The following is a 144,179-nucleotide window of genomic DNA, read 5'->3' on the forward strand; positions in this document are numbered from 1 at the left end:
GGAGCAGGTCCCTTCTTAGAGGTAGAGGCCACGGATCCTCCGTGAGCATCTCTTGAAGTTCCGGTTACCAAGTCCTTCTTGGCCAATCCGGAGCCACGAATATAGTGCTTACTCCTCTCCATCTTATCAATCTCAGTACCTTGGGTATGAGAGGCAGAGGAGGGAACACATACACTGACTGGTACACCCACGGTGTTACCAGAGCGTCTACAGCTATTGCCTGAGGGTCCCTTGACTTGGCGCAATACCTGTCGAGTTTTTCCCAACGGTTTATAATCATGTGGAAGACTTCTGGGTGAAGTCCCCACTCTCCGGGGTGGAGGTCGTGCTGAGGAAGTCTGCTTCCCAGTTGTCCACTCCCGGAATGAATACTGCTGACAGTGCTATCACATGATTTTCCGCCCAGCGAAGAATCCTTGCAGCTTCTGCCATTGCCCTCCTGCTTCTTGTGCCACCCTGTCTGTTTACGTGGGTGACTGCCGTGATGTTGTCCGACTGGATCAACACCGGCTGACCTTGAAGCAGAGGTCTTGCTAAGCTTAGAGCATTGTAAATGGCCCTTAGCTTCAGGATATTTATGTGAAGTGATGTCTCCAGGCTTGACCATAAGCCCTGGATATTCCTTCCCTGTGTGACTGCTCCCCAGCCTCGCAGGCTGGCATCCGTGGTCACCAGGACCCAGTCCTGAATGCCGAATCTGCGGCCCTCTAGAAGATGAGCACTCTGCAACCACCACAGGAGGGACACCCTTGTCCTTGGTGACAGGGTTATCCGCTGATGCATCTGAAGATGCGACCTGGACCATTTGTCCAGCAGGTCCCACTGGAAAGTTCTTGCGTGGAATCTGCCGAATGGGATTGCTTCGTAGGAAGCCACCATTTTACCCAGAACCCTTGTGCATTGATGCACTGAGACTTGGCTCGGTTTTAGGAGGTTCCTGACTAGCTCGGATAACTCCCTGGCTTTCTCCTCCGGGAGAAACACCTTTTTCTGGACTGTGTCCAGGATCATCCCTAGGAACAGAAGACAAGTCGTCGGAACCAGCTGCGATTTTGGAATATTGAGAATCCAATCGTGCTGCCGCAACACTACCTGAGATAGTGCTACACCGACCTCCAACTGTTCCCTGGATCTTACCCTTATCAGGGAATCGTCCAAGTAAGGGATAACTAAAATTCCCTTCCTTCGAAGGAATATCATCATTTCGGCCATTACCTTGGTAAAGACCCGGGGTGCCGTGGACCATCCATACGGCAGCGTCTGAACTGATAGTGACAGTTCTGTACCATAAACCTGAGGTACCCTTGATGAGAAGGGTAAATTTTGACATGAAGGTAAGCATCCTTGATGTCCCGAGACATCATGTAGTCCCCTTCTTCCAGGTTCGCAATCACTGCTCTGAGTGACTCAATCTTGAATTTGAACCTCTGTATGTAAGTGTTCAAAGATTTTAGATTTAGAATCGGTCTCACCGAGCCGTCCGGCTTCGGTACCACAACAGTGTGGAATAATACCCCGTTCCCTGTTGCAGGAGGGGTACCTTGATTATCACCTGCTGGGAATACAGCTTGTGAATGGCTTTCAAAACTGTCTCCCTGTCAGAAGGAGACATTGGTAAAGCCGACTTTAGGAAACGGCGAGGGGGAGACGTCTCGAATTCTAATTTGTACCCCTGAGATATCACCTGAAGGATCCAGGGGTCTACTTGCGAGTGAGCCCACTGCGCACTGAAATTCATTGAGACGGGCCCCCCACCGTGCCTGATTCTGCTTGTAAAGCCCCAGCGTCATACTGAGGGCTTGGCAGAGGCGGGAGAGGGTTTCTGTTCCTGGGAACTGGCTGATTTCTGCAGCCTTTTTCCTCTCCCTCTGTCACGGGGCAGAAATGAGGAACCTTTTGCCCGCTTGTCCACGAACAGACTGCGCCTGATAATACGGCGTCTTCTCATGTTGAGAGGCGACCTGGGGTACAAACGTGGATTTCCCAGCTGTTGCCGTGGCCACCAGATCTGAAAGACCGACCCCAAATAACTCCTCCCTTTAATAAGGCAATACTTCCAAATGCCGTTTGGAATACGCATCACCTGACCACTGACGTGTCCATAACCTTCTACTGGTAGAAATGGACAACGCACTTAGACTTGATGCCAGTCGGCAAATATTCCGCTGTGCATCACGCATATATAGAAATGCATCTTTTAAATGCTCTATAGGCAAAAATATACTGTCCCTATCTAGGGTATCAATATTTTTAGTCAGGGAATCCGACCACGCACATCCAGGCTGAGGCGATTGCTGGTCGCAGTATAACACCAGTATGTGTGTAAATACATTTTAATATACCCTTCTGCTTTCTATCAGCAGGATCCTTAAGGGCGGCCATCTCAGGAGAGGGTAGAGCCCTTGTTCTTACAAGCGTGTGAGCGCTTTATCCACCCTAGGGGGTGTTTCCCAACGCACCCTAACCTCTGGCGGGAAAGGATATAATGCCAATAACATTTTAGAAATTATCAGTTGTTATCGGGGGAAAACCACGCATCATCACACACCCCATTTAATTTCTCAGATTCAGGAAAACTACTGGTAGTTTTTCCTCACCGAACATAATACCCCTTTTTGGTGGTACTCGTATTATCAGAAATGTGTAAAACATTTTTTCATTGCCTCAATCATGTAACGTGTGGCCCTACTGGAAGTCACATTTGTCTCTTCACCGTCGACACTGGAGTCAGTATCCGTGTCGGCGTCTATATCTGCCATCTGAGGTAACGGGCGCTTTAGAGCCCCTGACGGCCTATGAGACGTCTGGACAGGCCCAAGCTGAGTAGCCGGCTGTCTCATGTCAACCACTGTCTTTTATACAGAGCTGACACTGTCACGTAATTCCTTCCAACAGTTCATCCACTCAGGTGTCGACCCCCTAGGGGGTGACATCACTATTACAGGCAATCTGCTCCGTCTCCACATCATTTTTCTCCTCATACATGTCGACACAAACGTACCGACATACAGCACACACACAGGGAATGCTCTGATAGAGGACAGGACCCCACTAGCCCTTTGGGGAGACAGAGGGAGAGTTTGCCAGCACACACCAGAGCGCTATATATATACAGGGATAACCTTATATAAGTGTTTTTCCCCTTATAGCTGCTGTATCTTTAATACTGTGCGTAATTAGTGCCCCCCCACTCTTTTTTAACCCTTTCTGTAGTGTAGTGACTGCAGGGGAGAGACAGGGAGCTTCCCTCCAACGGAGCTGTGAGGGAAAATGGCGCCAGTGTGCTGAGGAGATAGGCTCCGCCCCCTTATCGGCGGCCTTATCTCCCGTTTTTCTATGTATTCTGGCAGGGGTTAAATGCATCCATATAGCCCAGGAGCTATATGTGATGCATTTTTTGCCATCCAAGGTGTTTTTTATTGCGTCTCAGGGCGCCCCCCCCCCAGCGCCCTGCACCCTCAGTGACCGGAGTGTGAAGTGTGCTGAGAGAGATACCTTGTTGAAGACAGGACGTCTTCTGCCGCCGATTTTCCGGACCTCTTCTGCCTTCTGGCTCTGTAAGGGGGCCGGCGGCGCGGCTCTGGGACCCATCCAGGCTGGGCCTGTGATCGTCCCTCTGGAGCTAATGTCCAGTAGCCTAAGAAGTCCAATCCACTTTGCAGTTTGCACGCAGGTGAGTTCGCTTCTTCTCCCCTTAGTCCCTCGATGCAGTGAGCCTGTTGCCAGCAGGTCTCACTGAAAATAAAAAACCTAAACTAAAACTTTCACTAAGAAGCTCAGGAGAACCCCTAGTGTGCACCCTTCTCGTTCGGGCACAAAGATCTAACTGAGGCTTGGAGGAGGGTCATAGGGGGAGGAGCCAGTGCACACCAGATAGTCCTAAAGCTTTCTTTAGATGTGCCCAGTCTCCTGCGGAGCCGCTATTCCCCATGGTCCTTACGGAGTCCCCAGCATGGTCCTTACGGAGTCCCCAGCATCCACTTAGGACGTTAGAGAAATAGAGGCGTCTGCAACTATATGCTAATGCTAGTATCAACCCTTTCCCTGGTGTACAAGCTTGTGCCTGAATGTGCAAGGACCAAAATGCCCACTTTTAGCGTCTTCAGATGCTGTATTAACGTTTGGTGCCATCTGATGCTCCAACAAAACTTGCACCAACCTCATACTGAAGACTCAAAGCTGTGAGAACTAGTTCAGGTGACTTGAAAGGCATCAGCTACACAAAAGAACCACTAGAACAACTATTGCATAGCACTTTATGTGAAAGAACTTGATCCAGCACAGGGCACTTTAAAACCAGCAAACATTTATACCATTACCTTTTGGGGTTGCTTTCTGGTAATTAGCTCTTAGGTCATTGCTAGGTCATTGCGTTTGTTTGCATTTGTTAAAATAAATACTTGTACGGCATCATACTTCATTTAGGCACTTTACCCTAATATGTATTTCTAATGAACCTGCACCACTAGAGTTATCCTTTCCATACTACACCTGATGATACAACTCTCCACCAAAGAAATGTTACTCACTGCCATTTCAAAGAGATACCTGCATAAGGACACTACCTAGAAGAAGGCTTAACACCTTGAAAATTATTTGAAAAGGATTTATGTTCCCATAAGGACTATTATTTACTGCCTTATCTGTATCACACTACTGTGTTTGTTTTCCATTTTCTTTATACATACGTACGTATGTATATATATATATATATATATATATATATATATATACACACGGTTGTGCTCATAAGTTTATATACCCTAGCAGAATTTGTGATTTTCTGGCCTTTTGTCAGAGAATATGAATGATAACTCACAAACTTTTCTTTCACTCATGGTTAGTGGTTGGGTGAAGCCATTTATTGTCAAACAACTGTGATTACTCTTTAAATCGTAATGACAACAGAAACTACCCAAATGACCCTGATCAAAAGTTTACATACCCCAGTTCTTAATACCGTGTATTGCTGCCTTTAACATAAATGACAACTTTACTTTAACATAAATGACAACTTGAAGTCTTTTGTGGTAGTTGTGGATGAGGCTCTTTATTTTCTCAGATGGTAAAGCTGCCCATTCTTCTTGTCAAAAAGCCTCCAGTTCCTGTAAATTCTTCGGCTGTCTTGCATGAACTGCACGTTTGAGATCTCCCCAGAGTGGCTCAATGATATTGAGGTCAGGAGACTGAGATGGCCACTCCAGAACCTTCACTTTATTCTGCTGTAGCCAATGACAGGTCGACTTGGTCTTGTGTTTTGGATCATTGTCATGTTGGAACGTCCAAGTACGTCCCATGCGCAGCTTCCGCGCTGATGAGTGCAAATTTTCCTCCAGTATTTTCTGATAACATGCTGCATTCATCTTGCCATCAATTTTGACCAAGTTTCCAGTGCCTTTGTAGCTCACACATCCTGAAAACATCAGCGATCCACCTCTGTGTTTCACAGTAGGAATGCTGTACATTTCATCATAGGCCTTGTTGACTCCTCTCCAAATGTAACGTTTATGGTTGTGGCCAAAAAGTTAAATTTTGGTCTGATCACTCCAAATGACTTTGTTCCAGAAGTTTTGAGGCTTGTCTCTGTGCTGTTCGGAGTATTGTAAGCGGGATGCTTTGTGGCATTTGCGTAGTAATGGCTTTCTTCTGGCGACTCGACCATGCAGCCCATTTTTCTTCAAATGCCTCCTTATTGTGCATCTTGAAACAACCACACCACTTTTTTTCAGAGAGTCCTGTATTTCAGCTATTTGTGGATTTTTCTTTGCATCCCGAACAATTTTCCTGGCAGTTGTGGCTGAAATTTTTGTTGTTGTTCTACCTGACCGTGATTTGGTTTCCACAGAATTCCTCATTTTCCACTTCTTAATTAGAGTTTGAACACTGCTTATTGGCATTCTCAATTGCTTGGATATCTTTTTATATCCCTTTCCTGTTTTATACAGTTCAATTACCTTTTTCCCGCAGATCCTTTGACAATTCTTTTGCTTTCCCCATGACTCAGAATCCAGACATGTCAGTGCAGCACTGGATGAAAGATGCAAGGGTCTTTCAGGAGTCCAGAAACTCACTGACCTTTTATACACACACACACACACTGATTACAAGCAAACAGATCACAGGTGAGGATGGTTACCTTTAGTAGCCATTCAAACCCGTTTTTGTGTCAACTTGTGTGCATGTTATCAGACCAAAATATCCAGGGTATGTAAACTTTTGATCAGGGTCATTTGGGTAGTTTCTGTTGTCATTATGATTTAAAAAGAGTAAACACAGTTGTTTGACAATAAATGGCTTCAGCCAACTACTAACCATGAGTGAAAGAAAAGTTTGTGAGTTATCATTCATATTCTCTGACAAATTGCCAGAAAATCACAAATTCTGCTAGGGTATGTAAACTTATGAGCACAACCGTGTATATATATGTGTGTGCGTGTGTGTGTGTGTGTGTGTGTGTGTGTGTGTGTATACAAAGAAACAAGGGAAAACCATTTTTCAAGTGTACAACATTATATAAGGGAAGTTTACATTTTAGTTGTCAATAGGGTACAACTATGTTAGTCACAGGATGCTCTACAGTACATCTATTATGGGACTCCAGCAGAAGTTCTTAACCTACCGCGATCATTTATATACATCCTCTACAAAAAGTTAGACTTCAGTAGGCTGCACCATACTTTCACATCTATAGAATAGAGAAAAATCAGTATTTAACTTCAAGATTTCCCCAAATGAAAACATTAATATACCACCCGCAACCTAATAAGTCTATAAAATTATGCAGAGGTTGCTTTTAAGAGGAGAAGCACAATTGAGAGAATTCTAAACACAGCAATATTATAAAACAAGAAGCAATGTAAATCAAGATAGGTACCTACCTACCTACCTACCTACAAGAAATTGCAAAAGGTCACCATTCCCACTATCCAAGACATGCAGTAGTTTGGAAGTCAACAGTTATCTCCTTCAATTCTTCAATTATCTCTTTTTTTTCTGTTGAGAGGAGGAAATAACACCACTAACATTGGTAACCACACATAGGCGGTCATTCCGAGTTGATCACTTGCTAGCTATTTTTTGCAGCGCTGCGATCAGATAGTCGCTGCCTATGGGGGAGTGTATTTTCGCTTTGCAAATGTGCAAACATTTGTGCAGCAGAGCGGTACAAAAACAGTTTGTGCAGTTTCTGAGTAGGTCTGAACTTACTCAGCCACTGCGATCACTTCAGCCTGTCCGGTCCCAGAATTGACATCAGACACCGGCCTGCAAATACTTAGACATGCCTGTGTTTTTCAAACCACTTCCTGAAAACGGTTAGTTGACACCCATAAACGCCTTCTTCTTGTCAATCTTCTTGCAATTGGCTGTGCAAATGGATTCTTCGTTAAATCCATCGCCTAGCACTGATCCGCTATGTACCCGTACAACGCGCCTGCGCATTGCAGTGCATACGCATGCACAGTTTTGCAGAGTTTTGACCTGATCGCAGCGCTGCAAAAAATAGCTAGCGTGCAATCAGGTCGGAATGACCCCCATAATACAAGGGGAAAAATGGTGGGGAAAAAAGAAAAAACAATGAAAAACCAAAAGACCACACACCAATTCCTAATAAAGACTCCAGAACTTTTTTAAATTAAATTTTAATAAAAATAGCTTACACTACAGGAACCCTTAACTAACAATTTTTAAGAAAAAACATCAACTTTATATCAGTCATATATTAAAGGGATTTGTATTGATGGTTTTGGTAAGATGGTTTTAGATGACATAGAAAAATTAGACAATAAAAATAGACACAACAAGGGAAATCTCACAAAAAGAGCAGCTATTAAATATCTGAAAAAAAGACAATAATAGTAAGAAAACCTTGCGACAAAGGAAATCCTCAGGCAACAACAAAGGAGGATCTTATGACCAAGATGACCTTATGTCCATGTCTATCTTTTCATTGTCAGCATTTTGACCATTTCAACATTTTGTTAGTCGACATTTTGATTGTCTAAGTTTTCACTGTTTAAATTTTGACTACATCCCATTTTCTGTTTTTGTGAACAGGTTATGGGAAATCATTGCTTCAATCTACACCAAGCCTGAAGAAAATGTATTTAAGTACTGAAGATGGTAACAGTAGCCATAGTTAATTCAATACTAATAAAAATTGTCATACACTAGTAAATGATGTACTACTCCCGAACATCAGGTTAAATTTGAGCAGTTTCATTGCACGTTATATACTGTATTTACATGAGTAGAAATGCTGCTTATGATATGATACATAAAAAACTCCAGAAATCTTGCACATGTTCTTGCACATTTAACAAATGTTAATGATATACATTAATAAACATAAATTAACTTCAAATAAATTAATAACATTTAATAGATTTTCCCCCCTAAATAATATGTATCACAGCTAAGTGGTAAACCTTACAAGTATGCTATAAAAAAAAATGACTGTGAGGATTTATGAAGGTTCGCCTGGTGATGTTAATGAGTTAGCGATGGTTCAGTACTTTGCCAAATACTCTTTAACTTCACTAATCTTTTAAAGAAGGGAAAAAATATAACACACATATTTGCTGATAATGCTACCCTACTTATGTCTGAATAAGCACTAAATTCAGCAGATGTAATTATATCCCATAAGGACTTAAGTAAGATAAATCTGTGAAATTACATATATTTTTAAGTGACTCCAATGAATCCCAGAATAATTTTCTAAAATGTATACATGATAACTGTGGATACACAATTTTACTGTGGAATCTATGTATGGTATAATTTATCAGTACTTTGCATCATTACTCAACTGAAATTATGTATTTCTGAATGAAGTATAGGGTACATTTCAACACGAAGGAGCTAAAAAAAAAAATGATACAGACAAAATTTTCACAAGCCTATCTTTTCTGATTTGCTCCTGCAAGACCCAAACAAGGGCCATTGTTAGCTTGAGAATTCCAACTCAATTGATCTTACTTGACATTACCCAATAATGCTTGACAATTCAGGTCTAGTTTGAAAATAGCAAACATTTTCAGTACATATTTTCAAAATGTTTATACTTAAAAGACATAATTTTGTTTGGTTGCGTCAATGATGCAACACAGCTAATCAATTAAAAAAATTGATACAATGTACATGGTAAAAAAAACCAGCTCATAAAGCACCTTGAGAAAACACAAATACACAACTTGGTATATGCAACACACAGCTGTCAATTCAATTATGTGCTAGTTTGAAAATGCTGGTCTGTTTCTTGAAACATTGCGCACATACGTGCAAATGAGAAATGTGAGATTCAATTAGAAATACCAATTCGCAGTACTTGCAGCGAGGTTGTGCTAATTTTCTGTAAAATACGAGCTGGGAGAATTGCATGAAAAAGTAGGGAAACCCATAAAGGGACAACTTAGATGGCAGAAACATATAAAAGGCATAAGAGTGCATAAGGAAAATGCTAGATGTTTTTAAAAGGTGTCAAATGGCTGATTTGTGTATTTTTTGAAAAGTAAAAAATGATAAAACGCTAACTTTTTACAATACACAGACAGAAAAGTGCTATAAAAAAAAAGAAGACAAAAAATTGGATTTTGGGGTAATTTTAGGCCACTGTACTTTTTAAAAATGTATTTTTCATTTAAATAAATACTTAAATTAGCCACGGTTTGTGCCCCCAACAATGTTTCTTCATTTTACTATTACACAAGCGTCATATTGGTCACTTGTTCCTTGAAGGCGATTTCAACTCTATTCTCAATCCTATTTTGGACAAGTCTTTCCCCCACCCCTTTCTTGTCCTATATCTAGATCTCTTAATAAACACTTGAAAGAAGCTTGGCTTTGTGACACTTGGAGCTCTCTTGATCCCTCTTTTAGGGATAAACATTTTACTCCAAATCACCAAAGAATCGATTTTATCTTCTGTAGTCTTCCTATCTCCAATAACCTAACTGATACGTATATTGTCCCTAACTCCTGGTCTGATCATTCCATAGTAATTTCTTCTTCTGACGTTGTAGACACTCTGATTCTCAGACTTTTTGGAGGCTTAATGAGTCCCTTTTGAAAATCCGACATTTTAAGGCAAAACTCAAAGAAGTTTTAAAAGAATACTTCTCCCTTAATGTATCTGATCCCAGTTGTTCCCAACTTGTTTGGGAGGCTCATAAGCTCCGTTATTAGAGGACATATCGTCAACTTTGCTTCCTATATAAACAACTAACCTCTGCAAAATCAGCACTCAACGCCATTCTCTCTGAAATACAGAAATCTCTCCGATGGCTAAATCAGCGATTCAATGAAAACAGCAACAAAGCAGACACTCTCCTTGCTAATCACTTGAAGGCTTGTAAGGCTACTCTGGCAATTCCATTGTTTAAGTACTCCTCTGGCTCTCTTCAATATAATCCCTCTAAGATTAACTCTATTTTAAAAGGCTACTACTCTTATCTTTACAACCTTCAGGAACTTCCCACTTATTTTCCTTATTATTTATCTTATTGCACTCTACCTCGGATTGATCATTCTGTTTCTGAGACACTTAATCTTCCTATAACTGAGGAGGTCACTTGGGACCTCAAATCACAGAAACCATCCAAAGCTCCTGGTCTGGTTGGTCTACATTTTTCCTACTATAAAACTTTTCAGAGCTCGCTAGTTCCTTATCTGACATACTCTTTTAATTAGATACTCCAAGGTAGCTTCTTCACCCTGAATACCACTAGAGCTAAAAGTATGGTTATCCACAAACCAGGAAAAGACCCCTAATTGGTTGCTAATTATAGGTCAATCTCCCTCTTAAACACAGACCTCAAACTCTTTGCAAAATTTTGGCAAATTGATTAAATCCCATTCTTATTCACCAGTACCAAGTGGGCTTTGTACCCTCCGGTCAAGCCCTCTATAATACTAGACACACAGTAGATCTCTTCCACCGCATTTATTTATTATTTGTTTACAGTTTCTTATATAGCGCAGCATATTCCGTTGTGCTTTACAATTGGAAATAACAGTGATGAGACAAACTGGGTAATAACAGACAGACATAGAGGTAGGAAGGCCTTGCTCGCAAGCTTACAATCTATAGGGAATTAGGAAGGATGCACAATGATAGGCACTATCTATGAACCACATGAACTCGATCAGGCTCCCTTCCCTTCTTCTTGCTCCCAATGCTGTGAAGGCCTTCGATAGAGTCTCTTGGTCTTTCATGATAGTCTCCTCGGTTTTGGCTTTGGCGAAAAAAGGCACTCTCTCATAACCCTTCTACTTCAGTTCTTGCTAAGGGTCTTCTCTCAGTCTCCTTTCCAATCTTAATGGCATCAGGCAAGTGTGTCCTCTATCCCCACTAATCTTTGCCCTAATCATTAAACTCTTGGCCTGCAGTATCTTTGTGAACACAGATATCTCTGGCATGTTTGTTGGTGGCTCCTCTTACAAGTTTTCTCTTTTCGACGATGATGTCCTCCTTACCTTCACCAATTCCTTGATTTCTCTTCCAAGTCTATTTCAAGAGCTTTTCCTCCTATGGGCAATTATCCAGTTATAAGATAAATCACAACAAGTCAGAAGTTATACCCTTCCATATTCTGAAGCCATTCCTAGTTCTCTTTCGTTTTAATTTCACATTCACCTGGCGATCAGATTCCATTAAATACCTTGGTGTCCATCTTACAAAATCTTATAGCACCTTATACAAAGCAAACTATTCTCCCTTGTTTAGGGTGATAGAACAAGATTTCACTCTTTGGCAGACTTTATTTATTTCCTGGGTTGGCCTTATTAACGTGCTTAAAATGAACATCCTCCACAAACTTTTTCAGACTCCTGCGGCATTCTCCCACCGTGTCCTCTTCTCTCTGCAATTATGATATGCTAAATTCATCTGGGACAACAGGAGACCCCAAATATGCAGAGACACAAATGGTGGTATTGGTCTTCCTTCATTAGCTAAATACTACTAGGCCTTCAGCTGGTTGCTTGGCACTCCCTTAAAGGTAACATATGCAGGGTTGACCTTGAATCTGCAATCAGCAAGGTCCCATCTGTCTCGAACCTACCATGGATTCTTCGGAAACATGCCCTTTTCAACTTAATCAGTCCCCTCAGTCACACTCACCCTGTCCATCTGGGATTCTCTAGATTCTAAATTCACATTTTCTATCCATCCCTCGCCTAAAACACCACTGTGGTTCAATTCCTCATTCTCCCCTGGTCTCACTCATCTCACATGGCCTCTACTACTACTGGCGTTACCTGTTTTCCTCAAGTTTTTGGCCAATTTGCACTATTTTTCTCAGAAATGCAGGTGAAACATTCTCTTCCACAATCTTCGTTCTACCAATATCTCCAAATTCAACATGTCATTGCTCATCTTCAGACTCCTTATGGAATCCTACTACGATGGAACACCTTTGCATTTATAGGTCTTCGGACAGGGGCATTATTTCTTAGATTTATCATTCTATCATAGTACATGCTTCTCCATCTTTGGAAGCTCACAAACAACAGTGGGAGTCAGACTTAGGTATCTCTTTAGGAGAGGACACCTTGGAGACAATTCACCTCAACATTTCCAAGTGTTCTAATATTGTACCCGTTAAGAAAAACTCCTATAAGGTATATAACCACTGCAGTGACGTGTAGTGAGGTGAGGCAGAGCCTTCCTGTCATACTAAAGTATAAACCAGAGTTTGACTACATAAAGTATATGAAAAATACAAAGAATATATTATAAATATCTTCTTTGTATTATTATAGTCAAAACTCTTGGGTAAAACGTCTATTGAAGCTGAGGCACTCCTACCTTTTCCGCACATCTCTGATCAAAACTCACCAAATTTCCAGCAGCATGAACCCTATGGCTCATATATTGTTTGTAAAACTGGCTCTGGTTATTAGCCAGTGCCTTCTGAGCTATTTACCTCACCGCTCGTCCCTGATGCACTGGTACCTTGTTCCGGAACATTTACACCAAATGTACCCTGACACTTCTAATCTTTGCTGGAGACACTGTGATCAAGTAGGATCCTTTTCCCACATCTGGTGGACATGCCCTAATATTACCTCCTTCTAGTCTATGGTTTAATCCCTGATCTTCTCTATATTCTCCCTTACTTTCCCCCTTACCCCAACCTCGTTGCTTCTGTGTGCTCCAGCCTGCCAACACTCTAAACACGAGAATAAACTGATTCTGCATATCTCATGTGCAGCTAAATAACAGACCACTAGATTGCCTGCCCCGTCATCCACAGTTGCTGCAACTGCAATTAAATTGCAGTCACAGCCACTGGGCAGTCCGTTCTGCATGCTGGGTGGCCTTGCCCTGGGCAGCCCCAGCATGCAATAGAAAGGATTACGGATTCTGCTTTTTAGCAGAATGTTAGGTTTAGGCTGTGGGGAGGATGGGGGGGGTGTGGGGAGTTAGATTTAGGCACCACCACCGAGGGTTAGGCTGCTGGAAGGGGGGGGGGGGCATAGGGCTACAGGGGAGTTAGGGTAAGTATACTTACAGTCCCCTTTTGGGATTATGATTTTTGGGATGCCGCGGTTGGTATTCTGACCACCAACATCCCAACCGCCGCATAGTCAACCCAGCCATCTGACCTTGTGCGCTAATGCGCGGTGTATTTGAGCATCTTCAGTTCTGTCCTCTGTGTTAGAAAAATGTGCCCCCGAGAGTCTCCATCAATACTCACGTAGAGAAGGCATTACAGAGGCCAATGAACCTAGATAGTTCCACTGCAACACCACCACTATACTGCTGCAAATATAGTGCCACTGTGCATACTCCACTACCCCTACTGTATGTACAGACACAGGTGTGCTCCCACGTATTGCACACCACCTGGGTTTCCCTATATGTTCCTCTCTGGATATTATTTCAGCATTTTGTGCATGTTATATATACATGCTGCATTAACCCTGTTATCCTGAAATCCTGTTCTGCCTGGTTATGGGATGATATCGGGATCCCGGCGCTTGGGATACCAGCAGCCAAAATACCAACAGCGGCATCCTGGTGCTGAGGATCCCGACACCTAGTAGGTAAGTATTCTATCCCTATTCCTGAAACCCCCTAACCCTCCTTTTCTGCTGCCTGAGTTTCCTATGGTAGCCATACACTATCACTGTGTTGTGTTCCAGACAGTCTGAAATAACAGTAAAGCTAAGATGCTCAGTTTTTGTTTTCCCCTTGTAATACACCGCAAATGGAAGAATTGTACAGTAGCTTGAGCACTGGTTCAATGATAGCCGGGTGACTGAGGCTTCTTGTTGTGAGTACAGCGTTGCTCCCAGTCTGCTGGGTATACGGTCATTAGGTCGACACAGCTAAGGTCAACAGTCATTTGGTCGACCACTAAAGGTCGACATGCATTAGGTCGACATGGTCAATAGGTTGACATGGTCATTAGGTCAACATGTACTAGGTCGAAAGGTCAACATGAGTTTTTCACATTTCCCCCCCCATTTTTTGGACTTTTTTAATTGGGGTTCCCCATCACTTTACTAAGAAAACGATACCAAAAAAAGAATAAAAACCCATGTTGACCTTTTGACCTAGTATATGTCAACCTAATGACCATGTCGACCTATTGTCCCTGTCGACCTAATGCATGTTGACCTTCCATGGTCGACCTAATGACTGTTGACCTAAGTTGAGTCGACCCAACAACACATACCCGTCTGCTGTGTCTCTCACTCCCACAACCCATTCCTCCCTGCTCCCAGCACACATTCTCTCAGTATGATACTCCTTTGTAATTAAAGACTCTGGGGCAGATGTATTAAGCCTGGAGAAGGGATAAAGTAGTGAAAAAGCAGTGATAAGTGCAAGGTAATAACGCACCAGCCAGTCAGCTACTGTCATTTTTTGAATCCATAATGATTGGCTGGTGCGTTATCACCTTGAACTCATCACTGTTTTATCACTGCTTTATCCCTTCTCTAGGTCAATACATCTGCCCCTCTGTGTTTTCAAATGTGACACAAATGGTCCAAGAAAAGGTTAGGTTTGGGTGGGCTTAACTTAAAGACCAATGGGCTTTTCTTCACTATTTAAAGCCCACCAAAACCTATCCTGTCCCTGGAACATTTGTAGTGGTCCAGGAAAATGTAAAAGGCGGGCCTATTTAACACAACTGAAGTGTCTTTCCACATGGATTATCTTTCCACTTAAGTTTGTGCGCCTGCACAGAAGTGAGAGCAGGCACTGTCTGTAAAATCTCATCCCCAAACACACCTGAAGAGGAAAATAAGATTTTACTCACCGGTAAATCTATTTCTCGTAGTCCGTAGTGGATGCTGGGAACTCCGTAAGGACCATGGGGAATAGCGGCTCCGCAGGAGACTGGGCACAACTAAAGAAAGCTTTAGGACTACCTGGTGTGCACTGGCTCCTCCCTCTATGACCCTCCTCCAGACCTCAGTTAGGATACTGTGCCCGGAAGAGCTGACACAATAAGGAAGGATTTTGAATCCCGGGTAAGACTCATACCAGCCACACCAATCACACCGTATAACTCGTGATACTATACCCAGTTAACAGTATGAAATATAACTGAGCCACTCAACAGATGGCTCAACAATAACCCTTTAGTTAAACAATAACTATATACAAGTATTGCAGACAATCCGCACTTGGGATGGGCGCCCAGCATCCACTACGGACTACGAGAAATAGATTTACCGGTGAGTAAAATCTTATTTTCTCTGACGTCCTAGTGGATGCTGGGAACTCCATAAGGACCATGGGGATTATACCAAAGCTCCCAAATGGGTGGGAGAGTGCGGATGACTCTGCAGCACCGAATGAGCGAACTCTAGGTCCTCCTCAGCCAGGGTATCAAACTTGTAGAATTTAGCAAACGTGTTTGACTCCGACCAAGTAGCTGCTCGGCAAAGTTGTAAAGCCGAAACCCCTCGGGCAGCCGCCCAAGAAGAGCCCACCTTCCTCGTGGAATGGGCCTTTACAGATTTAGGATGCGGCAGTCCAGCCGCAGAATGTGCAAGTTGAATCGTGCTACAGATCCAGCGAGCAATAGTCTGCTTTGAAGCAGGCGCACCCAACTTGTTGGGCGCATGCAGGATAATAGCGAGTCAGTCTTTCTGACACCAGCTGTCCTGGAAACATAGATTTTTAGGGCCCGGACTACGTCCAGCAACTTGGAGTCCTCCAAGTCACGAGTAGCCGCAGGCACCACAATAGGCTGGTTCAAATGAAACGCTGAAACCACCTTTGGGAGAAATTGGGGACGAGTCCTCAATTCCGCCCTATCCATATGGAAAATCAGATAAGGGCTTTTACAAGACAAAGCCGCCAATTCTGACACACGCCTGGCCGAAGCCAAGGCCAACAGCATGACCACTTTCCACGTGAGATATTTTAGTTCCACGGTTTTAAGTGGTTCAAACCAATGTGACTTTAGGAAATCCAACACCACGTTGAGATCCCAAGGTGCCACTGGGGGCACAAAAGGGGGCTGAATATACAGCACTCCCTTAACAAATGTCTGAACTTCAGGTAGTGAAGCCAGTTCTTTTTGGAAGAAAATCGATAGAGCTGAAATCTGGACCTTAATGGAACCCAATTTTAGGCCCATAGTCACCCCTGACTGTAGGAAGTGCAGAAATCGACCTAGCTGAAATTCCTCCGTTGGGGCCTTCCTGGCCTCACACCACGCAACATATTTCCGCCATATGCGGTGATAATGGTTTGCGGTCACTTCTTTCCTAGCTTTAATTAGCGTAGGGATAACTTCCTCCGGAATGCCCTTTTCCTTCAGGATCCGGCATTCAACCGCCATGCCGTCAAACGCAGCCGCGGTAAGTCTTGGAACAGACAGGGCCCCTGCTGCAGCAGGTCCTGTCTGAGCGGCAGAGGCCATGGGTCCTCTGAGATCATTTCTTGAAGTTCCGGGTACCAAGCTCTTCTTGGCCAATCCGGAACAATGAGTATAGTTCTTACTCCTCTCCTTCTTATTATTCTCAGTACCTTGGGTATGAGAGGCAGAGGAGGGAACACATACACTGACTGGTACACCCACGGTGTTACCAGAGCGTCCACAGCTATCGCCTGAGGGTCCCTTGACCTGGCGCAATATCTTTTTAGCTTTTTGTTGAGGCGGGACGCCATCATGTCCACCTGTGGTCTTTCCCAATGTTGTACAATCATTTGGAAGACTTCTGGATGAAGTCCCCACTCTCCCGGGTGGAGGTAGTGTCTGCTGAGAAAGTCTGCTTCCCAGTTGTCCACTCCGGGAATGAACACTGCGGACAGTGCTAACACATGATTTTCCGCCCATCGGAGAATCCTTGTGGCTTCTGCCATCGCTATCCTGCTTCTTGTGCCGCCCTGTCGGTTTACATGGGCGACCGCCGTGATGTTGTCTGACTGGATCAGCACCGGCTGGTGTTGAAGCAGGGGTCTTGCCTGACTTAGGGCATTGTAAATGGCCCTTAGTTCCAGAATATTTATGTGTAGGGAAGTCTCCTTGGAAATTTCTTCCCTGTGTGACTGCACCCCAGCCCCGAAGGCTGGCCTCCGTGGTCACCAGGACCCAGTCCTGTATTCCGAATCTGCGGCCCTCTAGTAGATGAGCCCTCTGCAGCCACCACAGCAGCGACACCCTGTTTCTTGCCGACAGGGTTATCCGCTGTTGTATCTGTAGATGGGACCCGGACCATTTGTCCCACAGGTCCCACTGGAACGTCCTTGCATGGAACCTTCCGAATGGAATTATGCTTCGTACGAAGCTACCATTTTTTCCAGGACTCGTGTGCTTCCACTGGAAGAAACACTCTTTTCTGGTCTGTGTCCAGAATCATTCCCAGGAACAGAAGACGTGTCGTCGGGACCAGCTGTAAATCGCTCTTAGCTCCAGTATATTTATGTGAAGAGACATCTCCAGGCTTGACCATACTCCCTGGAAGTTTCTTCCCTGTGTGACCGCTCCCCAGCCTCTCAGACTGGCATCCGTGGTCACCAGGACCCAGTCCTGTATGCCGAATCTGCGGCCCTCTAGAAGATGAGCACTTTGCAGCCACCACAGCAGCGACACCCTGGCCCTTGGAGACAGGGTTATCAGCCGATGCATCTGAAGATGCGATCCGGACCACTTTTCCAACAGATCCCACTGAAAGATCCTTGAATGGAACCTCCCGAATGGAATTGCTTCGTAAGAAGCCACCATCTTTCCCAGGACTCGCGTGCAGTGGTGCACCGACACCTGTTTTGGTTTTAGGAGGTCCCTGACTAGAGATGACAACTCCTTGGCCTTCTCCTCCGGGAGAAACACTTTTTTCTGTTCTGTGTCGAGAACCATCCCCAGGAACAGTAGACGCATTGTAGAAACCAGCTGCGATTTCGGAAAGTTCAGGATCCAGCCGTGCTGTTGTAGCACTGCCCGAGCTAGTGCTACTCCGATCAGCAACTGTTCCCTGGACCTCGCCTTTATAAGGAGATCGTCCAAGTACGGGATAATTATAACTCCCTTTTTTCGAAGGAGTATCATCATCTCTGCCATTACCTTGGTAAATACCCTCGGTGCCGTGGACAGACCAAACGGCAACGTCTGGAATTGGTAATGACAGTCCTGTACCACAAATCTGAGGTACTCCTGGTGAGGGGGGTAAATGGGGACATGCAGGTAAGCATCCTTGATATCCAGTGATACCATGAAATCCCCTTCGTCCAGGCTTGCAATAACCGCCCTGAGCGATTCCATTTTGAACTTGAACCTTCGTATATAAGTGTTCAAGGATTTCAAATTTAAGATGGGTCTCACCGAACCGTCCGGTTTCGGTACCACAAACATTGTGGAATAGTAACCTCATCCCTGTTGAAGGAGGGGTACCTTGACTATCACCTGCTGCGAATACAGCTTGTGAATTGCCTCCAGCACTGCCTCCCTGTCCGAGGGAGCCGTCGGCAAGGCAGATTTGAGGAAACGGCGAGGAGGAGACGTCTCGAATTCCAGCTTGTACCCCTGAGATACTACCTGTAGAATCCAGGGATCCACCCGTGAGCGAACCCACTGGTCGCTGAAGTTCTTGAGACGGGCCCCCACCGTACCTGGCTCCGCCTGTGGAGCCCCAGCGTCATGCGGTGGACTTAGAGGAAGCGGGGGAGGACTTTTGTTCCTGGGAACTGGCTGTATGCTGCAGCTTTTTCCCCCTACCTCTGCCTCTGGGCAGAAAGGACGCGCCTCTAACCCGCTTACCTTTCTGGGGCCGAAAGGACTGTACCTGATAATACGGTGCTTTCTTTGGCTGTGAGGGAACATGGGGTAAAAATGCTGATTTCCCAGCTGTAGCCGTGGAAACGAGGTCCGAGAGACCATCCCCAAACAACTCCTCACCCTTGTAAGGCAAAACTTTCATGTGCCTTTTAGAATCAGCATCACCTGTCCACTGCCGAGTCCACAATCCTCTCCTGGCAGAAATGGACATTGCGTTTATTTTAGATGCCAGCCGGCAAATATCCCTCTGTGCATCTCTCATGTATAAGACTGCGTCTTTAATGTGCTCAACGGTTAGCAATATAGTGTCCCTGTCTAAGGTATCAATGTTTTCTGACAGGGAATCTGACCACGCAGCTGCAGCACTGCACATCCATGCTGAAGCAATAGCTGGTCTCAGTATAATGCCTGAGTGTGTATATACAGACTTCAGGATAGCCTCCTGCTTTCTATCTGCAGGTTCCTTTAAGGCGGCCCAACGTGACCTGTCCTCTGGCGGGAAAGGGTACGCCATTAGTAACTTTTTAGAAATTACCAGTTTCTTATCGGGGGAAGCCCACGCTTCTTCACACACTTCATTTAATTCATCAGAAGGGGGAAAAACCACTGGTAGTTTTTTCTCCCCAAACATAATACCCTTTTTTGTGGTACCTGGGGTAATATCAGAAATATGCAACACATTTTTCATTGCCGTAATCATGTAACGGGTGGCTCTACTGGAATGTACACTAGTCTCATCATCGTCGACACTGGAGTCAGTATCCGTGTCGACATCTGTGTCTGCCATCTGAGGTAGCGGGCGTTTTAGAGCCCCTGATGGCTTTTGAGACGTCTGGGCAGGCACAGGCTGAGAAGCCGGCTGTCCCACATCTGCTATGTCGTCAAACCTTTTATGTAAGGAGTTGACACTGTCGCGTAATTCCTTCCACATAACCATCCACTCAGGTGTCGACCCCGCAGGGGGTGACATCACATTTATCGGCACCTGCTCCGCCTCCACATAAGCCTCCTCATCAAACATGTCGACACAGCCGTACCGATACACCGCACACACACAGGGAATGCTCTGACTGAGGACAGGACCACACAAAGTCCTTTGGGGAGACAGAGAGAGAGTATGCCAGCACACACCAGAGCGCTATATATAATGTAGGGATTCACACTATACATAGTGATTTTTCCCTTATAGCTGCTATTAATATACAGATACTGCGCCTAAATTTAGTGCCCCCCCTCTCTTTTTTACCCTATGAAGTCTGGAAACTGCAGGGGAGAGCCTGGGGAGCGTCCTTCCAGCGGAGCTGTGAGAGGAAATGGAGCCAGTGTGCTGAGGGAGATAGCCCCGCCCCTTTTTCGGCGGGCTTCTCCCGCTTTTTTATGGAATATATGGCAGGGGATTTTACACATATATAGTCTTAATGACTATATTATGTGTTATTTTGCCTGTAAGGTACTCTTATTGCAGCCCCAGGCCCCCCCCCCCCCCCCCAGCGCCCTGCACCCATCAGTGACCGGAGCGTGTGGTGTGCATGGGGAGCAATGGCGCACAGCTGCAGTGCTGTGCGCTACCTTAATGAAGACCGAAGTCTTCTGCCGCCGATTTTCAGGAACATCTTCTTGCTTCTGGCTTTGCAAGGGGGACGGCGGCGCGGCTCTGGGACCGGACGACCGAGGCTGGGCCTGTGTTCGATCCCTCTGGAGCTAATGGTGTTCAGTAGCCTAAGAAGCCCAAGCTAGCTGCAAGCAGGTAGGTCCGCTTCTCTCCCCTAAGTCCCTCGTAGCAGTGAGTCTGTTGCCAGCAGATCTCACTGAAAATAAAAAACCTAAATATAACTTTCTTTTCTAAGAGCTCAGGAGAGCCCTTAGTGTGCATCCAGCTCGGCCGGGCACAAAATTCTAACTGAGGTCTGGAGGAGGGTCATAGAGGGAGGAGCCAGTGCACACCAGGTAGTCCTAAAGCTTTCTTTAGTTGTGCCCAGTCTCCAGCGGAGCCGCTATTCCCTATGGTCCTTACGGAGTTCCCAGCATCCACTAGGACGTCAGAGAAATTTCATTCCTGTATTGTAGAAAAATTTAAAAAAAATATTGTTTTTTTTTAAATACAATTTTTATGAATCACTCAAAAATGAAAGCTCTTATAACAAATGATCACATTACGATCCCAAATGTTTGAGATTTCCCCCCCCCCCCAAAAAAAAAAAAAAAGGCTTTTTGAGAAAATCTAAATTTCTTTTTTACATTTTTTACATTTTTATGGAAACGTACTGCTGTGTTAAATATCAAATGAAAGCCCATAAAGAGGTTTAAAGTGAGACCTTGCCCAACTCTCTAGCAAAATAGGTGAGTTGCAAATGCAATTTAAAAATAAGAATTTACTCACCGGTAATTCTATTTCTCGTAGTCCGTAGTGGATGCTGGGGACTCCGTAAGGACCATGGGGAATAGACGGCTCCGCAGGAGACTGGGCACAATTAAAGAAAGATTCAGGACTATCTGGTGTGCACTGGCTCCTCCCCCTATGACCCTCCTCCAGACCTCAGTTAAGATACTGTGCCCGGAAGAGCTGACACAATAAGGAAGGATTTTGAATCCCGGGTAAGACTCATACCAGCCACACCAATCACACCGTACCCGGTTAACAGTATGATAACAACGGAGCCTCTGAACAGATGGCTCGCAATAACAACCCGATTTGTGGAACAATAACTATTTACAAGTATTGCAGACAATCCGCACTTGGGATGGGCGCCCAGCATCCACTACGGACTACGAGAAATAGAATTACCGGTGAGTAAATTCTTATTTTCTCTGACGTCCTAGTGGATGCTGGGGACTCCGTAAGGACCATGGGGATTATACCAAAGCTCCCAAACGGGCGGGAGAGTGCGGATGACTCTGCAGCACCGAATGAGCAAACTCAAGGTCCTCCTCAGCCAGGGTATCAAATTTGTAAAATTTAGCAAAAGTGTTAGACCCTGACCAAGTAGCCGCTCGGCAAAGTTGTAGTGCCGAGACCCCTCGGGCAGCCGCCCAAGATGAGCCCACCTTCCTTGTGGAGTGGGCTTTTACTGATTTTGGCTGCGGTAGTCCTACCGCAGAATGCGCAAGCTGAATAGTGTTACAAATCCAGCGAGCAATGGTCTGCTTAGAAGCAGGAGCACCCAGCTTATTGGGTGCATACAGGATAAACAGCAAATCAGTTTTCCTGACTCCAGCCGTCCTGGAAACATAAATTTCAGGGCTCTGACTACGTCCAGCAACTTGGAATCCTCCAAGTCCCTAGTAGCCGCAGGCACCACAATAGGTTGGTTCAAGTGAAACGCTGATACCACCTTCGGGAGAAACTGAGGACGAGTCCTCAACTCTGCCCTATCCATATGGAAAATCAGATAAGGGCTTTTACACGACAAAGCCGCCAATTCTGATACACGCCTGGCCGAAGCCAGGGCCAACAACATGACCACTTTCCACGTGAGATATTTCAAATCCACGGTTTTAAGTGGCTCGAACCAATGTGACCTCAGGAATCCCCAAACCACATTGAGATCCCAAGGTGCCACAGGAGGCACGTAAGGAGGCTGAATATGCAGAACTCCCTTGACAAAAGTCTGAACTTCAGGCAACGAAGCCAGTTCCTTTTGAAAGAAAATCGACAGAGCCGAAATCTGGACCTTAATGGACCCCAATTTGAGGCACATCGTCACCCCTGCTTGCAGGAAATGTAGGAAACGACCCAGTTGAAATTCCTCTGTTGGGGCCTTGTTAGGTTCCTGGTGCTCAGAACAAGGGAGATGTTATGAAGCGAGTCCAGAGCACCAGGACGTAATGCTGGGAAAGGGGAATGGAAAGGGAATAGCCCCTGGCGCCCTATCTCCGTTGTCTCGCCCGTGCTGTCAGTACGCTCTTGCGAGACTATGGTTGCTTGAGCCCATGGCAGCCGCGTTTGAAGGGCGGATTACGTCTGCCCAACTTCGATGCCCCCTCAGGTCTTAATGAGAGACAAAGAGTGAACCGAGACAGGGTGATAACAAGGGGCCCTCTGACTAAACAACAAGGCCAGGGGCTACTAACAAACCTAAATCCAAAGTATGTGCGGCTTGCCGCCAAAGGAAAAGAACAGCAAAGGAAATGCTGACCACACACCGACACAATACTTTTGTGTACCGGCGGTGACAGCATAAGCAGAACCCTCTGCAAAACACCAGTGACAGAAATAATAAGGGAATACAGCGGCCTAGGCCGACGGACGCGGCAGTGCCGCTACTCACGGAACCTGTACGAATACTAGCAAACGGACAGGAACTCCCAATGCTGCTGACACAGACTCTCAGAACTGGAGGACAGGCAGAATCCCAAACGACAGACCGGTGGACACCAAGAAGCCAGAAACTTGACCAGGCACAGGCAAAGGCACTGGACCTCAGGACAGGAACGCCTCACGGCAGGACACGGGATCAGACATAGGAATCGACACAGGGACTGACACAGGAAGCTCAGGAACTAGCAGGAACCAAGCTCAGAACTCAAGCAGACTGGAACCCAGAAATATCACCAGCGTCTGTGAATAGCACTGAGCCAGCATATAACAGAGAGGCCTAATTAATAATCTTCTGTAGCTGCCCTGTTGCATGACTCCAAACTGACAAGATGCAATTAGCAGCCAGGTGAGGCTGAACACATGGGAACAAGCTGCAATTACACAGACTCACCAGCGGCAGCAACCAAGAGTACTCTTAAACAGAGCAACGGGAAATCCTGGCCTGCGAAACAATTTATAAACATAAAATACCTAACTGACATGCAAAACAGGAATGAGCCACAGCCGTGGCTCATAACAGGCCTTCCTGGCATCACACCAAGCCACATATTTCCGCCAAATGCGGTGATAGTGGGTTGCAGTCACATCCTTCCTGGCCTTGATCAGGGTAGGAATGACTTCCTCCGGAATACCTTTTTCCTTCAGGATCCGGCGTTCAACCGCCATGCCGTCAAACGCAGCCGCGGTAAGTCTTGGAACAGGCAGGGCCCCTGCTGCAGCAGGTCCCGCCTTAGCGGTAGAGGCCATGGATCCTCTGAGAGCATCTCTTGAAGTTCCGGGTACCAAGTTCTTCTTGGCCAATCCGGAACCACGAGTATAGTTCTCACTCTTCCCCTTCGTATTATTCTCAGCACCTTGGGAATAAGAGGCAGAGGGGGAAACACGTAAACCGACTGGTACACCCACGGTGTCACTAGAGCGTCCACAGCTATCGCCTGAGGGTCCCTTGACCTGGCGCAATATCTTTTTAGCTTTTTGTTGAGGCGGGACGCCATCATATCCACCTGTGGTCTTTCCCAACGGTTTACAATCAATCGGAAGACTTCTGGATGAAGCCCCCACTCTCCCGGGTTAAGGTCGTGTCTGCTGAGGAAGTGTGCTTCCCAGTTGTCCACACCTGGAATGAACACTGCTGACGTGATTTTCCGCCCATCGGAGAATCCTTGTGGCTTCTGCCATTGCCCTCCTGCTTCTTGTGCCGCCCTGTCTGTTTACATGGGCGACCGCCGTGATGTTGTCTGATTGGATCAGAACCGTTTTGTTTTGAAGCAGGGGACTTGCTTGGCATAGGGCATAGTAAATGGCTCTTAGCTCCAGGATATTTATGTGTAGTGAAATCTCCTGATTTGACCACAGCCCTTGGAAATTTCTTCCCTGTGTGACTGCTCCCCAGCCCCGAAGGCTGGCATCCGTGGTCACCAGGACCCAGTCCTGTATTCCGAATCTGCGGCCCTCTAGTAGATGAGCCCTCTGCAGCCACCACAGTAGTGACACCCTGGTCCTTGCCGACAGGGTTATCCGCTGCTGCATCTGGAGATGCGACCCGGACCATTGGTCCAACAGGTCCCACTGGAACATCCTTGCGTGGAACCTTCTGAATGGAATTGCTTCGTACGAAGCTACCATTTTTCCCAGGACTCGCGTGCATTGATGTACCGACACCTGTCATGGTTTTAGGAGGTTTCTGACTAGAGATGACAACTCCTCGGCTTTTTCCACTGGAAGAAACACTTTTTTCTGGTCTGTGTGCAGAATCATTCCCAGGAACAGAAGACGTGTCGTCGGGACCAGCTGTGACTTTGGGATATTGAGAATCCAGCCGTGCTGCTGCAGCACTTCCCGAGAAAGTGCTACCCCCACTAACAACTGTTCCTTGGACCTCGCCTTTATCAGGAGATCGTCCAAGTACGGGATAATTAAAACCCCCTTCTTCCGAAGGAGTATCATCATTTCGGCCATTACCTTGGTAAAGACCCTTGGTGCTGTGGATAACCCAAACGGCAGCGTCTGGAACTGATAGTGACAGTCCTGTACCACAAACCTGAGGTACTCCTGGTGAGGAGGGTAAATGGGGACATGCAGGTAGGCATCCTTGATGTCCAGGGAGACCATGTAATCCCCCTCGTCCAGGCTCGCAATAACCGCCCTGAGCGATTCCATCTTGAACTTGAATCTTTTGATATATGTGTTCAAGGATTTTAAATTTAAGATGGGTCTCACCGAACCGTCCGGTTTCGGTACCACAAACATTGTGGAATAGTAACCCGTTCCTTGTTGAAGGAGGGGTACCTTGACAATCACTTGCTGTGAATACAGTTTTTGGATAGCCACCAACACTGCCTCCCTGGCAGAGGGAGTTGCTGGTAAGGCAGATTTTAGGAAACGGCGGGGGGGAGACGCCTCGAATTCCAGCCTGTACCCCTGAGATACTACTTGAAGGATCCAGGGATCCACCTGTGAGAGAGCCCACTGTGCGCTGAAATTTCTGAGACGGGCCCCCACCGTACCCGGGTCCGCCTGTGAAGCCCCAGCGTCATGCTGTGGACTTACCGGAGGCGGGGGAGGACTTCTGCTCTTGGGAACTGGCTGTATGCTGCAGTTTTTTCCCTCTAACTTTGCCTCTCGGCAGAAAGGATGCGCCTCTAGCCCTCTTGTTTTTATGGGGCCGAAAGGACTGTACTTGATAATACGGTGCTTTCTTTTGCTGTGGGGTAGCCTGTGGCAAAAATGTCGATTTCCCAGCCGTAGCTGTGGAAACGAGATCTGAAAGACCATCCCCAAACAGTTCCACCCCCTTATAAGGCAAAACTTCCATGTGCCTTTTTGAATCGGCATCACCTGACCACTGCCGAGTCCATAACCCCCTTCTGGCGGCAATGGACATTGCGCTTATTTTTGATGCCAGCCGGCAAATATCCCTCTGTGCATCACGCATGTATAAGACAGCGTCTTTTATATGCTCTATTGTCAGCAAAATATTGTCCCTATCCAGAGTATCAATATTATCCGACAGGGAATCTGACCACGCAGCAGCAGCACTGCACATCCATGCCGATGCAATCGCTGGTCGCAATATAATGCCCGTGTGTGTATATATAGCTTTTAGGGTAGCCTCCTGCTTCCTCTCAGCAGGTTCCTTTAGGGCGGCCGTATCCGGAGACGGTAGTGCCACCTTTTTTGATAAACGTGTAAGCGCTTTATCTACCCTAAGGGGGTGTTTCCCAACGTGACCTATCCTCTGGCGGGAAAGGGTACGCTACCAATAACCGTTTAGAAATTATCAATTTCTTATCGGGGGAAGTCCACGCTTCCTCACACACCTCATTTAATTCCTCAGATGCAGGAAAAACTACTGGTAGTTTTTTCTCACCAAACATAATACCCTTTTTTGTGGTACCTGGGGTACTATCAGAAATGTGTAATACATTTTTCATTGCCTCAATCATGTAACGGGTGGCCCTATTGGAAGGTACACTAGTCTCATCGTCGTCGACACTGGAGTCGGTATCCGTGTCAACATCTGTGTCTGCCATCTGAGGTAGCGGGCGTTTTAAAGCCCCTGATGACATTTGAGACGCTTGGACAGGCACAAGCTGAGTAGCCGGCTGTCCTATGTCGTCAAACCTTTTATTTAAGGAGCTGACACTGTCACGTAATTCCTTCCATAAGTCCATCCACACAAGTGTCGACCCCGCAGGGGGTGACATCACATTCACAGGCATTTGCTCTGCCTCCACATCATTATCCTCATCATACATGTCGACACAACAGTACCGACACACAGCACACACACAGGGAATGCTCTGACAGAGGACAGGACCCCACAAAGCCCTTTGGGGAGACAGAGGGAGAGTATGCCAGCACACACCAGAGCGCTATATAACACAGGGATATCCCTATACAGAGTGTTTTCCCCTATAGCTGCTTGTATTATATATACTGCGCCTAAATTTAGTGCCCCCCCTCTCTTTTTTACCCTTTCTGTAGTGCAGGACTGCAGGGGAGAGCCAGGGAGCGATCCTTCCAGCGGAGCTGTGAGGGAAAATGGCGCCAGTGTGCTGAGGAAGATGGCTCCGCCCCTTTTTCGGCGGGCTTTCTCCCGCTGTTTGTGTAAATCTGGCAGGGGTAATTTACACCTATATAACCACTAGGGCTACATATAGTGTCAGTTTTGCCAGCCAAGGTGATAATATTGCTGCTCAGGGCGCCCCCCCCCAGCGCCCTGCACCCATCAGTGACCGGAGTGTGTGGTGTGCATGAGGAGCAATGGCGCACAGCTGCAGTGCTGTGCGCTACCTTGGAGAAGACAGAAGTCTTCAGCCGCCGATTTTTCGGACACTTCTTGCTTCTGGCTCTGTAAGGGGGACGGCGGCGCGGCTCCGGGACCGGACGACGAGGTCAGGTCCTGTGTGCGATCCCTCTGGAGCTAATGGTGTCCAGTAGCCTAAGAAGCCCAAGCTACCACCAGTTAGGTAGGTTCGCTTCTTCTCCCCTTAGTCCCTCGTTGCAGTGAGCCTGTTGCCAGCAGGTCTCACTGTAAAATAAAAAACCTAAATTATACTTTCTTTCTAGGAACTCAGGAGAGCCTCCTAGTGTGCATCCAGCTCGGCCGGGCACAGAAATCTAACTGAGGTCTGGAGGAGGGTCATAGGGGGAGGAGCCAGTGCACACCAGATAGTCCTGAATCTTTCTTTAATTGTGCCCAGTCTCCTGCGGAGCCGTCTATTCCCCATGGTCCTTACGGAGTCCCCAGCATCCACTAGGACGTCAGAGAAAAAGTGTTAATAGCACATTTTTTATAATAAATTTGCAGTTTTAAAGGCATATAACTCCAAAATCATTGAACATAGCCTAAGTATTGGGGGTTTTCTTTACATCCATGGCAGCATTTATTATACCAAATGTCATTACAATCTGAAACGGTAAGTCTGAAACCTGTGTTCATTTGGTACGGTATAACCCACATGTCCTATAGCCTCCTCAATGAAAGTAGAATGAGGAGGTAGTGGGAAGCCCTGGAGCCCAAAGGGCATCCACTTGTGGCCAGGAGACTCTGCTAGGGGATCTTGTCTGCCCGTCTTAAGGGCCATACACACTAGACAATTATTTTGACCAATATGGTAGATACCAACGATTGTGAACGATATATTGTTCACATCGTCTAGTGTGTATGGTCCTAGCAATCAACGATGCGCGCACCCATGCTCGTTGATTGCAGGTCGGTGGTCCTGCATGCTCAATGTGAGCAATGTCACTTGTGACATCGCTCATCACGGCATGTGTGTACTGACAATGCCGTTTTATATGCAGGAATGAAAGCTATACCTTAAACACACCTTAATACATTTTACCATGGAGCCGCTGCGGCTGCTGTACTTAATACACACTCTACGTACTTTGTACGCTATTAGCGTACAAAGTCCCGTGCTGTGTACGGACTTAGCGTACAAACGGCGCGCTGACGGTACAAAGTACTCACAGCGCGTACACACCCAGAGATACACTTTAAACCTTCTACAGCAATGCAATGCAATAATAATACACTTTAAACCTTATACAGCAATGCAATGCAATGATAAGACACTTTAAACCTTAGCAGGGCAATGAAGACACGACACCAGATTGTAATTAAACCGCTGGGTTCCGACACCACAGGGTATTATTGCTAAAAGGGGGTTACAATACAAATAATACAATACAATATAACAGAGTAAATGGCTACATTCAATGGTACATACGTGAGTGGACAAGCTTGCGCAACCCGGCCAGTCCTCGGTCATCTGATAGATAACTTTGTGAGTCTTGTGTCTCACCAGGCCTGCTGCAGGCTCTCTTTATTCACTTCATCCAAAACATAACACAATGGATTCTGTAATCTCTTTGTCCATTGGACACAGGGATGGTCATTTACAGTACAGGAGAAGTCATAGGTCTGTTTGAATAGGTGGGCGATGTCTATTTTCACTGCTCTTGTGGGTGGTCTCCTCTGGATTCCCGCCGCATTCATAATGTACAGTAAATACAGTTTATATCTATATTCTGCTCCTGCACATAACTATCCGCAGGAACATGCGATCTTCCTCAAACCAACACCGGAATGTTTCCCTTAAAATACCCTACAGCTGGATACCAAACACCACCTTGTAACTTTGTTCTGTCCCCTCCTATCCTGTAAAGGTGAATCCCTTTCTTCTGAAACCATTCAAACTGTTGTTACTTTCTGATGTGGTGCAGGGATACTATGTGTACATTGTGCACTATTTGGATTAAATATGTAATGTGTTTTGATAGCTTTCCATGCGTTCACAAACTCTACCGTAAATACCCATACCACGCGCTAATGCGCATGAATGCGGGAGCGACCATAGGCAAATTGCAGATATGTGCATGCACAGCAGAGCAAGTACGCGTACGGAGGCCATCTGTGTGTGGTTTGTACTTGGTGTGTGTGTTGTAATATTTTTTGACTTTGACAGTCCACCCTTTGACAGTCACCAATAACTGCCACTATCTAATCACTAAACAGAAAAATATCTATACAATATCTACAGAAGCTTTGATGATCGGAGAGAGTTGTAGGTGGGAAATGTATGACCTAGTGGGATAGTAAAAAGCATGTATGTATGAATCCATGTCTGCGGGGCATGTATCATCGTGCCGTATATGTTCTGAATAAGCTTCGAGGTATTGCGAAGTATACATTACATCCTTCTGATCCCGTACTAAGGGTCTGTAAATGGGCCAACAAACACTACCAAGCTCTTTTCGGCTTCTTGTTCCAACAAATGGGGTGCACATTTATTTGATGATACATGGAGGGGGAACATATGTGAGTGCTAGTATGTGGATATCACCTGTTGACTATGTGTGCCATTAACTGGAGGTTGCAGAGATGAAGATAAGATACATATCTAAAATACATTCACAAAAACATTTTGGGTAGGGCAGATGTCTTTTCCGGATGGATGTATCTGGGCAGAGGGGGAAACAAAAGAAAAACGGGTGAAAGAAACAGGCCATGAAATTAATTTGCAATCCTTATCATAACACTTTCTCTATGGATGGGTCATAAATGAAATCTGCTGCTATAACAGCGCCCTCGCTCCTTAGACTCATCAAATTTGTGCCGTGCTTGCGCCGCGTCAGAATTCGAACACACCTAAATATCAGACCAATAATTATGACGACTCCCAGGATACAAAGGAGAAACTTCCCTACACTCATGATGACATTTTGAGCCCACTTTCCTAAACCTGAGAACCAATTGCGTGGTATCAGTTCCTGCTTGTAAGCTTGTAACTCCCTTCCCGTATACCTGAAGGCGTCGTCATACATCTCAGTGATATTATCTATCAAGTTCGCTAGCGCATGGATATACCTATAATTTATAGTTCCTCTGGCAGTACGGGTAATGTCTAATGTGAGAAGGAACTGAATCCCGGTGGATTCGTGGATCAAATTAGAGGCTGCGTGCTCTGTCCTATCTATGAGATGTCTCTTGATGATGTGTTCATAGTGAGAATGAGTATAAGGAGCCTGAGCACTGCGGTGAACGTCTTTCATCTTATCATGGGTTATGGTCATGACCTCTGGCAGTACTCTCCTACAAACACAACATTTATTAGACAATAACCCCTCACAGTGCCTCCGAGCTCCCTGACTACCAGAGCGCTTACTGATGCTAGCCTTTACTTGAGCGATGTGCCGCTCCTGAGATTCTACAAATTCGTACTTGCCATCAGAACCCATTCCAGATCCCTGTTCGACCTCTCTGGGACCCTCACAAAAACAAACTGTCCTTATCAAAACCAGAATTACTAATAGAACCCGAAACGCAGTCTCTTGTGATCGATCCATAGGGAACCCGGTATCTTTGAGATAATTTCCTCTACCTGTGATGGACATATATCTAGAACAGTGAAATGCAACCTTAGTCTTCGTGGGTATCCAATATAATTCGTACTTCTTGGGCGGGAGCACGCTATATGTATACCATCTCTAACAAAACTTCTGTTAAATTAATTAGAGGTCACTTCTGCTAGAGAAAATAAGAATTTACTTACCGATAATTCTATTTCTCATAGTCCGTAGTGGATGCTGGGGACTCCGTAAGGACCATGGGGAATAGCGGCTCCGCAGGAGACTGGGCACAAAGTAAAAAGCTTTAGGACTACCTGGTGTGCACTGGCTCCTCCCCCTATGACCCTCCTCCAAGTCTCAGTTAGGATACTGTGCCCGGACGAGCGTACACAATAAGGAAGGATTTTGAATCCCGGGTAAGACTCAAACCAGCCACACCAATCACACCGTACAACTTGTGATCTGAACCCAGTTAACAGCATGATAACAAAGGAGCCTCTGAAAAGATGGCTCACAACAATAATAACCCGATTTTTGTAACAATAACTATGTACAAGGGAGAGTGCGGATGACTCTGCAGCACCGAATGAGAGAACTCCAGGTCCTCCTCAGCCAGGGTATCAAATTTGTAGAATTTAGCAATGCTGAATTGTACTACAAATCCAACGAGCAATCGTCTGCTTAGAAGCAGGAGCACCCAGCTTGTTGGGTGCATACAGGATAAACAGCGAGTCAGATTTTCTGACTCCAGCCTTCCTGGAAACATATATTTTCAGGGCCCTGACTACGTCTAGCAACTTGGAATCCTCCAAGTCCCTAGTAGCCGCAGGCACCACAATAGGCTGGTTTAAGTGAAATGCTGAAACCACCTTAGGAAGAAATTGAGGCCGAGTCCTCAATTCTGCCCCATCCGTATGAAAAATTAGGTAAGGGCTTTTATAGGATAAAGCCGCCAATTCTGATACACGCCTGGCTGAAGCCAGGGCTAACATCATTACCACTTTCCATGTGAGATATTTTAAGTCCACAGTGGTGAGTGGTTCAAACCAATGTGATTTTAGGAATCCCAAAACTACATTGAGATCCCAAGGTGCCACTGGAGGCACAAAAGGAGGCTGTATATGCAGTACCCTCTTGACAAACGTCTGAACTTCAGGAACTGAAGCTAGTTCTTTTTGGAAGAATATTGACAGGGCCGAAATTTGAACCTTAATGGACCCTAATTTTAGGCCCATAGACAGTCCTGCCTGCAGGAAATGCAGGAAACGACCCAGTTGAAATTCCTCTGTAGGGGCCTTTGATCAGGGTAGGGATGACTTCATCCGGAATGCCTTTTTCCTTCAGGATCCGGCGTTCAACCGCCATGCCGTCAAACGCAGCCGCAGTAAGTCTTGAAACAGACATGGTCCCTGCTGGAGCAGGTCCTTTCTTAGAGGTAGAGGCCACGGGTCTTCCGTGAGCATCTCTTGAAGTTCCGGGTACCAAGTCCTTCTTGGCCAATCCGGAGCCACGAGTATAGTCTTTACTCCTCTCCTTCTTATGATTCTCAATACCTTGGGTATGAGAGGCAGAGGAGGGAACACATACACTGATCGGTACACCCACGGTGTTACCAGAGCGTCCACAGCTATTGCCTGAGGGTCCCTTGACCTGGCGCAATATCTGTCCAGTTTTTTGTTGAGGCGGGACGCCATCATGTCCACCTTTGGTTTTTCCCAACGGTTCACAATCATGTGGAAGACTTCTGGGTGAAGTCCCCACTCCCCCGGGTGGAGATCGTGTCTGCTGAGGAAGTCTGCTTCCCAGTTGTCCACTCCCGGAATGAACACTGCTGACAGTGCTATCACATGATTTTCCGCCCAGCGAAGAATCCTTGCAACTTCCGTCATTGCCCTCCTGCTTCTTGTGCCGCCCTGTCTGTTTACGTGGGCGACTGCCGTGATGTTGTCCGACTGGATCAACACCGACTGACCCTGAAGCAGAGGCCTTGCCTGACTTAGGGCATTGTAAATGGCCCTTAGTTCCAGGATATTTATGTGAAGTGACGTTTCCATGCTTGACCACAAGCCCTGGAAATTTCTTCCCTGTGTGACTGCTCCCCAGCCTCTCAGGCTGGCATCCGTGGTCACCAGGACCCAATCCTGAATGCCGAATCTGCGGCCCTCTAGGAGATGAGCACTCTGTAACCACCACAGGAGAGACACCCTTGTCCTTGGAGACAGGGTTATCCGCTGATGCATTTGAAGATGCGATCCGGACCATTTGTCTAGCAGATCCCACTGAAAAGTTCTTGCGTGGAATCTGCCGAATGGAATCGCTTCGTAAGAAGCCACCATCTTTCCCAGGACCCTTGTGCATTGATGTACTGACACTTGGCCTGGTCTTCGGAGGTTCCTGACTAGGTCGGATAACTCCTTGGCTTTCTCCTCCGGGAGAAACACCTTTTTCTGTACTGTGTCCAGAATCATCCCTAGGAACAGCAGACGTGTCGTCGGAATCAGCTGCGATTTTGGAATATTTAGAATCCATCCGTGCTGTCGTAGTACTACTTGAGATAGTGCTACTCCGACCTCTAACTGTTCTCTGGACCTTGCCCTTATCAGGAGATCTTCCAAGTAAGGGATAATTAAGACGCCTTTTCTTCGAAGAAGAATCATCATTTCGGCCATTACCTTGGTAAAGACCCGGGGTGCCGTGGACAATCCAAACGGCAGCGTCTGAAACTGATAATGACAGTTCTGTACCACAAACCTGAGGTACCCTTGGTGAGAAGGGCAAATTGGGACATGGAGGTAAGCATCCTTGATGTCCAGAGACACCATATAGTCCCCTTCTTCCAGGTTCGCTATCACTGCTCTGAGTGACTCCATCTTGAACTTGAACCTTCTTATGTAAGTGTTCAAGGATTTCAGATTTAAAATGGGTCTCACCGAGCCGTCCGGCTTCGGTACCACAAACAGCGTGGAATAATACCCCTTTCCCTGTTGTAGGAGGGGTACCTTGATTATCACCTGCTGGGAATACAGCTTGTGAATGGCTTCCAATATCGCCTCCCTGTCGGGGGGAGACGTTGGTAAAGCAGACTTCAGGAACCGGCGAGGGGGAGACGTCTCGAATTCCAATTTGTACCCCTGAGATACTACCTGCAGGATCCAGGGGTCCACTTGCGAGTGAGCCCACTGCGCGCTGAAAATCTTGAGACGGGCCCCCACCGTGCCTGAGTCCGCTTGTAAGGCCCCAGCGTCATGCTGAGGACTTGGCAGAAGCGGGGGAGGGCTTCTGTTCGTGGGAAGAGGCTGTCTGCTGCAGTCTTTTTCCCCTTCCTCTGCCCCGGGGCAGATATGAGTGGCCTTTTGCCTGCTTGCCCTTATGGGGACGAAAGGACTGAGCCTGAAAAGACGGTATCTTTTTCTGCTGCGAGGTGACTTGGGGTAGAAAGGTGGATTTCCCGGCCGTTGCCGTGGTCACCAAGTCCGATAGACCGACCCCAAATAACTCCTCCCCTTTATACGGCAATACTTCCATATGCCGTTTGGAATCCGCATCCCCTGACCACTGTCGCGTCCATAATCCTCTTCTGGCAGAAATGGACATCGCACTTACTCTTGATGCCAGAGTGCAAATATCCCTCTGTGCATCTCGCATATATAGAAACGCATCTTTTAAATGCTCTATAGTCAATAATATATTGTCCCTGTCCAGGGTATCAATATTTTCAGTCAGGGAATCCGACCAAGCCACCCCAGCACTGCACATCCAGGCTGAGGCGATTGCTGGTCGCAGTATAATACCAGTATGTGTGTATATACTTTTTAGAACATTTTCCAGCTTCCTATCAGCTGGTTCCTTGAGGGCGGCCGTATCAGGAGACGGTAACGCCACTTGTTTTGATAAGCGTGTGAGCGCCTTATCCACCCTAGGGGGTGTTTCCCAGCGCGCCCTAACCTCTGGCGGGAAAGGGTATAATGCCAATAATTTTTTAGAAATTAGCAGTTTTTTATCGGGGGAAACCCACGCTTCATCACACACCTCATTTAATTCATCTGATTCAGGAAAAACTACGGGTAGTTTTTTCACACCCCACATAATACCCTTTTTTGTGGTACTTGTAGTATCAGAAATGTTCAAAACCTCCTTCATTGCCGTGATCATGTAACGTGTAGCCCTACTGGAAAATACGTTTGTTTCTTCACCGTCGACACTGGAGTCAGTGTCTGTGTCTGTATCGACCTGATGTAACGGACGCTTTAGAGCCCCTGACGGTGTTTGAGACGCCTGTATTAACTGATTATCCGGCTGTCTCATGTCGTCAACAGACTTTTGTAAAGTGCTGACACTATCACGTAATTCTTTCCATAAGATCATCCAGTCAGGTGTCGACTCCCTAGAGGGTGACATCACTAACACAGGCAATTGCTCCGCCTCCACACCATTTTCCTCCTCATACATGTCGACACAACGTACCGACACACCGCACACACACAGGGAATGCTCTGATAGAGGACAGGACCCCACTAGCCCTTTGGGGAGACAGAGGGAGAGTTTGCCAGCACACACCAGAGCGCTATATATATATATACAGGGATAACCTTATATAAGTGTTTTTCCCTAATATAGCTGCTGTATATCTTTATATGCCAATTTTATGCCCCCCCTCTCTTGTTTTACCCTGTTTCTGTAGTGCAGGACTGCAGGGGAGAGCCAGGGAGCCTTCCTCCAACGGAGCTGTGAGGAAAAAATGGCGCCAGTGTGCTGAGGAGATAGGCTCCGCCCCCTTTTCGGCGGCCTTTCTCCCGATTTTTTATTGTAATTTAGGCAGGGGTTAAATACATCCATATAGCCCAGGAGCTATATGTGATGTATTTTTAGCCAAAAAAAGGTATTTCTATTGCGTCTCAGGGCGCCCCCCCAGCGCCCTGCACCCTCAGTGACCGGAGTGTGAAGTGTGCTGAGAGCAATGGCGCACAGCTGCGGTGCTGTGCGCTACCTTAATGAAGACAGGACGTCTTCTGCCGCCGATTTTCCGGACTCTTCAGTCTTCTGGCTCTGTAAGGGGGACGGCGGCGCGGCTCCGGGACCCATCCATGGCTGGGCCTGTGATCGTCCCTCTGGAGCTAATGTCCAGTAGCCTAAGAAGCCCAATCCACTCTGCACGCAGGTGAGTTCGCTTCTTCTCCCCTTAGTCCCTCGATGCAGTGAGCCTGTTGCCAGCAGGTCTCACTGAAAGTAAAAAACCTACTTTAAACTTTTTCTCTAAGCAGCTCAGGAGAGCCACCTAGATTGCACCCTTCTCGTTCGGGCACAAAATCTTAACTGAGACTTGGAGGAGGGTCATAGGGGGAGGAGCCAGTGCACACCAGGTAGTCCTAAAGCTTTTTACTTTGTGCCCAGTCTCCTGCGGAGCCGCTATTCCCCATGGTCCTTACGGAGTCCCCAGCATCCACTTAGGACGTTAGAGAAAGAAGCAGAAGTTTAGGGACCTCCTCCTAACCCCAGTAAGTTCTGTCAAAAGGGTAAAGTTGCATTTATTCCATTCTTCCCATTAACCGAATCTGTGTTTTCTATATGGCTCATGACGCCTTACTATATGTCCCTTGATCCCATCTATGTGTTTAATAACGTGGCTTGTTTTCTCTGTCTAGGGGTCTATATTGGCTATATGCTCTACTACTCTTGCAATCTCTAGCAAAATGTCCTTTATTTTTTTTACAAATGTAACAATTTCTCTGTCTTTTCTTACCACCAGGGTTTTTGGGGTTTAGGCTGATGAGACTCTGGTGTAAGAGCCTGTATACTTTCAATCTCCAGCCTCTCCTCCTGCAGTTCTCTACGCCTAGCAATATTCTTATGGTGTTCAATCGCGCACTCTCTACGACAAGCTATCCAATCAGGCAAAAAATGTTTGTACCCTGTCCCTTACTGTCTGAGTCCGTCCATTAATACAGAAACAGCTACCTCCCTGTAATTTGCATCGTTCCCTGTATCTGATACCCCCATGTAGCTATCTATTATTTGCAGGTCCTGATGGAAATATTCAGATGTCATTTCATTTTCCCTCTGTTTTATGGAGAAAATTTTTCTCCATTTAACAGTTGTGGGGAAATACAACTCTAGTTGCATGTTAATTTGCTCTAAGTTCTCCTGATTGTGTTTTGTCAGTCATAAGACTATCCGACTCTAATCTACAATCAGTGATACATTTTTGGGTGTCAATGTTAGGGGGTAGGCACGCTTTCAAAAATATCCGCCAGTGTTTGTTTGTCGGTTCATACGCATTACCCAGATCTCTGATAAATTTCTGACATCTGGCTAAATGCTTCCGAGGGTCGGGGAATTCTGAAATGATTGATCGCAGCTCATCTCTGGGCCACGGGCAATACATTGCATTATTCCTGGTGAGGATTATTCCCTGACTATCGGTTCCCCCATTGGGGGTTACTATTTCCAAGACAGGGTGTAATCCTACCATTCCGTTCCTAATCTGTTTACTGTGAGGTGTTGTTGTCTCTGTGCAATGATCTGTCTCACACTTACCGGTAGCTGTGACCTCACCAGTTCTTTCATTGGGGAATATTGTTACTGCTCTACCTGGTTGGACAGGCCCCACCTGAGTTTCCTGCAGCGAGGTGACTGCTTGGAGGAGAGCTGCGATTTGGCTGGATATATTTGTTATTAAAATATATAGATTCAATATATATATTACAAAATACAGTATACCTATAGTTACAACTCATACAGTAATATATAGTAGATAAAATATATAATTGCGCTTACACTGTACAGAGATGCAGATTTCTGGATACGAAGCTTTTATACAATAAAATGAATGAAACAATGGACCATAAGGGAATTGGATCCCTTGAATGGTGTAACTAAAAAAGAAAAAGAGCAATAGTGCAAGTACACCAATACAGTGTATAATTTCCTTTAATGATCTGTATATTGAACTTACAAACGCAGGTTTTTTGAAAGCATATCACAGTAAAGGTGGTTCACGATTTTTATATGTTTGTGAGTGCATTTGGTGCTAATTAAATTGTCAATTTGTATATCAGGTTTTGCACTATTGCACTTTTTATTATTTTCCAGTCTTCTCAACCTTGCTATAAGAAAGAAGTATGGGATTCATCAATTGTTTCTAATCGTGAACCACCTTTACAGTGAAGCCCACCAGGGAGATTTCCCGAAATCTGAATCAAATACAACATGACTTATTTGAACCTTGTTTTGCAACAATGTGAGAGAGTATGCAAAGTATGGGTGCCATGTACGCTTTTGGCGCCAAATTTTTTTCACAAATTTTAAATAGCTTTTTTCCTGTTTACCTTATGAGTTCTACCAGCATCTCTACAAACCATACAGAGCAGACTCCATCTAATCAGCAATCAAGTAGGGTTTTCAGTGCATCCATCAACCAAGAAAAGGATACGTAGGATAACTTTCTGTCCACCCTTTGCTGATAGATTAAGTCTGCTGTGACCTGTTAGGTAGTAAGTATGTGGAAAACCGGAGGAGCCCCCAATTGACAATGCCGTTTTATATGCAGGAATGAAAGCTATACCTTAAACACACCTTAATACATTTTACCATGGAGCCGCTGCGGCCGCTGTACTTAATACACACTCTACGTACTTTGTACGCTATTAGCGTACAAAGTCCCGTGCTGTGTACGGACTTAGCGTACAAACGGCGCGCTGACGGTACAAAGTACTCACAGCGCGTACACACCCAGAGATACACTTTAAACCTTCTACAGCAATGCAATGCAATAATAATACACTTTAAACCTTAGCAGGGCAATGAAGACACGACACCAGATTGTAATTAAACCGCTGGGTTCCGACACCACAGGGTATTATTGCTGAAAGGGGGTTACAATACAAATAATACAATACAATATAACAGAGTAAATGGCTACATTCAATGGTACATACGTGAGTGGACAAGCTTGCGCAACCCGGCCAGTCCTCGGTCATCTGATAGATAACTTTGTGAGTCTTGTGTCTCACCAGGCCTGCTGCAGGCTCTCTTTATTCACTTCATCCAAAACATAACACAATGGATACTGTAATCTCTTTGTCCATTGGACACAGGGATGGTCATTTACAGTACAGGAGAGGTCATAGGTCTGTTTGAATAGGTGGGCGATGTCTATTTTCACTGCTCTTGTGGGTGGTCTCCTCTGGATTCCCGCCGCATACATAATGTACAGTAAATACAGTTTATATCTATATTCTGCTCCTGCACATAACTATCCGCAGGAACATGCGATCTTCCTCAAACCAACACCGGAATGTTTCCCTTAAAATACCCTACAGCTGGATACCAAACACCACCTTGTAACCTTGTTCTGTCCCCTCCTATCCTGTAAAGGTGAATCCCTTTGTCCTGAAACCATTCAAACTGTTGTTACTTTCTGATGTGGTGCAGGGATACTATGTGTACATTGTGCACTATTTGGATTAAACATGTAATGTGTTTTGATAGCTTTCCATGCGTTCACAAACTCTACCGAAAAATACCCATACCACGCGCTAATGCACATGAACGTGGGAGCGACCATACGCAAATTGCGGATATGTGCACGCACAGCAGAGCAAGTACGCGCACGGAGGCCATCTGTATGTGGTTTGTACTTGGTGTGTGTGTTGTAATATTTTTCGGCTTTGACAGTACGGAGCGCGATGAGCGATGTTCACAATTTGACATTGCTCCTCCTCCCTGACAGCGGCTCCCTCCCCGGCAGTGACTCCCTCCGCAGCAGCAGCTCACCTCCCTGGCAGCGGCTTCCATCCCGCCAGCGGCTCCCTCCCCGCAAGCAGCTTTCTAGCTGAGCCGCTGCCAGGAGCTCAGCGTCTCCGTCCACTGCCCACCAATGTATATATATATATATATATATATATATATTTATATAGTCCAAAGATGCGGCACACCTAGTGGCTTGAATAAAGGACAACTGCAGGGCATGCCTGTAGACAACGTTTCAATGCCTTTATTGTGCCACTGTTATCAGGTCTTTTTTGTCTTCATGCATGCCCTGCTGTTGTCCTTTATTCAAGCCGCTAGGAGTGCCGCATCTTTGGACTTTATGTGACTATTATTTGTGGAGGCACCCGGCACAGTAATGCGGTCTTAATGGGAGAGCCGGGCACTCTGGTCTGTTTCTATATATAAACACAGTTCCCAAGTGCGCTATAGTAATTGCATAAAATGTGTAGGAGTTCTTCCAAGAAGACCCACTTGGATGTACTCTGTACACTGGAGAATATTATTTCCTGGGGTCCTGAAACAGATAACCCCTCACCAAAAATCACCCAAACAAGAGGCCCACGGCCAATTAGAACAAAATATTGGTTTAATATCAAAGGTTAAACACATACATTTTAAAAAGTTTTCACAAAAGGTTTTTTACACAAAATTTGTACAAAAGACTCGAAAAATGTACATCAGTGAGAAATATCCAGAATGTGATGTCTCAGATACTCCCTCACCTTATCAAGGTGTGAGCTCAAAAAGGGAGTGTCTTCACAAACTGGGCTAATAACTCTTGACTGACAGACCCAATGCATTTTGTCAACTCGACTTCATCAGGGGTAACTTGTTTGGGGATAAACAAAGTGACTTTCTTAATTAGTAAACAAACAAACAAACAACTGAGTGTAGTAGTGGAATTTATTAAATGAACAGGTACCTACCAATAAAAATAATAGTAGGACCAGATGAATAGTTCAAAATCTGTGAGTAAAAAGTCATACAATACTATACGATAGCCTAAAAGAAAAATAAAAAACACACTCTTTATAAATGTGTTCCCAATAGGGGATTCTGTATAATATATATTTTTTTCTAAACTAGATAAACATACCTTGTACATAAGTGAATTCATCTCATGAACAGCTTCTAAAATTGCTTCGAAAATAGCTTATATTAAGGTTCTTCTAAAAAAGTATTGACACCCGTGGGGCAATCTCCTTAGAACCACCTAACGGAAATGGAGTGTCTCATTATATAGGAGGAACAGGTTCTAGAGACACATGCCTGAATATACTGAACGGCTTTTATATCAATAAATGGTTTTACTTGGCATGGCAAAAATATGTGTCTCTGCAAAGATCAAAAAAGGATGTTGTTTAAGTATATTAGCCATTAGAAACCACACCAAAAATGTATAAACATACATACCACAAAGATATAACCAGAATTAATATTTTTTTTTATGTACAGCAGAATTCACAGTTGAATCTTAAAAGTAAAAAGACATTGGTACAATTAATATGCCCAAATGCTAACAGCACAGGGTTCTTTATCAGTGCCTCTGTTCAATTTAACTGCAGCCCATTAAAACAAGCTTAGCAAAGTAGCTTAAACACTCACCCAAAGGACTTTAGCAACAACCATGTGTGTGGAAGTGCTGCTTACCACTGCTGTGCTGCTTACCACTGCTGCTATTTAAACCCCCTCATTGATTACATCACTTCCTCTAATTACTGGAGGCTAAAGTGTTACTGGGAGGTTAAAAATACATTTTTAACTGGATTCCCTTCCACTATGTTCACAAACTAAACTCATCTATTCCCTCTAGAAGGGGGTATGTAGTTTCTATAAATAAATTTGTAATCACAAGGCTAACAGGTACTTAAACGGCCTACACCTGGTTTGGAACACATTTTTCCGGTATGCGTTCCACCTAGAAAGCATCGCATATATTATCAGGTGAGTATAATCTCACACAATAGTGTTTGATAGCAGGGGTATCCCTAGAGCTGCTCGCGTCAGAGACACTCCCACGTCGAGATCCCAGACTGCGTCAGCGGGCCACGCCCCCTCATGACGTGAGTCACGTCAGTGACCTGGGCCACGTCAGCGGTCCGCGCCACCATGCCTCCAACGTCGCTCGAGGCAGAGACACCAGCTGCACGGCCTCCAGCGACCCCGTCAGCTAGTAGCGCCGCGGTAGAGATAGACATCACACCCTAATTTATGCCCATTGGCTATAATGGGCCATATGACCATGGAAAAAATTGTATAGGAGTTCTCTAAAACTTCCCCATCACTCTTGGAACGCAAACAGGAAGTAAATGCGTTTCACCAGTCGTGATCTAATAATAACTACAATAAACTGTTTTTTTAAGGCTACAGTTTTACAAAAATCACCATAACAATTAATGCTGTTTGACAGATGTAATTACCTTACACACATACACAGTGGAAACATAGCCTACATAGATAGTTTACACAGCTTACAAAGGTCACATAATTACATCACATAAATTAATCGGAAGTAACCTACGTACAGTAATTTCAATAAGTTACAATTGCTTTTAATTCATTAACAAATACCCTAACTACCAATATAGCAAAAAAGTGTACTGCTAAAAACCATTATTTCTTAATTCATTTGATGTGTCATTAATGTATAACATTTTTAGTGTTTGTAGGATGGTAAGAGTGACAAATGGTTATATTATTCTCATTCAGTTGAAAGTAAATCCTAAAGAAAACACAGCCATCTCATAATATCTATTATTAATAAACTTATAAAGTGAAATAGTGAAACCTTGAGTAACTAGTAATTCGTAGGGAGATCACAATAATCACAAAATATTAACCCTATCTGTAATATTACTGTGCTACTTATACCATTTTATAAAAATGACACAATATCTATACTCTTGTTGAGTCCTTTAGAGGAGAGGGTGTTTAGAGTGAAAATCCAGAAGGATTCCCTTCTGGAAAGTGCTCATTTTCTATCACCTCTTCTTGGTCCTAATCTCACCAATACTAAGATAGTAAATTTAAAATCCTTGGTATTGGAATTATTTGCCTCTGAAAAATGTTGAGGTAGGCTGTGATTAGTAACTTTATTTTATACTTCGAAGGTGCTCTTGTATTCTGAGTTTGGCATTTCTTTTCGTTTTACCGACGTACATCAAATTGAAGCTGCATGTTATTCTGTAAACTACGAATTCACTGTTACAATTTGCCTTTTCTCTTAGGGTGTATTTAGACCCATTTTCATACTCCCAAGAGAAGGTGGTTTTTTACATAAACTTGCAGCAAATGCAGCGATTACAAGGGAAACACCCCACAGTTATTTTAAAAAAAGAGGATGTGCTATTCTCTAGCTGTTTGGCTTTTTTCTTAGATCGTAGTGCACTGGGTGCTAGAATATTTTTCAAGTTACTAGCCCTTTTAAACACAACTTGCAGTTTCTGAGGGAGTATCGGTCCAAGTATGGAGTGCTTCAACAGCATGGCCCAGTGTTTATCCAAAATCTTGGCGATTAAACAATTTTCTTTATTAAATTGGGTTATAAAGGGCTTACATTTACTGTCTCTCACATTTTTAGACACTGTATCTTTGAATAAAAGACTGGCTCAATCCACATTGCTTGCTTTTTGTAGGGCTTCTGCCACCTTTACCTGGTTGTATCCCCGCACCAGAAATCTATCTTTAAGTACATCTGCTTGTGTATAAAACTCACTAAAGATGCTACAATTTTTTCTCAATCTGAGGAACTGGGAGTAGGGAACTCCATCTATCCAGAGAGGGTGGCGGCAGCTGGATGTTCGGATAATGTTATTGGCATCGACTTCCTTAAAGAAAGTCGATGTTTTCACAACTTCTCCTATCTTGCTCTCCAATTTGAGATCTAGATAGTCGATTGTATTTACATCAGATTTATAAGTAAACTTTAAATTGAAAGGGTTTATCTGAAGATGGTTGACAAATTGTTCAGTGCTTTGCTCATCTCCATTCCATATGATGATTAGATTGTCGATATATCTCCAGTAAAATTTTATATGATCTCTCTCGAAATTGGATCCGTAAATGACTGACTCCTCCCACACCCCCATCAGGTTCGCATATGATGGGGCAAATTTCGTCCCCATTGCAGTCCCCTGCTGCTAGAGGTAGTGGGAGTCCTCAAATCAGAATTATGTTTCAAGATGAAACCTATAATGTTCAAAATGAATTTCTTTCGACCTCCGATTTGTCGAGATCGGCTGCTAAAAACGACTGAACTGTCTCGATCCCTTTATTGTGTGCAATGGTGGAATATAATGCTTGGACGTCTATAGTCAACCACCTTTCCTCTGCACTCCATACATATGTATCTAGTGTTTGTAGCAAACTCGTGGAATCTTTTAAATACGAAGACAGTAATTTTACGTATGGTTGTAATTTCAGGTCGATATAATGAGAGAGATTAGCGGTTAGTGAATCAACTCCCGAGATGATTGGTCTTCTTGGGGGGGACTGCAAATTCTTATGCACTTTCAAAAGATGGTAGAAGATAGCTGTGATGGGATGCTCTACCCATAAGTAATCCAGTTCTTTCTTACAGTTTACATTATTTCTTTGTGCATCATATAGAAGAACTCTAAGGTCTTCTTTAAATGTTACTGTCGGATCTTCGTTGAGCTTAATGTACGTTGAGGTATCGTCTAATAAATTGTGGGCTTCTTTGAGGTAATCTGTTCTATCCTGTAGGACCACTGCTCGTCCCTTATCCACACTTCTAATTATCAGATTGTCCTCATTTTTCAGCTTGTTAAGGCCTTTTTTCTCCTCTAAATTAAGGTTGGCATTAAACTTGTCGTTTTTTATTTTTTAAAGTCATCTTTGACTCATAAAAAATGTCTACATCACTTCTACTCGACTCTACCGGATAGAACTTTGAGGGAGGGGCCACCAACTTTTTTTTAATCTCTTGTAGGTTTCTATTGGCATGGGGTGTTTTGAAAAATTACGCTGTAAGGTGAGGGACCTAATATATTTATTCAAATAAATGAATAAATCAAATTTGTCCACATATTGGTCTGGAGCTAACTTGAGGCCTCTGTTTAATAACGTTGTCTGTGACGTGAACAGTTCTCTTCCTGAGAGGTTGATGACCCCTGTTTTTGTCCTACTTTCAGGCGGAACAATGGTCGCCTTCTTTTTGGGGATATTTCTCCCCCCTCTTTTGCCCCTTATATACCAAAACCTCTTTTTATGCCTTGAGGGGTAATCATATTTGTACCTTCCTCTAAAAAATAATCGCTGGTAGTATTTGGTGAAGGTGACCTAAAGGTTTCATATTTGTTCTTATGAGAGAAAGTTTCGTACCTGTTAGAGGAGAATCTTCTTCTTCTCTGATCATGATAAGAAACAATTCTAGTTCTCTGTGTGGATGGATACGGTGAACGATAAGAAGACCTCTCATGATACTCTTGATCATTATTCTCTCTCCTTCCATAGTTGCCCCTTCATTCGTCGGGGTACCTATGATAGTCCTGATGATACCAATTACTATTCCTTTTTTGTACATATCTCGAGACAGGATTGTCATTGAATCTAACATCTTTTGTCCAATCATAAACTATGCCCTTTTGGTAGCCCTCTTTCTGCTTCCTAAAGATAATCTCCTTTTCTACCTCATCTAGTTTGTATTGGAGCTTACTGACATCGTGCTTGAATTTATCACTTGTTTCACACTTAACAACCGGTGACTCAAATTTTGCCAATTCCTCCTCTAACTTGCTCAAATCTTTTTCATTCCGCAAATAATAGCCCCATTAACTTCATTGAACAATCCCCAAGTATGTCATTCCAGTTTTTCATAAAGGTGTCGTTTTGATTGCCAAAAGTCGGCTTCTTCACTATTCGTAATTCCCTAGGGACTCGCCCTACCTCTATGTACTCTTCAAGTGTTAATACGTCATACCAATTTTTCATTTCCTTTATAGAGAGCTTCTCTATCTTGTTTAATTGTGGAAAATAATCTTCCTCGATATTAGCTACTACTACACTGTCTACATCATCAGAAAACAAATTCTTGCACTTATGTGATCTTGATGTCCTATCTTTAAAAATAGGCATTTGGCAGCAATTACAGATACACAACAGAGAAAATACAAATACAAAAAGCAACAGTATCCTTATCTTGCACACAAATGGAAGCAGCACTTATGGGAGAGATCTCTGTTGACAAATCTCAAATACACAAATAGAAAAACACAGTTCCCAAGTGCGCTGTATTAATTGCATAAAATTTGCAGGAATTCTTCCAAGAAGACCCACTTGGATGTACTCTGTACACTGGAGAATATTATTTCATGGGGTCCTGAAACAGATAACCCCTCACCAGAAAATCACTCAAACAAGAGGCCCATGGCCAATTAGAACAAAATATTGGTTTAATATCACAGTTTAAACACATACATTTTAAAACGTTTTCACAAAAGGTTTTTTACATGAAATTTGTACAAAAGACTCGAAAAATGTACATCCGTGAGAAATATCCAGAATGTGGTGATGTCCCAGATACTCCCTCACCTTATCAAGGTGTGAGCCCAAAAACGGAGTGTCTCCACAAACTGGGCTAATAACTGTTGGCTGACAGAACTAACGCATTTCGTCTTTTACTTTTAAGATTCCACTGTGAATTCTGCTGGGAAGTTTCAGTGTACATAAAAAAATGTACAAATATTTTTAATTCTGGTTATATCTTTGTGGTATGTATGTTTATACATTTTTGGTGTGGTTTCTAATGGCTAATATACCCACATCAATTAAACAACAACCTTTTTTGATCTTTGTAGAGACACATATTTTTGCCATGTCCAAGTAAAACCATTTATGGATATAAAATCCGTTCAGTATATTCAGGTATGTATCTCTAGAGTCTGTTCCTCCTATATAATGAGACACTCTAATTAGAATACAGATCACGATCACGAGAAGATCACTATTTTTGAAACAGCACATTGTGACATGATTAAGCAAGATAAGTCACAGGATTGGTTTGTGAATATCTCAAGCCAGATTTACAAATACCGTGGAGAGTTGATACAATTCAAGAAAGATACGACTCACGGTTTATCGTGACAATGCAGAACATAAAGTGTATAGGTGGATGTATAATAGAGCTTCCAAATCCCAACCACGCTCCAGATATCGGAGACCTAGAAAACCCCAAATTGATACCGACTACTCCAGTGATGCAGTCTCTTCGAGTGAAGGTGAGAACACGGTTAACCAGGATGCACCTACCTCACAAAAGCCCCCTTTAGGGGTTACTACAAGGGCCAAAAAGGACCCAAAGGAAGCGCAATGCCGGGTTGGCCAGTGGGCAAGGAAATACATAAAAGAGGAATTACAGGAAGACTCAGTCTTTAAATTATCCTCTCAAGTTTTGACTGATGCTGAATTACAGATCCTCAACAGGGGGCTCTCTTTTGTCACAAGTTTAAACGTCATTTGAGACTTAAGGAACACTTTGGGTCAGAAAGTGAATTGGGTAGGCCGGGACCACTGGTACATAAACATCTACTTTTGACCCCAACTTTACTAATTTGGCATTGAAATGCTTCACTAATCATATAGAGACGACCATAGAGACCCTTGGCAGAAGACCACCCACTGTTCCACGTAATTTGAATGAAGCGGAACGAAAAGCTTTAAAGGACCTTGTTGACTATCGTGATATTGTCATTCGCCCCGCTGATAAGGGCGGGGGCATAGTTGTCCAAGATATTAACAAATGCAAAAAGGAAATTTACAGTCAGCTTGCTGATGAAACAGTATACAGAAAATTACCACAGGATCCTACTGGCCTATTTAAGAAAGAAGTTGATGCATTTCTGGATTGTGCTGTGAAAAATGAGACCATATCCATTAAAATTAAAGATCTACTCACACAAGAGTGGCCTAAAATTCCAGTATACCCAAGTTGCACAAAGGAGGTAATTCAGAGTTGATCGCAGCAGCAAATTTGTAAGCAGTTGGGCAAAACCATGTGCACTGCAGGTGTGGCAGATAATAAGAATTTACTCACCGGTAATTCTATTTCTCGTAGTCCGTAGTGGATGCTGGGGACTCCGTAAGGACCATGGGGAATAGACGGGCTCCACAGGAGACTGGGCACTCTAAAAGAAAGATTAGGTACTATCTGGTGTGCACTGGCTCCTCCCTCTATGCCCCTCCTCCAGACCTCAGTTAGGATACTGTGCCCGGAAGAGCTGACACAATAAGGAAGGATTTTGAATCCCGGGTAAGACTCATACCAGCCACACCAATCACACCGTATAACTCGTGATATTATACCCAGTTAACAGTATGAAATATAACTGAGCCTCTCAACAGATGGCTCAACAATAACCCTTTAGTTAGGCAATAACTATATACAAGTATTGCAGACAATCCGCACTTGGGATGGGCGCCCAGCATCCACTACGGACTACGAGAAATAGAATTACCGGTGAGTAAATTCTTATTTTCTCTGACGTCCTAGTGGATGCTGGGGACTCCGTAAGGACCATGGGGATTATACCAAAGCTCCCAAACGGGTGGGAGAGTGCGGATGACTCTGCAGCACCAAATGAGAGAACTCAAGGTCCTCCTCAGCCAGGGTATCAAATTTGTAGAATTTTGCAAACGTGTTTGACCCTGACCAAGTAGCAGCTCGGCAAAGTTGTAAAGCCGAGACCCCTCGGGCAGCCGCCCAAGATGAGCCCACCTTCCTCGCGGAATGGGCTTTCACTGATTTAGGATGCGGCAATCCAGCCGCAGAATGCGCCAGCTGAATTGTGCTACAAATCCAGCGACCAATAGTCTGCTTAGAAGCAGGAGCACCTATTTTGTTGGGTGCATACAGGATAAAAAGCGAGTCAGTTTTCCTGACTCCAGCCGTCCTGGAAACATAAATTTTCAAGGCCCTGACTACGTTCAGTAACTTGGAATCCTCCAAGTCCCTAGTAGCCGCAGGCACCACAATAGGTTGGTTCAAGTGAAAAGCTGATACCACCTTAGGGAGAAACTGGGGACGAGTCCTCAATTCTGCCCTATCCATATGGAAAATCAGATAAGGGCTTTTACATGACAAAGCTGCCAATTCTGACACACGCCTGGCCGAAGCCAGGGCCAATAACATGACCACTTTCCACGTGAGATATTTCAGATCCACAGTTTTAAGTGGCTCAAACCAATGTGATTTCAGGAAACTCAACACCACGTTGAGATCCCATGGTGCCACAGGAGGCACAAAAGGGGGCTGAATATGTAGCACTCCCTTTACAAAAGTCTGAACTTCAGGCAGTGAAGCCAGTTCTTTCTGGAAGAAAATCGACAGAGCCGAAATCTGGACCTTAATGGAACCCAATTTTAGGCCCATAGTCACTCCCGACTGTAGGAAGTGCAGAAAACGACCCAGCTGAAATTCCTCTGTTGGGGCCTTCCTGGCCTCACACCACGCAACATATTTTCGCCAAATACGGTGATAATGGTTTGCGGTTACTTCTTTCCTGGCTTTTATCAGCGTAGGAATGACTTCCTCCGGAATGCCCTTTTGCTTTAGGATCCGGAATTCAACCGCCATGCCGTCCAACGCAGCCGCGGTAAGTCTTGGAACAGACAGGGCCCCTGCTGTAGCAGATCCTGTCTGAGCGGTAGAGGCCATGGGTCCTCTGATATTATTTCTGTAAGTTCTGGGTACCAAGCTCTTCTTGGCCCATCCGGAACCACGAGTATCGTTCTTACTCCTCGCTTTCTTATTATTCTCAGTACCTTTGGTATGAGAGGCAGAGGAGGGAATACATAAACCGACTGGTACACCCACGGTGTCACTAGAGCGTCCACAGCTATTGCCTGAGGGTCCCTTGACCTGGCGCAATATCTAGTTTTTTGTTTAGGCGGGACGCCATCATGTCCACCTGTGGCCTTTCCCAACGGTTTACCAACAGTTGGAAGACTTCTGGATGAAGTCCCCACTCTCCCGGGTGTCGGTCGTGTCTGCTGAGGAAGTCTGCTTCCCAGTTGTCCACTCCCGGAATGAACACTGCTGACAGTGCTAAGACGTGATTTTCCGCCCATCGGAGAATCCTTGTGGCTTCTGCGATAGCCATCCTGCTTCTTGTGCCGCCCTGTCGGTTTACATGGGCGACTGCCGTGATGTTGTCTGATTGGATCAGTACCGGCTGGTTTTGAAGCAGAGGCCTTGCCAGACTTAGGGCATTGTAAATGGCCCTCAGTTCCAGAATATTTATGTGTAGGGACGACTCCTGACTTGACCAAAGTCCTTGGAAATTTCTTCCCTGTGTGACTGCCCTCCAGCCTCGAAGGCTGGCATCCGTGGTTACCAGGACCCAGTCCTGTATGCCGAATCTGCGGCCCTCTTGAAGATGAGCACTCTGCAGCCACCACAGTAGAGATACCATGGTCCTTGGAGACAGGGTTATCTGCCGATGCATCTGAAGATGCGATCCCGACCACTTGCCCAAGAGGTCCCACTAAAAGGTTCTTGTATGGAACCTGCCGAATGGAATTTTGCTTCGTAAGAAGCTACCATTTTTCCCAGGACTCGTGTGCAGTGATGCACCGATACCTGTTTTGGTTTCAGGAGGTCTCTGACTAGAGATGACAGCTCCTTGGCTTTCTCCTGCGGGAGAAACACTTTTTTCTGTTGTGTGTCAAGAACCATCCCCAGGAACAGTAGGCGTGTGGTAGGAACCAGCTGTGACTTTGGAATGTATAGAATCCATCCGTGCTGTTGTAGCACTTCCCGAGATAGTGCTACTCCGACCAACAACTGCTCCTTGGACCTCGCCTTTATAAGGAGATCGTCCAAGTACGGGATAATTAAAACTCCCTTTTTTCGAAGGAGTATCATAATTTCTGCCATTACCTTGGTAAAGACCCTCGGTGCCGTGGACAGTCCAAACGGCAGTGTTTGGAATTGGTAATGGCAATCCTGTACCACAAATCTGAGGTACTCCTGGTGAGGATGGTAAATGGGGACATGTAGGTAAGCATCCTTGATGTCCAGGGATACCATGTAATCCCCCTCCTCCAGGCTTGCAATAACCGCCCTGAGCGATTCCATCTTGAACTTGAATTTTTTTATGTATGTGTTCAAGGATTTCAAATTTAAAACGGGTCTCACCGAACCGTCCGGTTTCGGTACCACAAACGGTGTGGAATAATAACCCCGTCCTTGTTGAAGTAGGGGCACCTTGACTATCACCTGCTGGGAATACAGCTTGTGAATTGCCTCTAGCACAGCCTCCCTGCCTGAGGGAGTTGTCGGCAAGGCAGATTTGAGGAAACGGCAGGGGGGAGACGCCTCGAATTCCAGCTTGTACCCCTGAGATACTCAGAAAAAAACAAAACAAAGAAGTGTTGGTAAGTAGACTCTTTTTTGGGAGCACTCTAATTCAAAGGATGGCAATGTAATTTGTTACTGATAAAACCATTTTTATTAGGTAACACGTAAAATAAGAATTAAGGAGTATCTGCATTGAAAGTTAAAAGCTTCGCGAAAATATGAAAAAAAGAGAGTTTATAAGTAATACGTGATATCCATATCACAATCTACCAATTGCCGGAAATTATGGCTGTGGTAACAAAATTCATTAATCATTGCACATTGTGACTCATGTATTGTATGACCATCATTTATTCAGCAGATATCCATTATGGATTGTGGTAAATGCAGAGAATTAAATCATAGGCCATATAAGAGTCCGGTACCCAATACATGAGTCACAATGTGCAATGATTAATGAATTTTGTTACCACAGCCATAATTTCCGGCAATTGGTAGATTGTGATATGGATATCACGTATTACTTATAAACTCTCTTTTTTTCATATTTTCGCGAAGCTTTTAACTTTCAATGCAGATACTCCTTAATTCTTATTTTACGTGTTACCTAATAAAAATGGTTTTATCAGTAACAAATTACATTGCCATCCTTTGAATTAGAGTGCTCCCAAAAAAGAGTCTACTTACCAACACTTCTTTGTTTTGGTTTTTTCTGACTGTCTAAATTTGACTCTGGGGAGCACCACTGGAAGCAACATTTATTGGGATTAGGATTAAATTTCCATATACCCCCAGTTGCTATATCTAGAAGCAATTCAGGGATAATTCAGTTTTTCAGAGGCTACTATTTATCAGATCAAGGACTTGTGCGGTTCCCAATATTTTTCTTTCTACCCCTGAGATACTACTTGAAGGATCCAGGGATCCACCTGTGAGCGAGCCCACTGATCGCTGAAATTTTTGAGGCGGCCCCCCACCGTATCTGGCTACGCCTGTGGAGCCCCCGCGTCATGCGGTGGACTCAGAGGAAGCGGGGGAAGAATTTTGATTCTGGGAACTGGCTGACTGGTGCAGCTTTTTCCCTCTTCCCTCGTCTCTGTGCAGAAAGGAAGCGCCTTTGACCCGCTTGCTTTTCTGAAGCCGAAAGGACTGTACCTGATAATACAGTGCTTTTCTTAGGCTGTGAGGAAACCTGAGGTAAAAATTTTTCTTCCCAGCTGTTGCTGTGGATACGAGGTCCCAGAGACCATCCCCAAACAATTCCTCACCCTTATAAGGCTCTATGTGCATCACCTGTCCAGTGTCGGGTCTCTAATACCCTCCTGACAGAATGGACATTGCATTAATTCTGGATGCCAGCCGGCAAAATATCCCTCTGTGCATCCCTCATATATAAGACGACGTCTTATGTTCGCAAAATAGTATCCCTGTTTGACAGGGTTACAGACCACGCTGCAGCAGCACTATCTGCAGGTCTCAGTCTAGTACCTGAGTGTGTAAATACAGACTTCAGGCTAGCCTCCTGCTATTTATCAGCAGGTACCTTCAAAGTGGCCGTATCCTAAGACGGCAGTGCCACCTTTTTTGACAAACGTGTGAGCGCCTTATCCACCCTAGGGGATATCTCCCAGCGTAACTTATCCTCTGGCGGGAAAGGGTACGCCATTAGTAACTTTTTAGAAATTACCAGTTTCTTATCGGGGGAACCCACGCTTTTTCACACTTCATTCACTCATTTGATGGGGGAACAAAACACTGCCTGCTTTTTCTCCCCACACATAAAACCCTTTTTTTTTTTTAGTGGTACTTGGGTTAATGTCAGAAATGTGTAACACATTTTTTATTGCCGGGATCATGTAACGGATGTTCCTAGTGGATTGTGTATATGTCTCAACCTCGTCGACACTGGAGTCAGACTCCGTGTCGACATCTGTGTCTGCCATCTGAGGGAGCGGGCGTTTTTGAGCCCCTGATGGCCTTTGAGACGCCTGGGCAGGCGCGGGCTGAGAAGCCGGCTGTCCCATAGCTGTTACGTCATCCAGCCTTTTATGTAAGGAGTTGACACTGTCGGTTAATACCTTCCACCTATCCATCCACTCTGGTGTCGGCCCACAGGGGGCGACATCCCATTTATCGGCATCTGCTCCGCCTCCACATAAGCCTCCTCATCAAACATGTCGACACAGCCGTACCGACATACCGCACACACACAGGGAATGCTCTGACTGAGGACAGGACCCCACACAGCCCTTTGGGGAGACAGAGAGAGAGTATGCCAGCACACACCAGAGCGCTATATAATGTAGGGATAAACACTATCACTGAGTGAATTTTCCCCAATAGCTGCTTGTATAAACAATATTGCGCCTAAATTTAGTGCCCCCCCTCTCTTTTTAACCCTTTGAGCCTGAAAACTACAGGGGAGAGCCTGGGGAGCTGTCTTCCAGCTACACTGTGAAGAGAAAATGGCGCCAGTGTGCCGAGGGAGATAGCTCCGCCCCTTTTTCGCTGACTTTTCTCCAGCTTTTTTATGGATTCTGGCAGGGGTAATTATCACATATATAGCCTCTGGGGCTATATATTGTGATTATTTTGCCAGCCAAGGTGTTTTTATTGCTGCTCAGGGCGCCCCCCCCCCCCCAGCGCCCTGCACCCTCAGTGACCGGAGTGTGAAGTGTGTATGAGGAGCAATGGCGCACAGCTGCAGTGCTGTGCGCTACCTTGGTGAAGACTGAAGTCTTCTGCCGCCGATTTTCCGGACCATCTTCATGCTTCTGGCTCTGTAAGGGGGACGGCGGCGCGGCTCCGGGAACGAACACCAAGGACGGGTCCTGCGGTCGATCCCTCTGGAGCTAATGGTGTCCAGTAGCCTAAGAAGCCCAAGCTAGCTGCAAGCAGGTAGGTTCGCTTCTTCTCCCCTTAGTCCCTCGTTGCAGTGAGCCTGTTGCCAGCAGGTCTCACTGTAAAATAAAAAACCTAACATATACTTTCTTTCTAGGAGCTCAGGAGAGCCCCTAGTGTGCATCCAGCTCGGCCGGGCACAGAAATCTAACTGAGGTCTGGAGGAGGGGCATAGAGGGAGGAGCCGGTGCACACCAGATAGTACCTAATCTTTCTTTTAGAGTGCCCAGTCTCCTGCGGAGCCCGTCTATTCCCCATGGTCCTTACGGAGTCCCCAGCATCCACTAGGACGTCAGAGAAATAACATTTGCAGAGAGAGTTAGATTTTGGTGGGGTGTGTTCAAACTGATCAGGTCTGAATTAGGCCCAAAGATGCCAGAAATCCACCCGGTAGACCCATAATTGCTGCAAGGGACTCTCTGTTTTATTCCATCTCCCAGTATTTGGAATGGTTCTTACAGCCTATTTTACAGCAACAATTCACTTACCTTAAAGACACCACCTCGCTGATATTGAAACTCCAGACTATGGACACTGCACCCAGAGGCAGCATATTGTGTACAATAGACATGGTGAGTCTATATACCAATATACCACACACACGTGGTTTGGAAGCAATCAGGCGGGCATTGACTACTAGTTCAATCTATACAGGACATAGATTTCTTTATGCAACTTTTGGATATGGCTCTCACTCACAATTATTTTCTTTTTGACAAAAAGTTTTTTTTATTGTGTTCAGGAGTTCCCATGGGATCTTGTTTAGCCCCAAGTCTGGCTAATATCTTTAAGTATGAAGTTGAGAAAGACTTGTATTTTACCAACCCAGGTGTTTCTGACCACATCCACAGCTACTGTCGTTACATAGATGACATATTCCTCATATGGACAGGCTCTTAAGACATGTTTGAATGCACTATGAACAGTGTAAATTCTATGGATTCCTCTATCAAATTCATTTTTTGGATGTAAGCATTAGCCTGACGGCGGATCAACAATTTAAGACTAAAATCTTCTTTAAAGAGACGGATAGAAACACCATCCTACAAGTGAGTAGTCATAATCCATAAAGAGGGGACTACACTTCTCTCAATTTCTGAGAATCTACATAATTTGCAGTGAACCTGATGATGCAGTCATCCAGATCGACAATATGTTTAACAAATTTATTTTAAGGGGATACCAATTACCATCGTTGAGAAGTGCCAAACAGAGAGTACTCTCCTTGAACCGACAAGACACCTTGACAAAGGTTACCAAGAAGACCAAACATAATAAGGTGATTTGGTCCCAGGAATTTACAACAGTGAGTGACCAATTATTGAGTTTGGCTCGGAGGGCTTGGTCCATTGTGACCGAGGATAAGAGCCTACCTGCACTGAAAGATACAGCCATCTTACCATCCTATCGACGTGGCAGAAACATTAAGGATGTAGTAGTACACAATGATATATCAACCCATGTATCTACACCTGCACATTTTTTGACTTGAAAACCTGGCAACTTCAAATACACACGTTGCACTACTTGTAGTGGTGTTGAAATTGGCAACATGTTTTTTCATCCTATGACAGGTAAAAAGTTTTTTATTAAACATTCCTTAACCTGCACCAGCAAATACGTTGTATACTACATAAGATGCCCCTGTGGTAAACTTTACGTGGGAAAAACCATCAGGCAATTAAAAGAACGATTAGCAATGCACTGTTCCAGTATATGGGCAGCATTGGAAGGAAAAGGATCTGAATAATAAGAATTTACTTACCGATAATTCTATTTCTCGTAGTCCGTAGTGGATGCTGGGGACTCCGTCAGGACCATGGGGAATAGCGGGCTCCGCAGGAGACAGGGCACATCTAAAAAGCTTTTTAGATCACATGGTGTGTACTGGCTCCTCCCCCTATGACCCTCCTCCAAGCCTCAGTTAGGTACTGTGCCCGGACGAGCGTACACAATAAGGAAGGATCTTGAATCCCGGGTAAGACTCATACCAGACCAATCACACCGTACAACTTGTGATCTGAACCCAGTTAACAGTATGATAACAAAACGAAGTAGCCTCCGAAAAGATGGCTCACAACAATAGTAATAACCCGATTTTTGTAACAATAACTATGTACAAGCATTGCAGACAATCCGCACTTGGGATGGGCGCCCAGCATCCACTACGGACTACGAGAAATAGAATTATCGGTAAGTAAATTCTTATTTTCTCTAACGTCCTAGTGGATGCTGGGGACTCCGTCAGGACCATGGGGATTATACCAAAGCTCCCAAACGGGCGGGAGAGTGCGGATGACTCTGCAGCACCGAATGAGAGAACTCCAGGTCCTCCTTAGCCAGAGTATCAAAATTTGTAAAATTTTACAAACGTGTTCTCCCCTGACCACGTAGCTGCTCGGCAAAGTTGTAATGCCGAGACTCCTCGGGCAGCCGCCCAGGATGAGCCCACCTTCCTTGTGGAATGGGCATCTACATATTTCGTCTGTGGCAGGCCTGCCACAGAATGTGCAAGCTGAATTGTACTACAAATCCAGCGTGCAATAGACTGCTTAGAAGCATGAGCACCCAGCTTGTTGGGTGTATACAGTATAAACAGCAAGTCAGACTTTCTGACTCCAGCCGTCCTAACTATATATATATATATATATATTTTTAGGGCCCTGACCACGTCTAGTAACTTGGAGTCCTCCAAGTCCCTAGTAGCCGCAGGCACCACAAGAGGTTGTTTCAGGTGAAAACGCTGACACCCCTTCATGAAGAAACTGGAGACGAGTCCCAGTTCTGTCTTGTTCAAATGGAAAATTTTAATATGGGCTTTTGTAAGACAAAGCCGCCCATTCTGACAATCGCCTGGCCGAGGCCAGGGCTAACAACATGGTCACTTCCCATGTGAGATATTTGTCAACAGCATGGTCACTTTCCATGTGAGATATTTCAAATCCACAGATTTGAGCGGTTCAAACCAATATGATTTTAAGAAATCCCAACACTATGTTGAGATCTCACGGTGCCCCTAGGGGCACAAAAAAGCTGTATATGCAATACATCCTTTACAATCTGGACTTCAGGAACTGAAGTCAATTCTTTCTGGAAGAAAATCTACAGGGCCGAAATTTAAATGTTAATGAACCCCAATTTGAGGTCCAAAACACTCCTGTTTTCAGGAAGTGTAGAAATCGACCTAGTTGAATTTCCGTCGTGGAGCCTTCCTGGCCTCACCCACGCAACATATTTTCACCACATGTGGTGATGACGTTGTGCGGTCACCTCCTTCCTGGCTTTGACCAGGGTAGGTATGACCTCTTATGGAATGCCTTTTCCCCTCAGGATCCGGCATTCAACCGCCATGCCGTCAAACGCAGCCGCGGTAAGTCTTGGAATAGACATGGTACTTGCTGAATCAAGTCCCTTCTTAGCTCCCCAGGCCCTTAGTCCTCTGTGAGCATTTCTTGAAGTTCCGGGTACCAAGTCCCTCTTGGCCAATCCGGAGCCACTAGTATAGTTCATACTCCTCTATGTCTTATAATTCTCAATACCCTGGTTATGAGAAACAGAGGAGGGAACACATACACAGACTGGTACACCCACGGTGTTACCAGAACATCCACAGCTATCGCCTGAAGGTCTCATGACCTGGCGGAATACCTGTCCCGTTTTTGTTCGGGCGGGACGCCATCATGTCCACCTTTGGTCTTTGCCAACGGTCCACAATCATGTTGAAAAACTTCCCTATGAAGTTTCCACTCTCCCGGGTGGAGGTCATGCCTGCTGAGGAAGTCTGCTTCCCAGTCGTCCACTCCCGGAAAGAACACTGCTGACAGTGCTATCACATGATTTTCCGCCTAGCGAAAAATCCTTGCAGTTTTCACTGCCCTCCTGCTTCTTGTGCCGCCCTTCTGTTTACGTGGGCGACTGCCGTGATGTTATCCCACTGGATCAATACCGGCTGACCTTGAAGCAGAGGTCTAGCTAAGTTTAGAGCATTATAAATTTGCTCTAAGCTTATTTATGCGGAGAGAATTCTCCAGACTTAATCACACTTCCCTGGAAATTTTTTTTTTTTTTTTTTCCCCTGTGTGACTGTTCCCCAGCCTCTCAGGCTGGCCTCCGTGGTCACCGGCATCCAATCCTGAATGCCGAATCTGCGGCCCTCTAGAAGATGAGCACTCTGTAATCACCACAGGAGAGACACCCTTTTCCTTGGATATAGGGTTATCCGCTGATGCATCTGAGGATGCGATCCGGACCATTTGTCCAGCAGATCCCACTGAAGAGTTCTTGCGGGAAATCTGCCGAATGGAATTGCTTCGTAATAAGCCACCATTTTTACCAGGACTCTTGTGCAATGATGCACTGACACTTTTCCTGGTTTTAGGAGGATCCCGATTAGCTCGGATAACTCCCTGGTTTTCTCCACTGGGAGAAACACGTTTTTCTGGACTGTGTCCAGAATCTTCCCTAGGAACAGTAGACGTGTCGTCGGAAAAAGCTGCGATTTTGGAATATTTAGAATCCACTCGTGCTGTCGTAGAACTACTTAAGATAGTGCTACTCCGACCTCCAACTGTTCTCTGGACCTTGCCCTTATCAGGAAAGCGTCCATGTTTCTTTTAAGAAAAATCATCATTCCGGCCATTACCTTGGTAAAGACCCGGGGCGCCGTGGACCATCCAAACGGCAGCGTCTGAACTGATAGTGACAGTTCTGTACCAGGAACCTGAAGTACCCTTGGTGAGAAGGGCAAATTTGGACCTGTAGGTAAACGTCCCTGATATCCAGTGACATCATATCGTCCCCTTCTTCCTGGTTCGCTATCACTGCTCCGAGTGACTCCATCTTGATTTGAACGCTTGTATGTAAGTGTTCAAATATTTCAGATCTCACCGAGCCGGTTGGCTTCAGTACCACAATATAGTGTGGAATACTACCCCCTTCCTTGTTGTAAGAAGGGTACTTTGATTATCACCTGCTGGGAATACAGCCTGTGAATTGTGTGAGGGGGAGACGTCTCGAATTTCCAATGTACACCTGGGATATTACATGTAGGATCCCGGAGTTCCCTTGCGAGTGTTGCTGAAACTCTTGAGATGACCCCCTACCGCACCTGAGTCCGCTTGTACGGCCCCAGCGTTATGCTGCGGACTTGGCAGAAGCCGTGAGGAGCTTCTGTTCCTGGGAATGAGCTGCTTGCTGCAGTCTTCTTCCCTTTCCTCTCCCCCTGGGCAGATATGACTGGCCTTCGCCCGCCTGCCCGTATGGGGACGAAAGGACTGAGACTGAAAGGACTGTGTCCTTTTCTGCCAATATGTGACTCGGGGTAACAAAAGGTGGATTTTTCAGCTGTTGCCATGGCCACCAGGTCCAATGGACTGCCCCTTTATACGGCAATACTTCCATATGCCGTCTGGAATCTGCCTCACCTGACCACTGTCGTGTCTTCGTCTGGCAGATATGTACATCACATTTATTCTTTGATGCCAGAATGCAAATATGCCTCTGCGCATCACATATATATAGAAATGCATCCCTAAAATGCTCTATAGACAATAAAATCCTGTCCCTGTCAAGGGTATCAAAATTTTCAGTCAGGAAATCCGACCAAGCCCCCTCAGCGCTGCACATCCAGGCTGAGGCGATTGCTGGTCGTAGTATAACACCAGTATGTGTGTATATACTGTTATGATATTTTTCAGCTTCCTATCAGCTGGCTCCTTGAGGGCGGCCGTATCTGGAAACGGTAACGCCATGTTTTTTATATGCGTGTGAGCGCCTTGTCCACCCTAAGGTGTGTTTTCCAACTCGCCCTTACTACTGGCGGGAAAAAGGGTATACCGCCCATAACTTTCTGTCGGAGGAACCCCACGTATCATCACACACTTCATTTAATTTATCTGATTCAGGCAAAACTACAAGTAGTTTATTCCCACCCTCCAAAATACCCTTATTTGTGGTACTTGTGGTATCAGAAATACGTAACACCTCCTTCATTGCCCTTAACATGTAACTTGTGGCCCTAAAGGAAAAATACGTTTGTTTCTTCACCGTCGACACTGGGGTCAGTGTCCGTGTCAGTGTCTGTCGACCGACTGAGGTAAATGGGCGTTTTTACAAGCCCCTGACGGTGTCTGAGACGCCTGGACCGATACTAATTTGTCCGCCGGCTGTCTCATGTCGTCAACCGGCTTGCAGCGTGTTGACATTATCACGTAATTCCATAAGTAAGCCATCCATTCTGGTGTCGACTCCCTAGAGAGTGACATCACCATTACAGGCAATTTTCTCCGTCTCCTCACCAACATTTTCCTCATACATGTCGACACACACGTACCGACCTACAGCACACACATACAGGGAATGCTCTGATAGAGGACAGGACCCACTAGCCCTTTGGGGAGACAGAGGGAGAGTTTGCCAGCACACACCAAAAGCGCCATAATGTATATAACAACCCTAGAAGGTGTTGTTTCTATATATGGGCTCTTAATATATAATTATATCGCCAATTTATGCCCCCCTTCTCTTTAACCCTGTTTCTGTAGTGCAGGGGAGAGTGGGAGCCTTCCTCACCAGCGGAGCTGGTCAGGAAAATGGCGCTGAGTGCTGAGGAGAATAAGCTCCGCCCCTTTCACGGCGGGCTTTTCTCCCGGTTATTAGGAAAACTGGCCTGGGTTAAATACATACATATAGCCTTAATGGCTATATGTGATGTATTTCTTTGCCAAATAGGTATTTATATTGCTGCCCAGGGCGCCCCCAGCAGCGCCCTGCACCCTCCGTGACCGTGTCAGTGAGCCGTGTAGCAACAATGGCGCACAGCTGCAGTGCTGTGCGCTACCTCTCTGAAGACTGTGAAGTCTTCTGCCGCCTGTTTCCGGACCTCCGTTCCGCCGTCTTTCTTCAGCGTCTGTAAGGGGGATCGGCGGCGCGGCTCCGGGACGAACCCCAGGCTGACCTGTGTTCCGACTCCCTCTGGAGCTCAGTGTCCAGTAGCCTAAAACTTCAATCCTCCTGCACGCAGGTGAGTTGCAAGTCTCTCCCCTAAGTCCCTCGTTGCAGTGATCCTGTCGCCAGCAGGAATCACTGATTAGAAACCTAAAAAAAAACTTTACTAAACAGCTCCTTAAGAGAGCCATCCAGTTTGCACCCTTCTCGGACGGGCACAAAAACCTAACTGAGGCTTGGAGGAGGGTCATAGGGGGAGGAGCCAGTACACACCATGTGACCTAAAAAGCTTTTTAGATGTGCCCTGTCTCCTGCGGAGCCCGCTATTCCCCATGGTCCTGACGGAGTCCCCAGCATCCACTAGGACGTTAGAGAAAACCTGTTGCCAGACACTTTAAGGAACATCAGCATCCGCTGTCATCAATGAGATACAAAATGATCGATTGGGTATCTCCTAGTCTGAGAGGGGGTGATAGGGGTTGTATTTTACTCCAACGGGAGACCAAGTGGATTTCTACCCTACAGACGATTAAATCCCTGAGTAAGGAAAGGTTCTACATACCGGTAATGGTATGTATAACCTCTCCTTACCCAATCAAACATCAGGGCCAGACTAAGGGGGATTTATCCTAACTCCTCCCATTCCCACTTATTTACACACAGGTCTAATATAGACTATTGGGCTTGACGTTACCTATTTGTGAATGGACTTCCCCACAAAATGGAGTCTTGTCACGTTGTGATTTAACACACTAGGCATAGTCTGATATGTATTTCCACTTCCTCTTACCACTTATTCTTCCACCTCCACTCCTAAGCCCAAAGTAATAGATTAAAATATTATTTTATCCATTAGGTTTTATATTCATCTAAATTGGTACAATTATAGATGTATACGTTTCATCAAGTTACCCCCATCATGCTTCTTTTGGGCATCTAGTATGTACTGCTGTACTGAATTGTATCTATTATTCTGAAATTGTTATTGTTCAAATACTTAGCTGTTCCATTCTAGCATCTAGATTCTGTACCCCTGAGGAAGTCCCTAAGGGACGAAACGCGTTGGGTCTATCAATTGCTTCACTTCTATGTCGTATACTGAATTTATGAGGACAAAGAAACACAATAAGAATTGAATGTAAACTGGATAAAATAATAAAGCATTTCTCTCTGAAACAATTCAGATGCTACTTATGTTTTATTGTGCATTTTTACACTGCTGTGAATACATTTTATTTAAATAAGAGTAAGATTTTATTGATATATGTGTTTTAAAATATATTTTTTTTCAATAAACTTTTTATTGAGACATCACAGATATCACATTACATAATAAAATATACAGAAACTGTAAAGTACAATATTATGAAGAGTTTGTAACTGGAGTTGTACAACAAATTCACAAACATCAAACTGCAGAGACTTTTGCATTATAAGTGGGTAATCGTTTAACACAATGATTGTATTATACATCATTGACGGAACCATAAGGGGAGCCGTCACATCCGTCCACTCTTAAACCAAAGATACAGGTTGGTCCTGCACAGCCAATCTAGTCAGGTACCACGTAGTGTTCTTGAGGCTGTTGTGAATGTGTAGCCGTGTTGTGAGGGGCAAAGTGGAGATATAAGATTCCCAGAGAGTGAAAAACCTGTCTACTTGTCTACCTCTATCAACAATAGCCTCCACCCAGTCCATCCTGAATATATGGTGTAGTTTACTCAAATATAATGGTATCTGTGGTGGTGTGCTATCTATCCACCCCTGTAGAATCGTTTTTTCCCCCGCCGCACTAAGGGCTATCAGTAGTTTTTTACATTCCAATGGCATACGGAGAGTGGGATCAATGATACCCAAAACTGCCCATTCGGGGGTAAAGGGCACATAGGTTATTAAATTAGCCTCCGCATATCTCCTAATGAGATGCCAAAAATATTGTACAATTGGGCATGCCCACAAACAGTGATATGTGTCAGCCTCACTCTGGTGGTATCTGGGGCAAGAGTGTGTTTCCGACGTTCCCATATGGTAGCGACGTAGCGGGGATAGATAAGCGTTATGATACACATTAAGAAATAATTCAGTGTACATGCTTGCTGGGAGGACCTTCCGGGAGAATAGTAGTGCTTTTTCCATTGTTGGTATGGTCAGTCCAGGAAAGTGGGCCAACCATTTGGACATGCCACCTGTCACAGTAGCGTGGTCTAATATTGTCCTCAAAAAAGTATAATGTGTGGATATGGCCTTGTGACTCGGTACAGGGTGCATTAAGAGACTATCTAGAGGGTTAGTCCAGTCCCCCTCCGCAAAATGTGTAAAAACATGCCTAACGTAAAATTGTGTTTGCAAAAATGGAAGGGGAGATGAAACGACCACAGCATATCCCGTTGAAACCTCTGAGAAGGTGAGCAAACGGTGGTCCTCCACAGATACCAATGACCGAATCGATGCTATACCAGCCTCCCTCCATGTTGTGAAGGGATGGGCAGCCATGCCGTCCAAGAACTCTGGGTTTTTAAGTAAGGGCAGGTGTAAGGAGTAGTGCTGATTCAATTTCGCATTGTGGCGCAGTATGTGCCACATTTTCCTAGTAGACCACAAAAGTGGGTTAGACCTCACATGGTCCGGTATCTCCCAATCATGTTGGTGAAGAAAACATGTCAGACCCACATCTGCTAAAAAGTTCTGTTTGAGGGATGTGTTCGTATATACAGAGCTATTTTGCAGCCAATCTCTCAAGTGTCTCAGAAGTGCAGCATGATTGTAAACTACTATATCTGGAAAGTTGATACCCCCATTGGACTTAGGTTGAGCTAGTTTACGCAAAGCGATACGCGCCCGGCCTCCCTATGTTTTAAAATATTAATTTCAAAATTATCATTGTATCACGGATGGTTTAAATTAGGAACAGACAAAATCACTAGCGCCCTCAGATCTGTTTTATATATATATATATATATATATATATATATATATATATATATACAGGTTGAGTATCCCTTATCCAAAATGCTTGGGACCAGAGGTATTTTGGATATGGGATTTTTCCGTATTTTGGAATAATTGCATACCATAATGAGATATCATAGTGATGGGACCCAAGTCTAAGCACAGAATGTATTTATGTTTCATATACACCTTATACACACAGCCTGAACGTCATTTTAGCCAATATTTTTTATAACTTTGTGCATTAAACAAAGTGTGTGTACATTCACACAATTCATTTATGTTTCTTATACACCTTATACACACAGTCTGAAGGTCATTTAATACAATATTTTTAATAACTTTGTGTATTAAACAAGGTTTGTGTACATTGAGCCATCAAAAAACAAAAGTTTCACTATCTCACTCTCACTCCAAAAAGTCCGTATTTCGGAATATTCCGTATTTCGGATATTTGGATATGGGATACTCAACCTGTATGTATGTATATATATATATATATATATATATATATATATATATATAAAATATATATATATATATATATATATATATATACTGTATATACTGTATATAAAGTATAGCACATGGAGTTTTTTTGCAGTATCTGCGGACATATGGGGTTTTGTGATACATATAATTTGGCAGTATAATAGTGGAATACTTCTGATATAGCTGTGCTTTGTGGCTATTTCAATATACAGTATGTGGGAAAATTAATATTGTACTTTACGTGCAGCTAGACTGTGGAGTTTGTGATGATAAAGTTGGACAATGTAGATGTGTATATATACTGTATATATATCTATACACATGTAGGAATTTGTGATTTCTATATCTGCATACTAGCTGAATACCCGTGCTACGGAATTTCAAGAATAATGCCAATCTTTGTCAGGCCGCACCTCTGGGCTTCCCCGGATTGATGCTGTCAAAATGCTGGTGCTGAGGAGAATAATCCGCCTCCTTCTCTGCCCCGTCCCGCCTTTGATGCTGCCCTGCTCAGTGTTGTAACTGCTGGGATGACAGGCCAAGCTCCGCCCACTGGGCGGACTCTATGTCAAAGGGCCCTATGTCTCCTTTGTTAGCTTCGAAACTAAAGTATGCCTCTGCCCCCACCCGTGTGTGCCTCTGCCCCTACCCATGTGTGCATCTGCCCTTACCAGTGTGTGCCTCTGCTCCTACCCGTATGCTTATGACCCTACCAATGTGTGCCTCTGCCCCCTACCTGTGTGTGCCTCTATCCTTACCTGTGGGTGCCTCTGCCCCTACCCTTGTGTGCCTCTACCCTTACATGTGGGTGCCTCTGCCCCTACCTGTGTGTGCCTCTACCCTTACCTGTGGCTGCCTCTAACCCTACCCGTTTTGTGCCTCTGCCCCTAACTGTGGGTGCCTCTTCCCTTACCTGTGTGTGCCTTTATCCTTACCTGTGGGTGTCTCTGCCCGTACCCATGTGTGCCTCTGCCCCTACCAGTGGGTGCATCTGCCCTTACACATGGGTGACTCTGCCCCTACTCATGTGTGCCACTGTGTAAATTGCTCCAGGCATTCCAGAGTTATGGGGTGCTAGGGGTGTATTACCCCCACAGAATTTTTTTCCAGATTGTAAGTCATATGTTTACCAAGTTTGGTGTAAATTGCTCTAGGCTTTCCAGAGTTATGCCCAAAAACTATGGATTTTTACATGTCACCCCCTTCCCGCCTCCGCCCCTAGGGGTGCTAGGAGTGTGTGACCCCACAGTATTTTCTGCCAGATTGTAAGTCATATGTGTACCAAGTGTGGTGTAAATTGCTCCAGGCATTGCAGAGTTATGGCCGAAAACTATGGATTTTTATATGTCACCACCTTCCCACCTCCGCCCATAAGGGTGCTAGGGGTGTCTTACCCCCACAGTATTTGTTTCCAGATTGTAAGTAATATGTGCACCAAGTGTGGTGTAAATTGCTCCAGGCATTCCAGAGTTATGCTGGAACACACACACCACACACAGATCCATATATATATATATGTATATATATATTGTACTTTGATGCATAGATTGCTATGGGGACTATGTTATTAGTTCATATGTGACAACGGGGGCAATTCAATTCCAGGTGATGTTACATAACATTGACTTTACCTTATCTTTAACCACATTTGACTTCATCTTCACCAAGCATCCCCATAGGGATGCAATGGAAAATATGTGCAAATGATGAGAAATTAGGGTGAAATTTGAGTAATGTCAGGGTTATAAAGTCATGTAACATCATCTGGAATTCAATTGCCTCTAATGTGTTTATAATAGGACTTTGATAACCTACCGGTAAATCCTTTTCTCCTAGTCCGTAGAGGATGCTCGGGACGACATCAAGACCATGGGGTATAGACGGGATCCGCAGGAGACATGGGCACTCTAAAGACTTTTCATTGGGTGTGAACTGGCTCCTCCCTCTATTCCCCTCCTCCAGACCTCAGTTGTAGGAACTGTGCCCAGGGATTCTGACATTTCGAGAAAAGGAATTACTTAACTAGTGGTAAGATATCTATCAACTCACACCCTCAACCATGCCGCACAAATGGCCTTCACATAACACACGCCAACAGGCATGAACCAATTGCAGCAACATGCTGAAACCAAGATAACACAACTTGTGTAACTCTAATAACTAAACTGCAGGTAAAGTTTTACTGGTAGGTTATCAAAATCCTATTTTCTCATACGTCTTAGAGGATGCTGGGGACGACATCAAGACCATGGGGTCTATACCAAAGCTCCAGTACGGGCGGGAGAGTGCGGATGACCCTGCAGCACCGATTGACCAAACTTGAGGTCCTCATCGGCCAAGGTGTCAAACTTGTAGAACTTAGCAAATGTGTTTGACCCTGACCAAGTAGCTGCTCGGCAAAGTTGTAATGCCGAGACCCCCCGGGCAGCCGCCCAGGATGAGCCCACCTTCCTAGTGGAGTGGGCCTTTACCGACGTCGGTAACAGCAATCCAGCCGTAGTATGAGCTTGCTGAATCGTATTTCTAATCCAACGTGCAATAGTCTGCTTGGAAGCAGGACAGCCAATCTTGTTGTGATCATACAGGACAAATAGAGTCTCTGTTTTCCGTATACGAGCCGTTCTAGCAACATAGATTTTCAAAGCTCTAACCACATCTAGAGATTTTGAATCAGTGAATGTGTCAGTAACTACTGGCACTACAATAGGTTGGTTTATGTGGAAAGATGAAACCACCTTCGGAAGAAAATGTGGACGAGTCCTCAACTCTGCCCTAGCTTCATGGAAGATCAGGTAAGGGCTCTTGTGAGACAAGGCCCCCAATTCAGACACCCGCCTTGCGGATGTCAATGCCAAAAGCATCACCACTTTCCAAGTGAGAAACTTCAACTCTATCTTTTGTAGAGGCTCAAACCAATCCGATTGAAGGAACTGCAATACCATGTTAAGGTCCCATGGTGCCACTGGAGGCACGAATGGAGGATGGATGTGCAGAACCTCTGAAAGAGAGGCCAATTATTTTTGGAAGAACACTGACAAGGCCGAAATCTGGACCTTGATTGATCCCAATCGTAGGCCCGCCTCCACACCATCCTGCAAAAAATGGAGAAAACGTCCTAAATGAAACTCTTCCGTAGGAGCTTTCTTGGATTCACACCAAGATACATATTTTCTCCAAATACGGTGGTAATGTTTCGACGTTACTCCCTTTCTGGCCTGAATAAGGGTGGGGATGACCTCCTCGGGAATACTCTTTCTGGCTAGGATACGGCGCTCATATATATATATATATATATATATATATATATATATATAAAATAAGATTTTACTTACCGGTAAATCTATTTCTCGTAGTCCGTAGTGGATGCTGGGGACTCCGTAAGGACCATGGGGAATAGACGGGCTCCGCAGGAGACAGGGCACTTTAAGAAAGAATTTGGATACTGGTGTGCTCTGGCTCCTCCCTCTATGTCCCTCCTCCAGACCTCAGTTAAAGAAACTGTGCCTGGAAGAGCTGACAGTACAAGGAAAGGATTTTGGAATCCAGGGCAAGACTCATACCAGCCACACCAATCACACCGTATAACTTGTGATAAACTTACCCAGTTAACAGTATGAACCACAATAGAGCATCAGATCAACCCCGATGCAACTATAACATAACCCTTATGTAAGCAATAACTATATACAAGCATTGCAGAAAAAGTCCGCACTTGGGACGGGCGCCCAGCATCCACTACGGACTATGAGAAATAGATTTACCGGTAAGTAAAATCTTATTTTCTCTAACGTCCTAGTGGATGCTGGGGACTCCGTAAGGACCATGGGGATTATACCAAAGCTCCCAAACGGGCGGGAGAGTGCGGATGACTCTGCAGCACCGAATGAGCAAACACAAGGTCCTCCTCAGCCAGGGTATCAAACTTGTAGAACTTTGCAAAAGTGTTTGAACCCGACCAAGTAGCTGCTCGGCAAAGCAGTAATGCCGAGACCTCTCGGGCAGCCGCCCAAGAAGAGCCCACCTTCCTTGTGGAATGGGCTTTTACTGATTTTGGCAGTGGCAATCCAGCCGCAGAATGAGCCTGCTGAATCGTGTTACAGATCCAGCGAGCAATAGTTTGCCTTGAAGCAGGAGCACCCAGCTTGTTGGGTGCATACAGGATAAACAGTGACTCAGTTTTCCTGACTCTAGCCGTTCTGGGTGCATAAATCTTCAAAGCCCTGACCACATCTAGTAACTCGGAATCCTCCAAGTCACGAGTAGCCACAGGCACCACAATAGGTTGGTTCATATGAAAGGATGCATCAGTGGGGGAATTTGGAAACACTCTTAAAAGAAAGAGTTGTAGATCATCTCAAATCCGGCAATTTACTGGATCCCAAACAGCATGGATTCACTGGGGGGAGATCATGTCAAACAAATCTTATTGACTTTTTTGATTGTGTGACTAAAGTGATGGATAAAGGTGGAGCCATGGATATAGCTTATCTAGACTTTAGTAAGGCTTTTGATACAGTTCCACATCGCAGACTGCTAAATAAACTTGAAAGTTTGGGATTGGATATTAGGATTATTGAATGGATAAGATCTTGGTTGAAGGATAGAAAACAGAGAGTTGTGGTAAACGGAGTGCATTCACAGGAGGGAAATGTTACCAGTGGAGTACCCCAGGGATCTGTACTTGGACCAGTGCTTTTTAATATCTTTATTGGTGACATTGCAAATGGCATTAAAGGGAAAGTATGCCTTTTTGCAGATGACACAAAGGTATGCAACAGGGTAGACACACCAGGTGGGGTAAATCAAATGATTGAGGATCTAAGTAGACTAGAGGAATGGTCAAGAGTCTGGCAATTACAGTTTAATGCCCAAAAATGCAAAATCATGCACTTGGGTCTCAAAAATCCTAAAGCTAAATACAGTATTAATGGCACTATACTGAAAACTACTGAGGAGGAAAGGGATCTAGGAGTCACTATTTCAGATGACTTAAAAGCAGGTAAGCAATGTAACAAGGCAATGAGGAAGGCTAGTCAGATGCTTGGCTGCATTGGGAGAGGAATCAGCAGCAGAAAGAAAGAAGTAATAATGCCACTGTATAGGTCATTGGTACGGCCTCATCTAGAATACTGTATTCAGTTCTGGAGGCCATATCTTCAAAAGGATATTAATACATTAGAAACTGTACAAAGGAGGGCAACTAAAATGGTGCATGGCCTACATCACAAAACATACCCAGAAAGACTAAGAAATCTCAATATGTATAGTTTGGAGCAGAGAAGGGAAAGGGGGGACATGATAGAAACTTTCAAATATATGAAGGGTTTTAACAAAGTCCAGGAGGGAAACATTCTCCAAATGAAGAGAAGCAATAGGACACGAGGACATGCACTGAGACTGGAGGGGGGGAGGTTCAGGGGAAATTTGCGGAAAAATTATTTCACAGAAAGGGTAGTGGACAAGTGGAATAGCCTCCCATCAGAGGTGGTAGAGGCTAAGACAGTAGAGCAATTTAAACATGCATGGGATAGACATAAGGATATCCTTACAAAGAAATAAGGATCAAATAAGGTTAGTGATAAAAAAAAAGAATAAAAAAAAAAAAAAAAAAAAAGGGGCAGACTAGATGGGCCAAGTGGTTCTTATCTGCCGACAAATTCTATGTTTCTATGTTTCTATGTCACTAGTGCGTCTACAGCTATCGTCTGAGGGTCTCTTGACCTGGCGCAATATCTCTGTAGCTTTTTGTTGAGGCGGGATGCCATCATGTCCACCTGTGGCAGTTCCCACCGCCTTGCAATCTGCGTGAAGACTTCTTGATGAAGTCCCCACTCTCCCGGGTGGAGGTCGTGCCTGCTGAGGAAGTCTGCTTCCCAGTTGTCCACTCCCGGAATGAACACTGCTGACAGTACTCTTACGTGATTCTCCGCCCAGCGAAGAATTCTGGTGGCTTCTACCATCGCCACGCTGCTCCTTGTTCCGCCTTGGCGGTTTACATGAGCCACTGCGGTGATATTGTCTGACTGAATCAGAACCGGTTGGTCGCGAAGCAGGGACTCCGCTTGACGTAGGGCGTTGTATATGGCACTTAGTTCCAGGATGTTGATGTAAAGGCAAGTCTCCAGACTTGACCACAGCCCTTGGAAACTTCTTCCCTATGTGACTGCCCCCCACCCTCGTAGGCTTGCATCCGTGGTCACCAGGACCCAGTCCTGAATGCCGAATCTGCGACCCTCGAGGAGGTGAGCACTCTGCAGCCACCACAGGAGAGACACCCTGGCCCTGGGGGATAGGATGATTAACTGATGCATCTGAAGATGTGATCCGGACCACTTGTCCAGTAAGTCCCATTGGAAGGTCCTCACATGGAACCTGCCGAAGGGAATGGCCTCGTATGATGCCACCCTCCTTCCCAGGACTCGAGTGCAGTGATGCACTGACACCTGTTTTGGTTTTAATAGATTCCTGACCAGTGTCACGAGCTCCTGAGCTCTCTCTATCGGGAGATAAACCCTTTTCTGGTCTGTGTCTAGGATCATGCCTAGGAGAGGCAGATGAGCTGTAGGAACCAACTGCGACTTTGGAATATATAGAATCCAGCCGTGTTATGTTACACTTCCAGAGAAAGTGATACGCTGTTCAGCCACTGCTCTCTTGATCTCGCTTTTATGAGGAGATCGTCCAAGTACATGATAATAGTGACCCTTGCTTCTGCAGGAGCACCATCATTTCCGCCATTACCTTGGTGAACATTCTCGGGCCGTGGGGAGACCAAACGGCAACGTCTGAAATTGGTAATGACAATCCCGTACCGCAATTCTGAGGTACGCCTGATGAGGTGGATAAATGGGGACCTGAAGGTATACATCCTTTATGTCCCGAGTCACCATAAAATCTCCCCCTTTCAGGCTTGCAATGATCGCTCTTAGCGATTCCATTTTGAACTTGAACCTTTTCAGGTATATGTTCAGGGATTTTAAATTCAATATGGGTCTGACCGAACCGTCCGGTTTCGGGACTACCACATGGTCGAATAATAACCCCCTCCATGTTGAAGGAGGGGAACCTTGACCACCACCTGTTGAAGATACAATTTGTGAATTGCAGTTAACACTATTTCCCTCTCGTGGGGGGAAGCCGGCAGGGCCGTCGGTGAGGGGGCATCTTCTCAAAGTCCAGCTTGTATCCCTGAGACACAATATCTATTGCCCAGGGATCTAAGAGGGAGTGAACCCACTTGTGGCTGAACTTACGAAGGCGTGCCCCCACCGGGCCTAGCTCCGCCTGTGGAGCCCCAGCGACATGCGGTGGATTTTTGTAGAGGCCGGGGAGGACTTCTGTTCCTGGGAACTAGCTGTGTTGTGCAGCTTCTTTCCTCTGCCCCCGCCTCTGGCAAGAAAGGACGCACCTCGGACTTTCTTGTTTCTTTGTTCGAAAGGCTGCATTTGATAATGTTGTGCTTTCCTAGGCTGTGTAGGAATATAAGGCAAAATATCAGAATTACCAGCTATAGCTGTGGAGACCAGGTCCGAAAACCCTTCTCCACACAATCTTCAGCCTTCCATATGCCTCTTAAGTCGGCATCATCTGTCCACTGCATATTCTACAGGACACGTCACGCAGAAATCGACATAGCTTTGACTCTAGGACCCAGTATACTCATGTCTCTTTAGGCATGTTTTATATATATATATATATATATATATATATATATATAACAACAGCTCTATTCCATACAGCGGCACTCAGAGACTTGGTAAAGTGGTAAAAATACTTTTTACTGGATCATTGTGGTAAGTTGCATTCCAACGTTTCGGGGCGCAACCCGCCCCTTTGTCAAGGTGAGCAAACAAACACTTGTTTGTTTGCTCACCTTGACAAAGGGGCGGGTTGCGCCCCGAAACGTTGGAATGCAACTTACCACAATGATCCAGTAAAAAGTATTTTTACCACTTTACCAAGTCTCTGAGTGCCGCTGTATGGAATAGAGCTGTTGTTTTAAATGATGTTTCAGAAGGCACCGGAGCAATTTACCACCTGGTAGGTGAGTGCCGATCCGTTCACAGCAATTATATATATATATATATATATATATATATATATATATATATATCTCTTAAGACAGCATCTTTAATATATATATATCTCTATATATACATATATATATTGTTAAGAAAGTGGAGAGCGCACTCATAAGTGTATAAAAAGTAACAACTTTACTTATAACATATGCTCACATACATTGAGGTTAAAATTCATCGGCAATAGTATTGCATTAGACTTAGCCACTCCGATATTCAAGTCCGCGGCTCGTCTCTGCACCGGCTCTGTTTCCGGAGGATGACGTCACAACGTCCACGTCAAGATTAGCCACGCCCAACGTGTTTCGTACTGAAGGTACTTCGTCAGGGGGTGTGGTTTACCCAGTTCATATCACCTATATATACCCAATCTGGGTGTCGATCTTCATTAAAGTGCAATTAGCCATAAACATAAACAATTTCAGGATATCATCATCTAAATAGTTAAAACATCGTAGAAATAACGTAAAATAAGTGGGAGCCATAAAATCACTATAAGTTATACACTCGTAACATTATATTCATTACTCTATTAAGATCTCTCTATTTTATTACAATTACAGATCCAGCTGATCCACATGATATGCTTAAAATTTAATTGTCGTCACCAGGATATTAACTCCAAGTTAATTAAACACGTATAGTATGGAATGAGTCACTTCAGATACAAGGCCGAACACATTCACTCCTACACGCCGCCCCTTCATCGTCACCTGCCATATGTATGCACCAAGAGTTTGCCGGTCGGGACGTAGCCGCTGCCACCGGCAGTTCTGCAACACATACAGACAGGGTTATCGATTCAGGAACGGCACGATATCACATCCTTCATTCAGGCCATGTGGTGTGAATGTGTTCAGCGTGTAAATCCAAAATGTTTCTCTCTTTGAGAGTAGATTTAATAAGTCTCCTTTTCTTTCATCGAGTTGTACCCGTTCTATTGCTTTAAAGGAAAAGCCCTGAAGTTTTGACTCACAACAGCTAGCAAAATGTCGTGGTACGCTATGATTTTCCACCTTATTGGTGATATTTCGTATATGTTCCAATATTCTTAGTTTTAGAACCCGTTTAGTTTTACCCACATAGCGTTTCCCACATTTACATTCTAGTAGATATATAACATATGTACTTAAACAACTCATTTTCCCTTTAATTTTCCATGATTTTTCATTATTATAGTTATAGAATTGTTTATGATTTTTGTTAACGTATTGGCACACTTTACACTTCGTGCAGGCATAAAAACCTTCAATGCCACCTGAATGTAGAGTGTTTTCTTTCTTCAAGTTACTTGGAGCCAATCTATTTTTTAATGAACATGATTTTCTAAATACCACTTGTGGATATTTTGGAATGACTTTATGCAGTATCGGATCTAAACATAAAATGTCCCAATGTTTCTGTAAAATATTTTTAATTGCTCCGCCTTTGGTATTATACCTAGTAATAAACGGAACAGAGTAGTTGCCATTATCCAGTTCTTTTTGTTTGTATACCATTAATTCAGATCTGGATCTTTCCCTCGCTTTATTATAAGATTCTTCAATCACTCGCTTAGGGTATTTTTTATTTGTAAAGCGTTGTTTATAAATATCTGCCTGCTCATCAAATTTAGATAATTTTGAACAGTTACGCTTCAGTCTTACAAACTGTGAGTAGGGGATATTATTTACCCATTTTTTATAGTGGCAACTCTGATAGTGCACATAACTATTACGATCTGTTTCTTTAATATGTGTGTAGGTATTCACTTTTTCTCCCTCCCTCCACTCTGTGTTGTCCAATACCAGGTCTAAAAATTCAATTTTATTTTTTTGAAAATTGGAAGTAAATTTAAGATTAAACATATTCATATTTAAATACTCCATAAATTCATTAAAAATTAGCTCACTACGAGACCATACCATAAGAATGTCATCTATAAATCTTTTATATAGATGAATATAGGATGAAAAAGGGTTGTTATTTTCAATAATTTGCTCCTCCCATCTACCCAGATACAGATTAGCCAGACTTGGTGCGTACGGTGTTCCCATCGCCACACCGCACTCTTGATTAAAGAATGACTCCTGGAATTTAAAATAATTATTTTCTAATATATATTTTATACACTCCAGAATAAAAAGTTTTTTATTATCGTTTATAGTTCCATCTGCGTCTAAAAATGATTTCACGGCGTCCAACCCCCCCCTATGGGGTATACTCGTGTATAACGCTTCCACGTCAATTGTAACCCATGAGGATGTAGTATTCCAATCAAATTTATCTATTTCATTTAGGATTTGGGTAGAGTCCTTTACATACGATTTTAATGATGTGACATATTTTTTAATATGTACATCTACAAACTCTGAGATATGTGAACTTACTGACCCAATCCCCGATATGATTGGACGGCCCGGGGGTTTCTGTAACCGTTTATGGACCTTAGGTAAACTATAAAAAATTGGAATTCTGGGTTGTGGGATAAACAAATAGTTAAATTCTTCTTGAGCTATACTGGAATTTCTAATACCCTTCTCCAATAGTAATCTTACTTCTTCAATTATCCTGTCCGTGGGGTCCTTTTCCAATTTTTTATAGGTATCGATGTTATTCAGTAACCTATTACATTCATCCACATAGTCTTTTCTATTTAATACCACAATACCCCCCCCTTTATCGGCCATCTTAATGACCAAATTGGGGTTATCTTCTAGGGTTTTTAATGAAGTTCTTTCATCAAGGGATAAATTGTCTCTTGATTTATTTCCCTTTAAACATAATTCATCCAGATCTTTTTTTACCAATGATGAAAAGGTATCAATATAACTTCCCCTAGATTCTATAGGGTAATATGTAGATTTCCTTCTAAATCTCTTTTCATGTATATTAGTAGATTCTGAATCCCCCATCTTGTTTTTAGCAAAATGGCGTTTCAGTGTTAGCACCCTCACGAATTTATTAACATCAATAAACAGTTCAAAACCATTTGGTGCCATATTTGGGGCAAAGGATAATCCCTTAGTTAGCAATTGTGTTTCTGTTTCACTTAAAGTATGGTCCGATAGGTTGAAAACATTTAATTCTAGCGGGGGTTCTGTCTTCTCATTTTTGTTCCTTTTTCCTCCTCGTTTCCCTCTTTTATATCGTCTTTCTTTCTTTTGGTACTGGTCCCTGGACTGGATTCTATTTCTATCCCTCCCAGTTGTCTCCTGTCCTCCCACATCTGTCCCCTGGGAAAAAAATGTTTTGCTTGTTTGTTAAACCCGGGAGAGGCTAGTGTTTCATATCTATTCTTCAATGGAATATTATTTGACCTTTTTTCATTACCTCTATATGGTCTCTTATTTACTACTTTCTGCCATTTGGAGTCTCTAGACTGATCCCTCTGTCTCCATTCCTGTCTCTGTCTCGGCCAGCTTTTAATATTCCCATTTTTATAATCCAGGGTGTCTCGTTTGAATTTAGACACTTTAGTATTGATAATCTCACTCTCTAGCTTTTTAATTCTTAAATCACTAGCCGATCTTAACTCTATAATTTCCTCTAAATCTTTAACGGGTTCCATTTCTTTTTCTAATTCACTTAGTTCCCTATCCACATCAATGAGTTCTTTCTTTCTCTCTTTAATTAATAACCGCATTAATTCAAATGAGCTGTTTTCTAAAATTCTATCCCATTCCATTATAAAAGCTGGTCTATCATTTCCAAATGTCGGTTTTTTATTCAACCTTAATCCGCGTGGTATTAACTTGGCTTCCACATATTTTTCTAAGGTAGTAATTTCCCAGTTTAATTTCATTTCCCTAGTAAACAATTTTTCTGATTTTTCACAAAGGGAATCTAAATCCCTACCTTCAGCAGTATTTACTTTCTGTTTAAATGAGATATCCAAATGATCATTAAAAATTCTATGACATTCCTCATTTTTTCTACACCATCTTTCTGGTCTCATGTGAGCCATAGTAACAAGGGTAAATCACAAGCTGATCACAACGTGTATAAAATCACATACAAGTAGGTAATATACCTCTTTTCTAAAATATAACAATTAGTCCAATGCAGCACCTGAAAAGCAATTCAATTCTCCACAAAGATTCAGTGTTGCGCACCAGGATCTAATAGTATCCAGAGTTAATGTCCAATTAAGTGCAGCTTCAAAATCCTCTCCGTGCCACGGAGTGTTTGTACAAACTGTTAAGAAAGTGGAGAGCGCACTCATAAGTGTATAAAAAGTAACAACTTTACTTATAACATATGCTCACATACATTGAGGTTAAAATTCATCGGCAATAGTATTGCATTAGACTTAGCCACTCCGATATTCAAGTCCGCGGCTCGTCTCTGCACCGGCTCTGTTTCCGGAGGATGACGTCACAACGTCCACGTCAAGATTAGCCACGCCCAACGCGTTTCGTACTGAAGGTACTTCGTCAGGGGGTGTGGTTTACCCAGTTCATATCACCTATATATACCCAATCTGGGTGTCGATCTTCATTAAAGTGCAATTAGCCATAAACATAAACAATTTCAGGATATCATCATCTAAATAGTTAAAACATCGTAGAAATAACGTAAAATAAGTGGGAGCCATAAAATCACTATAAGTTATACACTCGTAACATTATATTCATTACTCTATTAAGATCTCTCTATTTTATTACAATTACAGATCCAGCTGATCCACATGATATGCTTAAAATTTAATTGTCGTCACCAGGATATTAACTCCAAGTTAATTAAACACGTATAGTATGGAATGAGTCACTTCAGATACAAGGCCGAACACATTCACTCCTACACGCCGCCCCTTCATCGTCACCTGCCATATGTATGCACCAAGAGTTTGCCGGTCGGGACGTAGCCGCTGCCACCGGCAGTTCTGCAACACATACAGACAGGGTTATCGATTCAGGAACGGCACGATATCACATCCTTCATTCAGGCCATGTGGTGTGAATGTGTTCAGCGTGTAAATCCAAAATGTTTCTCTCTTTGAGAGTAGATTTAATAAGTCTCCTTTTCTTTCATCGAGTTGTACCCGTTCTATTGCTTTAAAGGAAAAGCCCTGAAGTTTTGACTCACAACAGCTAGCAAAATGTCGTGGTACGCTATGATTTTCCACCTTATATATCTACATACTAGGCTCTCAATCTCTGCTGCTAAGGTACCTGTCCACGCTGCCACAGCGCTATAAACCCATGCCGACACAATCGCCGGTCTGAGTAGTGTACCAGAATGTGCACGCTATCTGCAGGATCCCTGAGAATAGCTGTTACGTCAGGGCTACCTTTTGGGCAAACGTGACACCCTAGGGGAAGATTCCCATCCTATCCTGGCCCTAGTGGGGAAAGGATACTGCCTGAGAATTCTTTGTGGGAAACTGCAGTCTCTTGTCTGGAGATTCCCGCTCTTTTTCATCATGAGAGGAGGGAAATTTACCTCAGCTTTCTTCCCCTTAAACATGTGTACCCTTGTGTCAGGGACAGATGAGTCATCAGTGATATGCAAATCATCTTTTATTACAATAATCATATTGAATATTTTTCTGCCAATTTGGCTGTAACTTTGCATTATCGTAGTCGACACTGGAGTCAACCTCCGTGTCGATATCAGTGTTTATTATTTTGGATAGTGAGCATTGAGAGACTCTGAAGGTCTCTGTGACATAGGGACAGACATGGGTAGATTTCCTGTCTGTTCTCTAATCTTTTGTGCAATAAATTCACCTTAGCACTTAATTACACATATCCAAACAGGTGTCGGCGTTGTCGACGGAGACACCCTCACACACACATATTTGCTCTATCTCCTCCTTAGGGGAGCCTTTTACCTCAGACATGTCGACACACACGTACCGACACATCACACACTCAGGGAATGCTCATCTGAAGACAATTTCCCCATAAGGCCCTTTGGAGAGACAGAGAGAGAGTATGCCAGCACACACCCCAGCGCTATTAACCCAAAGGGTTAACAAAGGCATTTGTTACACAGAGACGCCTTGATGTGGCTTTGGGGCTTATTCACACATTTGCGCAAATATGTGTAACGAAGATCTCTGAATTCTATTATTATGTGGGATTTATATCTGGTTACGGTTATCATTCAGGGTGCTGGGGGAAACAAATGCCTTTTTTTCTTGCTTAGAAATACCCCTCCCTTTCGAGCACCTGAATGATATCACTAAGCTAATTGAGCATCTACCAATATATATGTTTGTTGTGAGAGGCAAAGAGGTTCCTGCATTAGGAGGAGGTGCAGGCCCTGACATGCCACATGGAGCATTATGGGGTTGCTCCAAGGCAGGTAGCTCTTAGCTTAGACATATTGTAGTAAGGAGCCATTATCATGTGGCTCCTTGCTAGTTAATCTTAGACCCAGATTGGGGTAATGGAGGTGTGAGGTGTGGTGCCTCTGGACTGGCTGAGCTGGATGGCTTTAGTGTGGCATACCTTTACATTCTATTAACACTTTTCACTTATTCATTTTTTAACACTATTTCTCTATTTTAATTGCATTTCATTTTTTTATCACTTTCTCTATAGCTTCGGCTTCCTAAATACTAATTTATTAACACTTTAGTTTTTCACTGGTATGCTACGCTTGGCTTTCTGGCTTATGCTGGTGTTTTGGGGTGCCACACCCTGCACCTAGATAAAGCGCTAGGGACCCCAAATATACAGAGACGCCTTGATGCGGCTTTGGGGCTTATTCACACATTTGCGCAAATATGTGTAACGAAGATCTCTGAATTCTATTATTATGTGGGATTTATATCTGGTTACGGTTATTATTCAGGGTGCTGGGGGAAACAAATGCCTTTTTTTCTTGCTTAGAAATACCCCTCCCTTTCGAGCACCTGAATGATATCACTAAGCTAATTGAGCATCTACCAATATATATGTTTGTTGTGAGAGGCAGAGAGGTTCCTGCATTAGGAGGAGGTGCAGGCCCTGACATGCCACATGGAGCATTATGGGGTTGCTCCAAGGTAGGTAGCTCTTAGCTAAGACATATTGTAGTAAGGAGCCATTATCATGTGGCTCCTTGCTGGTTAAACTTAGACCCAGATTGGGGTAATGGAGGTGTGAGGTGTGGTGCCTCTGGACTGGCTGAGCTGGATGGCTTTAGTGTGGCATACCTTTACATTCTATTAACACTTTTCACTTATTAATTTTTTAACACTATTTCTCTATTTTAATTGCATTTCATTTTTTTATCACTTTCTCTATAGCTTCGGCTTCCTAAATACTAATTTATTAACACTTTAGTTTTTTTACTGGTATGCTACGCTGGGCTTTCTGGCTTATGCTGGTGTTTTAGGGTGCCACACCCTGCACCTAGATATAGCGCTAGGGACCCCAAATATACAGAGACGCCTTGATGCAGCTTTGGGGCTTATTCACACATTTGCGCAAATATGTGTAACGAAGATCTCTGAATTCTATTATTATGTGGGATTTATATCTGGTTACGGTTATCATTCAGGGTGCTGGGGGAAACAAATGCCTTTTTTTCTTGCTTAGAAATACCCCTCCCTTTTCGAGCACCTGAATGATATCACTAAGCTAATTGAGCATCTACCAATATATATGTTTGTTGTGAGAGGCAGAGAGGTTCCTGCATTAGGAGGAGGTGCAGGCCCTGACATGCCACATGGAGCATTATGGGGTTGCTCCAAGGTAGGTAGCTCTTAGCTTAGACATATTGTAGTAAGGAGCCATTATCATGTGGCTCCTTGCTGGTTAATCTTAGACCCAGATTGGGGTAATGGAGGTGTGAGGTGTGGTGCCTCTGGACTGGCTGAGCTGGATGGCTTTAGTGTGGCATGCCTTTACATTCTATTAACACTTTTCACTTATTAATTTTTTAACACTATTTCTCTATTTTAATTGCATTTCATTTTTTTATCACTTTCTCTATAGCTTCGGCTTCCTAAATACTAATTTATTAACACTTTAGTTTTTTCACTGGTATGCTACGCTGGGCTTTCTGGCTTATGCTGGTGTTTTGGGGTGCCACACCCTGCACCTAGATATAGCGCTAGGGACCCCAAATATACAGAGACGCCTTGATGCGGCTTTGGGGCTTATTCACACATTTGCGCACATATGTGTAACGAAGATCTCTGAATTCTATTATTATGTGGGATTTATATCTGGTTACGGTTATCATTCAGGGTGCTGGGGGAAACAAATGCCTTTTTTTCTTGCTTAGGATACGGCGCTCAACAGCCATGCCGTCAATCGTAGCCGCGGTAAGTCTTGGTACACACACACGGCCCCGGCTGCAGTAGGTCCTCTCGAGGAGGAAGAGGCCGAGGATCTTCTATGAGTAACTGTTGAAGATCTGGGTACCAAGCCCTCCTTGGCCAGTCTGGGGCAATGAAGATTGCTCGAACCTTTGTTTTTCTTATGATCCTGAGTACTTTGGGGATCAGCGGAAGGGGAGGGAAGACATACACTGACGGAAACACCCACTGGGTCACCAGTGCATCCACTGCTACTGCTTGAGGGTCTCTCGACCTGTATCTCTGAAGCGTCTTGTTGAGACGAAACGCCATCATGTCTATTTGAGGAACTCCCCAAAGACTTGTCACCTCTGCGAAGACTTCTTGGTGGAGGCCCCACTCTCCTGGATGGAGATCGTGTCTGCTGAGGAAGTCTGCTTCCCAGTTGTCTACTCCCGGAATGAATATTGCTGACAGATCTTGTAGATGTTTTTCTGCCCAGCGGAGGATTTTTTTCGCCTCCGCCATTGCCACTCTGCTTTTCGTTCCGCCCTGCCTGTTTATGTATGCGACTGCTGTTACACTGTCCGCCTGGATCTGCATGGGACGGTCTTGAAGAAGATGTACCGCTTGTTGAAGGCCGTGGTAAATGGCTCTTAGCTCCAGAACGTTTATGTGAAGGCAGGTTTCTTGTTGTGACCAACGTCCCTGGAAGTTTTCTCCCTGAGAGACAGCTCCCCAGCCTCGGAGACTTGCATCCGTGGTTACCAGGAGCCAGTCCTGAATCCCGAACCTGCGTCCCTCTAGTAGGTGAGAACTGTGTAGCCACCACAGGAGCGAAATCCTGGCTTTTGATCACAGGATTATCTTCCGGTGTATGTGTAGGTGGGATCCCGACCACTTGTCCAACAGGTCCCACTGGAATACCCTGGCATGGAACCTGCCAAACTGTATGGCCTCGTAGGCCGCCACTATCTTCCCCAACAACCGAATGCACTGATGGATCGACACACTCGATGGTTTCAATATCTGTTTTACCATTTTCTGGATTTCCAGAGCCTTTTCCACCGGAAGAAATACTCTCTGAACTTCTGTGTCCAGAATCATCCCAAGAAAAGACAATCTTGTCGTCGGTTCCAACTGTGACTTTGGATAATTTATGATCCAACTGTGCTGTTGGAGTATTGACAGGGAGAGTGTGGTGTTTTGTAACAACTGCTCCCTGGATCTTGCCTTTATCAGGAGATCGTCTAGATAAGGAATTATATTGACTCCTTTTTGACGCAGGAGAACCATCATCTCCGCCATCACCTTGGTGAATACCCTCGACGCCATGGAGAGACCGAAAGGTAACGTCTGGAATTGGTAATGGCAATCCTGAACCGCGAATCTCAGATAAGCCTGGTGAGGAGGATAAATGGGAACATGCAGGTAAGCATCTTTTATGTCTACAGACACCATGTAGGTCCCCTCCTCCAGACTGGAAATCACTGCCCGAAGTGATTCCATTTTGAACTTGAAACGTTTCAAGTAGATTCAGATTTTTCAGGTTTAGGATCGGTCTGACCGAGCCGTCCGGCTTCGGAACTACAAAAAGGCTTGAATAAAACCCCTCCCCTTGTTGTGACAAAGGTACCAGGACTATGACCTGATCCTGACATAATTTTTGGATTGCCGCTGTTACTGCTTCCCTTTCTGGAAGAGAAGCTGGCAAGGTCGATTTGAAAAATCGGCATTGGGTAACGTCTTGAAACTCCAGCTTGTATCCCTGGGACACTCTTTGCAACACCCAGGGATCCAGGCCAGACAGAATCCAACCTTGGCTGAACAGTTTGAGACGTGCCCCCACCCGAGCGGCCTCCCGCAAAGGAGCCCCAGCGTCATGATGAAGATTTGGCAGAAGTAGGGGTAGACTTCTGCTCCTGGGAACCTGAAGCTGCTGTGGACTTCTTTCCCTTTCTCCTACCCACAAAGAAGGGGGAACCTCTCGCTTTTTTGTATTTATTGGGCCGAAAGGACTGCTTGTGCGGGTGATATGTTTTTTTTCTGGTGCAGGCGCAGAGGGACAAAATGTTGACTTACCTGCGGTAGCCGCCGAGACTAACACGTCCAGTCCATCGCCAAATAAGGCCTCACCTTTATATGGGAGAGCCTCCATATTTCTTTTGCATTCTGCATCTGCGTTCCACTGGCGAATCCACAACGCCCGCCGAGCCGATACTGCCATGGTAGCGGATTGTGAACTCAAGAGTCCAATATCTTTCATCGTTTCTAGCATGTATGCGGCAGCGTCTTTGATATTCCCTAACTTAAGGAGTATCTCATCTTTATAAATCGTGTTAATTTCTGATGACACGCTTTCTGACCATTTTTCAATAGCGCGACTCACCCACGCGCAAGCAATTGTGGGCCTGAGCAGCGTACCATTGGCAACATAAATGGATTTCAATGTAGTTTCCATCTTTCGGTCTGCCGGCTCTTTTAGTGAAGCCGTGCCAGGTGCAGGGAGAATTACATTCTTTGTCAACCTGGACAGAGGGTGACTCCCATTTTTTCCTGTCATCCACCGGGAAAGGATAAGCTATCTGAATTCTCTTGGGAATACGAAATTTATTTTCGGGATTCACCCACATTCCTTCAAAGAGTGTATTAAGCTTGTGGGAAGGTGGGAAATTGACCTTAGATTTCTTTTTTTTATATTAATAAGCCTTCTCCTGAGGTACAGGAGTGGCTTCCGTGACTTCCAGAACTTCCCTTATAGCCACAATCATATATTGTATATTTTTTGCCAATTTATGATCTATTTCTCTGGAGTCACTATCGTCGACACAAGAATCAGTGTCCGTGTCGGTATCAGTATTCACAAATGGTCTCTTATGTGACCCAGAGGGGTCGCCTGCGGATGGAAGAACAGAGCCCTGAAAAATCACATCCTCCACAGATTTTCTCCAGCACTCAGCATGAGATTCAGACTTATCTAATCTCCTATTGATATGATGCATACTATCACGTATTTCTATCACCCATGCAGGCTCTTGGTGTGCCGGCAGCGCCACCACATTACACTTGTGTCCCTAAAATGGTTTCCTCCGGGGAGGAATTCCCTGCCTCTGACATGTCTTACACACATGTACAACACACACACAGACACACTCGGACTTATAGGGGACAGACCCACAGTAAAATCTGTCAGAGGGACACAGTTTAGGAGTAGCCAGTTCATACCCCCAGCGCCAGTATCTAATGCCTGTGAACACAGAATGCTCACTGACATGCGCTTTTTACACAGTAAAACACACTTGTAAAGCACCAAATTATTGTAAAGCACCAAATTAGCTTGTGCCCCCCCCCCCCCTGTTTTGCACCCTGATACTTGTAGTCAGAAGTGAAGGAGGACCAGCGATGTCTCTGCAGCCTGAGGAGAGAGAACATGGCACTGAGCAGTGTGCTGGCTGCCTGCGGAAGAAGCTCCGCCCTTTTTACCTCAGAAACTTTTCATAATTTTTATACTGGCAGGGGTAGGGCTGTGCCTGGGCATCTTATGCCCCCCTTTTTGACAGTTTATAGAGGTGTTTTTGCTGCCCTGGGTGCCCCCCTGCGCCCTGCAGTGCCTGCTGTGTGTGGGCAGCAATGGCGCGCTGCGCTCCCGCCAGCCGCGCTGTACCTCAGCCGTCACTTTTCTTGATAGAAGATCTGTCTTCTTCTACTCACCTGTCTTCTGGCTTAGTGAGGGGGGTGCCGGCGTGCTGTGGGAGTGAGCATCTAGGCACGGCTAGCGTTCAGTACCCTTCAGGAGCTAATGGTGTCCTGTCAGCCAGAAGCAGAGCCATGAAATTCTTCAGGAAGTTGGTTCCTACTTCTGCCCCCTCAGTCCCACGAAGCAGGGAGTCTGTTGCCAGCAGTTCTCCCTGAAAATAAAAAACCTAACATTAGTCTTTTCAGAGAAACTCAGTAGAGCTCCTCAGAGTGCATCCAGTCTGCCTGGGCACATTTCTAAAACTGAGGTCTGGAGGAGGGGCATAGAGGGAGGAGCCAGTTCACACCCATTGAAAAGTCTTAAGAGTGCCCATGGCTCCTGCGGAACCGTCTATACCCCATGGTCATGAAGTGGACCCCAGCATCCTCTAGGACGTTTGAGAAAACAAGAAGAGCAAATTGGTTGGAACTTAATCTCTCTCCAAGGCTTACTACATAGACCCATAAAGTATTTTATGTATCAGGGTTGGAACCATTGATGGGTCAACCACTTATGGTTCCCAAATGAGCATGTGCAGAGCACGCCCACAGTCCAACATTATGACTTCACAGCCGATGTGAGCATCCATCTATGGTAAAACTATTCACCATCACTCTGACCATCGATGGATACTCACCATCAGTGCGTAACTAGACATTTTAGCGCTGTGTGCAAGAAACGGCACCCCCCCCCCCCCTTAACGTAGACCGGTGGCAGTGCGCGTTGTAGGCGCGCGCAAAAAATATAGGGGCGTGGCTTCACGGGAAAGGGGTGTGACCACAAAATAATACCAATTCATAATGGTGCACAGTAGTCTCCATTATTCAAATTACGCCGCACAGTAGCGCCACGACACCAGGTAGAGCCCCTTTTTACACATTACGGCAGACAGCGTCCCCTTTTTACACATTACGGCAGACAGCGCCTCCTTTTTACACATTACGGCAGACAGCGCCTCCTTTTTACACATTACGGCAGACAGCGCCTCCTTTTTTACACATTACGGCAGACAGCGTCCCCTTTTTACACATTACGGCAGACAGCGTCCCCTTTTTACATATTACGGCAGACAGCGTCCCCTTTTTACACATTACAGCAGACAGCTACTCCTTTTTACACATTACGGCGGACGTCCCCCTTTTTACACATTACGACAGACAGCGTCCCCCTTCTTACACATTACAGTAGACAGCGCCTCCTTTTTACACATTGGAGAGTAGGCGGCACTCATGAGGCTTGAAGCGGTAAAATATAAGCAAACAGTGCTTTTTATTCAAGTCCCCTCCCTCAGAACAGATTTTATAGATATATATATATATATATATACACACACACAAATTATATATATATATATGCACATATACATATTAGCTGAGCCAAGCAATCAGTAGTTTACTGAGTGCACCTATAGACTATAGGTGCACTCAGGAAACTCCTGAATGTGTGGCTCAGCTAATATATATATATATATATATATATATATTTATATATATAGAAAAATGTTGAGGGGTTCTAAGCGACCAACGGTGTTTATACAGCTATTTAAAAGAATAGTACCCAGTGTATAAAGAATATATATACAATTTATTCTAATCACAGGAGCCAATAAAAAAGAAAAAAATGTTTCTAAAAATATTCACATCTGACATATACCAAAATAATTGGTTTCATAGGAACACAAAATAAATAAATAAATAAATTCAAGATATAAAAAGTATTAGAATAAAAGCACATAGATATAGATAAAAGATATGTGTATATCTTATCTTGGATAGAGGTCATCAAGGATTAGCCCAACGCGTTTCGTCTATGATAGACTTCATCAAGGGGGATAGATGAAGTCTATCATAGACGAAACGTGTTGGGCTAACCCTTGATGACCTCTATCCAAGATAAGATATACACATATCTTTTATCTATATCGATGTGCTTTTATTCTAATACTTTTTATATCTTGAATTTATTTATTTATTTTTTGTTTTTGTGTTCCTATGAAACCAATTATTTTGGTATATGTCAGATGTGAATATTTTTAGAAACATTTTTTTTCTTTTTTATTGGCTCCTGTGATTATAATAAATTGTATATATATTCTTTATACACTGGGTACTATTCTTTTAAATAGCTGTATAAACACCGTTGGTCGCTTAGAACCCCTCAACATTTTTCTATTTTAAACTATCTTCAGGGATTTACCACCCCTGTACTCCTGGGGAACAGCTGACGCCCATAGATTTGTGGAGTGTTATTTTATATAATATATATATATATTGAACTATTTATTATTTTTAATTGCCAGATAAACACACAGGTGATATTATCCTCACAAGTGGCGCAATTTTTTTCATTCTAAACATATTTATATATATATAATATATATATAAAATCTCTCTCTCATAAGGTAACCCTACTTCCCTTTTTTTTTCTTCTACAGAATTCCCCCCCCTCCCCCCCGGCTAGCCTGAACACCTCACATGCCCCTGCAGTAAACAGTGAGTGGTCAAGTCTACTGTCTCACTCACTCTGACCAGTATACCACTGTCCTGCTCCAGCAGTGGCTCAGAGACTAGTCCTACAGCTCCTGGCGTGTGTCAGCGATGGCAGGGCAAGGAACACACGTGGAGAGACTGAGCGCTCGCGACCAGCGCAGGGCGGGCGGTGAGGAAGGAAGGGAGGAAGGTGCGCGTCGGAGCATGACGATGGGTGGGCTGTGCGGCCAGCCGCCCACACGTCTGTGAGTCAGACTGGTTGGCTGGCGCAGCGGGAGAGGGTGTGAGTGACAGTAGGGGAACTTGAAGATAGCAGCTAGCGCCAGTGACAGCCCAGGTAGCGCAGTAGACGATCCGATCATCGTTATCTGTGTGCACGGGGGGGAGATTTTTTCCGCCTCACAGCGCATTGCGCTGTGTGCAATGCCCCTCTCGCACATAGCCAGTTACGGCACTGCTCACCATCAATGGTCAACGGTCGTGCCTAAAGGCCATGAAAGTGTGCGGAGATAACATGCGCAAAACTTGATTACCATGCCCTCTCTCTGCTTAAACTCTGTCCAATTTGAAATCAAAATGGTTTTAATATATTTTTATTCAAATACATTGTAAAAAAAAATAAAAAATACATCAGGGTCTGACATGGTTAAATACTTGCCCTCAACAAATATGAAGCCGTACCTCACACACGTATCGATAAATCAACAACAGAGATACTGTCAAGGACATCTTCAAAAGCAGGGGCGCCTATTACTACAATGCAATACAAGGCATCGTCCAACAGAGCCATGCTGCTCCAGCCAGCAAGAAGGCTCCGTCACGTGACTGTGTCGGGCTCCCGCCTTTTTCGAACCCGCCACGTCACGGCCACAGGACAGCAGCGTGCCGGGAACGAGCCTCCTCTCTGATTGGCTGCTGCTCGCGCTGTGCGTGTGACGTCGGCGTTTCAGGACGAGGGCGGGGCTCGGTGCGAGGTGGACGCTGAGCGGTGGGGCTGGCGTCGCTGAGCTGAGAGACAGGAGCAGCAGCGGGTGGAGGAGAAGGAGGAGGCAGCGGCGGTGGGTGTGGGAGCAGCAGCAGCAGCAGCGGCTGCAGGTAATGCTGGCCTCGTAGTACCTGTTGGGGTGGGCAGTGCGGCCTGTAAGCGCTGTGTGCTGTCACGATCTGTCATGACATGTCACAGTGACAGCTCGGCTGGCTCATGTAGAGGCACACACTATTGTGACTGTCATGTCTGGTGAGAGATCTCTTGTCGTTAGCTTACTGGTATGAAGTTGCTGTGATATACTGTATGTAGTACTGCTGGTCCCAGCTAGGTTTTTGCTGGGACTTGCAGTTCCCCTAAGACGTGGGTTGCCTGACCCTGCTGTAACAGGTTGTTGGTTCTTCAACCAGTCAGTTCTGGGTAATGGTAGGCCACAGCTTTATCTGTGTGGTATTAGGCTAAGCTTTAGGAAGTGGTGCTTCTGACAGGGATGGGTGTTAGGAGCTTGCGCCTCTATGTTGCTTAAGTTAATGTTGCAGCTGTGAGACCAGTTTGCTCAATGTTGTGCTTGTGGAACATACATTACAGTGGAGTGCAACTTCAGAGAGTGCATATTAGTGTTTATGTATATAGAGTTGTACCGTCACCGTATCCAAAACTGCTGTCGGCGTAATTGAATATATTAGACACTAGTGTTTTCTGTTTCCAAGGCAACTTGTATATTTTTTCTGCACTCTACTTTGGAGTAAATAGCTGGTTATGTTTTTTTTATGGATTCTTACCTTGAGTCATAAGTCATACCTCCGAACATGATCCTCTCCAGTAGGGACACAATGCTCTGTTTCTGGACTTTTCTCTTAAATTATTGCCATCACCTGTTTCTCTGAAGTCCTAGTGGATGCTGGGGACTCCATAAGGACCATGGGGATTAGCGGCTCCGCAGGAGACTGGGCACAGCTAAGAAAGATTTAGGACTACCTGGTGTGCACTGGCTCCTCCCACTATGACCCTCCTCCAGACTTCAGTTAGAATCCTGTGCCCGGCCGAGCTGGATGCACACTAGGGGCTCTCCTGAGCTCCTAGAGAGAAAGTATATTTTAGGTTTTTTATTTTACAGTGAGGTCTGCTGGCAACAGACTCACTGCAGCGAGGGACTAAGGGGAGAAGAAGCGAACCTACCTAACTGGTGGTAGCTTGGGCTTCTTAGGCTACTGGACACCATTAGCTCCAGAGGGATCGACCGCATGGAACCGGCCATTGGTGTTCGGTCCCGGAGCCGCGCCGCCGGCCCCCTTACAGAGCCAGAAGCAAGAAGAATCCGGAAAATCGGCGGCAGAAGACATCAGTCTTCACCAAGGTAGCGCACAGCACTGCAGCTGTGCGCCATTGCTCCTCATACACACTTCACACTCCGGTCACTGAGGGTGCAGGGCGCTGGGGGGGGGCGCCCTGAGAAGCAATAAATACACCTTGGCTGGCAAATATATCACAATATATAGCCCCAGAGGCTATATATGTGATAAATACCCCTGCCAGAATCCATAAAAAAGCGGGAGAAAAGGCAGCCGAAAAAGGGGCGGAGCTATCTCCCACAGCACAGTGGCGCCATTTCTCCCTCACAGCTCAGCTGGAAGGAAGCTCCCTGGCTCTCCCCTGCAGTCTACACTACAGAAAAGGGTAAAAAAGAGAGGGGGGGGCACTAAATTTAGGCGCAATATACATATAGCAGCTATACGGGGATATCATTTAGTTAATCCCTGATTTATATAGCGCTCTGGTGTGTGCTGGCATACTCTCTCTCTGTCTCCCCGAAGGGCTTTGTGGGGTCCTGTCTTCTGTCAGAGCATTCCCTGTGTGTGTGCGGTGTGTCGGTACGGCTGTGTCGACATGTTTGATGAGACTTATGTGGAGGAGGAGCAGGTGCCTATAAATGTGTTGTCACCCCCTGCGGGGCAGACACCGGAGTGGATGGACTTGTGGAAGGAATTACGCGAAAGTGTCGATTCCTTACATAAAAAATTTGACGACATGCCAAATGCGGGGCAGCCGGCTTCTCAGCCCGTGCCTGCCCAGACGTCTCAAAAGCCATCAGGGGCTCTAAAACGCCCGCTACCTCAGATGGAAGACACAGATGTCGACACGGATACTGATACCAGTGTCGACGATGAAGAGACTAATGTAATGTCCAATAGGGCCACTCGTTATATGATTGAGGCAATGAAAAATGTTATACACATTTCTGAGGTGACCCCAGGTACCACAAAAAGGGTATTATGTTTTGGGAGAAAAAACTACCAGTAGTTTTTCCCCCTTCTGAAGAATTGAATGAAGTGTGTGAACTAGCGTGGGCTTCCCCCGATAAAAAATTGGTAATTTCAAAAAAATAACTAATGGCGTACCCTTTCCCGCCAGAGGATAGGTCACGTTGGGAAACACCCCCTAGGGTGGATAAAGCACTTACGCGCTTATCAAAAAAGGTGGCACTGCAGTCCAAAGATACGGCCGCCCTAAAGGAACCTGCTGACAGAAAGCAGGAGGCTCTCCTGAAAGCTATATATACACACACTGGTATTATACTGAGACCAGCTATTGCCTCAGCATGGATGTGCAGTGCTGCTGCTGCATGGTCAGACTCCCTGTCAGAAAACATTGACACCCTAGACAGGGACACTATATTGCTAAACGTAGAGCATATTAAAGACGCTGTCTTTTACATAAGAGATGCACAGAGGGATATTTGCCGGCTGGCATCAAAAATAAGTGCACTGTCCATTTGTGCCAGGAGAGGGTTATGGACCCGGCAGTGGACAGGTGATGCAGATTCTAAAAGGCACATAAAAGTTTTGCCTTATAAGGGTGAGGAGTTGTTCGGGGATGGTCTTTCAGACTTGGTGTCCACAGCAACAGCTGGGAAGTCAGCATTTTTGCCACATGTCCCCTCACAACCAAAGAGAGCACCGTATTATCAGGTGCAGTCCTTTCGCCCCCAAAAGAGCAGACTGGGTAGAGGCGCGTCCTTTCTGCCCAGAGGCAGAGGTAGGGGAAAAAAGCTGCAGCATACAGCCACTTCCCAGTAACAAAAGTCCTCCCCCGCTTCTTCTGCTAAGTCCGCCGCATGACGCTGGGGCTCAGCAGGTGGAGCCAGGTACGGTGGGGGGCCGTCTCAAAAACTTCAGCAATCAGTGGGCTCGCTCACCGGTAGATCCCTGGATCCTTCAAGTGGTATCTCAGGGGTACAGGCTGGAATTCGAGACACCCCCCCCCCCCCCCGCCGTTTCCTCAAATCTGCCTTACCAACGACTCCTTTAGAAAGGGAGGCTGTGTTAGAGGCAATTCACAAGCTGTATTCCCAGCAGGTGATAGTCAAGGTGCCCCTACTTCGACAAGGACGGGGTTACTATTCCACAATGTTTGTGGTACCGAAACCGGACGGTTCGGTGAGACCCATTTTAAATTTGAAATCCTTGAACACATATTTAAGAAAATTCAAGTTCAAGATGGAATCGCTCAGGGCGGTTATTGCAAGCCTGGAAGAGGGAGATTACATGGTATCTCTGGACATCAAGGATGCTTACCTGCATGTCCCCATTTACCTCACCAGGAGTACCTCAGATTTGTGGTACAGGATTGTCATTACCAATTCCAGACGTTGCCGTTCGGCCTGTCCACGGCACCGAGGGTATTTACCAAGGTAATGGCCGAAATGATGATACTCCTTCGAAAAAAGGGAGTTTTAATTATCCCATACTTGGACGATCTCCTGATAAGGGCGAGGTCCAGAGAGCAGTTGTTGGTCGGCGTAGCATTATCTCAGGAGGTGCTACACCAGCACGGTTGGATTCTGAATATTCCAAAGTCTCAGCTGGTTCCGGCGACACGTCTACTGTTCCTGGGGATGATTCTGGACACAGTCCAGAAAAAAGTGTTTCTCCCAGAGGAGAAAGCCAAGGAGCTGTCATCTCTAGTGAGAGGCCTCCTGAAACCAAAACAGGTGTCGGTGCATCATTGCACGCGAGTCCTGGGAAAGATGGTAGCTTCCTACGAAGCGATTCCATTCGGCAGGTTCCATGCCAGAACCTTTCAGTGGGACCTGTTGGACCAATGGTCCGGATCGCATCTTCAAATGCATCGGTTGATAACCCTGTCTCCAAGGACCAGGGTGTCTCTGCTGTGGTGGCTGCAGAGTGCTCATCTCAGAGAGGGCCGCAGATTCGGCATACAGGACTGGGTCCTGGTGACCACGGATGCCAGCCTTCGGGGCTGGGGTGCAGTCACACGGGGAAGGAACTTCCAAGGACTTTGGTCAAGTCAGGAGACTTCCTTACACATAGATGTTCTGGAACTGAGGGCCATTTACAATGCCCTAAGTCAAGCAAAGCTCCTGCTTCAAAACCAGCCGGTTCTGATCCAGTCAGACAACATCACGGCAGTCGCCCATGTAAATCGACAGGGCGGCACAAGAAGCAGGACGGCGATGGCAGAAGCCACAAGGATTCTCCGATGGGCGGAAAATCACGTGTTAGCACTGTCAGCAGTGTTCATTCCGGGAGTGGACAACTGGGAAGCAGACTTCCTCAGCAGGCACGACCTCCACCCGGGAGAGTGGGGACTTCATCCAGAAGTCTTCCAACTGATTGTAAACCGTTGGGAAAAGCCACAGGTGGACATGATGGCGTCCCGCTTAAACAAAAAGCTAGAAAAATATTGCGCCAGGTATTGAAGTGTGGAATCTTATTTATTATATCATATATTGATTTATGCTTTATGTATCCTACATCTGCGAATATATTATAATAGGCTTACAAATTAGGTTGGCTCATAGCTAAAGGGGCAGAGATTAGCACTAGTCCAATCACACAGCAATGTACATTATATGAACATTCCTATACATATGCATGTGATTGGCTCATTTGGGTTTAGGAATTATATATCTACTTGTCCAAGAGATATGTCAAGGTAAAGTGTAATTATACTTTACAGAGATATATAATCCTGGCTCATTGACTATGTGGGTATGAATATAGCTACTGAAAACAATTACTGTCCAAGCAATACATCTGTGCACATGGTAAATATACTTTATGCAGGGATGTATCCTTCTGGCTCATTTGATATATCAATGCTCTATACCTTAGGGGTATAAATATATTGTCCAACTTTGCAGAGCCTTATATAATATATGCAGATTTGTATGATTTAGAGATTCCAAAAAATGAGTTTGAACCATGGAATAATAGCTCTATTTCAATAACACTTTATTCTAGGTATACAAAATACAAGATATGAAAAACACAATGATAATAAATCCTATAATTATTATTAACTGCAGTACATATTAAACAAACACAAACAATATTACAAACTTAAACAATTAACACACATACTGTACACTTGCAAGAATTATTGAGGGTTAAATGCATAGCTACCTTCTTCTGATGTCTTAGGATCCTTTCCTTGTCTCTTTCCCTCTGCACTAACTAAAGACTGCTCCAAACCCTGTCTTATATCCCAACTTTAACAATCCCAATTTACATATTCAAAGGTGTTGTAAAACATATCAGATAATTTGTTCAACAGTGACGAGCAGGGGGTGAATTCTGGAGTCATAGCGTCTGATATTTGTTTGTCTATCAAGGTTTTCCTTTGGTTATTTTGGAGTGTAAATACTGCTAGTGTTCATCAACATTTGAGACTTCGTTAATTCAATTGATCCTAGGAGTCATTGTCTCAAAGCAGAAGGCCGAATAACATACATTGCTCAGGATATGCAGATTCCTGATTGTAGTCTTAGGCACTTCCTTGCGCATGCCATTACCTGTGTGCCTTTGAAGTGACCTAAACCAAGTGGCTTGCTGATTTTATCTATCAGAATCAAATTATTCATTTGCTACAGACATATATCTGTATGCAGACATTGCATTACATTATTCCCTACTATGCCTATACACACAAAAGCATACACATATATACCATCTAACTAGATCGATACTTCCTATGCATGTTCACTATGGTTACATCGCCTATTTATAATGAATTATATTTTGATTCAGACAACATCCATTGCCCTAATATTATATTGAGTGCGGACAATTACCTATATGTCAACAGTCGCCCCCTTGTGGCCATGAGAAATTATTTTGATTGGCCACACATTAAACTAGCGTAATTGCTTCCAAATACATTTAAAAATTTCTTCAAAACATAACTTTTGTTGTAACCATAATATATACCATAAGTGTAATAATAATAACCATTATGATTTTAAAAATCTCAAAAAATTCTTAGCTTACCTAACCTTATTCTACTTTTACTTTTAACTAAAGCAGACAAGACTGAGGTTTTTATTCAGTATTCATGAGGAAAACTAATTTCTACAGACATTTGGAATACCATAGCCCAATTGTAGACCTTTTTTCTGTATCTGGATCAGTACGTTTGGACATTTTTGCTGTTCTTGGCTGTAGCAATTTATTGGGATAAGACTGTCATCTGCGTGATTTGCTTGCAATTGGAGACGCCTTGCGTTTGCATTATGGAGGCAGTTGAAGTAGAATTCTTCATAGCAGCTGCTCCTTTGCTTGCCATTTCGCTGTTTGAGGCAGAGGGCTGTGTACGTCGAGTGCTGTGTCTTGAACATTCAGTACTTGTGACGACCCTCAGTAATGGTCTTTAGCCTTGTGCGTCCTTTAAATGTTTTTCCAATGCCGCAGTTGTGACAAGTGTCCATATTGCTTTTGCACAAACAGGTTGTGATTTTGAATAGAACAGGCATATATGAAAGTCTTTTTTTTTTTTTTTTTTTTTTTCTCTTTCTTTCTTTCTTTCTTTCTTTCTTTCTTTCTTTCTTTCTTTCTTTCTTTCTTTCTTTCTTTCTTTCTTTCTTTCTTTCTTTCTTTCTTTCTTTCTTTCTTTCTTTCTTTCTTTCTTTCTTTCTTTCTTTCTTTCTTTCTTTCTTTCTTTCTTTCTTTCTTTCTTTCTTTCCTTGTTAATAGTAGGTCTTAATTGTCTTCGGGCAATAGTACCACAAATGGCTGTGAGTAGTACACCTACTCTGTTCTGTATTTCCTCACTGAATAAATTACCATGCAGTCTTAAGTCTCCTTATTCTACCTTGAACCTATTTATACATCTCAATCTTAAATAACCCTATACCAGTTTAACCCATATAAAGGCGTTTTCTATCCTACCTATATTTTGACTAATAATTATTTAAAATGCTTTTGATGTGTATATAGTAACATGCTATCAATACAATAAATGAATACAATTTTGCTTCAAATAGATATTAAATATCATTTAGGAATGGCTTTAAATATATCTAATTCCATCCAATATTATTTTATATGCAGCCATGTGCATATACAGTTGACCCTGTTACGCTACAAATAATTCCCTTTGACTTGTTACAGTCTTTATTAAGAGAATTATTCATCCCACTTAATAATCTTGTCCCAATTTGTTAAAACGTGGTATACCATCCTGTTTTAGATATTTAATTACTTTTGAAGCTTTTACGAAGGAAGCATAGGTAGTATCTATTGTGTAATATAAAAAAAAATCAAATATTTACAAGGTATATAATACAATGATATAAAATATATCTCAGACAAATGTTTACATATATGTGATTAAGGTATATGAAGGGATGAGACAGTTCTGTATAATCACAGTGATGAGATGTGCTGTACACTGTTGTGGGAATGTACATGTAGTTTGAAAGACAAGTAATGATTACTTGTGATGAAAAGGTTAATGAAAACATTCCCCTTTCTTGTGAACCTGGAAAACTCCTTGAGGATTTGTCCATATATCAGTCTTTAGGGATGCTATGTAGATTTTGCTGGATAGCAGCGATGAAAGGGTTAATGAAGACCTTTTGCCTTGTAAATTGGAGTCTTGCACCATTCTGTATACAGGTTGCCAGGATTACTATGAATCAAACAAAAATACATACAATGAATATCACAGATATTTATACAGTGATTTAACATAGCTCGCTATGCATTCTGTCCTATCTGCTGCATGTTATCAGGTACAGAATTTACAAATGTGTCTTTAAAGATTGAAGAACAAACAAACAAACAATTGTTTCTGGCCTGTGCCAATCTTTCCTGTCACATTGTGTGTCAATGACAGCACAATTGTCGCTGCAGATATGATGCTGGTTTAATTTGGAAACTGTGGCTGTTTGAACATCAAAGCAAACAATGGCTACATTGGATCTAACAAGTAAAGGAATGATACTACCGTATTCACTTGTGACCATACTCCCTTGTGACGTAGCCTGGGCCCAGACTGTCTTCAACCATAGCGTTTGCTGCTTGGCATGGCTCCTTAGTCTGGAAGAATCTTGGAGCTTCTGAAAAAACCTACTTTTGTGGGGAGAGAAACTTGTTAGACTTTGCCAAATATGTATTGCAGGTCCCAGGGCTTTCTGTCTTTCCACACCTGTAATAAAATGGTTATGGCACCAGGGCATAAAAACATTTTCATCCTGGTGATCCTTTTTGTCATTGTTAATTGGTGTGTGGTTTGCAGAATGACACTCTGCATGTGGTCTCTCTGAGAGCATGCAAACATTTGCACCATCACTAGATGTCTCTGAGTGTTGTGTGGGGGTTACAAAAGTTTGGGAACCTTGTTTGTAAACATGCATTCCTGAATTAATTTCATGGATTTCCCCTTTAAACATGTTTCCAGGTAAATACATTTCAAGGTTTGCAACTCTGGTTGCCATGGGAGTTTTCACCATGGGGAACTTCTCCACCCCTGTGTGCACTGTACTGCTGCTATCAGTGTTTAAATCTGCTGACAATTCACCTTTGCCTAAGGGCATAACAAATTCTTCATTTACATTGGGAACTCTGAGAGTGTATTCAGCAGAATACTCATAATCTGAGTTACAATAATCTTCCCCTTTAGTAGAAACAGTATAGGGGACATCTCCTATTGCTGCTACCTCCTTTACATTAATGTGCTGTCTGATGATAGACACATCCGGCACATTGCTACTTTCTTCCTTTACCACAGAGGCTGTTCTGCTGGTGGTCTGTGTGACCATAGCAGACTCTGTGTGCTGCACATGGACAATGCTGTCCTGAGTCTCACCTACATCTACAATGTTCTCCCTTGTACTTTCTTTTATCTCCTCCTGAGAGGTCATGACAGTTTGCTTACAATCTGCCAGGCTTTTTGCTTCTGCCCCAAACTGTTTCTGTTTATTTTTCTGTTTAAGGGACTTAAATAATGAATGCATTTTTGCATTAATGGTCAGGCACGCCTTACGAAGACGTGAACCTGATCCTTCTTTACATTTCTGTTTGGCTTCTAAATCCGCAGTTCTGCGCATTTTTCCTAATGCTGCTGCAACTTTTTGCATATTTAACATTACAATGCTAAATTTATATATTCTTTGTTTTTAGTACTGAAGGTATCCTCTCCTTAAGATTGACCGGTGTCTTAAGGTTAAACTCTAATACCTGGTACATTTATACATTTATTTGGAAATACTAATTTCCACTGTGCACATTTTCTATTCTAGGCCTTTAAATTCTTTATTCTCATTTGTAACCTATTCCACTGTGATCTTGTACTTTGCCAGCAGGCTTATAGCCATTGGTGCTGCTTCCTAATAGATATTATGTTAGTTTAAAATAGATACCAAATTATTCCATGGTCCCATCTGGGGTGCCAATTATTGAAGTGTGGAATCTTATTTATTATATCATATATTGATTTATGCTTTATGTATCCTACATCTGCGAATATATTATAATAGGCTTACAAATTAGGTTGGCTCATAGCTAAAGGGGCAGAGATTAGCACTAGTCCAATCACACAGCAATGTACATTATATGAACATTCCTATACATATGCATGTGATTGGCTCATTTGGGTTTAGGAATTATATATCTACTTGTCCAAGAGATATGTCAAGGTAAAGTGTAATTATACTTTACAGAGATATATAATCCTGGCTCATTGACTATGTGGGTATGAATATAGCTACTGAAAACAATTACTGTCCAAGCAATACATCTGTGCACATGGTAAATATACTTTATGCAGGGATGTATCCTTCTGGCTCATTTGATATATCAATGCTCTATACCTTAGGGGTATAAATATATTGTCCAACTTTGCAGAGCCTTATATAATATATGCAGATTTGTATGATTTAGAGATTCCAAAAAATGAGTTTGAACCATGGAATAATAGCTCTATTTCAATAACACTTTATTCTAGGTATACAAAATAAAAGATATGAAAAACACAATGATAATAAATCCTATAATTATTATTAACTGCAGTACATATTAAACAAACACAAACAATATTACAAACTTAAACAATTAACACACATACTGTACACTTGCAAGAATTATTGAGGGTTAAATGCATAGCTACCTTCTTCTGATGTCTTAGGATCCTTTCCTTGTCTCTTTCCCTCTGCACTAACTAAAGACTGCTCCAAACCCTGTCTTATATCCCAACTTTAACAATCCCAATTTACATATTCAAAGGTGTTGTAAAACATATCAGATAATTTGTTCAACAGTGACGAGCAGGGGGTGAATTCTGGAGTCATAGCGTCTGATATTTGTTTGTCTATCAAGGTTTTCCTTTGGTTATTTTGGAGTGTAAATACTGCTAGTGTTCATCAACATTTGAGACTTCGTTAATTCAATTGATCCTAGGAGTCATTGTCTCAAAGCAGAAGGCCGAATAACATACATTGCTCAGGATATGCAGATTCCTGATTGTAGTCTTAGGCACTTCCTTGCGCATGCCATTACCTGTGTGCCTTTGAAGTGACCTAAACCAAGTGGCTTGCTGATTTTATCTATCAGAATCAAATTATTCATTTGCTACAGACATATATCTGTATGCAGACATTGCATTACATTATTCCCTACTATGCCTATACACACAAAAGCATACACATATATACCATCTAACTAGATCGATACTTCCTATGCATGTTCACTATGGTTACATCGCCTATTTATAATGAATTATATTTTGATTCAGACAACATCCATTGCCCTAATATTATATTGAGTGCGGACAATTACCTATATGTCAACACAGGTCAAGAGACCCTCAGGCGATAGCTGTGGACGCTCTAGTGACACCGTGGGTGTACCGGTCGGTTTATGTGTTCCCTCCTCTTCCTCTCATACCCAAGGTACTGAGGATAATAGAGAAAAGAGGAGTAAGAACTATTTTCATTGTCCCAGATTGGCCAAGAAGGTCTTGGTACCCGGAACTTCAAGAATTAATCTCAGAGGACCCATGGCCTCTGCCGCTCAGACAGGACCTGCTGCTGCAGGGGCCCTGTCTGTTCCAAGACTTAACGCAGCGTTTGATGGCATGGCGGTTGAACACCGGATCCTAAAAGAAAAGGGTATTCCGGAGGAAGTCATTCCTACGCTTATTAAAGCTAGGAAAGATGTAACCGTACAACATTATCACCGCATATATGGCGAAAATATGTTGCGTGGTGTGAGGCCAGGAAGGCCCCAACGGAGGAATTCCAGCTAGGTCGTTTTCTGCACTTCCTACAGTCAGGGGTGACTATGGGCCTAAAACTGGGTTCCATTAAGGTCCAGATTTCGGCTCTGTCGATTTTCTTCCAAAAAGAACTGGCTTCACTGCCTGAAGTTCAGACATTTGTCAAGGGAGTGCTGCATATTCAGCCTCCTTTTGTGCCTCCAGTGGCACCGTGGGATCTCAACGTGGTGTTGGGTTTCCTAAAGTCACATTGGTTTGAGCCACTCAAAACCGTGGATTTAAAATATCTCACGTGGAAAGTGGTCATGCTTTTGGCCTTGGCTTCGGCAAGGCGTGTGTCAGAATTGGCGGCTTTGTCATGTAAAAGCCCCTATTTGATTTTCCATATGGATAGGGCAGAATTGAGGACTCGTCCCCAGTTTCTTCCTAAGGTGTTATCAGCTTTTCACTTGAACCAACCTATCGTGGTGCCTGCGGCTACTAGGGACTTGGAGGACTCCAAGTTACTGGACGTAGTCAGGGCCTTGAAAATTTATGTTTCTAGGACGGCTGGAGACAGGAAGACTGACTCGCTATTTATCCTAAGCAGACTATTGCTCGCTGGATTTGTAGCACAATTCAGCTTGCGCATTCTGTGGCTGGCCTGCCGCAGCCTAAATCTGTAAAAGCCCATTCCACGAGGAAAGTGGGCTCTTCTTGGGCGGCTGCCCGAGGGGTCTCGGCTTTACAACTTTGCCGAGCTGCTACTTGGTCAGGGGCAAACACGTTTGCAAAATTCTACAAATTTGATACCCTGGCTGAGGAGGACCTTGAGTTCTCTCATTCGGTGCTGCAGAGTCATCCGCACTCTCCCGCCCGTTTGGGAGCTTTGGTATAATCCCCATGGTCCTTACGGAGTCCCCAGCATCCACTAGGACGTCAGAGAAAATAAGATTTTACTCACCGGTAAATCTATTTCTCGTAGTCCGTAGTGGATGCTGGGCGCCCGTCCCAAGTGCGGACTGTCTGCAATACTTGTATATAGTTATTGTTACCTACAAGGGTTATTGTTGAGCCATCTTTTGAGAGGCTCTGTTGTGTTCATACTGTTAACTGGGTATATTATCACGAGTTATACGGTGTGATTGGTGTGGCTGGTATGAGTCTTACCCGGGATTCAAAATCCTTCCTTATTGTGTCAGCTCTTCCGGGCACAGTATCCTTACTGAAGTCTGGAGGAGGGTCATAGTGGGAGGAGCCAGTACACACCAGGTAGTCCTAAATCTTTCTTAGCTGTGCCCAGTCTCCTGCGGAGCCGCTATTCCCCATGGTCCTTACGGAGTCCCCAGCATCCACTACGGACTACGAGAAATAGATTTACCGGTGAGTAAAATCTTATTTTTAAACAGGTTAATCATGGATAAGAAAGGTGTTTCATCACAGGTAATGGCAAGCATACATTAAGAGGGAAGTCCAGGAGCAGAGCATTCTGTCCCTCCTGGAGAGGGTCATGTTAGGAGGTATGTCATAAGTCAAGTTTTTCCCAGTAGGGAAACTTTGAAAGACTTCCCATTGTTTGGCTGAGTAGGCATAATTTACCCATCCTGCAAACTGTATGACTTGTTTGCACCCTACTTGTAGGGGGATGTAGTCAAAATCCTGACTGTAAGTATTTGGGTTAGACTAAGGCTGCCGGAGGGGTGGATTAGGGTTACAGTACTTTCTAAAATCTGTTGGGATTACACTTTTGGGGTTCCCATCGTCTGCATGCTGTGTCTCGCCGTTAAAATTTTTAGTATTGTTTTCATTTTTCCTATCTGGCCACCATCTAATTTGCTATGGCTACCATAAGTCTTCATGAATATGCTCCCATTCAGTTCAGATTGGCAGACATGGGTACTAAACTCAAGTTCAAAATGCTATGGGGCTGCAGTGTGCCATTGCCAACCAAGCTCCAGAAAGCAAAACTTTCCAGAGCTTGTGCGTGATGGGCTCCTGAGAGGGATCCAAAGAATGTGTTCTCTTGTGGCTTCTACATGCACTGGCTGGCCGAAGTGTTTGCACCATAGGACTCCTGGGTGATATAACGGAACATCCTCTCTCCCAAGGGACAGCTCTTATCGGAAGAGCTGTACCTTGCATAATTAGTCATGCATTCAGCGTTAATAACCGCCAGTGTGGATACTATAAGGGGCGGGATGTTATGATACTCCTGTCCATGATATTGCAGGGAATTTCAATGGTGACATCGGCTTAAAAAATTGTGCAGCTGGTAGTATGATTAAGGGGGATCTGTACAAAGCAGTGAAGAGAATGGAGAAGTAAGCCAGTGGAAAATCCTGGTGCCATGGGAAACGATTGTCCTTCAAATGACGGCATAACACACCAATCCTAAGGGGGATATGTATTAAGCAGTGAAAAGAGTGGAGAAGTTGGTTGCCATGGTAAACCTTTGTCTTTCAAATGACAGCATGAGACACCATTGGTTGCCATAGGCAGTCAGCTGCTCTGTATAAATTTTATAGTATGCAAATTCTAAATGTTACTTTAATGCTGATTGGTTGCCATGGAAAACTTCTCCACTCTTTTCACTACTTAGTACATCTCTCCTTTAAAATTGGCATGTTATGCTGCCATTTGAAGGGCAATGGTTTCCCACAGCAACCAAGGTTGTTGCAGGTACCAAAGATTACAACAGTGACAGACAACCAGTTACACTCTTATGCGGCCTTCTAACCGTGAAAAAGGCAGCACATTACTTTTATTTTCAGTAATAAATATATTTGACAACACTTTGTTGAAAAGGGCTGAGGAGAGGTTATAAAAATATATAGCAAACAAATATGACAAAGTAGGAAGTAGCTATTGGCCGCAAATGAAGACTTGAGTGCTGCCTCTTGCCAGTCACTGGTCTAAAGGGTAGCTGGTTGTCCAAAAGAGCCAGTGATCATAGGTTAATTTGATGGTTTTAAAATGGTGAAAGGAATATATGCTGAGCAAGCCTGGTGAACAATGACTTTGACAACCTGTTCTTTAGGAAATCTAGGGGTAACTTTAGGGGACAAAAATGAAGTTTCTTCACTCCCCCCGCTCCATAGAAGTGATCGTCCATATTGGCCAGCAGGCGACGGGGCAAGAGCGATGAACGAGCGCGGGGCCGCGCATTGTTCATCGCTGGTGCCTCCACACTGAAAGATATGAACTGTATCTTGTTCATTAATGAATGAGATCGTTCATATATTTCACTAAAATAGCGCAGTGTGTAGGGCACATTAGACACGTTTTCATCGCAATACTGACCTGGGTTATTGCAGTGTTGGTGCCTTTTCTCTAACGTCCTAAGTGGATGCTGGGACTCCGTAAGGACCATGGGGAATAGCGGCTCCGCAGGAGACAGGGCACAAAATAAAAGCTTGAGATATCAGGTGGTGTGCACTGGCTCCTCCCCCTATGACCCTCCTCCAAGCCAGTTAGATTTTTGTGCCCGGCCGAGAAGGGTGCAAACTAGGTAGCTCTCCAGAGCTGCTTAGAATAAAAGTTTAGTTAGGTTTTTTTATTTTCAGTGAGTCCTGCTGGCAACAGGCTCACTGCATCGTGGGACTAAGGGGAGAAGAAGCGAACTCACCTGAGTGCAGAGTGGATTGGGCTTCTTAGGCTACTGGACGTTAGCTCCAGAGGGACGATCACAGGTTCAGCCTGGATGGGTCACCGGAGCCGCGCCGCCGTCCCCCTTACAGAGCCAGAAGAGACGAAGGTCCGGTGAAAGCGGCGGCAGAAGACATCCTGTCTTCAAGACTAAGGTAGCGCACAGCATCGCAGCTGTGCGCCATTGCTCTCAGCACACTTCACACTCCGGTCACTGAGGGTGCAGGGCGCTGGGGGGGAGCGCCCTGAGACGCAATATAACACACATATACCTTAGCTGGCAAAAAGAATACATCACATATAGCTCCAGGGCTATATGGATGTATTTTTTCCCCTGCCATTTTACACAAAAAAGCGGGAGTTAAGGACGTCGTGAAGGGGCGGGGCCTATCTCCTCAGCACACTGGCGCCATTATTCCCTCACAGCTCCGCTGGAAGGACGGCTCCCTGATTCTCCCCTGCAGTACTGCATCTGATTCAGGGTAAAAAAAGAGAAGGGGGGGCATTTTGGCAGCAAATAACTAGATTAACAGCAGCTATAAGGGATTAACACTTATATAAGGTTATCCCTGTATATATATAGCGCTGGGTGTGTGCTGGCAGACTCTCCCTCTGTCTCTCCAAAGGGCTAAGTAGGGTCCTGTCCTCTATCAGAGCATTCCCGGTGTGTGTGCTGTGTGTCGGTACGCGTGTGTCGACATGTATGAGGAGGAAAATGAGGTGGAGGCGGAGCAGTTGCCTGTGTTAGTGATGTCACCCCCTAGGGAGTCGACACCTGACTGGATGATTGTGTTTAAGCAATTAAGTGATAATGTCAGCAATTTACAAAAAACTGTTGACGACATGAGAAAGCCGGCAAATCAATTAGTGCCTGTTCAGGCGTCTCAGACACCCTCAGGGGCCCTAAAACGGGCGCTACCTCAGTGGGTCGACACGGATCCAGATACAGATACTGAATCTAGTGTCGACGGTGACGAGACAAACGTAATGTCCAGTAGGGCCACACGTTACATGATCACGGCAATGAAAGAGGCATTGAACCTTTCTGACACTACAAATACCTCAAAGGCGGGTATTATGTGGGGTGTGAAAAAACTGCCAATAGTTTTTCCTGAGTCTGAGGAAATAAATGAGGTGTGTGATAAAGCGTGGGTTTCCCCCGATAAAAAACAGCTAATTTCTAATAAGTTATTAGCACTATACCCTTTCCCGCCAGAGGTTAGGGCACGGTGGGAAACACCCCCTAGGGTAGATAAGGCGCTCACACGTTTATCTAAACAAGTAGCGTTACCGTCCCCTGATACGGCCACCCTCAAAGAACCAGCTGATAGGAGGCTGGAAAATATCCTGAAAAGTATATACACACATACTGGTGTTATACTGCGACCAGCAATCGCATCAGCCTGGATGTGCAGTGCTGGAGTCGCATGGGCGGATTCCCTGACTGAGAATATTGATACCCTGGATAGGGACAATATTCTGTTAACTATAGAACATTTAAAGGATGCATTGCTATATATGCGTGATGCGCAGAGGGATATTTGTACCCTGGCATCAAGAGTAAGCGCAATGTCCATCTCTGCCAGAAGAGCATTATGGACCAGACAGTGGTCAGGGGACGCAGATTCCAAACGGCACATGGAAGTATTGCCGTATAAGGGGGAGGAGTTATTTGGGGCTGGTCTAACAGACCTGGTGGCCACGGCAACGGCTGGAAAATCCACCTTTTTACCCCAGGTTACTTCACATCAACAGAAAAAGACAGTCTTTTCAAACTCAGTCCTTTCGTTCCCATAAGTACAAGCGAGCAAAAGGTCACTCTTTTCTGCCCAAGGGCAGAGGAAGAGGAAAAAGGCAGCACCATGCAGCCGCTTCCCAGGAGCAGAAGCCCTCCCCTGCTTCTGCCAAGTCTTCAGCATGACGCTGGGGCTTTACAAGCAGACTCAGACACGGTGGGGGCCCGTCTCAAGAATTTCAACGCGTAGTGGGCTCACTCGCAAGTGGATCCCTGGATTCTACAGGTAGTATCACAGGGGTACAAACTGGAATTCGAGGCGTTTCCTCCTCATCGGTTCCTGAAGTCTGCTTTACCAAAGTCTCCCTCCGACAGGGAGGCAGTTCTGGAAGCCATTCACAAGCTGTACTCCCAGCAGGTGATAATCAAGGTACCCCTCTTACAACAGGGGAAGGGGTATTATTCCACACTATTTGTGGTACCGAAGCCGGACGGCTCGGTGAGACCAATATTAAATCTAAAATCTTTGAACACTTACATAAAAAGGTTCAAATTCAAGATGGAGTCACTCAGAGCGGTGATAGCGAACCTGGAAGAGGGGGACTATATGGTGTCGCTGGACATCAAGGATGCTTATCTCCACGTCCCAATATATCCTTCTCACCAAGGGTACCTCAGGTTTGTAGTACAAAACTGTCATTATCAGTTTCAGACGCTGCCGTTTGGATTGTCCACGGCGCCTCGGGTCTTTACCAAGGTAATGGCCGAAATGATGATTCTTCTACGAAGAAAAGGCATCTTAATTATCCCTTACTTGGACGATCTCCTGATAAGGGCAAGAACCAAGGAACAGTTAGAAGTCGGAGTGGCACTATCTCAGGTAGTGCTAAGTCAGCACGGATGGATTCTAAATATTCCAAGATCGCAGCTGATTCCAACGACACGTCTACTGTTCTTAGGAATGATTCTGGACACAGTCCAGAAGAAGGTGTTTCTCCCGGAGGAGAAGGCCAGGGAGTTATCCGAGCTAGTCAGGAACCTCCTAAAACCAGGACAGGTCTCAGTGCATCAGTGCACAAGGGTCCTGGGAAAAATGGTGGCTTCTTACGAAGCGATTCCATTCGGAAGATTCCATGCAAGAACTTTTCAGTGGGATCTACTGGGAAAATGGTCCGGATCGCATCTTCAGATGCATCAACGGATAACCCTGTCGCCAAGGACAAGGGTGTCTCTCCTGTGGTGGCTTCAGAGGGCTCATCTACTAGAGGGCCGCAGATTTGGCATTCAGGATTGGATCCTGGTAACCACAAATGCCAGCCTGAGAGGCTGGGGAGCAGTCACACAGGGAAGGAATTTCCAGGGCTTGTGGTCAAGCATGGAAACATCTCTTCATATAAACATTCTAGAACTAAGGGCCATTTACAATGCCTTAATTCAAGCAAAACCTCTGCTTCAGGGTCAGGCGGTGTTGATCCAGTCGGACAACATCACGTCAGTCGCCCACATAAACAGACAGGGCGGCACGAGAAGCAGGAGGGCAATGGCAGAAACTGCAAGGATTCTTCGCTGGGCGGAAAATCATGTGATAGCACTGTCAGCAGTGTTCATTCCGGGAGTGGACAACTGGGAAGCAGACTTCCTCAGCAGACACGACCTTCACCCGGGAGAGTGGGGACTTCACCCAGAAGTCTTCCACCAAATTGTAAACCGTTGGGAAAGACCAAAGGTGGACATGATGGCGTCACGTCTAAACAAAAAACTGGACAGATATTGCGCCAGGTCAAGGCACCCTCAGGCAATAGCAGTGGACGCTCTGGTAACGCCGTGGGTGTACCAGTCAGTGTATGTATTCCCTCCTCTGCCCCTCATACCGAAAGTATTGAGAATCATAAGAAGGAGAGGAGTAAGAACTATACTCGTGGTTCCGGATTGGCCAAGAAGGTCTTGGTACCCGGAACTTCAAGAGATGCTCACGGACGAACCGTGGCCTCTACCTCTAAGACAGGACCTGCTACTGCAGGGGCCTTGTCTGTTCCAAGACTTACCGCGGCTGCGTTTGACGGCATGGCGGTTGAACGCCGGATCCTGAAGGACAAGGGCATTCCAGAAGAAGTCATCCCTACTCTGGTAAAAGCCAGAAAGGAAGTAACCGCAAAACATTATCACCGCATTTGGCGTAAATATGTTGCGTGGTGTGAGGCCAAGAAGGCCCCTACACAGGAATTTCAACTGGGTCGTTTCTTGCATTTCCTGCAAACAGGACTGTCTATGGGCCTAAAATTAGGGTCCATTAAGGTTCAAATTTCGGCCCTGTCGATATTCTTCCAGAAAGAACTGGCTTCAGTACCTGAAGTTCAGACATTGTGAAAGGGGTGCTGCACATACAGCCTCCTTTTGTGCCTCCAGTGGCACCTTGGGATCTCAATGTTGTGTTGAGATTTCTAAAATCACACTGGTTTGAACCATTGTCTACGGTAGATTTAAAATATCTCGCGTGGAAGGTGTCGATACTGTTGGCCTTGGCTTCAGCTAGGCGTGTGTCAGAATTGGCGGCTTTATCATGTAAAAGCCCTTACCTAAATTTTCATTCTGACAGGGCGGAATTGAGGACTCGTCCTCAATTTCTACCTAAGGTGGTTTCTGCATTTCACATGAACCAACCTATTGTGGTACCTGCGGCTACTAGGGACTTAGAGGACTCTAAGTTGCTGGACGTTGTCAGGGCCTTGAAAATATATGTTTCCAGGACGGCTGGAGTCAGGAAAACTGACTCGCTGTTTATCCTGTATGCACCCAACAAGCTGGGTGCTCCTGCTTCAAAGCAGACGATTGCTCGTTGGATTTGTAGTACAATTCAGCTTGCACATTCCGTGGCAGGATTGCCACAGCCAAAATCAGTAAAAGCCCATTCCACAAGGAAAGTGGGCTCATCTTGGGCGGCTGCCCGAGGGGTCTCGGCTTTACAACTTTGCCGAGCAGCTACTTGGTCAGGGGCAAACACGTTTGCTAAATTCTACAAATTTGATACCCTGGCTGAGGAGGACCTGGAGTTCTCTCATTCGGTGCTGCAGAGTCATCCGCACTCTCCCGCCCGTTTGGGAGCTTTGGTATAATCCCCATGGTCCTTACGGAGTCCCAGCATCCACTTAGGACGTTAGAGAAAATAAGATTTTACTTACCGATAAATCTATTTCTCGTAGTCCGTAGTGGATGCTGGGCGCCCATCCCTAGTGCGGATTGTCTGCAATACTTGTATATAGTTATTGTTACAAAAAATTCGGGTTATTATTGTTGAGCCATCTTTTCAGAGGCTCCTTTAAATTTATCATACTGTTAACTGGGTTCAGATCACGAGTTGTACGGTGTGATTGGTGTGGCTGGTATGAGTCTTACCCGGGATTCAATATCCTTCCTTATTATGTACGCTCATCCAGGCACAGTATCCTAACTGGCTTGGAGGAGGGTCATAGGGGGAGGAGCCAGTGCACACCACCTGATATCTCAAGCTTTTATTTTGTGCCCTGTCTCCTGCGGAGCCGCTATTCCCCATGGTCCTTACGGAGTCCCAGCATCCACTACGGACTACGAGAAATAGATTTATCGGTAAGTAAAATCTTATTTTTGCTCAACCTGGGTCACCCATGTTAAAACCAGTGTGATGTCATTTTAAAAGGACTTGATTGGTTCCCAGTTTTTGCCCATTCAAGTTCTGTGCCCATGTTCAACTGATTGTGTTACACTTTTTTTTTGGTTGAAAAATTAAATTTCAGTAGCGTTTACAAAACAGGTGTGACGCCTTTTTTACTTTATACAAAACAAGAACTGTACATACAAAATAATACTATGTTAATAGCATATTATAAATGTTTTAACGTTTTTCTAAAATAGAATAACAGCAACAACAAGTCTGCAAATACTCTGGTAATAAATTAAAAGCCAAGGAGTTTAAAGTAAATTTTCATACACCGGAGCATTAGGGTCCACAGGCCTCTGTGTGGGGGGGTTGGTTGAGGATGAGTATACTCATACGGTGCTTGGTACACTGGTGCATTAGGATCTACCGGCCTCTGTGTAGGGGGTGGTTGTGGATGACTATACTCATATGGTGCTGGGTACGGTGCAGGATTGAAATGGGGATATGAGGGACTGTATTGGGGAGGCATATTATGTGGGTGCCCTAAGCGTTGACTACCAAACCGAGATATGAGAAACTCCTGCTTCTCCCTCTGTAGCTCAAGAATATGATCCATTTAATTGTTTTGCATGGTTTGTTCCGCTGCCAGGAAACGGTCCATGCAAGCATCTTCCCTGGCTGCCATGGGTGCATCCATTTGCTCCAGCTTATCCAGCAGAACAGTCGTCATGGCTTTGGCTGCCTGTTCTGTCTTGTTAGGCCTCCTCCTGCGTGGCGTTACAGTATATACTGTGGGTGCAAGAGATCAAAAATTTCTTAACAAATGCGAATTGCAGTGAGGCTATAGAAAACTGCAGTGATGATAGCAAGCGTCTGTGGTCTCCTCCCACCTACACACTGCATACACTGCAACATTTATCATTTTTAATATTATTTTAGTTGTAATTCATCTCCAATTACTTTTTAATATTTTATTACTTGGCCACTTACTACACGTTTTCTCTGGCATATACATCGGAATCGGGGGGCAAGTAGCCAAATAATAAAACAAGTGTATGTCCAGATTTTGTTGAAAATCTATAATCGTTAACTTACATGGTCCTCGTAAAGGCTGCATTGGGGTTGTTGCGGCCACACTAGGTCCAGGTTGGATCTCCTCAGCCACCTGTGTTGTAGGCAACACACCGGATTCTCCCATCGTCAGTGGATCTTCCGCTATGGGTGTTGGCTCATCCAGAAGCAATGCAGGTGATGGTGGCGGATATGACCATGCCTCTGGGGTCACTGCAGGACTGAGGGGTTCTGCAGCATAGGCATAGCTAGTTTCAGCGGCAGCCAGACTGGATGACAATGTCACAGGGTTGCTTAATGCGGTATGGCACACAACTCAATGGCATGGGCACACAACTCAAAATACTGCCAATCCATGCAGGCAGCACCACTGCGGTTCCTATTGTGGTCATTAACCTTGTGAAACTGTTTCTTCAGTGCCTTCAACTTATTGACCACCTGCTGTTGGGACCTAATAAAGCCTGATGCCGCAAGCATTTTAATGATGCTGCGATATGTTATCGCATCCCTGACTGTACCCGTTATCTGCCGACGTATTTCCTCCTCACCCCTGATCTGCAGCAACTCCCTGACTTCATCATCACCCCAGTTTGACATGGTTAATAAGGTCCAAAGGAGTGCAGAGCTGTGCAGATTGCTTTAGGACACATGTGCTGGCAGTGCAGTGCTGTAAACAAACCTCGGCTAACTAGAAACAGCCGATCAGCGCTATTGCTTCATGGGTGGTCAGAATATCCTGGGACTGTACCATTTTAGTGCACAATAACCAGGGTCCGACGTGTTCAACCCTTCTTTTAACACGGGAATAAATACTGGATTGGACATCCCGGGATATTTATACTGGCGCATTCACACCGCACCTCGAGCCGGGTCGACTCGGCAGCAACCCGGTAAAAAGCCGGGTTATTTTGGCGATGTGAAAGGGGTATTAGGGTAATGCATGCACTGTCTGGGTTTTCTCTTTGTGCATGCGCAGTAGCAAATCACTCAACTACAGGAAAATAGTCATTGCATGTGGTTTGTGTCTGACTCGGATACAGGCCCCTAGTGTGGTTTTACACGGAGGACATCAAGCATGCGTAAATAGGGGCGATGCAGAGTCGTCTTCATATCAGGCATAACATTGAGCATTCTAACATAGGCTAATGGGCCCTACACACTTTATGATCCGCCGCCGATAAGGCTGATGGGCGACCTGGCAGCGGGGGGGGGGGGGGGGGGGGGCAGTGACGGGGGGAGTGAAGTTTCTTCACTCCCCTCATCACCCGACTCCATAGCAGTGCAGGTAAATATGGACGAGATCGTCCATATTGGCCTGCATGCACAAGCGACGGGGCAGCAGCGATGAACAAGCGCGGAACCGCGCATCATTCATCGCTGGTTCCTCCACACTGAAAGATATGAACGGTATCTTGTTCATTAATAAACGAGATCGTTCATATCTTTCAGTATTCTCATCCAGTGTGTAGGGCCCATTAGTTCAAAGAGGGTGTGCCAACACGGAATTGCAGGCTGTGTGGACATGTAAATATGCTTGTTTTTCATACCAATCGTTTGCACCAAGGATAGGACTGGTGTAAGTGCGCACTGATAACGACCACTATGAAACCAGGGCCCAAATGTATTAAGCCTCAAAAAGTGAAAAAGTGGAGACGGATGAAGAGTGATAAATGACCAACTAATCGGCTTCCTTACTGCCATGTAACAGGCTGTGTTTGAATAATGGCAGAAGCTGGTTTGCTGGTCATTTATCACTCTTTATCCGTCTCCACTTGGTCACTTTTTAAGGCTTAATACATTTGGGCCCATATGTACGGATAGGGGCGGCGCTTTCATAAAGATGCATACCATTCCAATTATGCAAATAATGTACAGTGTGTACCACAACATTTATGGCTGACTTGTGTTCAACTTTGTATCCACTCCTTAATGATTTATTATGTTTCTTACAATACACAGTGTATTTATTGATAGGCATTATTTATATATATATATATATATATATATATATATATATATATATATATATATATATATATATATATATATATATATTTTAGGGTGCATCAAACGCCCCATGAATTTTTAAAAGTAAGAAAAATGATTCGTCCCCATGCTACATTTTTTAGAATTGTTAAGGATATATTGCATACAACTTTTGAAGAATCTGAGATATTTGTGGCCCACCATGCCCCTGAAGATTAAAGATTTCTATTTCTCTAACGTCCTAAGTGGATGCTGGGGACTCCGTAAGGACCATGGGGAATAGCGGCTCCGCAGGAGACTGGGCACAAAAGTAAAGCTTTAGAACTACCTGGTGTGCACTGGCTCCTCCCCCTATGACCCTCCTCCAAGCCTCAGTTAAGATTTTGTGCCCGAACGAGAAGGGTGCACACTAGGTGGCTCTCCTGAGCTGCTTAGTGAAAAGTTTAGTTTTAGGTTTTTTATTTTCAGTGAGACCTGCTGGCAACAGGCTCACTGCATCGAGGGACTAAGGGGAGAAGAAGCGAACTCACCTGCGTGCAGAGTGGATTGGGCTTCTTAGGCTACTGGACATTAGCTTCAGAGGGACGATCACAGGCCCAGCCATGGATGGGTCCCAGAGCCGCGCCGCCGGCCCCCTTACAGAGCCAGAAGACAGAAGAGGTCCGGAAAATCGGCGGCAGAAGACGTCCTGTCTTCAACAAGGCAGCGCACAGCACTGCAGCTGTGCGCCATTGCTCTCAGCACACTTCACACTCCGGTCACTGAGGGTGGAGGGGGGGGGGGGGGGGCGCCCTGAGACGCAATAAAAACACCTTGGATGGCAAAAAATGCATCACATATAGCTCCTGGCCTATATGGATGCATTTAACCCCTGCCAGAATACATAGAAAAACGGGAGATAGGCTCCGCCCCCTTATCGGCGGCCTTATCTCCTCAGCACACTGGCGCCATTTTCCCTCACAGCTCCGTTGGAGGGAAGCTCCCTGGCTCTCCCCTGCAGTCACTACACTACAGAAAGGGTTAAAAAAGAGAGGGGGGGCACTAATTACGCGCAGTATTAAAGATACAGCAGCTATAAGGGGAAAAACACTTATATAAGGTTATCCCTGTATATATATATATATAGCGCTCTGGTGTGTGCTGGCAAACTCTCCCTCTGTCTCCCCAAAGGGCTAGTGGGGTCCTGTCCTCTATCAGAGCATTCCCTGTGTGTGTGCTGTATGTCTGTACGTTTGTGTCGACATGTATGAGGAGAAAAATGATGTGGAGACGGAGCAGATTGCCTGTAATAGTGATGTCACCCCCTAGGGGGTCGACACCTGAGTGGATGAACTGTTGGAAGGAATTACGTGACAGTGTCAGCTCTGTATAAAAGACAGTGGTTGACATGAGACAGCCGGCTACTCAGCTTGTGCCTGTCCAGACGTCTCATAGGCCGTCAGGGGCTCTAAAGCGCCCGTTACCTCAGATGGCAGATATAGACGCCGACACGGATACTGACTCCAGTGTCGACGGTGAAGAGACAAATGTGACTTCCAGTAGGGCCACACGTTACATGATGGAGGCAATGAAAAATGTTTTACACATTTCTGATAATACGAGTACCACCAAAAAAGGGGTATTATGTTCGGTGAGGAAAAACTACCTGTAGTTTTCCTGAATCTGAGAAATTAAATGAGGTGTGTGATGATGTGTGGGTTTCCCCCGATAACAACTGATAATTTCTAAAATGTTATTGGCATTATATCCTTTCCCGCCAGAGGTTAGGGTGCGTTGGGAAACACCCCCTAGGGTGGATAAAGCGCTCACACGCTTGTAAGGGCTCTACCCTCTCCTGAGATGGCCGCCCTTAAGGATCCTGCTGATAGAAAGCAGGAGGGTATCCTAAAATGTATTTACACACATACTGGTGTTATACTGCGACCAGCAATCGCCTCAGCCTGGATGTGCAGTGCTGGGTTGGCGTGGTCGGATTCCCTGACTGAAAATATTGATACCCTAGATAGGGACAGTATATTTTTGCCTATAGAGCATTTAAAAGATGCATTTCTATATATGCGTGATGCACAGCGGAATATTTGCCGACTGGCATCAAGTCTAAGTGCGTTGTCCATTTCTACCAGTAGAGCAGGCTTTCCCAACCACGGTCCTCAAGGCACACTAACAGTGCAGGTTTTAGTGATATCCAGGCTTCAGCACAGGTGTCTTAATTAGTAGCTCAGGTATTTTGATTTAACCATCTGTGCTGCAGCCTGGATATCAGTAAAACCTGCACTGTTGGTGTGCCTTGAGGACCGTGGTTGGGAATGCCTGCAGTAGAGGGTTATGGACACGACAGTGGTCAGGTGATGCGGATTTCAAACGGCATTTGGAAGCAACATGAGAAGACGCCGTATTATCAGGCGCAGTCTTTTCGTGGACAAGCGGGCAAAAGGTTCCTCATTTCTGCCCCGTGACAGAGGGAGAGGAAAAAGGCTGCAGAAATCAGCCAGTTCCCAGGAACAGAAACCCTTTCCCGCCTCTGCCAAGCCCTCAGTAGGACGCTGGGGCTTTACAAGCAGAATCAGGCACGGTGGGGGGCCCGTCTCAATGAATTTCAGCGCGCAGTGGGCTCACTCGCAAGTAGACCCCTAAATCCTTCAGGTGATATCTCAGGGGTACAAATTGGAATTCGAGACGTCTCCCCCTCGCCGTTTCCTAAAGTCTGCTTTACTGATGTCTCCTTCTGACAGGGAGACAGTTTTGGAAGCCATTCACAAGCTGTATTCCCAGCAGGTGATAATCAAGGTACCCCTCCTGCAACAGAGAACGGGGTATTATTCTACACTGTTGTGGTACCGAAGCCGGACGGCTCGGTGAGACCGATTCTAAATCTAAAATCTTCGAACACTTACATACAGAGGTTCAAATTCAAGATTGAGTCACTCAGAGCAGTGATTGCGAACCTGGAAGAAGGGGACTACATGATGTCTCGGGACATCGAGGATGCTTACCTTCATGTCCAAATTTACCCTTCTCACCAAGGGTACCTCAGGTTTATGGTACAGAACTGTCACTATCAGTTCAGACGCTGCCGTATGGATGGTCCACGGCACCCCGGGTCTTTACCAAGGTAATGGCCGAAATGATGATATTCCTTCGAAGGAAGGGAATTTTAGTTATCCCTTACTTGGACGATTCCCTGATAAGGGTAAGATCCAGGGAACAGTTGGAGGTCGGTGTAGCACTATCTCAGGTAGTGTTGCGGCAGCACGATTGGATTCTCAATATTCCAAAATCGCAGCTGGTTCCGACGACTCGTCTTCTGTTCCTAGGGATGATCCTGGACACAGTCCAGAAAAAGGTGTTTCTCCCGGAGGAGAAAGCCAGGGAGTTATCCGAGCTAGTCAGGAACCTCCTAAAACCGAGCCAAGTCTCAGTGCATCAATGCACAAGGGTTCTGGGTAAAATGGTGGCTTCCTACGAAGCAATCCCATTCGGCAGATTCCACGCAAGAACTTTCCAGTGGGACCTGCTGGACAAATGGTCCGGGTCGCATCTTCAGTTGCATCAGCGGATAACCCTGTCACCAAGAACAAGGGTGTCCCTCCTGTGTTGGTTGCAGAGTGCTCATCTTCTAGAGGGCCGCAGATTCGGCATTCAGGACTGGGTCCTGGTGACCACGGATGGCAGCCTGCGAGGCTGGGGAGCAGTCACACATGGAAGGAATTTCCAGGGCTTATGGTCAAGCCTGGAGACATCACTTCACATAAATATCCTGAAGCTAAGGGCCATTTACAATGCTCTAAGCTTAGCAAGACCTCTGCTTCAAGGTCAGCCGGTGTTGATCCAGTCGGACAACATCACGGCAGTCACCCACGTAAACAGACAGGGTGGCACAAGAAGCAGGAGGGCAATGGCAGAAGCTGCAAGGATTCTTCGCTGGGCGGAAAATCATGTGATAGCACTGTCAGCAATTCCGGGAGTGGACAACTGGGAAGCAGACTTCCTCAGCAGACACGACCTCCACCCTGGAGAGTGGGGACTTCACCCAGAAGTCTTCCACATGATTATAAACCGTTGGAAAAAACTCGACAGGTATTGCGCCAGGTCAAGGGACCCTCAGGCAATAGCTGTAGACGCTCTGGTAACACCGTGGGTGTACCAGTCAGTGTATGTGTTCCCTCATCTGCCTCTCATACCCAAGGTACTGAGATTGATAAGATGGAGAGGAGTAAGCACTATATTCGTGGCTCCGGATTGGCCAAGAAGGACTTGGTAACCGGAACTTCAAGAGATGCTCATGGAGGATCCGTGGCCTCTACCTCTAAGAAGGGACCTGCTCCAGCAAGGACCCTGTCTGTTCCAAGATTACCGCGGCTGCGTTTGACGGCATGGCGGTTGAACGCCGGATCCTGAAGGAAAAAAGGCATTCCGGATGAAGTCATCCCTATCCTGATCAAAGCCAGGAAGGATGTAACCGCAAAACATTATCACCGCATTTGGCGAAAATATGTTGCGTGGTGTGAGGCCAGTAAGGCCCGACGGAGGAAATTCAACTGGGTCGATTCCTACATTTCCTGCAAACAGGAGTGTCTATGGGCCTGAAATTGGGGTCCATTAAGGTTCAAATTTCGGCCCTGTCAATTTTCTTCCAAAAAGAACTAGCTTCAGTCCCTGAAGTTCAGACGTTGTAAAAGGGGTACTGCATATACAGCCTCCTTTTGTGCCTCCAGTGGCACCTTGAGATCTCAATGTAGTTTTTGGGTTCCAAAAGTCACATTGGTTTGAACCACTTAAATCTGTGGAGTTAAAATATCTCACATGGAAAGTGGTCATGCTGTTGGCCCTGGCCTGGGCCAGGCGCGTGTCAGAATTGGCGGCTTTATCCTGTAAAAGCCCTTATCTGATTTTCCATTCGGACAGGGCGGAATTGAGCACTCGTCCTCAGTTTCTCCCTAAGGTGGTTTCAGCGTTTCACCTGAACCAACCTATTGTGGTGCCTGCGGCTACTAGGGACTTGGAGGACTCCAAGTTGCTAGACGTTATCAGGGCCCTGAAAATATATGTTTCCAGGACGGCTGGAGTCAGAAAATCTGACTCGCTGTTTATCCTGTATGCACCCAACAAGCTGGGTGCTCCTGCTTCTAAGCAGACTATTGCTCGTTGGATTTGTAGTACAATTCAGCTTGCACATTCTGTGGCAGGCCTGCCACAGCCAAAAATCTGTAAATGCCCACTCCACAAGGAAGATGGGCTCATCTTGGGCGGCTGCCCGAGGGGTCTCGGCTTTACAACTTTGCCGAGCAGCTACGTGGTCAGGGGGGAACACGTTTGTAAAATTCTACAAATTTGATACCCTGGCTGAGGAGGACCTGGAGTTCTCTCATTTGGTGCTGCAGAGTCATCCGCACTCTCCCGCCCGTTTGGGAGCTTTGGTATAATCCCCATGGTCCTTACGGAGTCCCCAGCATCCACTTAGGACGTTAGAGAAAATAAGAATTTACTTACCGATAATTCTATTTCTCGTAGTCCGTAGTGGGTGCTGGGCGCCCATCCCAAGTGCGGATTGTCTGCAATACTGGTACATAGTTATTGTTACCAAAAAATCGGGTTATTGCTGTAGTGAGCCATCTTTTCTAGAGGCTCCTCTGTTATCATGCTGTTAACTGGGTTTAGATCACGAGTTGTACGGTGTGGCTGGTATGAGTCTTACCCGGGATTCAAAATCCTTCCTTATTGTGTACGCTCGTCCGGGCACAGTATCCTAACTGAGGCTTGGAGGAGGGTCATAGGGGGAGGAGCCAGTGCACACCAGGTAGTTCTAAAGCTTTACTTTTGTGCCCAGTCTCCTGCGGAGCCGCTATTCCCCATGGTCCTTACGGAGTCCCCAGCATCCACTACGGACTACGAGAAATAGAATTATCGGTAAGTAAATTCTTATTTTTTCTCATACGTCATAGAGGATGCTGGGGATGCTTCAAGAACCATGGGGTATAGACAGGATCTGCAGGAGACATGGACATTTTAAGACTTTAAAAGGGGTGTGAACTGGCTCGTCCCTCTATGCCCCTCCTCCAGACTCCAGTTAGATTCTGTGCCCAGGGAGTCTGGTCACACACAGGGGAGCTCTACTGAGTTTCTCTGAAAAAAGACTTATGTTAGGTTTTTTATGTTCAGGGAGATCTGCTGGCAACAGGCTCCCTGCTTCGTGGGACTGAGGGGAGAGAAGCAGACCTACTTCTGTGAGTTCAAAGGCTCTGCTTCTTAGGCTACTGGACACCATTCGCTCCAGAGGGTTCGATCACTTGGTACGCCTAGCTGCTTGTTCCCGGAGCCGCGCCGTCACCCCCCCTTGCAGAGCCAGAAAAAAGAAGCCGGGTGAGTAAAAGAAGAACCGAAGACTTCAGTGACGGCAGAAGACTTCAGGTCTTGAGGTACCACGCAGCGCGCCATGCTCCCAAACACACAGCGGCACTAACAGGGTGCAGGGAGGGCGCCCTGGGCAGCATGTAGACCTGAAAGTAACTGGTAAAAGTTATATGAAAAGTGCCTAGGCACTCAATATAGACCCCGCCAGTATAAATATGTTAAAATGAGCGGGACTGAAGCATGGCGGTGAGGGGGCGTGGCTTAGCCCCCCCACAGCTCTGACCAGTGCCATTTTCTCTTCACAGAAGCTGCAGAGACGCTGGCCCTGACTTCCACACTGCTGTACAAGTAACAGGGTGCAAAACGGGGGGGGGGGGGGCACAGTGGATTTGGTGCTATTATCTTTATTATAAAAGCGCTCACAGGTCTGAGGCATTGTATGTAAAGTTTTTCTCTCTAACAGGCTTTGCTGTGGGTCTGTCCCCTATAGCCCAGTGTGATTGTAGGTGTCAGTACATGTGTGTCGATATGTCTGAGGCTGAGTGCTCTTCCCAGGAGGAAGCCGGAGTGGGGACAGAAAAAGCGGTGGGAGTGACTCTGTCGGCACCTCCGACTGCTGAGTGGGTAAATATGTTGAGTGTTTTGAATGCAAATGTGGCTCGGTTGACTAAAGGGGGGTACTTACGGAGAGATCCATGCTTAAAATCTAAGCAATCTGACTAGATTGCTTAGATTTTAAGCACAGATCACTCGTGTGTACCCCCCTCAGCGATAGCCGCGCATCGCTATCGCTGGTGCTAGATTGGCCTGCCGTGCAGGCCAATCTAGCGGGTCGCTCATTTCCCCCGCTGGGTGAAATGTGTGCCTCCCCCTGCACGCTCGGCACACACCGCGTTGTGCTGAGCGGCTCTTCGGCCCATGAATACTGGCCTATACACATTAATCTGTCATCTGAGATTAGATAAATCTGAGTCTAAGAACCAGACATGGGGGATGCATTGTCACAAGCTCAGACCCCTTCGGGGTCACAGAAACGTGCATTTACCCAGATAGCAGATACAGATACCGACACGGACTCTGATTCCAGTGTCGACTATAGTTATGCCAGATTGAATCCTAAACTGGCTAAGAGCATTCAGTACATGATTGTGGTGATAAAAGACGTATTACATATCACGGAGGACCCTGCTGTTCCTGATACTAGGGTCTGTATGTTTAAAGGAAAGAAACCTGAGGTAACGTTTCCTCCCTCTCATGAACTGAACGCTCTTTTTGAAAAGGCTTGGGAAAATCCTGATAAGAATGTACAGGTCCCCAAAAGAATTCCAGTGGCATATCCATTCCCCTCTTGGGACAGGGAAAAGTGGGAGTCAACCCCCACAGTGGACAAAGCTCTATCGCGTCTGTCCAAGAAGGTGGCGCTTCCGTCTCCTGACACGGCAGCCCTAAAGGATCCTGCGGATCGTAAGCAGGAAAATACACTAAAATCCATTTGTCACTACAGGTTCGCTACTCAGGCCTGCCATTGCTTCGGCATTGGTGAGTAGCGCTATTGAAAAGTGGGCAGTTAACTTGTCATCTGAGATAGATTCCCTGGACAGGGATAACGTGCTTTTGACTCTGGGTCATATCAGGGACGCTGCAGCATATTTAAAAGAAGCTGCAAGGGATATTGGCCTTTTGGGATCAAGGGCCATGGCAGTCTCGGCTAGGAGGGCATTGTGGATTCATCAATGGAATGCTGATGCTGACTCTAAGAAGGCTATGGAGTCTCTGCCGTTTAACGGTAGTGTCTTGTTTGGTGACTGCCTCACTGACCTAGTATCTACAGTGATCGCGCTGAGCCATAAAAAAAGTGGGTCCCAGGGACCCCTCACTTTTAAAAATTGGGGTCCTACCGATCTTTTTTTGGGTCCCATCGGAATGAAGGTTTTTATTAATCTTAATCTTATTTGGACACTACAAAAGTGTTGCAAGGTGGGGGGATGGGGTGACAGTGCTGATGGGCTGTGTAGCATGCAGGACACCCTGCACCAGAGCTGTGTAACTAGACATTTTGGTGCCCTTAGGCAGAAAGTGAATTGGTGTCCCACCTCCCAGACCGCAAAGTATAGGCAATGTGCGCCGAAGGCGCGCCACAAAATTTTAGGGGTGTGGCTTCACGGGGAAGGGGCATGACCACATAATAGTGCCAATTCACATTACACCACACAGTAGTGCCGCTTATACACATTGCACCAGGTAGAACCTCCTATACACACTGTGCCAGGTAGAACACGTTCTACACATTGCGCCAGGTAGAGCACGTTCTACACATTGCGCCAGGTAGAGCACGTTGTACACATTGCGCCAGGTAGAGCACGTTGTACACATTGCGCCAGGTACAGCACGTTGTACACATTGCGCCAGGTACAGCACGTTGTACACATTGCGCCAGGTACAGCACGTTGTACACATTGCGCCAGGTACAGCACGTTGTACACATTGCGCCAGGTACAGCACGTTGTACACATTGCGCCAGGTACAGCACGTTGTACACATTGCGCCAGGTACAGCACGTTGTACACATTGCGCCAGGTACAGCACGTTGTACACATTGCGCCAGGTACAGCACGTTGTACACATTGCGCCAGGTACAGCACGTTGTACACATTGCGCCAGGTACAGCACGTTGTACACATTGCGCCAGGTACAGCACGTTGTACACATTGCGCCAGGTACAGCACGTTGTACACATTGCGCCAGGTACAGCACGTTGTACACATTGCGCCAGGTACAGCACGTTGTACACATTGCGCCAGGTACAGCACGTTGTACACATTGCGCCAGGTACAGCACGTTGTACACATTGCGCCAGGTACAGCACGTTGTACACATTGCGCCAGGTACAGCACGTTGTACACATTGCGCCAGGTACAGCACGTTGTACACATTGCGCCAGGTACAGCACGTTGTACACATTGCGCCAGGTACAGCACGTTGTACACATTGCGCCAGGTACAGCACGTTGTACACATTGCGCCAGGTACAGCACGTTGTACACATTGCGCCAGGTACAGCACGTTGTACACATTGCGCCAGGTACAGCACGTTGTACACATTGCGCCAGGTACAGCACGTTGTACACATTGCGCCAGGTACAGCACGTTGTACACATTGCGCCAGGTACAGCACGTTGTACACATTTCACAACGACAACTAACATTTCTCTTATGTCCTAGAGGATGCTGGGGACTCCAAAAGGACCATGGGGTATAGACGGGATCCTCAGGAGCTTGGGCACACTGAAAAGACTTAAACTGGGTGTGAACTGGCTCCTCCCTCTATGCCCCTCCTCCAGACCTCAGTTAGATTATGTGCCCAGGAGTGACTGGACACTCACTAGGGGAGCTCTCCTGAGTTTCTCTGGAAAAGACTTTGTCAGGTTTTTTTATTTTCAGGGAGACCTGCTGGTTACAGGCTCCCTGCATCGTGGGACTGAGGGGAGAGAAGCAGGACTTACTTCTTCTTAGTTTAAAAGCTCCGCTTCTCGGCTACTGGACACCGTTGGCTCCAGAGGGTTCGATCACTTGGTGCGCCTAGCTGCTCGTTCCCGGAGCCACGCCGTCACCCCCCTCACAGAAGACAGGAGACAGAAGTCGGGTGAGTATGAGAAGACCAGAAGACTTCAGGACGGGACTGCGCTCCATGCTCCCACACACATTTCCCCCAACACTCACAGGGTGCAGGGCGCTGGGGCGCCCTGGGCAGCATGTTACTGGGTCTTCTGGGGCCGGCAGATGTTTGTTCGGTGCATCTGCACCGTTTTCGGGACCGCCGCCGGCATTTTCGTAAGCTTGAATTTGGCGGGCTGAAGCGCGCCGGGAGGGGGCGGAGCTTAGCCGCGCGGCTCACAGGCGCCATTTTCTCCGCGTGTGCAGGCAGGAGACGCTGGTCCGGGACCTCCACGAGCTCCATCAGAGTAACGGGGAGCTTATCGGGAGGGGGGGACACAGTAGCTGGTGCATATTTGGTTAATTGGGCAGCGCTGGTACATATATTTTTCCTTGGTGGGATATATGGGCGCTGGGGTGTGAGCTGGCATACTCCCTCTGTGTTTCTCTGTCCGGGTTTCCTTGTGGACCTGTCCCCTACTGAGGCATTGTATGTGTGTGTCGGTGGGTCGATACTAGGTGTCGACATGTCTGAGGCTTAATGTTATTCACCGGAGGAGGTTTTGGGGGAGGCAGATGCGGGTATGGAGTTGGCTCTGTCGACGCAGCCGACACCTGACTTACTTGCACTGTTGAATTCAATTTATTCTAATGTCACTTCTTTATCGAAGAGATTAGATAAATCTGAATCACAGACACAGGTGTGGAAAAAATCCATGGAGGTTGCTTTATCACAGGTACAGACCCCGTCGGGGTCGATAAAGAGGCCGTTCACTCAAGTGGTAGATACGGATACCGACACGGATTCTGAATCCGATGTCGACTTCACTGAGGCTCCTTTACACCCTAGATTAGTTAAGAGTATTCAGTACATGTTTGTGGCTATAAAAGATGTGTTACGCATTTCTGAGGAACCTGCAGTACAGGAAACAAGGATTTGCTTGTTTAAGGAGAAAAAACCTGAGGTACAGTTTCCCCCCTCTCATGAGATGAATGCTCTTTGTGAAAAGGCTTGGGAGTCGCCAGACAAGAGGTGGCAGATTCCCAAGAGGATTTACATGGCGTATCCTTTTCCATCAGTTGATAGGGGAAAATGGGAGGCGTCTCCTAATGTTGATAAAGCTTTATCTCGTTTGTCTAAAAAGATGGCGCTTCCGTCTCCTGACACGGCAGCTCTCAAGGATCCGGCGGATCGCAAGATGGAGACGTCTCTGACGTCCATTTTCGCTAATACGGGTGCATTGCTCAGACCTGCTGTGGCGTCGGTATGGGTGAGTAGTGCTATTGCTAAATGGGCTGAGAATTTAGCTTCTGATATGGATACCCTTGATAAAGATACTGTTCTTTTAACTCTTGGTTATATCAAGGACTCTGCAGATTACCTGAAGGATGCGGCGAGGGATGTTGGTCTCTTGGGATCAAGAGCCAATGCCATGTCGATTTCGGCCAGAAGGGTGCTGTGGATACATCAATGGAATGCTGACGCGGATTCCAAGAGAGCTATGGAAGCGTTACACTTCAAAGGTAATGTCCTGTTTGGGGAAGGCTTGGCGGACCTGGTGTTTACCGCGACGGCGGGTAAGTCCTCGTTTCTTCCCTATGTTCCCACACAACATAGAAAGCCACAACATCAGCAGATGCAGTCCTTTCGTCCAAATAAATACAGGCGAGGAAAGGGTTCGTCCTTTCTCGCTTCAAAAGGTAGAGGAAGGGGAAAGAAGTCGCCTGCGGTGTCAGGCGCCCAGGACCAGAAGTCCACCCCTGCCGCTACCAAGTCCACCGCATGATGCTGGGGCTTCCCTGGGGGAGTCCGTCCCGGTGGGGGGCCGTCTGCAGTTCTTCAGTCGGGTCTGGGTCCAATCGGAACTTGGATCCGTGGGTTCTAGAGATTTTATCTCAGGGCTACAGGCTGGAGTTTCAGGAGACGCCCCCTCGCCGGTTTTTCATGTCGACCCTGCCAGTGTCTCTTCCCGACAGGGAGGTCGTGCTGGCAGCAATACAAAAGTTGTGTCTTCAGAGGGTCATTGTTCCCGTTCCCCCGTCTCAACGGGGGGAGGGGTTCTACTCGAGCCTTTGTTGTGCCGAAACCGGACGGTTCGGTCAGACCGATTCTGAACCTAAAATCCCTCAATCAATACTTGAAAGTTTTCAAGTTCAAGATGGAATCTCTTCGAGCGGTGATTGCCAGCCTAGAAGGGGGGGATTTTATGGCGTCAGTGGACATAAAGGATGCCTACTTACACGTCCCAATTTATCCTCCGCATCAGGCTTTCCTAAGGTTTGCGATACAGGATTCTCATTACCAATTTCAGACGTTGCCGTTTGGGCTTTCCACGGCCCCGAGGATTTTCACCAAGGTCATGGCGGAGATGGTTCTCCTTCGCAGGCAAGGGGTTACAATTATCCCGTACTTGGACGATCTCCTGATAAAAGCGAGGTCCAAGGAACGTTTGCTGAGGAGTGTGAGTTTGGTACTGTTGGTGCTCCGGCAGCACGGTTGGGTGCTGAATTTGCCGAAATCTCAGTTGATTCCGGCCACTCGGCTGTCGTTTCTGGGCATGATTCTGGACACGGAGTTACGAAGAGTATTTCTTCCAGAAGAAAAAGCTCTAGAACTGCAGTCAATGGTCAGGGAACTTCTGCGGCCGAAGTCTGTGTCCATCTATCAATGTACTCGGGTTCTGGGGAAAATGGTTGCGGCGTACGAAGCAATTCCGTTTGGCAGGTTTCATGCCCGGGTGTTTTAGTGGGATTTGCTGAGCAAATGGTCCGGGTCTCATCTGCACATGCACCGGAAGATAAGTCTATCTCCCAGAGCCAGAATTTCTCTCCTGTGGTGGATGCAAAGTTCTCACCTCCTGGAAGGTCGCCGGTTCGGTATCCTGGACTGGGTGCTTCTGACAACAGATGCAAGTCTCCGGAGCTGGGGCGCAGTCACCCAAGGAAGGAACTTCCAGGGGAAATGGTCGCTCCAGGAAGCTTGTCTTCACATCAATGTTCTCGAGTTAAGGGCCATTTACAACGGCCTGCAACAAGCAAGAAGCCTTCCTCAGGGTCGACCTGTCCTGGTACAGTCGGACAACATCACAGCGGTAGCACATATAAACCGTCAAGGCGGAACAAGGAGCAGAGCGGCAATGGCGGAGGCCACAAGAATCCTTCGCTGGGCGGAACAACACGTGAGTGCTCTGTCAGCAGTCTTCCTACCGGGAGTGGACAACTGGGAAGCAGATTTCATCAGCAGACACGATCTCCATCCGGGAGAGTGGGCTCTTCACCAAGAGGTATTTGCAGAGGTGACAAAGCGTTGGGGAATTCCGTTAATCGACATGATGGCGTCTCGTCTCAACAAGAAGCTTCCGAGGTATTGTTCCAGGTCCAGAGACCCCCAGGCAAGTGCAGTGGGCGCTCTGGTGTCTCCGTGGGTGTTCAGGTCGGTGTATGTGTTCCCTCCGCTTCCTCTCATTCCAAAGGTACTGGGGATCATTCGACGAGCAAGGGTTCAGGCGATTCTCATCGTTCCAGATTGGCCAAGAAGGGCCATGTACCCGGATCTTCAGGAGTTACTGGTGGAAGATCCTTGGCCACTTCCTCTAAGAGAGGACCTGTTGTTGCACGGTCCATGCGTGTTTCCAGACTTACCGCGGCTGCATTTGACGGCATGGAAGTTGAGCGCCAGATCTTAGCTCGTAAGGGTATTCCTGGGGAAGTCATTCCCACTCTCATTAAGGCTAGAAAGGAGGTTACGGCGAAACATTATCACCGTATTTGGAGAAAGTATGTTTCCTGGTGTGAGACCAAAATGGCTCCTGCGGAAGAGTTTCACTTGGGTCGCTTTCTCCATTTTTTGCAGGCAGGTGTAGATGCGGGCCTAAAATTGGGCTCCATCAAGGTACAGATCTCGGCTTTGTCTATTTTCTTTCAAAAGGAATTCGCTGTCCTCCCAGAGGTTCAGACTTTTGTGAAAGGAGTAATGCATATCAATCCTCCGTTTGTGCCTCCTGTGGCTCCATGGGATCTTGACGTGGTCTTACAGTTTCTCATGTCTTCCTGGTTTGAGCCTTTGCGTAAGGTTGAGTTGAAGTTTCTCACTTGGAAGGTAGTCATGCTGTTGGCGCTGGCGTCTGCCAGGAGGGTGTCGGAATTGGCGGCTTTATCTCATAAGAGCCCGTATTTGGTTTTTCATTCTGATAGGCCAGAATTGCGGACTCGTCAACAATTTTTGCCGAAGGTGGTGTCTTCGTTTCACGTTAACCAACCTATTGTGGTGCCGGTGGCTACGGAGGCTGGGGCGGTTCCAAAGTCTCTGGATGTGGTGAGAGCTTTGAGGATCTACGTCGCCAGAACAGCTGTTGCCAGGAAAACTGAGGCGCTGTTTGTCCTCTATGCTTCTAACAAGATTGGTCATCCTGCTTCAAAACAGATTATTGCACGCTGGATTTGTAGTACGATCCAGCAGGCTCATTCTTCGGCCGAAGTCAGTAAAAGCTCATTCTACCAGAAAGGTGGGCTCGTCTTGGGCGGCTGGCCGAGGCGTATCGGGTTTACAGCTTTGTTGTGCAGCCACCTGGTCAGGGGCAAACACTTTTGCCAAGTTCTATAAGTTTGATACCCTGGCTGATGAGGACCTTACGTTTGCTCAGTCGGTGCTGCAGAGTCGTCCGCACTCTCCCGCCCGGTCTGGAGCTTTGGTATAGACCCCATGGTCCTTTTTTGGAGTCCCCAGCATCCTCTAGGACGTAAGAGAAATAGGATTTTGGTACTTACCGATAAATCCTTTTCTCCTAGTCCGTAGAGGATGCTGGGCGCCCATCCCAGTGTGGACTGTTACTGGCAATGTTTTCGTGTTGGTTAACTTGGTTTGTACACGGGTAGTGTATTTCTGGTTTTCAGCTTGTTGCTGTTATTTCATACGGTTATCTGGTTTACTATTACTCTGGTGATGCGGTATGTTTGTGGTGTGGGCTGGTATGTTTGTAGCCCTTAGTTTACACAAAAATAATTTCCTCAATGTTCGTCTCTCCTGGGCACGGTTCCTAGAACTGAGGTCTGGAGGAGGGGCATAGAGGGAGGAGCCAGTTCACACCCAGTTTAAGTCTTTTCAGTGTGCCCAAGCTCCTGTGGATCCCGTCTATACCCCATGGTCCTTTAGGAGTCCTCAGCATCCTCTACGGACTAGGAGAAAAGGATTTATCGGTAAGTACCAAAATCTTATTTTAATGATGTGAACGTAATCCGAGGCTGTTAGCAGATGGTGACCTCAGTAGTGTATTATGGAGAAAATTAAAACCTTTCCTAACCATATTAAAAAAAAAAAGACATGATCAATTTGTCATTTTGAATCAAATGTGATGGCACTACAAGTCCAAGCACATCCAGTTGACAAGATATGCTGGGACTTGTAGTCCCACCACATTTGGACAGGAACAGACATTATACAGCATTATGGTTACCGAGGACCCCCATGACTGCTTACTTATTTTTACAGAGCTCTAGGACCAGATTGCATGGGACTTACAGAAGGTAGCCCCAGGACCAGGCTATACTGGCATCTTAATCACCACCTGCACACTTTGCCAGGGAGTTGTGCCATGCCGGACCCCATGGGGAGCCCCCATTGGCGTTCACAAGCGGTCCACCCACCATATCAGCTCCCCGCGGGAACCCCGCAGTGGTCATAACAGTAAAAACACAGTCACCACTGCATAGCCACCCTTCCTCCCCTCAGATCGCGGCACCGTGGGAAGCCCGGCCGCCTCAGCAAGACCAGTCTAACACGGCCGTGACGGCCGGCACCTAATCACCCGCAGCGGACACAGGCAGGCAGCTACCACATAGAAAGCCCCCCTCCCGCCAGAGACTCCAGACCGGCGTCCGTGATTGAGCAGGTAAAGCTGGGCTTAGTGAGAGGGGCTTCCCACGGTGCCATCTGAGGCTGTGGCCGTGCTGCCGCGCTTGGTTTGAGTAACCCTCAAAGCAAGCGCGGCAATGCGCCCACCGTCTCAGACGGCACCGTGGGAAGCCCCTCTCACTAAGCCCAGCTTTACCTGCTCAATCACGGACGCTGATCCCTGCATTGTGCCACATCGACAGCACTCCCCAGACACTGTGGCAATCCCCCTGTTGAGCAACTTAGACCCGCTCCCCGCTTCACTCACCCGCCGCAAGCAGCGCCATGCACAGGACAGGACAGGCGCTAAAGAGGAGGGGAAAGGATCCACCTCCTCTTTATATCATTCAGCCGGGGCCAGCATCAATCAATCAGATTGGCTAATGAGGAGCGCGTCCCCAGGGACCCACCCACTTTGGAAACTTGAGTCCCAGGTCTTCAAAATCGGGTAAAAAACGCGCCATGGCACGTTTTTGCGATCATTGATCTACGGCTACCGCGGGTAAGCCGTCATTTTTACCTTATGTTCCTGCGCAACAAAGAACGCCCCACTATCAAATGCAGTCCTTTCGGCCCAATAAATACAAAAAAGGACGAGGATCCTCCTTCCTTGCTGCGAGAGGAAAGGGAAAAAGGTCACAGGCTGTGGCAAGTTCCCAAGAGCAGAAGTCTTCCCCGGCTTCTACCAAATCCATCGCATGACGCTGGGGCTCCTCTGCTGGACTCCGCACCAGTGGGGGCACGTCTCAAACTCTTCAGTCAGGTCTGGGTTCGCTCGGCCCTGGATCCTTAGATATTAGATATAGTAAGCCAAGGGTACAAATTAGAGTTTCAAGACGTGCCCCCTCACCGATTTTTCAAATCGGCCTTGCCAGCTTCTCTTCCAGAAAGGGAGGTTGTATGCGCTGCGATACTAAAGCTGTCAAAATCAAGTCATTGTCACGGTACCCCCGTCACAACAGGGGGAGGGCTTTTATTCGAGTCTGTTCGAGGTACCGAAGCCGGATGGCTCAGTCAGACCGATTCTGAACCTAAAATCCCTCAAGTTCTTTCTGAAAAAATTCAAATTCAAGATGGAATCTCTCCGAGCAGTAAACTCCAGTCTAGAGGAGGGGGATTTTATGGTGTCGGTCGACATAAAGGATGCCTACTTACACGTCCCCATATATCCTCCACATCAGGCTTACCTGAGGTTTGCTGTTCAGGATTGTCATTACCAATTTCAGACGTTGCCGTTTGGTCTGTCCACGGCTCCGAGGATTTTCCCCAAAGTTATGGCGGAAATTATGGTTCTCCTGCGCAAGCAGGGAATCACAATTATCCCGTACTTGGACGATCTCCTCATAAAGGCGAGATCCAAGGAGCAATTGCTGAAAACATTGCGCTCTCTGACGATTCTGCAACATGGTTAGCTCCTAAACTTGCCAAAATCACAGTTGGTTCCGACGACACGGCTGTCGTTCCTGGGTATGATTCTGGATACAGAATTAGAGTTTTTCTTCCAGTGGAAAAGGCTCTGGAAATACAGAACATTGTAAAACAGATTCTGAAACCGGAAAGAGTGTCGATTCTTCAATGCACTCGGTTGCTGGGAAAGATGGTGGCGGCCTACGAGGCCATTCAGTATGGCAGGTTCCATGCCAGGGTGTTTCAGTGGGACCTGCTGGACAAGTGGTCCGGGTCTCACCTGGACATGCACCGGAAAATATTCCTAATTTCCAGGACCAGGATCTCCCTCCTGTGGTGGCTGCACAGTTCTCACCACCTGGAGGGACGCAGGTTCGGGATTCAGGATTGGATCCTGGTGACCACAGATGCAAGTCTCCAAGGCTGGGGAGCAGTCACACAGGGGAGAAATTTTCAGGGAAAGTGGTCAAGCCAGGAAGCTTGTCTGCACATAAACATTCTGGAATTAAGGGCCATTTACAACGGCTTTCTGCAAGCGGAACATCTTCTCCGCTGTCTGCCTGTCTTGATTCAGTCAGACAACATAACAGCAGTGGCATACATAAACCGCCAGGGCGGAACAAAGAGCAGGGCGGCAATGGCCGAGGCCACGAAAGTTCTTCGCTGGGCGGAGAGACATGCAAGCGTTCTGTCAGCGGTCTTCATTTCAGGAGTGGACAACTGGGAAGCAGACTTCCTCAGCAGACACGATCTCCATCCAGGAGAGTGGGGTCTTCATCAAGAGGTCTTTGCAGAAGTGACTAGTCATTGGGGAATTCCTCAAATAGACATGATGGCGTCCCGCCTCAACAAGAAACTTCAGAGATATTGTTCCAGGTCAAGGGACCCTCAAGCGATAGCGGTGGACGCCCTAGTGACACCGTGGGTGTTTCCGTCGGTCTATGTGTTCCCTCCACTTCCACTCATTCCAAAGGTGATTAAAGATGAATTGAAGAACAAGGGTTCAGGCTATACTCATTGTTCCAGATTGGCCAAATAGGGCCTGGTATCCAGATCTTCAGGAATTGCTCATAGAAGATCCTTGGCCTCTTCCTCTACGGGAGGACCTGTTACAACAAGGACCGTGCGTGTATCAAGACTTACCGCGGCTGCGTTTGACGGCATGGCGGTTGAACACCAAATCCTAGCCTGGAAGGGTATTCCCAGTGAAGTCTTTCCCACACTTCTTCAGGCTAGAAAATAAGTAACGGCAAAGCATTACCACCGTATTTGGAGGAAAAATGTGTCTTGGTGTGAATCCAAGAAGGCTCCTATGGAAGAATTTTAGCTGGGGCGTCTGCTCCATTTTTTGTAAGCAGGCGTGGATGCGGGCCTTATGTTGGGCTCTATTAAAGTACAAATTTCGGCCTTGTCAATCTTCTTTCAGAAAGTATTGGCCTCCCTTCCAGAAGTTCAGACCTTCGTGAAAGGCGTGCTGCACATCCAACCTCCATTTGTGCCCCCTGTGGCACCGTGGGATCTTAATGTGGTGTTGCAGTTCCTGCAATCTCATTGGTTTTGAACCTTTTACGTAAGGTTGAGTTAAAATTCCTTTCTTGAAAAGTAGTCATGTTGTTGGCTTTGGCATCCGCAAGGCGGGTATCTGAGTTGCCGGCTTTGTCTCACAAAAGCCCCTATTTAATCTTCCATGCTGATAGAGCGGAGTTGAGAACTAGTCAGCAATTTCTGCCAAAAGTGGTTTCATCATTTCACGTAAACCAGCCTATTGTGGTGCCAGTGGCTTTTGATGCCTTGGCGGATTCAAAGTCTCTCGATGTGGTCAGAGCTTTGAAGATCTATGTCGCCAGAACGGCGCAGATTAGGAAAACAGACTCTTTTTGTCCTGTGGGCTCCCAACAAGATTGGGGCTCCTGCTTCCAAGCAGACTATTGCACGATGGATCTGTAATACGATTCAGCAGGCTCATTCTACGGCAGGATTGCCGTTACTGAAATCTGTAAAAGCCCATTCTACCAGAAAAGTGGGCTCATCCTGGGCGGCTGCCCGAGGGGTCTCGACATTACAGCTTTGCAGAGCTGCTACTTGGTCGGGTTCAAACACCTTTGCGAAGTTTTACAAGTTTGATACCCTGGCTGAGGAGGACCTCTTGTTTGGTCAATCGGTGCTGCAGAGTCATCCGCACTCTCCCGCCCGTTCTAGAGCTTTGGTATAAACCCCATGGTTCTTGAAGCATCCCCAGCATCCTCTAGGACGTATGAGAAAATAGGATTTTAATACCCATCGGTAAATCCTTTTCTCTTAGTCCGTAGAGGATGCTGGGCGCCCGTCCCAGTGCAGGCTGTATCTGCAGTTTAGTTATGGTTACACACATGTTGAGTTAAGTTCAGTCAGTCTGTGGCTGATGTTGATCATGCCGTTGCATGCGTTGTTGAATGCCATGTTATACGGCATGTTTGAGGTGTGAGCTGGTTTATATCTTTCCTTAGTTTAAAAATTAAATAAATCCTTTTCCTCGAAATGTCCGTCTCCCTGGGCACAGTTCCTATAACTGGAGTCTGGAGGAGGGGCATAGAGGGAGGAGCCAGTTCACACCCCTTTTAAAGTCTGAAAGTGCCCATGTCTCCTGCGGATCCCGTTTATACCCCATGGTTCTTGAAGCATCCTCTACGGATTAAGAGAAAAGGATTTACCGGTAGGTATTAAAATCCTATTTTCTCCCTTCAGGAGCTCCACGTGCTAGACGTACCTACCCGGGACAGTCTACTCAGTCGTTTTGGTCCTCTAGATTTTGAATTAGGGCCAGGGGGCCTCCAACGCAGCTAGAGGCACCAGAGGTAAGCCTAAGAAACCAGCCGTTGCCAGATCTCAGGACCAGAACACCAGTTCTGCTTCTGCAAAGACTTCAGCATGACGGTGCCCACCCACCTCGAGGGGATCTCGTGGTGGGAGCTCTGTTACGTCACTACAGCCACATCTTGGACAGTTCCTGCCAAGATGCTTGGGTAAGGGACCTTATCTCTCAGGGTTGCAAGCTGGAGTTCGACGGTGCTCCTCCCCAATGATTTTTTTAATCAAGCTTACCAGCTTTGGAAAATATGCGAGGTACGCTGCTACTGGCCATTAACAAGTTGGTCCAGTCCCAGGTCATTGTTCCAGTACCCGTACAACAACGAGGACAAGGTTACTACTGCAGTCTGTTCGTAGTACCAAAACCAGACGGGTCTGTGAGACCCATTCAGAATCTAAAGTCCTTGAATCTTTACCTGAAGGTTTTCAAATTCAAGATGGAATCTTTGAGAGCAGTGATCGCAGGCCTGGAACAACAGGAATTCTTAGTGTCCCTGGATATCAAGGACGCTTAGCTCCATATCCCAATTTAGCCTCCTCATCAGACCAATCTGCGGTTCGCCCTACTGAAAGATCACTACCAGTTTCAGGTGTTGCCCTTTGGTCTGTCTACAGCTCCGAGGGTGTTCATGAAGGTCATGGCGGAAATGTTTCAGATCGGGGTCCAGGGGGGTCAATGTTATTCCATACCTGGATGATCTCCTGATAAAAGCGAGTTCCAGGGAGCTTCTATTGCTCCATATAGATCGCACTATCCAATTTCTGTCTCACCACGGGTGGATCCTCAACCTGCAGAAGTCTCATGTGGAGCTGTCTCAGCGGCTCCTGTTTCTGGGGATGTTACTGGATACTGAAGCACAAAGTGTTTCTCCCAGAGGAAAAAGTGAGAACTCTTCAAGAAATGGTTCGCATGGTCCTCCGACCTGCTCGTGTCTCCATTCATCTTTGCATAAAATTGTTGGGAAAGATGGTGGCCTCATACGAGACGATTGAGTTTGGAAGGTTTCATGCCAGACTGTTCTAATTGGACATCCTGAACAAGTGGTCCGGTTCCCATCTTCAGATGCAACGGATGATTCGGCTGTCACCCCAGGCCAGGATTTCCCTCCTGTGGTGGCTACAGTCTTCCAACCTGTTAGAAGGTCGACGCTTTGGGATTCAGGATTGTATCCTCCTCACAACAGATGTGAGTCTGAGAGGATGGGGAGCTGTCACCCAGGAGGTGCAGTTCCAGGGCAGGTGGTCTGCCCAAGAGGCCCTACTTCCGATCAACATCCTGGAACATCGGGCCATTTACAATGCTCTGATTCAGGCCTCCCCTCTACTCCGGGATCGAGTGATCCATGTTCAGTCGGAACAATGCCACGGCCGGGGCGTACATCAATCGACAAGGAGGGACAAAAATAATATGTACGGTTTGTTTTGGGTGTGGCTAAGTGAACGCATGTAGTTTGATTTATTGAAAGACCTCATGCTGATCACTAAGATGGCTCTATGAATCAATTTTCCCTAATTCTGTTTCCTTGCAAGAGTTTAAAATCTACAGTTGATGCATGTTTAGAGGCAATTTGATGTATTTACTTTGGTTCCCTTAAGTGTTTTTCAGTATTTGCGGACTTACCTATTATTGGGTGTAACTACTTACACAAAACTGTTTGAAGTCTCTCTTTCATGTTTGCTGAGTACAGGAATGTGTTGCTTGTAATGCCGGTGTTGTCCTACTTCAATTTAACCTTTCAGGGGAGATTGCCAATGCAGACTACCTCACCAGATCCACACCACAAGACTATCTTTCTACCTTAAGGCGCCCATACATCAGCGGAATATCGGGCATTTCCCCGTTCTCCTGATGCCTGAATCAGGGAAATCCAACATGGACAGTCCCACAGTCATTCTCCGCTAGTTGTGAGAACGTTGTTTTTGTTTCATCAGGTGTACCTTCACTTTCCCCACTGAAGCAGACTGCCCCTGCTATAGACCCAGTAGTTGTTCCAAGAATCCAAAGCCTGCCTTCCTGCACTAAATTCCCAGTCTTTTCTTAATCTAAAGCCCCATACAGACTGGACGAGAAAGTAAAAGATCTCGCTCTTAAGGGACAAATCTGAGCAAGATCTGACAATCTCATCCAGTGTGTACACTCTGTGTCATTAACGATGTGCGCTCCAGCACATCGTAAATGACCCCCTCCCTTGTCTGAACATGTACAGATGAGGGAGGTCCTCGTTAACAACAGACATGGGTGTCGTTACCCTTGCCGTCGCTCCCTTCCCCGCTGGCATCGGCAAGTGTGTATGCCAGTGGTTCCCAAACTGTGTGCCGTGGCACCCTGGGGTGCCGCAGGACACTTGCAGGGGTGCCTCAGGTTGGTGGTCAAGGACCAATTCAAACGGCAAAACCAGTGCTGATGGCTTCCAGTTATAAAATATGTGGACAAACAGAAGCAAATCTTGTCCCTCGCCACACAACTGACCCTAAGGATGACATATAAACATAATTTACTTAATCTAATATTTTTTTCTAAATTTCTCAATAAGAAACTTGTGGCCTAGGGGTGCCATGAAAAAAAAATCTGACACTCCAGGGTGCCGTGACTCACAAAAGTTTTGGAACCACTGGTGTATGCACTTGCCGATGCCGCCAATATCCGCTTCAGCAGGGACTTGTTTAATGTGTACTCGGCTTAAGATTCTACTCTTTCAGGTGTAGCAAAATAAGAATATACAAATAAAAATTCCTTGTCAGTACTTGTTTAAACTCCATGATGTGTTAAACTGTTGCAGTACTGTCTAGCATGATGTTAAATGGACTGCAGAACCCCAGGTTTTTCAAATACAGTGATAGTGGCTTGCAGCATTGAGGACTTCATTTGACTTTAGTCTTTGCGCTCATGTGATATTTTAGATTGTAGTCTCTTCTAGGGCAGGGATTGGTGACCAGGAACAAAATTTGTATACAGTACAACATACAATATGTTAGCATTCTAAAAAGTGGAATAATGTAGTATGAGCAAGACCGGTTCTAGACCTTGTGGAGCTCATGATGAAAGTTTCCTTTGGTCCTCCTGGGCAGGACTCACCTGTGAGAAGTAGAGGATTAGGAGACACAGTGAAGAACTACAGGCATATGGAGGCGCAGTAGTGCAGCCAGAGGGTAATGGGCTGCAAGTTACCGGCTAGTGCGCTGCTGGTCAGGTGTAAGGAGGAGAGGACGGTCCTGAGACTGCCCACAGCAGGCACAGGAACAGCAGCAGGTTCTGGCGGCTCAGCCTCTTCTGTTTGTAGTGCAGGAGCAGCCAGAGATGCACGTACACCGCCAGGAAGAGCAGCGAGCACAGCGCCATCAGCCCCAACTCCACTGGTCAGGGGATGGCAGCAGCTGGCATGGTGTGTCAGGCGGAAGGTGCACGTCTCGGCCCACAGCTGCAGCAGGACTCCGGCTCTCCAACAACAACTCTGCTGGAAGACGTCAGCTGCTCTCCAAGCATTTGATGAGCACGCCTCACACTGCAGCCTGCTGATTGCTTTCCGGCCGCAGCGCTCGCTGGTGCTTTCATTCCCTCATGCCAAGCAGGGGACTGTGGCCCCGGGTAACCGCCCTGCTTGCCTACCTCTAGAACCGCCACTGAGGCAAAGCTTTTAGCTTAAAACTAGGGCCCAGATTTATCAAGACTTGGAGAGTAGTGTTCACTCTAGGCTGTTTTAGCAGGGCGCCGCACTCTGTCCGTTTTATAAAAGGCAAAACCCGCCCTGCCCCTTTTGCGGCGCCCTGCTAGAACAGCCGCCCGCTTCCTGCCCTCCAAGCGTGTAAAGATGCCGTGCGCACAGTATCCATTCACGCTATGGGGGAGAGCTGGGGGAAGCCCAGCACTCTGACGGAGGTGCTGGGCATGCCCCCAACAGTGACTCCTCCGGCCACGGACGTCCCCCACAGCAACATCTGTGGGCCGCACCGCCCACTAAAATGATGGCGTGGCCACGCCCCCTAATTTACATGGTCGCGCCGCGTGCAAATATTCCCCCGGAGTACGGCGCCCTTTCATTTTTTAGAGGGAACACTAGAGAGTGATAAATTGCACGTGATAAAGTACCAACCTATCGGCTCCTAACTGTTTTCTCTTACATCCTAGAGGATGCTGGGGACTCCGTAAGGACCATGGGGTATAGACGGGCTCCGCAGGAGACATGGGCACCTATAAAGAAATTTTAGTATGGGTGTGCACTGGCTCCTCCCTCTATGTCCCTCCTCCAGACCTCAGTTAGATCCTGTGTCCAGAGGAGAAGGGTGCACTGCAGAGAGCTCTCCTGAGTTTTCTGTGGAAAAAAATTAAAATAATTTTGTTAGGTTTTTTTATTTTCAGGGAGCACTGCTGGCAACAGGCTCCCTGCATCGTGGGACTGAGGGGAGAGGAGCAGACCTACTTAAATGATAGGCTCTGCTTCTTAGGCTACTGGACACCATTAGCTCCAGAGGGAGTCGGAACACAGGTCTCACCCTGGGGTTCATCCCGGAGCCTCGCCGCCGTCCTCCTCACAGAGCCGGAAGATAGAAGCCGGGTGAGTATGAGAAGCAAGAAGACGTCAAAGGCGGCAGAAGACTTCAGATCTTCATGAGGTACCGCTGCGCGCCATTGCTCCCACACACAGACACACAGAAAGCACTGATGGGTGCAGGGAGCAGGGGGGGCGCCCTAGGCAGCAATAAACCTCATTTTTGGGCAAAAAAGGTCACATTCGGCTGCGGAGGCAGCAAATAGATGATCCCCCGCTATTTTATTAAAATTGAAGATGGACCGAAGCCCGCCGCTGGAGGGGGCGGAGCTTGATCCCTCAGCACTAACCAGCGCCATTTTCTCCACAGAGGCTGCAGAGAACACTGGCTCCCCGGACTCTCCCCTGCTGAACACTTCAGAGGGCTGAAAGAGGAGGGGGGCACATTGGAGCGCAGTGAGTGGGAAGATTGGCATTATATAATAATATAAAAGCGCTGTCTGGATTTTCCAGTGTCAGTTTGGCGCTGGGTGTGTGCTGGCATACTCTCTCTCTGTCTCTCCTAAGGGCCTGGTTGGGGATTTGCCCCCTTATAGGTATATCCCTGTGTGTGTGGGGTGTCGGTACGTGCGTGTCGGCATGTCTGAAGCGGAAGGCTTCTCCAAGGAGGAGGTGGAGCAGATGAGTGGTGTGTCCCCGTCGGTAGTGCCGACTCAGGAATGGATGGACATGTGGCATATGTTGAATGCAAGTGTGGCATCTTTACATAAGAGGCTAGATAAAGCTGAATCCAGGGAGGCATCAGGGGGTCAATCCTCGGATTGGACCGACTCACAGGGCCCGTCGGGGTCTCAAAAGCGTCCCTTGTCACTAATTGTGGATACTGATACTGACACGGACTCTGATTCCAGTGTCGACTATGATGAAGCTAGATTGCACCCTAAGGTGACAGAGTATTCAGTGTATGATTATTGCAATAAGAGATGTGTTGCATATTGCTGATGAACCCTCTGTTCCAGACACGAGGGTACACATGTTTAAGGGAAAGAAACAGATAATAAACTTTCCTCCATCTCATGAACTTAACGAGTTATTTGAAAAAGCTTGGGAGACTCCAGATAAGAGGCTGCAGATTCCCAAAAGAATTAATATGGCATACCCTTTCCCTACACATGACAGGGTACGTTGGGAATCCTCTCCCACTGTGGACAAGGCTTTAACACGCCTGTCCAAGAAAGTGGCGCTGCCGTTTCCAGACACAGCGGCCCTCAAGGACCCTGCGGACCGCAGGCAGGAGACTACATTAAAGTCTATTTATTCACATACTGGTGCTTTGCTCAGATCGGCAATTGCGTCGGCATGGGTATGTAGCGTAGTTGCACCTTGGACAGATACCCTGTCTGCTGACCTTGATACCCTAGATAGGGATGCTATTTTGTTAACTCTAGCCCATATTAAAGACGCAGTCTTGTATATGAGAGACGCTCAAAGGGACATTGGGTTGCTGGGTTCCAGAGCTAATGACATGGCTATTTCAGCGAGACGATCCTTATGGACCCGCCAATGGACGGGTGATGCGGATTCGTAAAAGCATATGGAGGTTTTACCCTATAAGGGTGACGTGTTGTTTGGGGATGGGCTCGCGGACCTGGTTTCCACAGTTACCACGGGTAAATCTACCTTTTTACATTTTATTCCCCAACAGCAAAAGAAAACTTCACAGTATCACATGCAGTCCTTTCGGTCGCAAAAGTCCAGAAGAGGTGGGGGATCCTCCTTCCTTGCCAGAGGTAAGGGTAGAGGAAAGAGAACACCTGCTTCGGCTGGTGCCCAGGAACAGAAGTCCTCCCCGGCTTCTACAAAACCCACTGCATGACGCTGGGGCTCCCCTGCGGGAGTCCGCACCAGTGAGGGCACGCCTTCGACTCTTCAGCCAGGTCTGGGTCAGGTCAGACGTGAATCCTTGGGCATTGGAAATAGTTTCCCAAGGCTACAAACTGGAATTAGAAGAGGTGCTCCCACGCCGATTTTTCAAGTCGGCCTTACCAGCTTCTACCCCAGAGCGGGATGTAGTGTTAGCTGCAATTCAAACGCTGTGTCAACAGCAAGTAATTATCAGGGTTCCCCTGAACCAACAGGGAAAAGGGTACTATTCGACCCTTTTTGTGGTCCCGAAGCCAGATGGTTCGGTCAGACCCATTTTAAATCTAAAATCCCTAAACCTGTACTTGAAAAGATTAAAATTCAAGATGGAATCGCTCAGAGCGGTAATAGCCAGCCTGGAGGGGGGGTATTTTATGGCGTCACTGGACATAAAGGATGCTTACCTTCATGTCCCCATATATCCCTCTCATCAGGAGTACCTGAGATTCGCTGTACAGGATTGTCATTACCAGTTTCAGACGTTGCCGTTTGGGCGTTCCACGGCCCCGAGGATTTTCACCAAGATAATGGCGGAAATGATGGTGGTCCTGCGCAAGCAAGGAGTCACAATTATCCCATACTAGGACGATCTCCTGATAAAGGCGAGATCAAAAGAGCAATTGCTGAGAAACGTGTCACTCTCTCTGAGAGTACTCCAGCAACACGGTTGGATTCTCAATCTACCGAAGTCACAGTTGGTTCCAACAACTCGACTAGCGTTCCTAGTAGTGATGAGCGGATTCGGTTTTACTCGGTTTTACTCGGTTCTCAAAACCGAATCTTATTGGCTATCCAAAACACGTGACATCCGTGAGCCAATAAGATTCGGTTTTGAGAACCGAGTAAAACCGAGTAAAACCGAATCCGCTCATCTCTAGTTCCTAGGTATGATACTGGACACGGAACAAAAGAAGGTTTTTCTCCCATTGGAAAAAGCCCAGGACCTCCAGAACATGGTCAGAGATCTGCTATAGCCAAAAAGAGTGTCAGTTCATCAATGCACTGTTCTGGGGAAAATGGTGGCAGCCTACGAGGCCATCCCCTTCGGCAGGTTCCATGCGAGGACGTTTCAATGGGACCTTCTGGACAAATGGTCTGGGTCCCATCTACAATTACATCAAAAGATAACACTGTCCCCCATAGGCCAGGGTGTCTCTTCTATGGTGGCTGCAAAGTTCTCACCTCCTAGAGGGTCGCAGATTCTGCATTCAGGACTGGGTTCTGGTAACCACGGACGCGAGCCTCCGAGGATGGGGAGCAGTCACCCAAGGAAGAAATTTTCAAGGACTATGGACAAGCCAGGAGTCCTGCCTGCACATCAACGTGTTGGAATTAAGGGCCATATACAACGGCCTTCGACAAGCGGAGAATCTTCTTCGCAACCTACCGGTGTTGATTCAATCGGACAATGTCACAGCAGTGGCTCATGTGAACCGCCAAGGCGGAAAAAGGAGCAGAGTCGCGATGGCAGAAGCCACCAGGATTCTTTGCTGGGCGGAAAATCACGTAAGCGCCCTGCATGTTCCAAGACTTACCGCGGTTACGTTTGACGGCATGTCGGTTGAACGCCGGATCCTAGCTGAGAAGGGTATTCCGGAAGAGGTCATACCTACTCTAATAAAGGCTAGGAAGGAGGTGTCGGCAAAACATTATCACCGTATCTTGCGGAAATATGTCTCTTGGTGTGAAACCAGGAATGCTACTACGGAAGATTTCCATTTTGGTCGTTTTCTCCACTTCCTACAGACAGGAGTGGATATGGGCCTAAAATTAGGCTCTGTTAAGGTACAGATTTCGGCTCTGTCGATATTCTTTCAGAAGGAATTGGCTTCTCTTCCAGAAGTCCAGACTTTTGTAAAGGGAGTGCTACACATCCAGTCTCCTTTTGTGCCCCCAGTGGCACCATGGGACCTGAACGTGGTGTTGCAGTTCTTAAAATCACACTGGTTTGTACCCCTTAACACGGTTGAGTTGAAATTTCTCAGCTGGAAGGTGGTCATGTTATTGGCCTTAGCATCTGCAAGGCGGGTGTCAGAATTAGCGCCCTTGTCTCACAAGAGCCCCCTACTTGATTTTTCATGTTGATAGAGCGGATTTGAGGACTCGTCCTCAATTTTTACCAAAGGTGGTTTCTTCATTCCATATAAACCAACCTATTGTGGTGCCTGTGGCTACAAGGGACTTGGAGGATTCCAGGTCCCTGGATGTAGTCAGGGCCTTAAAGATTTATGTAGCCAGGACGGCTAGTTTGTTCTGTATGCAGCCAACAAGATTGGCGCGCCTGCTTCTAAGCAGACTATTGCTCGCTGGATCTGTAACACGATTCAGCAGGCTCATTCTACGGCTGGATTGCCGTTACCTAATTCAGTAAAGGCCCATTCCACTAGGAAGGTGGGCTCTTCTTGGGCGGCTGCCCGGGGCGTCTCGGCATTACAGCTTTGCCGAGCAGCGACTTGTTCGGGGTCAAACACTTTTGCTAAATTCTACAAGTTTGATACCCTGGCTGATGAGGACCAAGCATTTGCTTAGTCGGTGTTGCAGAGTCATCCGCACTCTCCCGCCCGATTGGGAGCTTTGGTATGAACCCCATGGTCCTTACGGAGTCCCCAGCATCCTCTAGGACGTAAGAGAAAATAAGATTTTAAACCTACCGGTAAATCTATTTCTCCTAGTCCGTAGAGGATGCTGGGCGCCCGTCCCAGTGCGGAAAATCTGCAAGACTTGTATATAGTTATTGCTCATGTTACAGTTGGAATCGGTCTTGGACCGTTGCTGTTGTTTGTTCATACTGTTAACTGGTTATGTGTATTCCAGGGTATATGGTATGATTGGTGTGGGCTGGTATGAATCTTGCCCTTAGATTTACAAAATCCTTTCCTCGTATTGTCCATCTCCTCTGGGCACAGTTCTCTAGCTGAGGTCTGGAGGAGGGGCATAGAGGGAGGAGCCAGTGCACACCCATACTAAAAGTTCTTTATAGGTGCCCATGTCTCCTGCAGAGCCCGTCTATACCCCATGGTCCTTACGGAGTCCCCAGCATCCTCTACGGACTAGGAGAAATAGATTTACCGGTAGGTTTAAAATCTTATTTTTCAAACACAGCTGATTGGTTGGTACTTTATCACCGTGCAATTTATCACTCTCCAAGGCTTGATAAATCTGGGCCTAAGTTTCAGCAAAGTAGAATTTTGTTATGCAGTAACTTGTACAATTTATGTCAAATACAGGCAGAACAGCTGGTACTTAATGACATTTCACTGTATCTATTTTTAAAGCAACTGTTACTATTGTGGGAAACTTCAGGCACAGTGTCCTCATTTACATGTTACCATATTCTCCAACTACAGTGTCCCTTGCTGCAATCTTTTTTTTTTTCTTTTTTTTTCTTTTGAAGTTCATATTTTATTTTACTTCATCTGGAATGTTATCAGTTGGTCTCCAGCTAGGATCCTCATCAGAAGTATTTTGCATCTAAATGTCTGTAACTTATGACCTCCAGGACGGAAGAATGTGATAATTGTGTGCTGGCTATCTGGGAGACGGAGAAGACTGTTGTGCTCTGAATCTTGGCTTCTAGTTTGGAAGTATAGCCGTCTCGTATAGTTTCAGCTCTAGCTATCGAGGATTGTAGACCAGTACGACCAGCACAGGAACAGATAGGTATGATTAGTACATTCTTGAACACTGAAAAATGTTAAAATTGTCAGGGTGCACCATTTAGTGTGTTTTTTATTTTTTCCCCTATGGAAAGATTTAATTGTTTTTTTTTATTAAAGGGTCAATATATAAAATTCTCCTCATTATGAATTAATACTAAGGAGTATATGTTATACAGCATTTGCATTTTAATGAAATCCAGCACTAGAGTATGTAGACATGTTAACAAACTGTACAGCACTGCTGGTGGTGTGCAGGGTTTCTCAAACTCCCCATGAAGGATGTGTACAGTTTGTATGTTCTCCATATGCTTGCACATGTTCGCTCCTGATTCTCCGGTTTCCTGCCACAGTCCAAAAACATACTGGTACATGTGGTAGGAAATGCAGATTGTAAGCTCCACTGGCACCAGGCACCAGAACTGAATGACTGCAGAATATGAATGCACTATGCAAATAACAAGAATAAAAAGAATACAGAAATGCACAGTCTTTCTGTTGTCTGGTAAACCAGTGTTACGTTGGCATTGGGTATTTAGAGAGGTAAGCACATATCTGAATAAGTGTCAATTGCAAATTATAGAGTGTGCTATATAAATAATTATTATTGCGTTATGTTTGTGACGCTGCTGAGAGCTAGAAACAGGTGCAAGGGTAATTGCGGATAGCCATAGCTCAAACTCCGACGGCATAGAGGTTGAAATGTTGTTTTTTAGCCTAAACATTACTTGTTTTGTTCTTATCAAAGTAGAACTAAACTGAAATTTCAACAAATGGAATACTTTTTTTTTTTTTTCTTTGCTTATCAAGGTTTCTGGGCATATTTTTAAGTACATGAGACGTAGGCGTATATTCATTTGAAGTCGAAAGCTGCCGTCTGTTGAAAAGACGGCAGTTTTCGACTTTTTTAGGTCGGAAGATGTTTCGACCTATTCAATACAACCCCAACTATTTCGCCAAGTCGATGAATTCGACTTGCCAAAAAGCACGTGGCTCGGCGGAATAGCTGCCGATCCATATGCTTTTGTCGAAAATGGGGCCAAAACCAACAGGTTTTAGCCCCTTTTTCGACCATCTCAGTTCGACTTAAAAAAAAAAAGTCAAAGTGAGATGGGGACGGGGAGAGCAGCGCTGGTGGATGTCCCATCCGCCGCTCACAGCAGCGTCCACCTGGCTCCAGCAAGCGAGGAGCCGGGTGGACGCTGCCGTGAGCTGCGGCTGTGATGCGGGGACTTCAGAGGACTTCAGAGAGGAGGGACGGGTAGAGGCAGAGAGACTGGGGGGGGGGGGCGCGGGCAGACGGAGGAGAGCAGCGCTACAGCAGCGGCCCCCTCTCCCCCGTCTGCCCGCGGCTCTCCCCCGTCTCCCCTCCCGCATCTCAATTTGACTTGAAAAGTCAAATTGAGATGTCCTTGAATAGCCCAGGTCGGATCCATTCCGACAAATGAATGTCGAAATGGATCCGACTTCAATTGAATATACCCCGTAGGGGTAAATTTACTAAGGTGGGATTTTTTTTATTTTATTTTTTTTAGAACAGGTGACTTGCTCATAGTAATCAATCAGATTTTACTTAACATTTATCTAGCTGCTTCTCGTAGATAATAGAATCTGATTGGTTGCTATGGGCAACATCACCAGTTCTGAAAAACTCGCACTTCAGTAAATTTACACCATCACCATACTATCTAAAACCCTATTAAAGGGTACGGAATCCACCCTCATTTTGTCTGAAGTGCTTGGAATAGTACTTGATTGCCAAATAGGTAGGTGGGATGTGGGAGATCTTGCTTTCCAGTGGACAAACCTATTTAATAATCATAGTGGCATTGCATATAAGCAGATATTCAGGTTATCTGTGGCCCTGGGGCTGCTTGTGGCGGTTATGAAAGGCCCGGCACTTTATCAGAGAGAAGACCCTGTATGACTACACCCCACTCGGGTTATTAAATCTGCCCCACTTTTAACTCCTGGTAAAATTTAAATAATTTAGTGTTTTTGTGTTTACACCTTTCAGTACTTTTTTGTTTAGGACTTTGTGTATTTTATGATTTAGAGCGTATAGACTGCTAGATATCAAAACAGCCTTTAAACATATCCCTT

The 144,179-nt window shown here is 45.6% G+C and overlaps 1 protein-coding gene and 1 long non-coding RNA gene across 2 annotated transcripts in view; one reads left to right on the forward strand and one right to left on the reverse strand.

Moving 5' to 3' along the window:
• Window positions 1-6,507: 6,507 nt before the first annotated feature.
• Window positions 6,508-88,144, reverse strand: LOC134944650 (uncharacterized). The gene is made up of 3 exons (XR_010181916.1): window positions 87,995-88,144; window positions 6,891-6,993; window positions 6,508-6,685 (listed from the first exon to the last, which is right to left on the reverse strand). It is a non-coding gene; the product is annotated as an uncharacterized LOC134944650 (long non-coding RNA).
• A 53,618-nt stretch (window positions 88,145-141,762) lies between these two features.
• LNPK (lunapark, ER junction formation factor) overlaps window positions 141,763-144,179 on the forward strand; it is a 171,012-nt gene continuing 168,595 nt past the window's right edge. The window contains exon 1 of the mRNA XM_063933402.1: window positions 141,763-142,080. The gene's annotated coding sequence lies outside the window, so the exon portion shown is untranslated. The remainder of the gene's footprint in view (window positions 142,081-144,179) is intronic.

The sequence above is a fragment of the Pseudophryne corroboree genome, chromosome 7, assembly GCF_028390025.1.
Source record: "Pseudophryne corroboree isolate aPseCor3 chromosome 7, aPseCor3.hap2, whole genome shotgun sequence".
NCBI classification, from domain to species: domain Eukaryota; kingdom Metazoa; phylum Chordata; class Amphibia; order Anura; family Myobatrachidae; genus Pseudophryne; species Pseudophryne corroboree.